The sequence below is a fragment of the Mesoplodon bidens genome, assembly GCF_964165515.1.
Source record: "Mesoplodon bidens genome assembly, chromosome: 15".
Taxonomy (NCBI): Eukaryota; Metazoa; Chordata; class Mammalia; order Artiodactyla; family Ziphiidae; genus Mesoplodon; species Mesoplodon bidens.
In genome coordinates, this window is record NC_138171.1 from 65,107,617 (window position 1) to 65,219,770 (window position 112,154).

General features: G+C 60.2%; 4 protein-coding genes across 27 annotated transcripts; 2 read left to right on the forward strand and 2 right to left on the reverse strand.

Moving 5' to 3' along the window:
* Positions 1-3,023: 3,023 nt before the first annotated feature.
* On the forward strand, positions 3,024-51,464 carry PKD1 (polycystin 1, transient receptor potential channel interacting). 4 transcript variants are annotated; one of them, XM_081257072.1, is made up of 46 exons: positions 3,026-3,475; positions 20,062-20,133; positions 20,254-20,325; positions 20,411-20,580; positions 20,926-21,597; positions 21,696-21,879; positions 23,045-23,265; positions 23,603-23,718; positions 24,129-24,255; positions 24,600-24,847; positions 25,555-26,310; positions 27,402-27,533; positions 27,729-27,904; positions 28,138-28,271; positions 28,904-32,523; positions 32,752-32,901; positions 34,379-34,522; positions 34,611-34,890; positions 34,963-35,176; positions 35,260-35,431; positions 35,746-35,898; positions 36,638-36,782; positions 36,993-37,613; positions 37,878-38,034; positions 38,210-38,462; positions 38,566-38,761; positions 40,312-40,482; positions 40,562-40,705; positions 40,801-41,011; positions 41,111-41,237; positions 42,311-42,558; positions 42,769-42,953; positions 43,037-43,130; positions 45,558-45,647; positions 46,043-46,155; positions 46,237-46,439; positions 46,515-46,709; positions 47,120-47,259; positions 47,682-47,794; positions 48,044-48,191; positions 48,317-48,442; positions 48,699-48,873; positions 48,953-49,243; positions 49,317-49,451; positions 49,526-49,831; positions 49,927-51,464. In XM_081257072.1, exons 1-46 carry the CDS (start codon positions 3,261-3,263, stop codon positions 50,398-50,400), a joined length of 13,089 nt encoding a protein of 4,362 aa, XP_081113198.1. In that variant the 5' UTR covers positions 3,026-3,260; the 3' UTR covers positions 50,401-51,464. The 4 variants fall into 4 exon arrangements, with proteins under 4 accessions (XP_081113201.1, XP_081113198.1, XP_081113200.1 ...); XM_081257074.1 differs by lacking the exon at positions 46,515-46,709 and having other exon boundaries at positions 42,311-42,427; positions 42,509-42,558; XM_081257073.1 differs by lacking the exon at positions 45,558-45,647 and having other exon boundaries at positions 3,027-3,475; positions 42,311-42,427; positions 42,509-42,558.
* A 10-nt stretch (positions 51,465-51,474) lies between these two features.
* Positions 51,475-89,558, reverse strand: TSC2 (TSC complex subunit 2; the record flags this gene model as incomplete). 18 transcript variants are annotated; one of them, XM_081257087.1, is made up of 42 exons in its annotated part: positions 51,475-51,850; positions 52,000-52,098; positions 52,188-52,279; positions 52,349-52,427; positions 53,550-53,689; positions 53,889-54,075; positions 54,990-55,076; positions 55,340-55,415; positions 55,680-56,179; positions 57,121-57,251; positions 58,516-58,584; positions 59,278-59,481; positions 61,045-61,260; positions 61,807-61,919; positions 62,058-62,210; positions 62,359-62,523; positions 63,951-64,079; positions 65,226-65,320; positions 65,583-65,685; positions 65,904-65,997; positions 66,857-67,046; positions 68,476-68,610; positions 69,098-69,220; positions 70,514-70,664; positions 70,860-70,966; positions 71,738-71,860; positions 75,452-75,568; positions 76,063-76,218; positions 77,367-77,448; positions 77,877-77,980; positions 78,893-79,030; positions 79,909-80,052; positions 80,875-81,001; positions 82,039-82,136; positions 82,466-82,579; positions 83,007-83,055; positions 83,696-83,813; positions 84,832-84,976; positions 85,775-85,885; positions 87,521-87,607; positions 88,659-88,825; positions 89,351-89,558. In XM_081257087.1, the coding sequence occupies 42 exons, from the start codon at positions 89,556-89,558 to the stop codon at positions 51,680-51,682; spliced, it is 5,697 nt and encodes a 1,898-aa protein (XP_081113213.1). In that variant the 3' UTR covers positions 51,475-51,679. The 18 variants fall into 18 exon arrangements, with proteins under 18 accessions (XP_081113213.1, XP_081113215.1, XP_081113214.1 ...); XM_081257089.1 differs by having other exon boundaries at positions 62,359-62,520; positions 82,063-82,136; positions 82,466-82,591; XM_081257088.1 differs by having other exon boundaries at positions 82,063-82,136; positions 82,466-82,591.
* Positions 89,541-95,553, forward strand: NTHL1 (nth like DNA glycosylase 1). Its single transcript, XM_081257094.1, has 6 exons — positions 89,541-89,671; positions 90,921-91,159; positions 91,703-91,873; positions 92,797-92,956; positions 95,149-95,254; positions 95,335-95,553. The coding sequence occupies exons 1-6, from the start codon at positions 89,557-89,559 to the stop codon at positions 95,456-95,458; spliced, it is 915 nt and encodes a 304-aa protein (XP_081113220.1). The 5' UTR covers positions 89,541-89,556; the 3' UTR covers positions 95,459-95,553.
* A 687-nt stretch (positions 95,554-96,240) lies between these two features.
* NHERF2 (NHERF family PDZ scaffold protein 2) lies at positions 96,241-107,632 on the reverse strand. Of its 4 annotated transcripts, XM_081257678.1 has the most exons (7): positions 107,243-107,632; positions 104,590-104,790; positions 98,703-98,882; positions 98,200-98,353; positions 98,079-98,122; positions 97,649-97,711; positions 97,117-97,416 (listed from the first exon to the last, which is right to left on the reverse strand). In XM_081257678.1, the coding sequence occupies exons 1-7, from the start codon at positions 107,453-107,455 to the stop codon at positions 97,258-97,260; spliced, it is 1,014 nt and encodes a 337-aa protein (XP_081113804.1). In that variant the 5' UTR covers positions 107,456-107,632; the 3' UTR covers positions 97,117-97,257. The 4 variants fall into 4 exon arrangements, with proteins under 4 accessions (XP_081113803.1, XP_081113804.1, XP_081113805.1 ...); XM_081257679.1 differs by lacking the exon at positions 97,649-97,711; XM_081257680.1 differs by lacking the exons at positions 104,590-104,790; positions 107,243-107,632 and adding an exon at positions 101,402-101,708.
* Positions 107,633-112,154: the final 4,522 nt, after the last annotated feature.

Here is a 112,154-nt window from a genome sequence, read left to right on the forward strand (position 1 = left end):
AACTAAGACCCGGCACAGCCAGATAGATACATAAATAAATATATTAAAAATATATATGTTTAAAAAAATAAAAAACTTTTGCCATTGCTCTGTGTCCCTCTCTTGTCCCTTGACTCTCTTTTCTTTCATGTCTAATCTTCTAGAAACAGTGAAACAAGCCATGTCTACACCCCCTCACTTGCTACCAACCTGCTGGCATATGTCTTCCTACCAGCCCCTCCACTCAACGTGCCCTCAGTAAAGGTCACTGGTGAACACCATGCCTTGAGTTTCGTGCAGCAACATGGCAGGGTGGAGGCACAGGTTGACCCTGAGGAGTGCTGTCCAGTAGGGGTATTGACAAACTGGGGGACAAATGCTTGGCTTGCAGTAGATAGCTCATAAATGTGTCCTCTGAATGGCTGTGTGATGTGAATGAGCATGAGATGGGGGCTGGGGAGGCTTCCTGGAGGAGGAGGCACCTCAGCTGAGTCTGCTGAAAAGCATTCCAAGCAAAGGGAAGAACATGGGGAAAGTCCAGGAGGTGTGAGGCTGTAGAGAGTTCTGGAAGCCCCAAGTGGAGGTATATGTGGGCCTGTGCAGTATGTGGGGGGATCAGGGAGGGAGTCTCAGCTGCACCTGCCCAGCCCTGCTCTGTTCCTGTAGCCCAAGCCCCTGTTGACTTCTCCCTATAGCTGTTCCCTCAACTTCCACACACTGTGCCTCAGTTTCCTTCTACTTCTCTGGCTGTCTCACTTAGACTCCCCTTAAGGTCTCCCTCCTCCCCAACTCTAGGTTGGGGTTCCCTGCCTCTGGATTCTTCCACCCGTCCCAGGTGCGCTCACCAACTCCCTTCCAGCTTCACACCCCACCTCCAGCTACACTCTGGGTACCTTCTCAAGTGGCCCAAGCACCATCTGTCCAGAACCCCCTCCTCACCTTTCCCTCCACATCTCTCCTTCCCTGGGACATCCTCCCATCCCCCATTTTCCCCCAGCAAACAGTTTCTCCACCCATTCTGGCTCCCAACCGCCAGGCAGGGCATCATCTGAGCCTCCTCCTTCTCACACTTCCCCCACAACCAGTCCTGAGACTGTTTCCCACTTGGGCCTCCTGCTCCTTCTCCCTCCCCTTGTCTCATCCCATCAACCCCACCTTGGCTTAGCCCCCATGCCAGTGTTTCCAAACTGGGTTCCCAAGCACTCCCTCTGTGATTCTGTGTAAAAAGGTTCATGAGTCCCAAAAGGTTTGCCGGTTTCACAATCCCTCCCTGTTAGGATGGAAGTTCCTCCTCATGTCTAACTTAAGTCCCTCCCCCAAACTGCTCCAAGATACTGATTTGGAGACAAAGGGGGTTGTGAGAACTGAGTCTTGAGAATGGACCACAGCTGCTGGAGCAGGACCATCCCCTTCCCCTACCCCAGGCCACAGGCTGGAGATCCTCTGTCTGTTCCTAGGTTGTTTGACCTGTGAGACATGGCAGGCTGTTCCCTGTTCATCCCTGGCCTGTGCCTGTGCTGGGGACCTGTTCTTCTTTCGGTCTTTCCTGGGAGCTGGCTCTGAGCTGATGTGATCTTCCCCCAGCCCTAAAACGTAGGTTTACTATTCTCATTACCCAGATGAGAAAGGGAGGCATCTGGGTGCTGCTTCATGCTCAGGTGAATAGCAGAGCTTCAGTGTGGTCCTGCTTGGACTCCCCCAGCAAGTGGCAGCAGGACATGGGTCCAGCACCTGTGGGTTTAGTTGAGGTTTCCAGCTAGCTTAAGCAGAGACAGAGCACAGAGAGGAAGCTGGGAAGTCTCAGGATGCGGCCTGACACCAAGTCTCCAGACAGTGGTACAGAGGCCTTGCTCACATGGGGGTCTGGGGATCCCCTCCCTGTGACCACTCTGTCCAGGTTCTGGAGGAGGGACTCAACTGACCAGCGTGGGTCAGGTGTCCACTCGTGGCCCAGTGGTCGAAAAATTTTATTATTTCTTCATTATTTTAAAAGTTGAGATATAATTCACATACCATAAAATTCACCCTTTTAGGAGCACAATTCAGTGATTTTAGTATATTTACAAGGCTGTGCAATCATTACCACTAATTCCAGAAGGTTCTCATCATCCCCAAAAGGAATCCCACACCCATTAGCAGTCACTACCCACTCCCCCTCCCTCCAGCCCCAGGAGCCACTAATCTACTTCTTGTCTTTATGGATTTGCCTGTTTGGGACATTTTTAAATAAAGGGAATTATATAATATGAGGTCCTTTTTGTCTAGCTTCTAGCATGTTTTCAGGGTTCATCCATGTTGTTCGGCTTGGATTCTTCCCACCACGTGCGTTAGTTTCGTAATTAAATCCTGCGCACACAGAGGAACAAAATCTCCCTTGGCAGAGTCACAGCACGGAGTACATCGTGGAAAGAGCGGGCAAACTGCGGCCGGAACGGGAGGACGTGGGCTTCCAGGCTCGCAGAGAGCAGCCTATGCCCAGCGGCCGGCGGGAGGCCGGGATGCTGAACTTCACCGCCCAGGTGAGGCCCAACTTGGGCGTCACCACCGTGACAGCGAGAGCTAGCCGCCACTCCTCGCCGGCGCCCTGGTAACTCCACGAGAGGAGGCGGTGCGCATTTATTGAGTGCCTACTGTGTGCCAGGCGTTCTGGAAACCGCGGTGGCGGAGAGGGACAGAGGCGCTGGGAGTGGATGAGCGCGCGTAACGGGCGCTCGGAGGTCCCGGCTGGTGTTTTCAGTGTTGTGACTGCTCTGGCGCTGAGTGAGGTCTGTGAGGCGCGCACGCGGCGGGGAGGGGGCAGAGCGCAGACCTAGGCCGCCGCTCCCTGGGGAGCAGAGCCCGAGGCCCGGCCCACTGCTTGTGCGAAAGGAGGAGCTCCAGGCGCCCTGCCCATCTGGTCCCGCCCCACTGGCCCCCACGCTACAGAGCGAAGGGCGGAGCCTTGGGGCGACCCGCCCTGGCGCTCGCCCCTCGCCGCGCCCAACAGGGCCGAGCAGGGGGCGGGGCCTAAGGGCGGCCCGCCCCGCGCCGCGCCGGGAGGAGGAGGAGCCGGCGACCGGCCCGCACTGCAGCGCCAGCGCGCGAGCGGACGGCCGTGGACCCAGAGCCGGGCCAGGGTGCCGAGCGGGCGTCGCGTAGGCAGACAGGCCGCGGCCGCCGCCAGATCCCCCTCCCGCGCCCAGCCATGCCGTGCACGGGCCCAGCCTGAGCCGAGGCCTCCGAGGCCGGGCAGGCTCGGGGCCTCGGGACCGGGCCGGGGCCATGCTTGCGCTGCCCTGACGATGCCGCCCGCCGCGCCCGCCCGCCTGGCGCTCGCCTTGGGCCTGGGCCTGTGGCTCGGGGCGCTGGCGGGGGTCCCCGGGCGCGGCTGCGGACCGTGCGCGCCCCCCTGCCTCTGCGGCCCGGCGCCCGGCGCCGCCTGCCGCGTCAACTGCTCCGGCCGAGGACTGCGGACGCTCGGGCCCGCGCTGCGCATCCCCGCGGACGCCACAGCGCTGTGAGTAACCCGCCGCCCGCGACGCGGGCCGGGCGGTTGCCATGGCGCCCGGCGGGCGCAAGGACTGGCGGCGGCCGAGGCCCGGCGGGGCGCGGGGCGCCTGCACCCTTCGGGGAGAGGCCGGCCGGGCAGGCCGCCGGCCTGGCGGGCCTCACAGGGCGTGGGCGCGTCCCCGGCCTCTAGAAGGGGAAACGGAGTGCGGGCCAGGCCTCTCCCAGGGCGAGGCTCCAGCGCAGTGAGGTCGGCCCGACTAAATAAGGAAAACCTGGGACCGGGGCCGGCTCTCAGCCCGCCTGGCCTCAGCCAGAGGGAAATAGGAAAATACCGGATTCTGTGCAGGCGGAGACATCGCACCACCCGGTGGTGCTCCGCCAACGCCAGCTGACTGGGGGCCTGTAGCATCGTGCGGAGGCGGGGCGGGAAGGTCTCTGAAAAACACTTAAACGCTAATTAGAGACTTAATAGGGTGCGGCTTGGCCTGGGCGCACACCCAGCACTTGGGAGCCCAGGAGTAGGAAGCTAGAAGGTGGAGAGCTCTATCTGGGATGACAGGGAAGGCTCTCCGGAGGGGGTGGACAAGAATTTGATGGATGTGTAAGAATTGGCTTGTTACTTGAGGGGCAGGAAGGTGGGTTTAGGGGAAGGGAGGAGGGAACCATATGTGCAAAGGCCTGGAGGCTGGACTTGGTCGAACGTGGGTGTAGGGGTACACTTCCAGTGTGGCAACTGTGGGGGGAAGGGGTAGTGTGAGGGAGTGGGAGCAGGCTGGGTGGTGGGCTGGCGTCATGAAGGGCCTCATTTGTGCACTTTAGCGTTCTGATGTTATCCTGGGAACAGTAGGGGTGTAGCATGGCCATGAAGGGGTTTAAAACGCTGAAAAGCCATTGTCAGGTTTGTATTTTGTCAGAAATAATAGCAGGCAGTCTTTATGGAGAGCTTGCCTCCAGCCCGGGCCTGTGCCAAGCTCTGGTTGTGAATTGTCACACATAACCCTCATCCTAACTCTCTGAGGTGAGGTACAGTGAAGATGACCATTTTACAGATGAGAAAACAGCCCAAAGGTGATGGTGATGTGATTTGTCCAAGCACAAGTAGCAAGTAACAGCCAGTACAGGGCAGAGGCAGGGTTTGACTGTGAGGAGCTGAGGGTTGGATTGAAAGGGATTCAGGGGACTGAGATTTTCAGATGGTTGTCCCCAGAGATGGGGACAGGCTCAGGGCCTGCTTATCCATATCCCTCCGGCCCCATTTGGGTACTTCCAGACACCTAAGCCAGGACTCCATCACTCCCTGGCTGCATGCTGGAATCCCTTGGTGGGGGTTTAACATCCCCAGGCTTATTAAACCTGGGATTTGGTTTTGTAATGTTCCCTGGGTGACTCCAGTGTGTGGCCACCTTTTATCAGGGGGACCCTCATGGTCAGTGTTCAGACGAGTTTGGATGTTGGCAGGTGGGGCAGGGGTGGGTGCCTCTCCTGGATGGGTTCTCCTTGGGGCTTTGCTGGGGGTTGGGGCTGGGGGCAACCAGGTTCTCCAGGGGCAGCGGCTGGGAGCCATGGGACCACGCTGTCATCTTGCTCCCTGCCAGCTTAAGTGTTTGCCATCACAGCTGTCTCTGTGGAGGTGGGCTTCTGGCCTGCAGCCAGTGCCCACACAATCGTTTTGGATCCACCCCAATCCTTGTTTCTCAACGCTGTGAGTAAGGTTACATACGTCTCTCGTGGGCTGAGAGCTGCTGGGGGGCCAGGCCCCAGCTCCTGCTGGTTATTCCCGCTTCCTCATCACCTGGCGGCATGCTGGCCTCCAGGAGCTGTCCAGGAAATAAACGGTACTGGTAGCTTGGCCAGGGGCCTGCAGCAGGGTGCAGGCTCCCAGGCATAGCAACGGAACCTGAGCCTGTTGCCTTGCATGTGTCCCCTTAGGCTCTGGTCTTGGGTTTTGGAGGTCCAGGGAGCTGGTGGCCTGGCCTGAGCCAGCAGGATTCCCAGGGTTGCTGACCCTGCAGCATGTGATGATGGGACTCTGGGAGGAGGGGGATGGGGAATAGAGGAGACTTCATGTTCTTGTTGACACTCTGAAGCTGCCTCTAGGAGATTTCCAGAGGACTGGGTGCAAAATGGTAAACTGGGCCCTTGGGCACAAATGTTAAGGCCCCCTCACCCCAGTCCCTCAGGCCACCATCTGTGCTCTGTGGGCTGCCCCAGCCATTCTGCCTGTCCACCCTGCAAACCCCCTCCTCAGGGAGCAGGAGATGGGTGAGCCTTCTCATCTCCAAGGGAGCAGGGCTGAGCTCAGAGATGCCAGGGAGCCTCCCGGGTGAGGGTGTGCGTGTCCAGGGGCCCCAGTACCCCTGCCTCCTGGGTGTCACCAGCAGCCTCCTCTAGCGGGCTCAGGCCTGGTGTCTCTGTCATCAGTGTCTCGCAGCCACCCCTCCATTTGAGACTCCTTGGCCAGCCTGAGGTGGGGCAGGACAGCTGTGTCCAGACTTGGGTGGGAGGACGGGCTGGCTGGTGGGGGATTTGGGGCCCCTGGGCCTCGGCATGCAGGATGGCCCAGGGTTCTGAGACCGTAGCCTTTCTTGGTTTAAGTGATGCTGCTGGGAGATGACAGCCTGAAAAAGATGACGTTACTCAGTAAAATGTTGTTGCTCTCCTATTTTTAAAGCTTTTATCCTGGAGAGTTTGAACATACATATTTGTGGGAGGAATGTGTGATGAACCTCATGGACCCACTGCCCTGTGGCCTGGCCTGCCCCTCCACACCTCCACCCTACCCCAACCCATTTTGGAAGCAAATTCCAGCCATCCTACTTTTGATCTGTAAGCATTTTGGAATGTATGGTGACACCTCGATCACACCTAAAACAGTGCATAATTCCCCGATCACTTTGCATGTCCAGTGTGTTCAAATTTGTGGTTCTCTCAGTGTTTTTTTTTTTTTTTTTTTGCGGTACGCGGGCCTCTCACCGCCGTGGCCTCTCCCACTGCGGAGCACAGGCTCTGGACGCGCAGGCCCAGCGGCCATGGCCCACGGGCCCAGCCGCTCCACGGCATGCGGGATCCCCCCGGCCCGGGGCACGAACCCGCGTCCCCCGCATCGGCAGGCGGGCTCCCAACCACTGCGCCACCAGGGAAGCCCTGTCTCAGTTTTTTTAGTAGATTGAATTAGGACCCAAATAAGGTCCACGCAGTGGCAGTGCGGTTAGTTGATGTCTTTTAAATCTCTGTGGATGTGTAGGCTTTCCTTCCATCTGTTTCCTCTTGTGCGATTTATTGAAGAAACCGGCTCCGACGGCACCCGGCTTTTGGATTGTGTCTCTGTGTGTCCCTCTGCCCTTGGTGTTCTTCCTGTACACTGATGGTCGGGTCCAGAGCTGTGTTGTATGGTGAGCCACATTTCAAGTGCTCGAGCCACAGAGCCAGCGGGCCACCATGTTGGACAGGAGGACGGCATAGAGAGTTCTAGATGTGACAGCGCTGCTCCAGGTGCTGTCAGTTATTTTCAGGTGGGGTTGCTTTTGGCCGACAGCTTTTCAGGTGACGTGAGCTGCTAATTTTGGCCAGGGGCCCAAAGTGGGCCTCGTACTGTCTTGTGAATGTTTGGGTCTAGGACTAGGCTCAGAGCAGGGACTCGATAGGCACTTGGTTCGCTGATTAAAATATTGGGGCCTTAGGGTCTTCCATTGGCTGGGGGCACCCAGGGCCTCGCCCTTCCTCGCCTGTGCCCCTAAATAATAGGGGAGTCTCTGGGAGACTCAGCCCCCGGGGCCTGCACAGGACATGGGTGTGAGGGAAGGTGGACATCGGGGAGTAGACCCCTGGGCTTGACGTGGGCCTGGCATGTGTGTGACATGTTAGATTGCAGGTGTCATGCACGTGGCTGCTTTGAGGGCTGGCAGGGCAGCGGAGGGGCCTGTCTCTGGGCCCTCACCAGAGGGAGGGCCTGGCTGCTGTGTGCCTGGCCCTGTGCCAGGGGTCTTCAAGGCCCACGTCTCTGAGGCTTTTATGACAGCAGAGCCAGTGTTAAACCAAAAGACAGATGATGGGGAGGAGGCCGTTTTGGAGGGACTCTCTGGAAGGATCCCCAGTGTAGGTGACATTGAAGCCAAGACTCAGTGCTCACGCAGGAGTCATGCAGGGGCTGGGAGAGAGCGTCCCAGATAGAGGGGACAGCCTGGTAGAGTCTCAGAGGTGCCAGGTGATGGAGGGGTGGGAGGTGGGGCCTCTATTGAGAGAGCAAGGGGGCAGCATTGAGGGATCCAGGAGAGAAGCGTCATGATTGACATCTTCTAGAAAGAACACTAGCTGGGGCGTGGAGACAGTGGGTTTCAGGAGGCCCTGGGTGTCCTGCGTACCCAGCTGGTCTCTCCCTCACATTCCCTGAGCTGCATATGATAGCTGGCACTTGGAAATGCAGACTAAGTGCACATGTAACATTAGTTTTGTGGTAAGACAGAGACTGCAGATTTGTCTGAACTGTGGACAAGGGGGCACACCCTGCCTTCTGTATGAGGTCCCCTGGCAGGTCAGGCAGGTGAATGGGGAGGCTTCAGCTTCATCTGTGACACCTGGGGACATGAAGGGATCAACAACCAGAGCATTCCCAGTGCCAGTAACCCTCAGGAGCCAGGCAGTAGCTGGGAGCAGTGAGGACAGCCACCATCCAGGAGGGTGAACACACCTGCAAAACGACTGCGGGGTGGGGAAAACATGTGCAAACCATCTGTCTGATGAAGGACTTGTAGCTAGAATACATAAAAACCTTTATGACTCAATGCTAAAAAAAATGGGCAAAGGGGCTTCCCTGTTGGCGCAGTGGTTAAGAATCTGCCTGCCAATGCAGGGGACATGGGTTCGAGCCCTGGTCTGGGAAGATCCCACATGCCGCGGAGCAACTAAGCCCGTGAGCCACAACTACTGAGCTTGCGCATCTGGAGCCCGTGCTCTGCAACGGGAGAGGCCGCGACAGTGAGAGGCCCATGCACCGCGATGAAGAGTGGCCCCCGCTTGCCGCAACTGGAGAAAGCCCTTGCACAGAAACGAAGACCCAACACAGCCAAAAATAAATATAAATAAATAAATTAAAAAAAATAAAAATAAAAAATGGGCAAAGGATCTGAACAGATCAATCTCCAAAGGAGATACACAAATGACCAATAAGCACATGAAAAGATGCTCAGTGTCTAGCTTTCAGGGAAATGCAAATCAAAATTACACACCCACTGGGATGGCTGTCACCAAAAGACAATAAGGAGTGTTGGTGAGAACGTGGAGAAATTGGAATCCTCGTGCACAGCTGGTGGGGATGTAGGATGGGGCGGCATTTTGGAGAAAAGTATGGCAGCTCCACAGAAGATTAAGCTAAGCGTAGAGTTAGCATAGGGCCCAGCCATTCTCCTCCCAGGTGTATGTACACCCAAGAGACACGAAACCTACGTCCACACAAAAACTTGTACACATGTGTCCGTAGCAGCATTATTCATAGTACCTGGAAGGTGGAAACAACTCAGGTGTCTATCAAGAGATGAATAGATACACAGAATGTGGTCTGTTCATGAAATATTATTCAGCCATGAAAAAGAATGAAGTACTGATACATGCTACAACGTGGATGAGCCTTGAAAACATGTTCAGTGAAAGAAGCCAGACACAAAAAGCCACATGTTGCATGATTGCACTGATAAGAAATGTCAAGAACAGGCCAATCCATGTAGGCACAAGCAGACTAGTGTCTACAGCTGGGATGGGGGATGGGGTGGGGGATGGAGGCCAACATTGTGGGGTTTCTGTTTGGGGGGATGAAAATGTTCTGGAATTAGATGGTGGTGGTGGTGGTTGCACAACCTTGAGAATATACTAAAAACCACTGAATTGTAAACTTTAGAAGGGTGAGCTTTATAGTATGTGAATTATAAAACAAATCTCTGAAGAAAATATCCCAGGGGTGCACCCCACTTCCACAGCCGCCTTGTCTTCTCCACAGTTGCCATGAGTGGGGACTCTCTGCTGAGCCCTTTTCTTGTGATGTGTTGGCCCAGTGCAGTTGGGTTAGAACCATACTTGGTTCCATTTTACAGACCGGGAAACTGAGGCTCCCAGAGGTTGAGTCACTTCCTAGGGTCACGTGGCTGGTAGGTTGTGGCAGAGAGGTGATTTCATCAGCATGCTCTGGGACATATCCCTGGCACTGCATTTGGGGGCCTGGGGTACAGCACCAGTGACCTGCTTCGTCAGCAGACAGAGGTGGCAGTGGGGGCATCCCTGAGTGGGGCTGGGGTATGTTTGAATGGGACCAGGTGGAATCTGGACTCAGGCCCCAGCTGCTTGCCTGGCCCTGCCCTCCCCAGCCCTTGCCACCAGCTCCCTCCTTGAAATTCCCTTGGCTGTCCCTGCTCTGGTCCTCCCCACTGACTTTCTGTTTGGTTCCAGGAGGGAGACAAGGAACACAGGAGTAGGGGACTTAGGCTCTGGGTCAGACCTGGTTCACATCCCAGCTCTTCCACTTCCTATATGACCTTGGCTGAGTCACTCGGCCTCTCTGAGTTTCAGTTGCCTCACCTGCAAAATGGGTACCATGAGTGGATGAACCTTATGTGGTTGTGGGGCTTCAGAGGTGAGGGTGTATGGTGCACCCACGGGACTCGGTTGATGGTGGCCACAATAATCATAACTGTTGCCAGAGTGGCCCCCCCGTCCCTTCTCTGTGTTCTCAGAGCCCATTACCTTATACCCAAGCACTGGCAGGAGTTGGGCCCCTAGGACCTGCCCTGCCGCAGAGCAGACAAAAAGCCTGAGGAGAGGTGCCCCTGAACTGTTTGCACATGTGCCCGTGACTGTGTTGCTCAGACCAAATGCTGCAGCAGATGGGAAACGCACAGATGAGCCTTGGGCAGGCAGGCTCCTACACACCCCTCAGCACCCAGTCCAGGAGGCCCCCTGTCCAGAAGCCTTCCTGCCTCCTCTGGTCTGGCCTCAGAGGTGCCTTCAATGCAAAGCCAGATGGCTGTTGGGATGTGTCACGCCTGGCATGTTTCTCTTGTGTTTTTATCTGTTTTATGCATTTGTGTGTTCGATGCCTTCATGTGTGGATATGTAACATGGTGAAGTTACGAGGCATAAACAGCACTGTGAGCTCTCGTGTACACCTTGTTCTGTGCCCTGAGCTGATGAGGCACCATTGGAATCTGCGCACACTCGAGCTGCTCAGTGCTCCCCGTGGCTGCCCCGCTCACCGCAGCCCTCGTGTTGCCCCTTGAGGAGCTGACCGGTGCGGGCGCTTTCGGGGCAGGTGTGCCCAGTGTGCGCAGACTCGGTCTCCCTTTCCCAGATCTCTGCAGGCCCGTCCTGTGGCTTCCACCTCGGAGGTTAGGTTCGGGCTCCTCTCCGGCTGCTCTGCCGTCTTGTGACAGCTGGCCGGGTGGCGGTGCCACTGCCTTCGCCCCCAACCCGGGGGGCCTGTGCCATGTGGGTGGGCGTGTGGGGACCCTGGCTCCCGAGGGGGACCCCGGCTGGGGTTTGGTTTCAAGTGAGGAAGCCATTTTGGATGAGACACACATTTTCCTTTCCGGAACACTCTGCGGCGGCCAGCGCCACAACGGGAACCCAGCCGGGCCCAGCCCACCGAGTGCTGGAATGAAAACACCCTGCTCTGGCTGTGCTGTCTGGGGTGGCGGCCGCCGCCTGAGATGGGTGCGCTGGGGCTCACCCTCTGTGCTGGCCGGCCAGGCCGCGTGCCTGCAGTCTCGCTGCTGGGCAGTCGCAGCTGGAAAATGCGGCTCATGTCCTTTCTTGCCGGAACACCTCGTTCTTTATGGCTTGGCAGTTGTCTCTGCCAAAGGGCCCAGTGGTACCCAGCCGCCCATGCCAGGGAGGGGGCTACATTTGGGGGCCACAGTGGGCAGGGCTCTTTCTCCCTCTGAGGTGCCCATGGGCCCAGGCCTCGCAAAGTGTGTCCCCAGTTCTAGCAGACCTGGAGTCCACTCTGGGATCCTATGGGGCTGCCCTGGAAAGGGCTCTGTCCTGAGGTGGGGCAGAAGCCAGCCTTGCCTTTTGGCTGAGGCAAGGAATGAGGGCCAGTGCTCTGGGCAAGGCTAAAAGCACCTGGGGCCTCCAGATCCTGCACCTCTAAACTGAGCCCTGTAGCCTAGTGGCCGTGCCCAGCAGCCGACTGGGTGACGGGATTGCTGGCCACGCTGGATGATGCTTCTGCCCCTGGAATTCTGGAGGCCATGTGCCGGCTCCCAAGCCAGGATGGGGAGAGCCCCGGCTACCTTTCTCCCTCACTGTTCGGACTCTCGGGAGCGACCACAGGGTGAGGAGGGCAGCCTCCTGGAGCCTCAGCATTTCCATCTGTAGAAGGGGTCGGTGCAGCCCCTGCCCTGGCTGGCTGTGACGAGCCAGAGTGCAGAGGGACATCCCAGCTGAAGGCAGCACCTGGGCGCCAGCATCCCTGGGTACTAGTCCTTTTCCTCCCCTTGCTCTGAAGAGTGGCCCCAAATCCCCAGCTGCAGGTGGAAGGGCAAGCTGGGCCCTCTCCTGGGAGGGTCCCCTCTTTCTCAGCCCCTCGCCACGCCCCCCCCCCCACCCCGGTCTTATTAATGCTCTGACGGTGGCTGCCTCTTTGTAGGCTGATCTGGGAAGGCCCCTCTTCGGGGCTCCCTTCCTTGTCCTGGCCTATAGTTCCAGGGGGTTCCTGGGCAGGGGATGTCACCACACCAGACGCCTGTGTCTCATCCTGGTGATGGTTCAGTCGTGGGATGGCCACGCCTGGTGAGGGATCCCATAACATGCTCAGGGAAACACAGGCCACCTCCTATTCCGACACCCTGGGACAAGGCGCCAGGGGGCTCTCACAGGCCTTTCCCTGTCTTTGAGGTCCAGACCCCCCTTCTGGGCCCTAGTTTGGCGCCAGATGGGGGTGGGTGGCTCGGGCTGGCCCCTCCATGCCCCTTGCGCCAAGAGCCTGCCCCCTGCCCACCCCTGCAGCTCACCCTCTCCGCATGTTTTTCTTCAGATCGGCTCTCTCTCCAAAACGAATTCATTAATTTAAACATCATCATTTCCGCCCCTGGAAGCCAGCCTCTCTCACCATAAATAGAAGGGAATGAAGACAGAGTGAGGTTACTAGACTCAAACTGACCCACCCCGTCCCGCTGCCAGAAGGAGCCGTTACCGCGGCGTCGAGTGGGGGCACTGGGAGCTGAGCGTGTGGGTGGGGTCTGGACCAGCCTGTGGGGTCCCAGGGCGCCGGGACCAGCCTGTGGCCTCTCATCCCTTCTGCCTCAACCTGGCTCCTGAGGGGATGTGTTCGGGGTCCCCCGTGGCTGGGCTGAGGGAAGCCTGTTTCCCTGGAGCCCTGGGGCCTCCATGGAGAGGACAGGGCAGCTGAGGCTGCATTTCTGGAAGCCCAGCGAGAGCGGGAAGCAGGAGCCCTGGGCCTCGGATGGGGAGTGGGGGGCCTTCTCCTGCCGCAGCTCTGTCCTGTCCTGCCAGAGGGAGGAGGCAGCTGCTGGCTCGGGCAGAGTGGTTACGTAACATCTGCAGGCGGCCTCTCCGGAGCCCATTCCCCCCCAAGCCCTGTTTCCAGCGTGGCGGCCAGCGCCGGGTGGGGTGCTGGGCTGGGGCCTGGTGCTCGCCTCCACTGCTGACCACATGCGTCTGGAATGTGCAGATGTTTCCTTGGGGGCTCCGGCTGGCCCCCAGACCCCGCCTGGCATCTGGACTGGGGAGCAGGCACCCCGGCCACTCCCCCGCCTTGACAGAGAAGGAGACTGAGGCTGCTTGGGGCTGCAGGGCAGGGTCCTGGCTGATCTGCGGTCTCCGTTTCCTCAGCTCTAGGAGGCACTGCACTTGGAGCCACCCAGGGCTCAAAAACGACCCTCTCCTTGGCCTCCACCTCACACACCTCTTCCCACTCGGCTTTATCTAACAGCCCCCTCCCCATCTCTCCCTGCTGGGCCCTGAGGCACCCTTCCCTGACCCTCTGCGAGAACTAGGATGTGAGCAGAGGCTGGATGCAGGGGCTGAGCCCTGTGTGGGGAGGTTGGGGGAGCCACCATTGTCCACAGGATGAGGGGCCCTCAGCACCTTCCGCTGGACACCTCCAGCTTGGTGGTGGAAGCAGGGGTTCTCCCCCACCCCCAGCTCCTGCTCGGAATAGGAAAGATCGAAGCCAGAAGGACATGCTCCCCCGGGAAGCTGGATGTCTGATTTGGAAGGCAGGGGGAGTTGGGGCAGACTGGGCTCTCCAGTGACAGCTGGGCACTGTGGGAAGAGGAGAAGGAAGGCCCAGGTGTGGGGGCAGAACAGGGGTCTTCACTCCTCCCCCAACACACTTACCTGTCTTGGGTCAGGAGAGGGAACAGGAGGGAACGGGCCAGGTATGAGAAAGCCCCCATCTCCATCCAGTGCTGTGGGCTAGCCTGGTCCCTGGTGCCCAGGGAGGTGACACGTGTCTTGTGCTGATGTGGGTGTGTGCCTATCCCCAGGTGGTGTGTGTGGTCCCCAGGTCACCTCTCCCCCTACCTGGCCTGACCCCTCCAGCCTTGGGGTCCCTGGAAGTTGCTGGCTTGGGCCTTGGAGGGGTCTGGGAGGGTCCACATGGCCAGAGGGTGGACCCTGCTTGGCCTAGGACCTCTTGGGTGCTGGCTCTCTTCCTAGTGGGGGCTGGCCGCTGTGGTGCTTAGCCAGCCTCTGCTGCTTCTGCCAGCTCTGCTGGGCTCCTCGTGCTCCTTTAGGTGGCTCCCTGGGCTTGCTGTGTTCCCCACCACCCCGCTTTGTAAGACAGAGGGAACCTGAGTGGGGGGCAGGGCATCAGTGACTATGATGATGTCAGGGGGGGTGCAGTGGAAACCCGAGGGGCTGGGGGTGGGGTGGGGCTGGCCCACAGCAGCCTTGGCATTCCCCCAGAACAGTGACCGCAAAAGCAGATGGAGGGACTTCCCTGGTGGCGCAGAGGTTAAGAATCTGCCTGCCAATGCAGGGGATTGGTCTGGGAAGCCCTGGTCCTGGAAGATCCCACGTGCTGCAGAGCAACTGGTCCGGGAAGATTCCACATGCTGCAGAGCAACTAAGCCCGTGTGCCACAAGTATTGAGCCTGCGCTCTAGAACCCGTGAGCCACAACTACTGAAGGCCGCGTGCCTAGAGCCCGTGCTCTGCAACAGGAGAAGCCACCGCAGTGAGATGCCCGTGTACCGCAACAAGGAGTAACCCCCACTCGCTGCAACTAGAGAAAGCCCATGTGCAGCAATGAAGACCCAATGCAGACAGAAATAAATAAATAAATAAAATAAATTTGTAAAAAAAAAAAAAAGAATCCACCTGCTAATGCAGGGGACACGGGTTTGAGCCCTGGTCCGGGAAGATCCCACATGCCGTGGAGCAACTAAGCCTGTGTGCCACAGCTACTGAGCCTGCACTCTAGAGCCCACGAGCCACAACTACTGAGCCCATCTGCCACAACTACTGAAGCCTGTGCACCTAGAGCCCGTGCTCTGCAATAAGAGAAGCCACCACGATGGGAAGCCCGCACGCTGCAACGCAGAGTAGCCCCGCTCACCGCAACTAGAGAAAGCCCACGTGCAGCAACGAAGACCCAACGCAGTCAAAGATAATTTTATTTTTTAAAAAAAGCAGATGGAGATGTGGAAAAGTGGCTATTCAGGGCCTTGAAGCCGGGTGAGGACTCCACCAGTGTCTGCCTCCGGAGGCCCTCCTCCAGTGTCCTCTCTGCACCCCCGCCACACTGTTAGCCGTGGCACACCCCTTACGGATGCTCCGAGGCAGCCCTGGCCTGTGGCAATGCACCTGGCTTTTGTCCTGGTTCTGCCTTCAGGCCGCAGGAGCTTTGCCGGGCAGGGTCTTTCTCTGCACCGTGGGCCCTGACCAGGCCCTGGTGAGTCCTGGGGAGAAGGGGCTCCCTGGGGCTGGGAGCATGGGGAGCACGTGGCCAGCACCCATGACGGGGTGAGGCTGTCTTCGTCAGTCGGGGGGAAGCCTCCCGGGGGCAGCTGGGCCAGGCCAAGCTGGATAGAAGACTTAGCTGGGCCCAGGATGGCCAAGAGCCATGGGCCAGTAAGGCCAGGGATGATGGTGTCCTGCCAGGGTGGGCGTTGGCTGGGACACTGAGGTAGACCCGGCTCCCTCCTCCTGCCCTGGTTTTTCTGGCACCTCAGATGGCGCCCAGCAGCTGCTGCTAATGATGGATTTTCCAGAAAATGGGATGTGGAAAAACATTGTAGGGATTTTCCTTCTTTCCTCTTCTGCTTGAGGCCGTGGCTGGGGAGCTGTCCCTGGTGCCCCTGGTGGGTGTCTCATGCCTGCACTCACCCTTGTGTCCCACTGTCCCCCAGTCCCCGTCTCTGGATCATCTGACTGCCTAGGGCTTTTGCTTCTGGGCCCCTGCAGCTCTACTTCTCAGGAGGCACAGATTCCACAGCTGTTCTCCCTTTAGCCTCAGAGGAGCCCCTGCTTGAGTCTAACTGAAGTTTCTCAGGGCACAGCCGTCCCCACTTGGTGCGTTGTACTTGACATTGGGTGGAGTCTGTCTGCCTTTCCCTGGTCTCCTGGCCTGCCTCACCCCACCCCGGGGATGGTGTGGATGCCCCAGCAGCCCACCTCTGGGCACACATGTGCGTGTGCAGTGGTAGAGGGCCTTGGCCTGTACTGGGAGACACCATGTGTGTGTGTCTCTTTTTTTTTTTTAAAGCGGATGAGACTGTCCCAAATTGTTTATTAGGTAGGAGTTTTACAAGCATTGCTTCCGTTAGCAGTAACAGCAGTGCTGGAGAGCGTTACGCCTTCTCCAGGCTGCATGGCGAGAGCCTCACCGTGCTTTGGTGATCTGCTGGGTGTCAGGATTCCTTCTTGTAGCCTTATTGAACGGATCAATGAGGATAAACTCAAAGAATTTGTATGTGGAATCTTCGCCAACCATTGAGAATCCAGGGCTCTGTGGCCGTGCGTTGGCATCGTGCTCACTCAGCAGCAGACTTTGAGCGAACTTCAGCGGTTTAACACTGTGATGCACAGGTGCCATGGGCTCCCTTAGGCCTGGGCAGTTGCAGCTGCCATGCCACACGCAAATCCCGTGTCTCCCATATCCTGCTGGGCCTGGTCTCCCAGTCTGTGCGCTGGATCGGCCGGCCGGGGTTGGGCGGGGCTGCTGTGGAGGGCACTGCGCACCCCGGAGGAAGGCCGGCTGCTCCCTCCCCCACTGCTCTTGGCTTGCTTGTGAGCACCCAGCTTGGCTTACCCAGTGGCACCGCCAGATGGAAGAGGGAAGCTAGGCTCCGTTGTGAGGGGCAGAGGTGACCCTGCCAGGGGGTCCCGTCACTATGTCCCCTGACCCCCAAGGGCCTCTCTGCTCCTGGAGTTCCTGGGACCCATGCTCTGGGCATGGGCTCCCTGTCATGCAGCCTTTGGGGGAAGGGACCTGCGTGCGCGTGCGCACACCCGCCAGTATCCAGATGGGAAACCCAGCTGCTCAGTGAGGTTGTCCGGGGCCCCTGGCTCGGGTGAGTCGGGCGGAGCTCTGGCCTTGAGCCCACTGTCAGTGGACAGTGCTGCTTCTTGGAGTGGAGGAGGCCTTGCCCTGACCTCCCTGGTTGGTGTGGCTGCTGGCCCCCCTTGCCCAGCCCCTCACCGTCTGCTCCCCTCTGAAGCCCCCGCTCTAGGTCCTGCTGGGCATCCTGTGTGTCCCCTCCTGCACCGACTTTCTCCTGCTTGAAGAGCAGAATGAAAGTGTGGGAAATGGAGGGGCCTGCCTGCTCTCAGGAGTGGAGTTATTACCGTGCACCCCTCCAGCGCTTTCTTTAGAGTTTGAACAGTCACGGGGAGCGGGGGGACTGCATCTTGCAGCTGCGTTTCTCCTGTGGCTAAGTGGGGATGTGAGCCACACCTGCTGACCAGCTCCTGTCACATCTCATGGGCGAGGGGAAAGACGGCTGTGCCTCGGGGCGTGCATGTGGGTGTTCTGGTGCCCAAAGCAGTCGGACTCTCAGGGCATGCGGCGTTACTGGGGGGCGCCCACACTGCCGTTTTGCACTTGTTGCCGGGATAGAGGCTTTGCCAAATCAGGTGTCCCCCCGGCCTGCACAGTCAGGCCACTGGTCAGAGCAGCGATGGGGCTGCAGGTCCTCTGGGCTGAAGCCTCCATCCCCATCTGATCCCAGCAGGAGCTGCAGCCCCAGCCCTGACCCTGTGGGACCCCCATCCAGTCTCAGAGGTCCCGCTGCTGGGAGGACCCTGCCCCTTGCAGCTGTGTCGCTCTTTTGACTGTGCCTGAGGTTCTACTCACAGCCCCTCTTGAGGAGGCCCCCGATTCAGGGGAGAACTTCGGTCTTGCCCACCTTTGCCCACCTGCTGCCTGTACCCCCTGCCTGAGGCCGTATGATTTGGAGGCTGCCTGTGGCCTGCTGCCTCCCCAGGCAGGCTGCAGCCAGCACCAGCTGAGCACGTCATGTCCACGTGCCGTCCACTCAGCGCCAAGCCTCCCGATGGCTGCCCCCTATGCAGAGGGAGAGACCAGGCTCCCAGGGGTTAGCTGAGTGCGTCCACAGTCCCCCTTTCCTCACTGCCTTGGTGGGGGCCAGAGGGGGACAGGAGCCCCTTTGGGCCTGGCTTCCCTCATGTCAGCTGCAGGCAGGTGGTGCCCCTCCAGAAGTCCCCCAGGTGGCCACCTGGCTGTGTTGGAAGCCAGGATCACGTGAGCAGCCCGACTGAGAACTGGCCCCCAGCCCTTGGCCCCCAGCCAGTATTTGGGTGTAGGTGGCCATGAGGCCCCATGTGGATAGCAGGTCCCCAGGAAGGAGCAGTGGTCAGGGCCTGGAGTGGGGGCCATTTCCTGAGCCTCATTCCAGAAGTGGTCCTGGACATTGTGAGCCAGGCAGAGGTATCATACCAGGCATCCCAGCACCACCCCTGGGCATGGTCTTGGGGTCTGGGCTGGCACTCAGGCCCCTGGCTTCCAGGAGGGCCTTGTCTTCACACCAGCCAGTTCTTATTAAGTTCTTGCTGTATGTGGGGCAGCTGGAGAGAGCAAAACCCATTCCAGAGGGTGGCTGATGGAGTTGGGCTTCAGGACACCCCTCAGGCTGCCATGGGAGCACGGATTAGAGGGACTGTGAAGGCTGGGTGGATGCCCAGGGATGGGGGTCTGGACCAGGCTGTGGCTCGGGTAGGGTGGGGGAGTCTGAATGTTTTAGGAGCTGGGTTGACAGGACCTGGAGACAGATAGGCCTGGAGGAGGCATTGACAGACCTTTGGCCTCTGTATGACTGGGTGGTCATCAGTGGGAAGGGCAGGCCTGGTGAGAGGCATTCTGGGGACATCAGAGGGCCAGAGTGACACCTGGAAGGGCAGAGGCTCCAAGGGTGGAAGGCCCAGGCCTCGTCAGTTTGGAGACTATGGCGGGAGGTATAGACCTGTGGGAGCACAGGGAGGCCTGGGGGGAGTGGTGACTGGAGGTGTCCACTGAGTCAGGCTGGTCCGGGGTCCCTGACCAGGAGGTGGACTGGCTGGGTGACTGGCCTCCACCTCTATGCCAGGCGGGGAGGTAGAATTGTTGGCTAGAGAGTGTAACCTCGGAAAGACTTGCGAGGGGCTGGGGTGATGTAGTCATTGGAGTGTAGTCACTGGTGTGTCACCACCACGTCACCTGCACTGGGGGTGATGGTAGACAAATAGTGCTGTTGTGCTGTTTTCATTGGTGTTTCTCCAGTTGTTATGAGACCAGCGTTTTTCTGTGTACCTGTGACATTTGTATATGTTTCGTTAATCTCGTCTATTCTCATCTTTGGCCTTTTTTTCCCCCTGGAATAGCTTGCTTTCTTTATGGTTTGTTAACAGCATATGTGGAAAGGGGATTATGGGCCTTTAATCCATCATCTAAATTGCTAGTGCTTTTCCCAGCTTGTTGTTTGTTTTCTGATTTTATGATATTTTGTGTGGAAGTTGCATGTTTTTGTGCAGTTGGATCTTTTGGCTTTTGATGTTTTATTTCTGCTCATAGTTTCATTGTTTGAGAACCCGTGACTCTTCTGCCGTGTCTTGCACCATGTTCGGTTCTCTAATATGGTTCTGTTGCCCTTGAGGGCCTGCAATTACGGAGATCCAGCTCTAACTCTGGTGCCCAGACCCCAGAGACTTAGCACGGGCTGTCAGTACTGCTCTGCTATGGGGTCGTCCACCAGAGCCCCCTTCCCGTTTGTGTGGTCTGTGCCACATTCCCCCACCCTCCAGCTGGTAGCAGCTGGGCCCCTGGCCCTGGAAACCCCTGGGCTGCCTTGTGTGTTCTGAACCCTGTGTGGAGGGGTGAAGCCTGCCCTCCATGGTGCAGTCCTGCTGGGCGAGGGGGCAGGGGGTGGGAGGGGAAGGGGCAGGGCATGGATGGAGTGCTGAGGGGCTAGCTCTCTCCTGCCTCGGGCTCTCCAGATGAGAGTTCATTCAGGTCTTCCACCTCTGGTCCTGGGAAGAGGGAGCTCAGAGGGTGGGAGGCTACAGCTGGAGAGCATCTGAGGTGGGCCCGGGTGGACTCTGTGCCCTGCCTTGGGCCCCAGCACTGACCTGCAGCTGCTTTACTCTCTAGAGACGTCTCCCACAACCTGCTCCGGGCGCTGGACGTTGGGCTCCTGGCGAACCTCTCGGCGCTGACGGAGCTGTGAGTGTCCCCTCCAGGGCCGCTGCGGGATTCCACGCAGTAGGCAGGTGGCGGCTGCCTGTCACTGTTGCAGTTAAGGGGGCTCACGTCAGACCTTGTTGAATCTTTCCTTTCTTCCAGGGACATAAGCAACAACAAGATTTCTACATTAGAAGAAGGAATATTTGCTAATTTATTTAATTTAAGTGAAATGTAAGTTTTGTTGGTTTTGGTGGCTGTCGGCAGCTGGGCCCGTGGCCCCCACACCTGCCCTCTGAGCCTGCTCCGCCCCCTGCAGAAACCTGAGCGGGAACCCGCTGGAGTGTGACTGTGGTCTGGCCTGGCTGCCGCGCTGGGCAGAGGAGCAGCAGGTCCGCGTGGTGCGGCCCGAGGCGGCCACGTGCGCTGGGCCCGGCCCTCTGGCCGGCCGGCCCCTCCTCAGCGGCCCCCTGTTGGACAGCGGCTGTGGTGAGTGCAGGTGGGCGGGACATGCTTGGTCCCTCCCTGCCGGGCAGCTTGGCCAAGCAGCCGGCGGGAACCCTGCGGTTTTCAGGGGTCTCCAGCCTAGGGTGGCAGATGGAGATCGGGGAACAGCTGCACGAGAGAAATAATTACAGGGCCTGAGACAGACTGACTGGGGGAGGGGTCAGGGAGGCCCTCTGGACCAGGGGACCATGTGGGCGGGAGGCGGGGAGACCAGCCTGGGGGTGGGGGTGAGCGCCACGCAGCCATTGGAGGGTCGGAGATGATGTGATCTGGGGTGTAGAATGGGGTGGGGTGCACCCTCGGGACCAGCCTGCCTGTCCCTTCCAGGTGAGGAGTACGTCGCCTGTGTCCCTGACGACAGCTCGGGCGCCGTGGCGCTGGTGGCTTTCTCAGCTGCCCACGAGGGCCCGCTGGCTCCTGAGGCCTGCAGCGCCTTCTGCTTCGCGGCTGGCCAGGGCCTTGCGGCCCTCTCAGAGCAGGGCAGGTGCCTGTGCGGGTTGGCCCGGCCTCCCAATGCCTCTTCGGCCTGCCTACCCTCTTGCTCCAGCCCCCCACTGACCCCCGCCCCCACCTGCCGGGGGCCCACCCTCCTCCAGAACATCTTCCCTGCCTCCCCAGGGGCTGCCCTGGTGGGGCCCCAAGGACCTCTGGCCTCTGGCCAGCCCGCAGCCTTCCACGTCACTGCCTCACTGCCAGTCAGCTCCACGCGCTGGGACTTCGGCGATGGCTCCCCTGAGGTGGACGTTGCTGGCCCGGATGCCGTTCACCACTATGTGCTGCCTGGGCGCTATCCCGTGACGGCCGTGCTGGCCCTGGGGGTCGGCTCTGCTCGGCTCTGGGCAGAGGTGCGGGTGGAGGCGGCTCCCGTAGCCCTGGAGCTCATGTGTCTGGCCTCTGTGCATAGCAACGAGACCCTGAAGCTTGGCGTCCGAAACCGTGGCGGCTCCGGCCTCGAGGCCACCTACAGCATCGTGGCCCTGGGCGAGGAGCCAGCTCGAGGTGGGGCCGCCCCGCCCCTGGGCCTGAGTCGGGGTGGGTGGGGCAGGCCTGGTTGGGCACACATCGATGCCCCGTCTCTCTGCCCTCTGACCCCCCAGTGGTGCATCCGCTCTGCCCCTCGGACACTGAGATCTTCCCTGGTAATGGCCGCTGCTACCGCCTGGTGGTGGAGAAGGCGGCCTGGCTGCAGGCACAGGAGCAGTGCCGGGCCTGGGCCGGGGCCGCCCTGGCCATGGTGGACAGTCCTGCCGTCCAGCACTTCCTGGTCTCCCGCGTCACCAGGTGCCTGCCCAAATGCCGCTGGTCCTCGGAGAGGCTAGGAGGTGGGGGGAGGTCCCCAGAGTGCTGGGGTGGGGATGAAGCATGAGCACATTGGGGTGTCTGGAGGTGCTGTCTCCGCCCAGCCAGCCTGGCTCTGGGGATGAGGAGCCATGTTGTGCCTGCGTGTGGCCGTTCCTATCAGCTCTCCTGGCACAGATGTGGACACGGGTGCCCACTGTGGGAGGTGCACCCCCGGCCCTGTATCCTGCCCCCACTGTCCCATGCTGGGCCCCTCCTGGCAGGGACAGGGGAGGTTCTGGTGTGACCACGTAGGCTGCGCTTCCTCCTGCTCCTCATGCTGCTCCCCTGCGAGTGGTCACTGCTGCCAAGCGCTGCCCATGCACAAGGAGCCTCTTGGACGCTCTGGCTGCCCAGGCCTGTGGGGGCATGTGCTCTGTAGTGGTCACCATAGGCGGCCCCGCCTGGTCTCTACTCAGCCCTTAGCACCTGCCATGGCTGGGGGGTGGGATGGGGTGGAGCCAGGCCCCCCTCCTCTCCCAGGGTCCCTGTGTGGGAAGGGGCTGATTGGACTGTGGGTCACCCTGGACTTCCCGAGGGGAAATCGAGGCCCAAAGCAGTCAAAGCCCTTGCCCAAGGTCACTTGGTTCCCAGGTGGTAATGCAGCCCCAGCACCCAGCTCTGACCACAGCACCTCAGCCACCCCTGCTGCCTGTCCCTCTGTCTGACCCTGTCCCAGTATTTGTCCCTGTCCTTGTATCTACAAGCCCTGCCTCCAGGAGGGTCTCTCTGCCCTGGCAGAGCTGTGGGGAGTAGCCTGTTTGGGGACTGATATGTGGGTGTCTTGGTCCCCAAATGCCACACCTGGAGCCTCACCTCCGGGCACACACAGGTCTACGTGGCCCTGGGCCAGAGTGAGATGGAGCCCCACGAGCGTCTCAGCTGGGCCCCTGGCCCCATGAGATGGGTGATTGGGTGGGCACTGGTGTGGGCCTTGCTTGCCAAGTCATGTCTGAGCCTCAGTTTCTCCATTTGGAAAGTGGGGACAGAGGCAGAGCCTGCCCGACAGGCTGCTCTGAGGAGGGTGCCCCCAGAGAGAGGGCAGAGGGAGGGGTGCTTATCTCCGGGGAGCCCCTGAGCACCTGCCCTTCCCTCTGTCTGCCTGCAGGAGCCTGGACGTGTGGATTGGCTTCTCGGCTGTGGAGGGGGTAGAGGTGGGCCCAGCGCCGCAGGGTGAGGCCTTCAGCCTGGAGAGCTGCCAGAACTGGCTGCCCGGGGAGCCGCACCCCGCCACAGCTGAGCGCTGCGTGCGGCTCGGGCCTGCTGGGCAGTGCAACACGGACCTGTGCTCGGCACCGCACAGTTACGTCTGTGAGCTGCGGCCCGGAGGTGCGCTGGGGCCCCTGGGATGCTGGGGAGCACCTGCTGCCCTGGCCCAGGACACCCCTCCTCCAAAGCATACAGGGTCCCCTGGCCACCCCGGGAACTTCTCCCATCCTGGCCAGGACAGCTGCCCCTGGCACCCCAGTTCATTCCTTAGCTGTTCAGTGTTTGTTAGGTGTCTGCTGAGTGTCTACTGTCCCGGACTGAGCCCACACTGGACAAAACAGGTGGAGGGAGCTAGGGGCTACTGCCAGGTGGCTCAGTCCCAGGTCTGGCCCCACCCTGGGCCCCCAACACACTCCTCGGCCTGGGAACAGCACCTCATTGCACACTTGCACCCCAGGCCCTGTGTGGGATGCAGAGAACTTCCTCGTGGGAGCACCCAGTGGGGACCTGCAGGGGCCCCTGAGCCCCCTGGTGCAGCAGGAGGCCCTTACAGCCCCCCGGGAGCCCGTTGAGGTAGGCTGGCCTTCCAGGCTTCTTGCCCTGGCTGTTGCAGTTCTCTTTAAAAAACAAGAAGCCTTTTTCTGGGCCTTATTAACATTCTGTGTCCAGTAGAGTCAGTGCAGAGGGGAGTAGCACCCAGGCCTGGCATCGGGAGAGCCCTGAACGCTCCTGAGCCTTTTCTCTCAGTGCTTGGAGATTTTTTAGAAATGAAGGTACAATTCCTGTTGCTCACAGATGGTTTTGACCTGATTTTTTTCTCCTGAGTGACATTGTCTCCCATTGTGTGAAATGAGGCCAGTGGGGGCCTCTTGAAGGCCCATCTGGTGGCTCCTCCCCTCTGACCTGGTGGGTGTTCGGGCATCGGGGTGGGGCCGGCTGAGGGCCGGGGTCGGTGGAGCTGAGTGGCCCCCCTGCCCTGGCAGGTGATGGTGTTTCCTGGCTTGAGCCCGAGCCGCGAAGCCTTCCTCACTGCTGCCGAGTTCGGGACCCCGGAGCTCGGCGGGCCTGCCCAGCTGCGGCTGCAGGTGTATCGGGCCATGGGAGGAACAGGTGGGACTCCATCCTGGCAGTGGGACTTGGGGGGCTCGAGCGGCCTCTCTGCACTGTGGTGTCTGCTGGTCCCTTGCCCACTGGACTGGTCTCCAGCCTCAAGGTGGACAGAGTGGGGTCCACAGAGATGCCAACTCATACTGGGGATCCCAAGGATGGGTTTGGTGGGGAACTTGCTGGGGCTGGGGACTCGCCGGGGTCAGTCAGCTGGCCTGGTGTGGGGAGGGTTAGAGGAGTGATGGTGGGGGCCGGGTACACTGCCTGGCGAGACCTCATGTCGTAGCAGGGCGTCCTTATGATCTGTTAGCAAATTGGGGTGTCTGACACCCCTCCTTTGCTTGCAGGGGCCCCAGGAAACAGCAGCAAGCCCCAGGGTAGGTCCCTGGAAAACAGGACTGAGCCCATCCCTACATGCACACCAGAAGGACACCCGTGCCCCAGATCCAACATCTGCCTGCCTCTGGACGCCCCCTGCCACCTTCGGGCCTGTGCCAACGGATCCACATCAGGGCTGGGGCTCCCTGGGGTCTCCTATGCATTGTGGAGAGAGTTCCTCTTCTCTGTGCCTGCGGGCCCCCCCGCCCAGTACTCGGTGTGTATCACTGGCCTAGGTGCCTTCTGCCTCCCCATCAAACACAAACAAAATGCAGATTATTCTGCACAGCCCTCCAGGTCCCCTAACTCACCTGCCTCCCGCCTCGGCAGTGCTTTCCTCCTCTGCCAACCGTGAGAAGCTCCCGCCCCAGGGCCTTTGCACTTGCCTTTTTTTGTGTGTGTGCGGTACGTGGGCCTCTCACTGTTGTGGCCTCTCCCGTTGCAAAGCACAGGCTCCGGACGCGCAGGCCCAGCGGCCATGGCTCACGGGCCCAGCCGCTCCGCGGCATGTGGGATCTTCCCAGACAGGGGCACGAACCCGTGTCCCCTGCATCGGCAGGCGGACTCTCAACCACTGCGCCACCAGGGAAGCCCCCTGCATTTGCCTTTTAAGGAGGACTCTTCCCTTCTCTGGGCAAGGCTGGCCAGTGTCCAGAAGTCCCTCCCCTGTCTGGGGCCCCACCCCTGCCTGCATACTCTGTGCCCTGTGTGTTCTTCCGTCTGTCCCCATCCTGAGTGCCTTGGAGGCCCCTGTGAAGCCTGGTGGTGTGTGAGTGAGTGAGGAGTGTTGAGACCCCTGTAGGGGGTGACTCTGGGTTACCCCAGGGGGGTTCTGCCGCCCGCTGGAGCCCCTGGCCCAGTGCTGCCTACAGGCCCCTGACCCACTGTGAGGACCTGACACAGGCCCACCCCCCTCTTCTGTAGGTAACCTTCCACGGCCAGGACAGCCCTCTGTTCCCTGGTGACCTCATCAGCTTGCAGCACGATGCTGGACCGGGCGCCCTCCTGCGCTGCCCCCCGGCACTCGGCATCCCTGGCTCCGAGGCCCCGTACTTTTCCACCAACGTCTCAGCCTGGCTGGCCCACCTACCTGCCCAGCTGGAGGCGGCCCCGGCTGGCCCTGCCTGCGCCCTGCGGCTGCTTGTTGCCACAGAGCGGCTCACCCCTCTGCTGGGCCTGAGCCCCAACCCGGGGCTGCGGCGGCCGGGGCGCTATGAGGTCAGGGCCACAGTGGGCAACAGCGTGTCCAGGCACAACCTGTCCTGCAGCTTCAACGTGCTCTCCCCGGTGGCAGGGCTTCGGGCCATCTACCCGGCCCCCTACGACGGCCGCCTCTACATGCCCACCAACGGCTCGGCCTTGGTGCTCCAGGTGGACTCCGGCACCAACGCCACGGCCACGGCACGCTGGCTTGGGGGCAATGTCAGTGCGCCCTTCGAGGCTGCCTGCCCTGCCACTGTGGCTGCCCTGGTGCCTGGCTGTGCCCATGAGGCCAATAGCACCCTGTTCTCGGTGATGGCGCTGCCCGGGCTCAGCGAGGGTGAGCACGATGTGGAGGTTGTGGTGGAGAACGGTGCTGGCCGGGCCAACCTCAGCCTGCGGGTAAAGGCTGAGGAGCCCATCCGAGGTCTCCGCGCCACGCCCAGCCCTGAGGCCCGAGTGCTGCAGGGCGTCCTGGTGGTGAGTGTGGACCCCGCCCCCCGCCCCGCCCTGAGACAAGGTTCCTATGCAGAGGGGACAGTGGGCTCAGTGTCAGTTTCTGGGCAGGTCCTGTTCAATGGCTCCTCAGATGGTTCGTTAATTCCCAAGTTACTGGGAAGTCACCTGTGAAACAGTTGCTCTGAAAACGCTTCTTTTTTTTTTTTTTTTTTTTTTTTTTTTTTTTTTCTTTTTGCGGTATGCGGGCCTCTCACTCTTGTGGCCTCTCCCGTTGCGGAGCACAGGCTCCGGATGCGCAGGCCCAGCGGCCATGGCTCACGGGCCCAGCCGCTCCGCGGCATATGGGATCCTCCCAGACCGGGGCACGAACCCGTATCCCCTGCATCGGCAGGCGGACTCTCAACCACTGCGCCACCAGGGAGGCCCATGAAAACGCTTCTTTTTGCTCTCACATTTCCTTCACGAATTGTCGAGCTCTTCACCCACCTCTGACCTCGCTGATCCTGGGTGTGTTTTCAGGGCCCTGCTGTGTTCCCACCTGGCTAAAGTGAGCGCTTTTTGAGGTTGGGGTCTGATGCCACCCGGCCACTGTCGGTGCCACTCCGGGAGGGGCTGTCCCTGTCCCTGTCTTGGGAGTACCCACCTCACATAAGGCAGCCACCAGTTCTGCAGCCTTAGCACAGGGGCTGTTGGGCAGTTGTGTCCCCTTCCCCTGGCTTCCCTGTTCACACCTGTTCTATCAGGTGACTCAGGTAAACATCCAGAACCATGAGGCCCATTGAGACTCACGTGCCTTCCCAAATGGCACTGTGCTGTCCAGCTACGGGGGCCTGAGCAGGAGCCCTGGGATGGGGGTGCACAGACTGAGGTGGGTTGGCTTCTTGTCACGGGTGTTGGGTTTACTTTACAGATGAAGAAACTGAGGTACAGAGAGGTCAGGATGTAACCAAGCCCAGGCTCAGCCCCGCACTGTGTGGCCTCCTTAGCCTAGAGGGAAGCCCCATAGGGAGCTATGTCCAGGCAGATAGACGTGGGTTGAGGGCACAGTTGGTCCCCCAGAGACCCTGGGCTGGGGCAGGGCCATGGCCAGCTGACGCTGTGCCCTTCCGCAGAGGTACAGCCCTGTGGTGGAGGCTGGCTCGGACGTGGTCTTCCGCTGGACCATTGATGACAAGCAGTCCCTGACCTTTCACAATGTGGTCTTCAACGTCATCTACCAGAGCGCTGCCGTCTTCAAGCTCTCGGTGGGTGGGGGGCGTGGGCACAGGGTGGAGAGTAGGGTGGGGGGCTGGGCTGGGCTGTCCGCTGTTCACCTGTGCCTTCTGTTCTGCTTTGCTCCCGAGGACCCCGTGGCAGCTGTGGGTGAGTGCGGGGAGGGGCTCTGTCCACGCTGCCCTGTGGCCGGCTGGTGGCCTTCTCACTGCCGCCTGTCCCCACAGCTGACGGCCTCCAACCACGTGAGCAATGTCACCGTGAACTACAACGTCACAGTCGAGCGGATGCACAGGATGCGGGGCCTGCGGGTGTCTGCGGTGCCGCCCGTGCTGCCCCCCAATGCCACACTGGCACTGGCGGCTGATGTGCTGGTGGACTCAGCCATGGAGGTGGCCTTTCTGTGAGTGTGCTGGGCCCCTGGGTGGGGCCCCAGCCTTCACCTCCTCATCTTTCAGGACGTGCTGGGTGCATAGGACGTTGGGAGCAGCTGGGGGGCTGCAGCAGGGCGGGTGGTACCCTGAAAGGAGGTGCAAGGAAAGGGGCTACAGCCGGGCCCTCCCCACCCTTCCCTCCTACCCCTCCCTCCTACCCCTCCCTCCTAGCCTGCTCACCGCCTGCTTGCTGCCCTGGCAGGTGGACCTTCGGGGATGGGGAGCAGGTGATCGGCCAGTTCAAGCCTCCATACAACGAGTCCTTCCAGGTCCCAGACCCCACAGTGGCCCAGGTGCTGGTGGAGCACAACATCACACACACCTACACTGTCCCAGGTAAGGGGCAGGCCCACTGCCCTGCCAGCCTCCAGCTTGGGCGAGCCCTGCCCCGGGGACAGCCCCTCCCTGGGGGACAGCCCCCCTTGGTCCTGCCTCCCGGGATCCAGCCTGGGCTGATGGCGCAGGGCCCTCACTGGGGTGAAGAAGGAATATCCAGTGTTGAGGGGTGGACTAGGCCTCTGAGACCCATGATTCAAGTCTGCTGGCCAGAAACCGGACCCTTCTATCACCTCCTGACTCCTCTCCTGAGCCTTTTTTTGGGGGAGAAGGGAAGGTTCCTTTTAGTCATTTTTGAAATTCCAGAAGCCCCACACACAGAAATGCAGAGTAAACAGTGGTTCCCCTATGATCTCAGCCCTGCACCTGTGCCTGCCCTGTCACCCCAAGGGCAGTCGTGCCTGGAGACGGTTGCTCTTCATCTTTCTGCCTCAGCCCTGCGACTCGCCCTGTGCTGAGAGCACCTGGGCCTGGGTCCAAGGGCGTTCTCTGTTCACGTTAGAACTGGGGCCCTGCTTTGCGCCTCACCCCCACCCCAGGCCCCTGCCCACAGCACAGGGTTAGGAGGGGTTCTGCTGAGTAGGTGGTGGCGGTGGCCCCGGCCCCTTACCCATTCTGGGCCTGTCTGCCAGGTGAATACAACCTGACCCTGCTCGTGTCCAGTACCTTCGAGAACCTGACGCAGCAGGTGCCTGTGAGCGTGCGTGCCACTCTGCCCACCGTGGCCGTGGCCACGGGCAGCCGGGTCCTGGTGGCTGGCTGGCCTGTCACCTTCTTCCCGCACCCGCTTCCCTCGCCCGGGGGTGTCCTGTACACGTGGGACTTCGGGGATGGCTCCCCAGCTGTAACACAGCCCCAGCCAGAGGTCAACCACACGTTTGCCTCGAGGGGCGCTTACCACATCCGACTGGAGGTCAACAACACGGTGAGCAGTACAGTGGCGAGCATCAGTGTCCGTGTCTTCGAGGAGCTCCGTGGCCTGACCGTGAGCCTGAGCCCAGCCGTGGAGCAGGGTGCACCCGTGGTGGTCAGCGCCACCCTGGATTCGGGCGACAACGTCACATGGACTTTCGACATGGGGGACGGCACAGTGCTCGTGGGCCCTGAGGCCACGGTAGAGCACGTCTACCTGCGGGCGCAGAACTGCACAGTGACCGTGGGTGCGTCCAGCCCCACTGGAAACCTGGCCCAGAGCCTGCCCGTACAGGTCTTCGTCCTGGAGGTGCTGTGGATCGACCCTACGGCCTGCATCCCCACCCAGCCCCACGCCCAGCTCACAGCCCACGTCACCGGGGACCCTACCAACTACATCTTCGACTGGACCTTCGGGGACGGCTCGTCCAACACGACCGTCCGGGGAGACCCGACAGTGATGCACAATTTCACACATAGCGGTACATTCCCCCTGGCGCTGGTCCTGTCGAGCCACGTGAACAAGGCGCATTACTTCAGCAGCATCTGCGTGGAGCCTGAGGTGGGCAACATCACCGTGCGGCCCGAGAGGCAGTTCGTGCGGGTCGGGGACGCAGCCCGGCTAGTTGCCTGTGCCTGGCCCCCATTCCTCTACCGCTACACCTGGGACTTCGGCACTGATGATGCCGCTGCCCGCGTCGGGGGCCCTGAGGCCACATTCACCTACTGGGACTCAGGTTCCTACCTGGTGACGGTCACCGTGTCCAACAACATCTCAGCCGCCAACGACTCGGCGCTCGTGGAGGTGCAGGAGCCTGTGGATCTCACAGGCATCAGGGTCAATGGCTCCCACGTGCTGGAGCTGCAGCAGCCCTACCTGTTCTCTGCTGTGGGACGTGGGCACCCCGCCACCTACCTGTGGGAGCTGGGGGATGGCGGGCAGCTCCAGGGCCCTGCGGTCACCCACGCCTATAGCAGCACAGGCTGCTTCCCCGTCAGGGTGTCCGGTTGGAACGAGGTGAGCCGTGGGGAGGCCCAGCTGAATGTCACCGTGCAGCAGCGTGTGCGGGGGCTTAGTGTCAACGCCAGCCGCACAGTGGTACCCCTGAACGGCAGCGTGAGCTTCAGCACCTCCCTGGAGGCGGGCAGTGATGTGCACTACTCCTGGGTCCTCTGTGACCGCTGCACACCCATCCCTGGGGGCCCCACCATCTCCTACACCTTCCGGTCTGTCGGCACCTTCAACATCATTGTCACGGCTGAGAATGAGGTGGGCGCAGCCCAGGACAGTATCTTCATCTATGTCCTGCAGCACATCGAGGGGCTGCAGGTGGTGGGCGGCGGCGGTAGCTGCTGCTTCCCCACCAACCGCACGCTGCAGCTGCAGGCCACAGTCAGGGATGGCACCAACATCTCCTATAGCTGGACCGCTCAGCGGGACAGTGGCCTGGCCCTGGCTGGCATCGGCAAAGCCTTCTCGCTCACCGTGCTCGAGGCTGGCACCTACCACGTCCAGCTGCGGGCCACCAACATGCTGGGCAGCGCCTTAGCCAACCGCACTGTGAACTTTGTGGAGCCTGTGGGGTGGCTGGCCGCCGCCGCCTCCCCAAACCCGGTGGCTGTCAATGCAAGTGTTACCCTCCGTGCTGAGCTGGCTGGTGGCAGTGGCGTCACTTACACCTGGTCCCTGGAGGAAGGGCTGGGCTGGGAGACCTCAGAGCCATCCACCACCCACACCTTTCCCAGCCCTGGCCTGCACCTGGTCACAGTCACGGCCAAGAACCAACTGGGCTCAGCCAACGCCAGCATTGAGGTGGCTGTGCAAGTGCCTGTCAGTGGCCTCAGCATCAGGACCGGTGAACTGGACTGCAGCTTTGTGGTGGCCAGTTCCACCGTGCCTTTCTGGGGGCAGCTGGCCTCGGGCACCAACGTGAGCTGGTGCTGGGCCGTGCCAGGTGGCAGCAGGCATGGCCAGCACATCGCCGTTGTCCTCCCAGACGCTGGCACCTTTTCCATTCATCTCAACGCCTCCAATGCGGTCAGCTGGGTCGTGGCCACACACAACCTCACGGTGGAGGAGCCCATCGTGGGCCTGGTGCTATGGGCCAGCAGGAAGGTGGTGGAGCCCGGGCAGCTGGTTCACTTTCAGATCCTGCTGGCCGCCGGCTCGGCCGTCAGCTTCCACCTACAGGTCAGCGGGGCTGGCCCCGAGGTGCTCCCTGGGCCCCACTTCTCCCGCAGCTTCCCCCGGCTCGGGGACTACACGGTGAGCATCCAGGCTGAGAACCATGTAAGCCGGGTGCAGGCGCAGGTGCGTGTCTCGGTGCTGGAGGCCGTGGGTGGGCTCCAGGTGCCCGACTGCTGTGAGCCGGCCATCGCCACGGGCACCGAGAGGAACTTCACGGCCCGGGTGCAGCGGGGTTCCCGTGTTGCCTACGCGTGGTACTTCTCGCTGCAAAAGGTCCAGGGGGACTCGCTGGTCATCCTGTCGGGTCGCGATGTCACCTATACCCCCGTGGCCGCGGGGCAGTTGGAGATACACGTGCGAGCCTTCAACGAGCTGGGCGGCGTGAACCACACGCTCGTGGTTGAGGTCCAGGACGTCATTCAGCACGTGGCGCTGCGCAGCAGCCGCTGCTTCACCAACCGCTCGGCCCACTTCGAGGCTGCCACGAGCCCCAGCCCCCGGCGTGTGGCCTACCACTGGGACTTTGGGGACGGGGCCCTGGCAGAGAACACGGAGGTTCCCTGGGCGGCTCACTCCTACCTGCAGCCTGGGGACTACCGTGTGGAGGTGAATGCCTCCAACCTGGTGAGCTTCTTTGTGGCGCAGACCACGGTCACCGTCCACGTGCTGGCCTGCAGGGAGCCCGAGGTGGATGTGGCCCTGCCCCCGCAGGTACTTATGCGGCGCTCCCAGCGCAACTACCTGGAGGCCCACGTCGACCTGCGCGACTGCGTCACGTACCAGACTGAGTACCGCTGGGAGGTGTACCGTGCCACCAGCTGCCAGCGGCCTGGGCGCATGGCCCGGGTGACCCTGCCCAGTGTGGATGTGAGCCGGCCCCAGCTGGTGGTGCCACGGATGGTGCTGCCTGTGGGCCACTACTGCTTTGTGTTCGTGGTGTCATTTGGGGACACACCGCTGGCACGGAGCATCCAGGCCAATGTGACAGTGGCCCCTGAGCGCCTGGTGCCCATTGTCGAGGGTGGCTCCTACCGTGTGTGGTCGGACTCTCAGGACCTGGTGCTGGATGGGAGCAAGTCCTATGACCCCAACCTGGAGGACGGTGACCAGACGCCACTCAGCTTCCACTGGGCCTGCGTGGCCTCGACGCAGGTCAGCCACATGGCGGGGCAGTCGTCCTCCTGATCCCCCTTAGGTCGTTTGTGTGAATGAGGCTGGCAGGCTCTTGGGTCCGCTTGATATGTCTGAGTGCCTGGTGGGCTCGATCCCAGCAGGGGGAGGGGTCTTCCCAGCCGTCCCCGGGCCAGGCTCTAATTGGAGGCAGGCCTAGGGTCTCACCCCCGTGCACCCCCCCAACCCCGGCCCTGTTACGGACTGCAGAGTGAGACTGGCGGGTGTGCGCTGAACTTCGGGCCCCGTGGGAGCAGCGTGGTCACCATCCCCCGGGAGCGTCTGCAAGCCAGTGTGGAGTACACCTTCAACCTGACCGTATGGAAGGCAGGCCGCAAGGAGGAGGTCACCAACCAGACGGTGGGTGCTGCCCTGGCCCAGGCCTGGGTGGAGCTACTGGCCCCCAGGGTTGGGGGGACTGCCAGAGAGGCTGAGTGCACAGGGTCCCTGCCCGTACATAGTACCGAGTACCCTTTTTTTTTTTTTTTTAATTATCTTTGGCTGCGTTGGGTCTTTGTTGCCACGCGTGAGCTTTCTCTAGTTGCGGTGAATGGGAGCTACTCTTCGTTGCGGTGCGCAGGTTTCTCATTGTGGTGGCTTCCCTTGTTGCAGAGCACAGGCTCTAGACATGTGGGCTTCAGTAGTTGTGGCACACGGGCTCAGTAGTTGTGGCTCACAGGCTCTAGATAGAGCACAGGCTCAGTAGTTGAGGCACATGGGCTTAGCTGCTCCGCGGCATGTGGGATCTTCCTGGGCCAGGGCCCGAACCCGTGTCCTCTGCATTGGCAGGCAGATTCTTAACCACTGCGCCACCAGCGAAGTCCCCCAGCACCCATTTTTAAGGTTTTTTTTGTTTTTTTGTTTTAGTGCTTCTAGAAGCTATTGGTTTTAAGTCATTATTACTCTTGATGCTAATTCTACTTAACAAGATGCTCCTCTGGCATTGCTTTATTCCAAAAAGGCCATAGCTGTGCACAAAGCTTAGAGGTACAGCACAGGCCCTAGTGGTTTGTGAGAAATTCACTGTCCCCGCAGCACTGAAGACCAACAGCGAGGAGACACATCCCTTCCCCAGAGCATGGTGTCCCCTCCCTGAATGGGGAGGGCCTGTTCTTCCCTGTGTGTGGAGCACGCTCTCTCTCCCAACCTAAGCCGCCAGGTGGTCAGGACCACGTATGCTTGGCCCCATGGCACCACTCCTGCTGCTGTAACAGGAGTGGGTGCATCAGGCCCTGCTGGTGCCCTGGATGGGGTGTCCGTCCCCCGTGCCAGGTTTCTGCCCGGAGTGACTGTCTGGGGCTGTCTGATGTGGGCCCCGCCCCCAGGGCAGAGAGCAGTGGGAGGCTCAGATGGGGCTGCGCTGAGCTATGTTTGTCCTCACGTGGACACTCGTCCATCCGTACCTTCGTGCCTCTGTTTATCCGTTTGTGGCCGAGCACCTGTCAAGTGCCTGCTGTGTGCCAGGCCCAAGATCGGCCCGGGGTGCTGCAGAAAATAAGCCCATCGTGGTCTGCGCTTCATTAAATTCCCTCCTCCTCCTATCCTCCTCCCCTGTCTCTCGCCAATCCTAGGAGTCACAAAACGACATAAATATCCTGGGTGAGGGCTGAGCTCATGGCCCCACAGAACCTGGGCTTTGGGCTGACTTAGGAGTTGGCTGGGTCTGAGAGGAGCAGGTGGGAGGATGGCAGGGGCAGGGGCCCTGCTCTTCCATGGGTTTCACTACCACCCACCACACGGGGCAGACTCAAGGGTCTGGGCCTCAGGAGCAGAGCCCCAGTCTGGAGGCTCCTGGCCAGGGTGGGCATGCCTCTCTCTAATCCTGCCCGGCTTCCAGGTGCTGATCCGGAGTGGCCGGGTACCCATCGTGTCCTTGGAGTGTGTGTCCTGCAAGGCGCAGGCGGTGTACGCAGTGAGCCGCAGCTCCTACGTGTACCTGGAGGGCCGCTGTGACAACTGCGGCGGGGGCTCCGAGCGCGGGGTGAGCAGGGGGCCCCGGGTGGGGACCAAAGGTGGGGGGCCTGGGGGAGACCCGCCCCTGAGCACCTGCGATCTGGGTGCCCCCTCAGCTCTGGGCCGCGCGCAGCTTTAGTAATGAGACACTGGTGCTGGACGAGACAACCACGTCCACGGGCAGTGCGGGCATGCGGCTGGTGGTGCGGCGCGGCGTGCTGCGGGACGGCGAGGGCTACACATTTACGCTCACGGTGCTGGGCCGCTCGGGCCAGGAGCAGGGCTGTGCCTCCATCCATCTCGCCCCGAACCGCCCTCCACTGGGGGGCTCCTGCCGCCTCTTCCCGCTCGAGGCCGTGCACGCCCTCACCACCAAGGTGCACTTCGAGTGTGTGGGTGAGTACGGCCATGGGGCCCTGGTGATGGGGGGCACGTGGGGACCCCGCTGATGCCCTGGGGGGCCCACAGGCTGGCAGGACGAGGAGGATGCGGGTGCTCCACTGGTGTATGCCCTGCTGCTGCGGCGCTGTCGCCAGGGCCACTGCGAGGAGTTCTGTGTCTACAAGGGCAGCCTCTCCACCTATGGGGCCGTGTTGCCGCCTGGCTTTGCGCCCCACTTTGTGGTGGGCCTGGCTGTGGTTGTGCAGGACCAGCTGGGTGCTGCCGTGGTCGCCCTCAACAGGTGAGCCTGTGCCCGTGAAACAGGGCCTGGCCGGGGGTGGGAGGGGGGCCCGCCACCTGTTCATCCACAGCCTCTGCCCACAGGTCTCTGGCCATCACCCTGCCAGAGCCCCCCAGAGAGTCCCCCGACGGCCTCCCAGATCTCATGCCCTGGCTGTACAGCCTCACAGAGAGCACGCTGCCTGGGCTGCTGCGCCAGGCCGACCCCCAGCACGTCATCGAGTACTCACTGGCCCTCATCGCTGTGCTCAATGAGGTCAGTGCGGCCAAGGAGCCCCTCCTGCACTGGCCTCTGTGCTGAGGGTGGCCCAGACCCCCTCTCCTGACCAGGGCCTCGGCACCACTCCTGCTCCCAGCAGCACCCACTTGCGGGGCCCTCCCCAGTGCCAGGCTGCCTCCTCCTCGTGCCCTTAGCCCCCACGTGGGGTCCTGGGGAATGCCCCTTTGGCCCTTGACACAGGGCTCGAGTCGCCACTGGTGTTAGCCAGCAGCCGAGATGCCTGCCCTTGGCTGGCCTGCGCTCTGGGCGGGACTGCCCATCTCCTGCTGATGGCTCCCCTGTGCCTGCAGTACGAGCAGGCCCTGGCCATGGCGGCAGAGTCAGACCCCAGGCGGCAGCTGCGCGCCCAGATACGCAAGAACATCACTGAGACCCTGGTCTCCCTGCGGGTCAACACCGTGGACGACATCCAGCAGGTTGCGGCCGCCCTGGCCCAGTGCACGGTAGGATGAGACACAGGCCCTGCGGCAGCCCTGGACCCCCAACCCTGACGACCCGAGAGCTCCTTTCCTAGCCAAGTCTGTGTGTCCACGTGCCTGTTCTCAGCTGTCCCAGTGTGAGCCACGGGTGCCCCCCAGGGTGACCCTGCAGGGGTCCAGGGCACAAGGCCCAGGTGTGGGGGTGGGCGAGGCTGTTCTGTGCTCTTACCTGTGAGCCTGTGGTTACACCTGACCCTGCCACCCTCGCCTAGGACTCAGCAACCGGGCAGGGCTGGGCTCTGTCTTGACGGCGGGGGGGACTGTGCTCAGGGTGGCAGGGGATTGCTGCCCAGGCCTTGTGGAGGAGAAGGGAGGGGAAGCTCTTCTGGGTGGGGGTCGCCCTGTCTGTGACATGGCTTACTTGGCTGTGTGCATGGCCGGAGTGGCCAGTGGGGCCACGTTACCTTGAACTCTGCCTGTGTGTGGGGAAGAGCCACTGAAGGGCTCCTGGCAGAGATGCCCATGGGTGTAGCCGTGTTTGGCATGGATTTTCCAGCTGCAACATGAAAGGTGGTTTGGAACGGCTCCACAGAGGTGGGGAGGCCGCTGTCACAGAGACTGCTCCAAGAACACAGCGAGCATGACGGAGCCAAGCTGGGCTGAGGGGCAGAAGTGGCAGGGGGAGCTGCTGCTGAGTGGCCCCCACCTGGCCTGGGTCAGCTGGGCTGGAGTGGGGCTGCACATGGTGATGGGCTCCCTGCAGGTGTCCAGCTGGGAATTCGTGTGCCGCTCGTGCCTGAAGAAGACACTGCACAAGCTAGAGGGCATGATGCGCATCCTGCAGGCTGAGACTGCTGCGGGCACCGGGACGCCCACTGCCATTGCCGACAGCATCCTCAACATCACAGGTGTGGGCGCCTGCTGCTCCCTGGACCTCTCCCCCACCCCTACCTCCCTTCTAATCTCTGCCCCCCACCAGACCTCTCCCCGCAACCTCTCCCCCAACCTCTCTGCCACCTCTCCCCCCACCAGACCTCTCCCCCAACCGGGCCTCTCCCCCCGACCTTTCCCCATGACCCCTCCCCCCCACTTCTCCCCCTAATCTCTCCTATCCGTAGGCGACCTCATCCACCTGGCCACCTTGGACGTGCAGGGCCCACAGCCCTCGGAGCTGGGGGCAGAGCCGCCGTCGCTACTGGTGGCATCCAGGGCCTACCAGCTCTCATCGGCCCTCATGGGCATCCTCATGCGCTCCCGTGTGCTCAACGAGGAGCCCCTGACCCTGGCGGGTGAAGAGATCGTGGCACAGGGCAAGCGCTCGGATCCACTGAGTCTGCTGTGCCAGGGCGACGCCTCGGGCCCTGGCTGCCATTTCTCCATCCCCGCAGCCTTCAGCGGGGCCCTGTCCAACCTCAGTGATGTGGTGCAACTCATCCTCCTTGTCGACTCCAACCCCTTCCCCTTTGGCTACATCAGCAACTACACTGTCTCCACCAAGGTGGCGTCCATGGCTTTCCAGACACAGGCCGGCACCCAGATCCCCATTGGGCAGCTGGCCTCAGAGCGCGCCATCACCGTGAAGGTGCCCAACAACTCAGACCAGGCTGCCCAGGGTCACCGCATCCCTGCTGGCTCCGCCATCGTCCAGCCCCAGGCCTCAGTCAGTGTCGTGGTCACCCCCGAGAACAGCAACCCCGAGGCTGGGCTTCACCTGCAGCTTACTTTCATGGTGCTGAACGGTGTGTGGCATGGTGGGGCCCTCGGTGGGCGGCCTCCTCTTCCCTCCTGTGGCCCAGCCTATGTGGGGCAGTGGGGTGGCCAGGTGAACAGGTATTTCTCGCGGGCACCCCCAACTCGTGGCCTTTGGTAAAGTCTCCTGCTTCATGGAGCCCTGGGGGCCTCACTGGAGGGCAGCGGGGCAGCTGGGGAGGGCTTCCGGGGTTGTCCCCTGGGGTGTGTGAGCTGCCCGGGCAGGGGTCTGAGCCTGCACATGCCACCTGCAGAGCACTACCTGCCGGAGGAGCCTGAGCCCTACCTGGCCGCCTACCTGCACGCTATGCCCTGGCCCAACGAGCACAACTGCTCCGCCAGCAGGAGGATCAGCCCGGAGGTCCTGGCAGGCGACGACCACAGGCCTTACACCTTCTTCATCGCCCCGGGGTGAGCACGTCCTGCCCTGGACCTGGGAGCAGTGGGACTTGTTGGCAGGGTGGGGCTGGTCTCTGAGGGCAGGTGGACATGATCGGATCCGTATGTGTCAGGGCCCGAGGGCTCCCCATGGGGTTTGGGGAGCGGGCCAGGCCAGGTCTGGCCATGATACCCCCAATTCTCCCAGGACCAGAGATCTGGGTGCGAGCTACTACCTGAACCTGACCAGCCACTTCCGATGGTCAGCACTGGAGGTGTCCGTGGGTCTGTACACGTCCCTCTGCCAGTACTTCAGCGAGAAGGAGATGGCATGGCGGACGGAGGGCCTCGTGCCCCTAGAGGAGACCTCGCCCAGCCAGGCTGTCTGCCTCACCCGCCACCTCACCGCCTTCGGTGCCAGTCTCTTTGTGCCTCCCAGCCATGTCCACTTCATCTTCCCCGTGAGTGGTGCTGCATCCTTGGACTGCTGGGGAGCCCCGGCTCCGCCCTGAGCAGGTGAGGGCTGGGCTGCACCCCTGGGGCCTGATGGCTCTGTCTCCCTAGGAGCCAGCCTCAAGTGTGAACTACATCGTCCTGCTGACGTGCACTGTGTGCCTGGTGACCTACGCGGTCACGGCTGTGATCCTGCGTAAGCTGGACCAGCTGGACGTCAGCCGGGTCCGCGTCATCCCGTTCTGCGGGAAGGGGGGTCGCTTCAAGTATGAGATCCTGGTCAAGACCGGCTGGGGCCGGGGCTCAGGTGAGGGGGGCCGCCTTCCTGATGGGGACTCTTGTAATAGAGGGGTGGCTTCCAGCAGGGGTTTGGGTCACCATGGCTATGCCAGGCAGCAGCTCGTTCATCTGCACAGCGACCTGTGGGCATGCAGTGGGCTCATAGTCCCTGTGGGCAGCTGCTGACGTGCGCAGCCGGGTGGAACAGCCTGACGATTGGTGTGGGAAATGATTATTAAATGGTAATAAGTCGTCCTGGTGAAAAGATTGTTTTCAAGACATCAAAATCTCTTGAATTTTGGTTAAAAATGTGGAAAGAAACGTGATGATGTGGAGTTAGTACAGTGTAACAAAGCGTTAGACGCTGAGAACTAAAGTGCCTTATTTCTTTGTGGGAAACTTACCAAGAGTAGTTTGAGCAGCGCTTGCCTTCTCATCTGTAATTGCCACCTGAGGGGGCATCTTTGTGCCTCGGCCAGCGGACACTTTGCTGCCGACCTCTTGTTGTGCTCTCCTCACTGTGAAGTACCTCTGAGAGTTCTTTCCACGTGAAGTTTTTGCCGGCATCCATTGCTATGTGACGTCTTCATCCTTTTTGTCGCAACCATTGCTCTCACTCATGTTGGTGAGTTTGCTGTCATCAACGGCCTCTCCAGAGCCCCTGGGGCAGCGACAGTGGCCCCGTGGTCGGCTGTTTCTTTAGTCGTGTGTTTGCCTTTGATGCAAAGTTCGCTTCCTTGGTACCATTTTTCATTTCTTTGCTGTGCTTTCATCTTTGTCACCGGGTTCTCTCTTTTATTTTTTTAATTTTTTTTGGCTGCGTTGGGTCTTCGTTGCTGCTTGTGCAGGCTTTCTCTAGTTGAAGTGAGCAGGGGTCTACTCTTCATTGCAGTGGGTGGGCTTCTTTCTCATTGTGGTGGCTTCTCTTGTGGAACATGGGCTCTAGGTGTGCAGGCTTCAGTAGTTGCAGCACGCGGGCTCAGTAGTTGTGGCACACGGGCTTAGCTGCTCCATGGCATGTGGGATCTTCCTGGCCCAGGGCTCAAACCCGTGTCCTCTGCATTGGCAGGTGGATTCTCAACTACTGCGCCACCAAGGAAGTCCCTCTCTTTTATTTTTAGTTTTTAAATTTTTTTCTGGTCCTCTGCGTTGATGACGCACTTTTATAAAACGTCGTGTAGGTTTATCACTGGGGACATGGGGCAACTCTGCTGTGCACTTGGTGGTCCGTGAGGGGACTGAGAGGTGTATGGTGACTGGTCACCAGCAGCCTCTGGGAGAGGTGACGTCACCCATCAGGACATGCATCCCTTGTGTAGCGGACTGAAGACTGGCAGCCACCTTCACGTTCCACGCTGTTACTCGCAGTTAAGGCACCAACACAACTGGCATTTGAATTGTGTCACTGGGGGCCATTCATTTAATGGTTTGAGGCGACTGAGATCCGTTTGTATCAGAGCCGCAGGGCGAGGGCTGCCTGTGCCTGTCAAAGGAAGGTTGTCAGGGCAGACTCGCCCGGGGTCAGTGTCTGGTGGGCGGCAAACCCAGAGTCCTGCCCCCTGTCCCTCCATCCTCCAGGGACCACAGCTCATGTGGGCATCATGCTGTACGGGGCGGACAGCCGCAGCGGCCACCGGCACCTGGATGGGGATGGAGCCTTCCACCGCAATAGCCTGGACATCTTCCAGATTGCCACCCCACACAGCCTGGGCAGTGTGTGGAAGATCCGCGTGTGGCATGACAACAAAGGTCTGGGGGCCCCGCTGCTGCCGCCCCCACCCCGCTGCTGCCCACCCAGCCCTGACCGCCCTGCCCCTCCCCTCTGCAGGGCTGAGCCCCGCCTGGTTCCTGCAGCACGTCATCGTCAGGGACCTGCAGAATGCCCGCAGCACCTTCTTCCTGGTCAACGACTGGCTGTCAGTGGAGACAGAGGCCAACGGGGGCCTGGTGGAGAAGGAGGTGCTGGCGGCAAGTAAGGCCCTGCCCCGGTGGCGGGCCATAGGGTGGGGGTGGGGGGCTGGGGCGCCTGGCCCTGGGATCTCCTGAAGCCCTCCTGTCCCCGCCCAGGTGATGTGGCCCTGCAGCGGTTCCAGCGCCTCCTGGTGGCCGAACTGCAGCGCGGCTTCTTTGACAAACATGTCTGGCTCTCCATGTGGGACCGGCCACCTCGGAGCCGCTTTACACGTGTCCAGCGAGCCACGTGCTGCGTCCTCCTCATCTGCCTCTTCCTGGGTGCCAACGCCGTGTGGTACGGTGCCGTGGGAGATGCTACCTACAGGTGGGTGCTGTGGGGGTCAGCACGCCCTCCCTCTGCCCAACCCCCAACCCCTCCTGCCCCACCCCCCAAGCCGGCCCCGTCTCTCCTCTCCTGCCACAGTGTGGGGCCCGCGTCCAGTCTGATCCCACTGAGCATCGACACCATCGCCGTCGGCCTGGTGTCCAGCCTGGTTGTCTACCCCATCTACCTGGCCATCCTGTTCCTCTTCCGGATGTCCCGGAGCAAGGTGGGTGGGGCTCCTGGAGCATGGGCATGGCTGCCCCTGCCGAGGGCTGTGCTGTTCAGTATGGCAGCCAGAGAGGAGTCAGGAGCCAGGGGAGAGATGCAGGGTGTCAGAATCAGGAGTGAACAGGGGTCACTGCTGACACCACGGAAGCAAACAGGACTGGCTAGGGAACTGGCTGATGCCCATGTCTCATAAGAAAGGGTCATACACCATGACAAGTGGCATTTCCCCCAGGAACCCAGAATGGACATCCTTAGCTGTATGTGGCTGGGTTTTTTTGAGGGGGGGCGGGGGGGGCGGTTTAATTTTTGGCCATGCCACAGGGCATGCAGGATCTTAGTTTCCTGAATAGGGATCAAACCCACGCCCTCTGCAGTGGAAGCACGGAGTCCTAACCAGTAGACTGCCAGGGAATTTCCCATATGTGGCTGTTTTTATACGTGTGTGTGTGTGTGTGTGTGTGTGTGTGTGTGTGTGTGTATTTTTTTCTTTTTGGCTGCCTTGGGTCTTCATTGCTGCGCACAGGCTTTCTCTAGTTGCAGCGAATGGGGGCTACTCTTCGTTTTGGTCCATGGGCTTCTCATTGCAGTGGCTTCTCTTGTTGCGGAGCATGGGCTCTAGGTGTGCAAGCTTCAGTAATTGTGGCACGCGGGCTCAGTAGTTGTGGCTCATGGGCTCTAGAGCGCAGGCTCAGTAGTTGTGGTGCACGGGCTTAGTTGCTCTGAGGCATGTGGGATCTTCCCGGACCAGGGATTGAACCCGTGTCCCCTGCATTGGCAGGCGGATTCTTAACCACTGTGCCACCAGGGAAGTCCCTGGCTGTTTATATTTAAGTTGATTAAAATTAGATAAAATGAAAACTTCAGCTTCTCCATTATACCAGCCACACTTCAGGTGTTCTGTATTGGCATGTGGCGAGTGGTTCCTGTGATGGACAGTGTAGGTGTAGAATGTGTGCATCTAGAACATTCTCCAGGACATCACTGCTCTAGACTCTGCCTGCCAGGAGCGAGCATGCCTCCCCACAGCAGGGGCCCAAGCTGCCTCCCACTGACCGCCTGCCTCTCCTGCAGGTGGCCGGGGGCCCGAGCCCCACACCAGCAGGGCCGCAGGCGCTGGACATGGACAGCTACCTGGACTCATCTGTGCTGGACAGCTCCATACTTGCCTTCCCGGGACTCGGTGCTGAGGTGCGGGCTCCCCAGGGCCTGCCCGGATGGGGTCGTGTTCTGGGCAGCCTGGAATCAGGTTTCCTCTGTGCTTCTCAACAGGCCTTTGCTGGACAAATGAAACACGACTTATTTGTGGAGGATTCTAAAAGGTGGGGGTCCCTAGAGGAAGCGTGAGCCGTTTCTCCTGTAGGTCAGCTGCGCCTCGCATGTGCCGCGTCACGTGTCCTCGTCCGTGTGTCGTGGGGCTGTCCCGGGAGTGTTTGCTCAGCAGCCCCGCATGTCCATGTGTGACGGGACTTGGGTTGGGTATGTGTGCAGACGCGTCTTCCGGGCTCCCCTTGCTGACCTGTCGCCTGCAGCCTGGTGTGCTGGCCATCCAGCGAAGGCACCCTCAGTTGGCCAGACTTGCTGAGTGACCCGTCCGTCATGGGCAGCACCCTGCAGCGGCTGGCCCGGGGCCGGATGGGCCGCACGCCGGGCCCAGAGGATGACAGTCTCTCCCTGGTCAGCCCCTCCTCACCTGCCAAATACTTCTCAGCTTCAGGTGGGTGAGCAGGGGTGGGGAGGGTGGTGTCCCCCAGCTCCCCCCAGGAAGGCTTCAGGGCTGACACATTTTGCTCCCTCCAGATGAAGACCTGATCCGGCAGATCCTGGCCGAAGGGGCTGGCAGCCTGGTCCCCACCCAGGACACTCAAGGAGAAACGGACCTGCTCGCGGGCCTGTGAGTGCCCAGCTCCTGCGGGTCGTGGGTAGCAGGGAGCCCAGCCAAGTAACCCTGCTCCCTGTCTGGGCCTGCCCTCATGCTGTCCAGCCAGTGTGGGGCTGGGGCGAAGTTGTTAGGCCTCAGAATCCCTCATCTGTTGAAAGACCTCGTGGGGTCACCAGGGCCCAGCCAGTGTTCCCTTTAGGGTGGCAGGAGGGAGGGATGTTTGAGTAACAAAACGTCACCAGTGTGAGGCTGGCAGGACCTGCCGTGACGCGGGGTCGTTGCAGGCTTTTAAATAGCTAATGTTTTTCCTTTCGACACTATTTCAATTTCATGGTTTTTCTTCTCTTTTCTTTTTTTTTGGCCGCACGGTGGGGCTTGTGGGATCTTAGTTCTCTGACCAGGGATTGAACCTGGGCCCTGGCAGTGAAAGTGCTGAGTCCTAACCACTGGACCGCCAGGGAATTCCCTTCAGTTTTATGTTTTTAAGAATGTCTCAACTTCTTGGCTGGTTTCCAATTTAGTAACAAAGATTCACATAGAATTACCTCATACCTCTTTTCTCATCTGTATCTATTTTAATATCCGTATTTCCATTCCTTTTAACTCTTCTAATTTTCAAGCATCCAACAATTACTGAGATACACAAACTTTCCCAGAACACAGAGAAAAAGGTAAAGCTTCTCAATTCGTTTAACGAAGACAGATAACCATGCCATGATGGAATTTTAATGAAGGAATTGCCAATCAATTTGGAAACCTATGCTATGAGGAAGCCCTGATAGTAATTAGCAGCTGACCACCCCACCATCTCCAGCCCAGAGCCCTCCCTGACACCCAGGTCCAGACATCCACCTGTCAGTAAGCAACTTCTCCACATGAGTGTCCAGGGCAGCACAGACTCGCACAGCAACATGAGATGTCTCAGGAAAGGGCAGGTGCACTCTTGGACTGACCAAGACAAAACTCTTGGATTCATTCTTGACTCTTCTCTTTTGAAGTACTTCCTCACACGAGCCTTTAACAGATGCTGTCTGCTACTTTCCAGATTCGGAATCTGACCTTCTCTTCACCTGCCCTTGTACCTTCCATCCAAACATCATCCTCTGCCTGGACCATTCCAAGGCTGACTCAGCAGAGTCCTGTTCCTCCCTTACAGCTCACCTTCCTTCTCCCTGCAGCAGACCCTGCCACTGCCCTCCTGGGGTGGAGAGGGGGGCACATTGGTATGGGCTGTTGGTGGGAGGCCTCAGCTCTTCCCCATCTGGACCTCAGCACTAGGCTGCTTGAGTGTCCTCACAACATGGCGACCAAAGTGAGTGGTCCAGGAGAACGAGGTGGAAGCCATAGTGTCCTTTGTGGCCCAGCCCCTTATTCACACACAGTCATTTCCACAGTATCCTCTTGGTTAGGAGGAAAGCATCACTGGGGCCATCCCGCAGGTGGCCTGCTGCACAGTCCTCATGATGCTCCCCCAACCACACCTGATCTGGCCCCACCCCCTCCCTGTCCCTCTCCTGCCACCTCCGTCACCCACTTCCTTTGGCTATGGCTTCCCTTGCTCTTCTGTCCTCATCTTTTATATTTGCTGCTCCCTCTGTCTGGAGGGTTCTTCCCAAGACAGGAGCCTCATGTTCTACTTCCTTCAGGTCTCCTCTCAGATACTTCCTGATCAGAGCCTTCCTTCCTGCCCCGTGTAAATAATGTAAAAGGCATGGGAACGTGGGTGCGTGCTCGTGCAGGGCAGAAACAGGCCTCTGTCTCCATGTCCTCCCCTGCTTCGCTTATGCTTTCTCTCTGCTTCCCCCACCAGCACGTGCACATGACACGCACACGGACTGTGCTCTTGTCTCTCAGTGCGTAGAGCAGGGCCTGGCATCTAGTTAGGGAACATGACGTCATGCTGGTTGTGACCGAAGGAATCAGTGAACCCAATCAGACATAGCCTTTGCTCTCCTGCAGCTTAGAGTCAAGTGTCAAACTCTATGTATTCTAGCTGAACCACTGATCCCAATACGACTTGTTTCTATCTGCATGTAAAATATAAACACACGTAGAGAAAAAGGACTAGAAATAACTATTAACACTACTGTTCCTTGCATGATGGAAATCTACTTTCTACAAATAATTTATGCTTCTTTTATAATCAGAAAAGTCCATTTCAAGAAAAAATTGTGTCCTGTGTATTCATGTCTGTTCTCTCTGGGCTGTCCCACCTCCAGAAGCCATAATGCCTTTTATTCCCTGGGAGATGCACAAAACCAGAAAGGTTCGCCACCACTCAGCAGCAGGCATGTCTGGAGGCCCATTCATTCTCTTCAGGGCACAGCTGTGCAGACCCGCCGCTAAGTGTGTGCGCTTTGTCCCCAGTTCGTGGCTGTCACCGTCTTGCTTCCCTCTTTTCTTTCTCCCTCTCTCTCCTCTCTGCTCCGGCTCCCGTAGCTGCCCTCTCTCTGTAGCAGCTCTGGAGCCCGGAAAGTCAGGTCGGGTGGCGCCGGGAGAGACAGGCAGCTCGGCATGTGAAAGACACACGTACGTTTCCTTGTCCAGAAGCCGGTCTTGGGTTTCGTGTACAGGGAGGCCTGGTTTGCTGGCATAGAGATCAGGCTGGGGGACAAGGCTGGAGGCTGGATGGTGACGCTGTGGGGGGCGATGGCTGCTGGAGCGGTGGCAGGACGGAGGGGCAACAGGTCACAGCGATGTGAGGTGAGGACCGGGTCCCGGAGGAGGTGACCTGGTCCCTCCCCAGAGTGACCAGTGCTGTTCTGGCCTCCAGCACCATCTCTACCTGGCTTGTGGCAGTGTCCTCTCTCTCCATGGAGCAGGAGAAGGGAATGCACAGGCCCAGAGAGGTGGGCTGGCCGCGCCTTGGGTGGCATGTGGGCCAACAGGTGAGTGCTGGCTGCTCCCCTCTGCCTGTGCCTCAGGTGCAGTGTCCCTGGTGAGAGGAATCAGACGCTGATGCTGCCAGGGGAGAGGGGGCTGCCCAGCCCGAGCCTGACGTGGGAGCAGCCCCAGCCGGCAGAGCTGTCCAGGACAGGTGCGCTCCCGAGTCCCCAGGTTGGCCCTCCCCACCCCTTCCTCTGCGCTGCTGGTGACCTGTCTGTGTCTGCCTCCCCAGGGCTGGTGGAGGGTCTGCGGAAGCGACTGCTGCCGGCCTGGTGTGCGCCCCTGGCCCACGGGCTCAGCCTGCTCCTGGTGGCTGTGGCCGTGGGGGTGTCAGGGTGGGTCGGCGCTGGCTTCCCCCCCAGCGTGTCTGTCATGTGGCTCCTCTCAAGCAGCTCCAGCTTCCTGGCTTCGTTCCTCTGCTGGGAGCCACTCAAGGTAAGTGGGATGCAGGGGGGCCAGGCTGCCAGCCTCTGGCACCCACGGGCCCCTCTGATGCCAGCCCTGGTCCAGGTCCTGCTGGAAGCTCTGTATTTCTCGCTGGTGGCCAAGCGGCTGCACCCTGATGAGGATGATACGCTGGTGGAAAGCCCGGCAGTGACGCCCGTGAGCGAGCGTGTACCCCGCGTGCGGCCGCCCCATGGCTTTGCGCTCTTCCTGGCAAAGGAGGAAGCCCGAAAGGTTAAGAGGCTGCACAGGATGCTGAGGGTGAGCTCAGGCCACGCAGCCAGCGCCTGCCCTGCCTCTCTGGCCTCCTGGCCAGGGCAGCATCTTCCAGGAGGTCCTGCCTTTCTCAAAAACCTCACCTGCACCCTCTTTCTGACCACCAAAGGCCCTTTAGCAGGTGGTATAGGGCTCTGCAGCCCCCGCCCCAACTCCCTCCCATCACCTCCTGGCCCATCCTGCCCAACTCAAATGCCTGCTCCTTCCTGGCCTCACTGGGCCCTGGTGCGGCTCCTTGGCCTTCACGGACCACGTCTGCCCCCAGGCCTGGCTCTTAGCACAAGGCCCCCTGGCTGTGGGCACTTTGCTGCCCAGCGTCCGGAAGCCCTGCTCTGTCACGGGTGGGGCGGGGGCAGGCTGGGTTCGGCTGACTCCGGGTCATCCCTGCCCCCCAGGGCCTTCTGGTATACATGTTCTTCCTGCTGGTGACGCTGCTGGCCAACTATGGGGACACCTCGTGCCACGACCATGCCTACCGCCTGCAGAGTGCCATCAAGCAGGAGCTGGACAGCCAGGCCTTCCTGGCCATCACCCGGTATGGACGCCCCGATATTCAGGCACAGGTCTGTCTTCTTGGCCAGGGTGGTGCTGATGCTGACCAGGGTCCACCTTGATCCCACCCTTGGTCCAACCCAGCCCCTAGGAGATATTGGGAAGTATACCTCAATACATTTTCGGTTGTCAGAACTGGAGTGGGTGTTGCTGACAATGGGTAGAGACCACAGATACTGCTCAACACCCTACGTGACCAGGACAGCCCCACAATAGTGTTATTGGCTCCTGAGTGTCGGGAAGCCCAGGCTGAGGAACCAGGTTGTGCCTCGTCCCCTGGGGTAGCACTGGCCGCCTACCCCTGGCTGGGCTGTGGCTGCAGTAGCAATGCTGTCTGGGCCTCTGACCTCTGGTGGGCACTGGAAGCTGAAGGATGGAGCATGTGACTCTGTCTGGTGTGGTCAGGTCTGATGAGTTCTGGCCGTGGATGTCCCACGTGCTGCTCCCCTACATCCACGGGAACCCGTCCAGACCAGAGCTGGGGCCCGCACGACTGCGGCAGGTGCGGCTACAGGAAGGTGAGCTGGGGAGGGGCACCCTGGCACTTACCCATCCTTTTTTTCAAAGAGAAGTCTTTGGCCAGGGTCTGGTTCCAACTCCCTTAGCTGGGTGACCTCAGTGTCTCGATGTGTAGGTGAGACAGTGACATCTGTCTTCTGGGTTGCTGGGAGGGTTCGGTGAGGTCCCATGGAGCTCAGCCTAGGAGGCTGGTGAACAGTCAGTGCTCGTGGTTTGGCCGGGCTCATTCCCCAGCCCTCTGCTTTCAGCGCTCTGCCCGGACCCGCCTGGCTCAAGGGCCCCTACGTGCTTAGCAGCCTCAGGTGGCTTCAGCACCAGCGACTACGGCATTGGCTGGGGGAGTGCTGCCCACAACGGCTCTGAGATGTGGGCCTACTCGGCGCCGGACCTGCTGGGGTGAGCACGGAGGGCAGGTCAGGGTGCCCAGGGGGCAGGGGGAGCTCCCCAGAGGAGCCCCTCGTTCCAGCCCACTCCCAGGTTCTGCATGGTGCCGGCTCTGACACTGTCCTCCTCCCTGGCAGCGTCTGGTACTGGGGCTCCTGCGCCGTGTATGACAGCGGGGGCTACGTGCAGGAGCTGGGGCCCAGCCTGGAAGAGAGCCGCGCGCAGCTGGGCTTCCTGCAGCTGCACAACTGGATCGACAACAGGTGGGCGCCCTGCCCTCAGCCCCCTCCCGACCCCCGCCCACTGTGCACATCGGTCACATCTGCGGGCCGGCTCACTCCCACGCCCAGCTTCCGCTGCTTCCGATCATCCCCTGAAGGAGCCCAGAGAGCCCGCCTGCAGCCCCGCGCCTCACCCTCCCCTCAACACCTGCCCCCAAGCCTCTTCTGCGAACCCATTGGCTTCTCCTGGCGCGTCCCCTTCCTTTCCACCCCGTCTGACTCTGGGCCCTCCGCGCAGGAGCCGTGCAGTGTTCGTGGAGCTCACGCACTACAGCCCGGCGGTGGGGCTGCACGCCGCCGTCACGCTGCGCCTGGAGTTCCCGGCGGCCGGACACGCCGTAGCGGCGCTCAGCGTCCGCCCGTTCGCGCTCCGGCTCCTTAGCGCCGGCCTCTCGCTGCCGCTGCTCACCTCGGTAGGCCCCGCCCCGGCCCCGCCCCGGGCCCGGATGGTCCCGCCCCGGTCCTGACCCCTCCCCGACCCCGACCCCACAGGTGAGCTTGCTGCTGTTCGCTGTGTACTTCTCTGCGGCTGAGATGCGCGCCTGGCGCAGGGAAGGGCGTGCACGCGCCACGCGGCCTGGGACCTGGGCGCGGTGGCTGCTGGTGGCGCTGACGGCGGCCGCAGCGCTGGTGCGCCTGGCCCAGCTGGGCGCCGCTGACCGCCAGTGGACCCGCTTCCTGCGTGGCCGCCCGCGCCGCTTTACCAGCTTCGAGCAGGTGGCACAGTTGAGCGCCGTGGCCCGCGGCCTGACCGCCTCGCTGCTCTTCCTGCTTTTGGTCAAGGTGAGTGTTGGGCCAGTGTGCCGGGGTGAGCCGGCGCTGGCGGGGTCGGTCGGCTGATGCCCTCTGTCCACAGGCTGCCCAGCAGCTGCGCTTTGTACGCCAGTGGTCGGTTTTCGGCAAGACGCTGTGCCGGGCCCTGCCAGAGCTCGTGGGGGCGGCCTTAGGCCTGGTGGTGCTCGCCGTGGCCTACGCGCAACTGGCTGTCCTGGTAGGTGCCAGTGGGGCCATCGGAGAGGGTGGCTTAGCCCAGGCCGCGCCTCACTCATGCCACCTTCCCCACAGTTGGTCTCCTCCTGCGTGGACTCACTTCGGAGTGCTGCCCGGGCCCTCCTGGTGCTGTGCCCCGGGGCTGGGGGTCCTGCCCTGTGCCCTGCGGAGTCCTGGCGCCTGTCCCCTGTGCTGTGCACGGGGCTCTGGGCCCTGCGGCTGTGGGGTGCCCTGAGGCTGGGGGCAGTCCTCCTGCGGTGGCGGTACCACGCTCTGCGTGGGGAGCTGTACCGCCCAGCTTGGGAGCCGCAGGACTACGAGATGGTGGAACTGTTCTTGCGCCGGCTGCGCCTCTGGATGGGCTTCAGCAAAGTCAAGGAGGTGGGTACGGCCCAGTGGGGGGGAGAGGGACGCACCCTGGGCCCAGCTGAGCCCAGGGCGCAGCCGGACTGACCGAGCCCCTGTGCCGCCCCCAGTTCCGCCACAAAGTCCGCTTTGAAGGGATGGAGCCCCTGCCCTCCCGCTCATCCAGGGGCTCCAAGTCTTCTCCGGATGTGCCCCCACCCAGCGGAGGCTCCGACGCCTCCCGCCCCTCCACCTCCTCCAGCCAGCTGGATGGGCTGAGCGTGGGCTTGGGCCGGCCAGGGCCCCGAGGGGAGCCCGAGCCTGAGCCCTCCCGTCTCCAAGCCGTGTTTGAGGCCCTACTCGCCCAGTTTGACCGACTCAACCAGGCCACGGAGGATGTCTACCAGCTGGAGCAGCGGCTTCAGAGCCTGCATGGCCGCAGGAGCAGCGGGCCCACAGCCTCACCTTCTCCTAGCCCCTCCCCAGGCCTGAGGCCAGTCCTGCCCAGCAGCCTTGTCCGGGTCAGTGGAGGCGTTGGCTTGGCTACAGGCCCCAGCAGGGCATCTCTGCGGGCCAAGAACAAGATCCACCCCAGCAGCATTTAGCCCCAGGGGATCTGGGCTCATGCCTCTTCTCTGGGGTGGGCCTGTGGCTTCACTCTGGCCCCTCAGAGCCAGAGCAGACACCACTCAGTATTATTACCTTCTGCCACCCTCAAGGTTTCGGGCCAGGCAGAACAGCTGCACGCAGGTCCCCCAGAGAGCAGGCAGCATTTGTCTGTGTCTCTCTGTGGGCTTCAGCACTTTAAAGAGGCCGCGTGGCCAGCTAGGACCCAGGGTCCCCTCCCCAGTTCCCTGTGGGAGGACACAACAGTATTGGACTGAGTGCCCGGCCTCTGAGATGCTAATTTATTTCCCGAGTCCTCAGGTACAGCGGGCTGTGCCCGGCCCCACCTCCTGGGCAGACATCTCCCCCTTGCTAAGGATCCAGGCTATGGGGGATGGAACCTGCACCTCCTGTCATCCTCCCCCCTAAATTATTACCTCCTCTGTCCCCCTGCTGAGTGCATTCACCTCCAGCTGCCGCTGTGTGTCTATTGTCTGTCAGTAATTTATGTGGGGTTAAAATGTATATATTTTTGTACGTCGCTTTATTTTTCAATAGGGCCAAGGGGCCTGGTGGCTGAAACAGCCTGTGCCCACTGTCACCCACCTTGAGGGGGGGCTGGGACTGCAGAGCTGGCCTCCCTCCCCAGACACCTGCTCACACGGCTGGGGAAGCAACAGCCACTTCTTGGCTCCAAGTCTGGCCTTGGGCAGGTGCTGGGCAGAGAGGGCGGTTGGAGGGGCACAACCACCCCAGGCCATTCTTGTCACCAACATGGCCTTATTCTCCTCCCCTGCCCAGGCCTGCTGGTGGGTCTGGGTGAGGGGCAGCATCAGTGCATGGCACGGGGCCCTAGGGTGGGTAGGGGGAAAGATCTCTCCCCGGGGGCTGGCTCCCGGGCCAGGGGAGGTGAGCATGACAGTGCACGTGTGAGGCTTTCCTGAGGGCAAAGCCCCAACAGCAGCCTGACAGGCCCCCTCCCCACTCCAGTGGGCATGGCCAAAGCTACAGCCTTGATCCCACTCCACCCAACAGACGAAGTCAAATAAATGAGTTGACTGACCGTTCCAGTGTCTGTGTCCACTCTGGTGTCTGTGTCCAAGCGCACAGGTGGGCCACACCAGCACTTTATTTGCACAAATAACCACCCAGTGTGCCTCACGGGGGCAGGGAGAGTCCGGCAGCACGGCTGCTCAGGTGACAGCTGGGGGAGCCCAGGCACGTGCTCAGCATCTCAGAGAAGTCCCAGCGGGACCAGGCACCAGCCCCCGTGCAGCCTTACACGAACTCAGTGAAGTCATCCACAGAGGAGACAAGGCGCTTCCGCTGGCCTGTCTCATAGGTGGGCGTGGGCTCAGCTGGGGCCTGCGCGGGGGCCTTGGCGTGGCCGGGAGGGTGAGTCTGCATCAGGGGCAGGCTGGCGTTTGAGTAGTGGGCTTCCTCACGGATCTGAGGGAGAGGGAGCTTCGGCAGCAAGTCCAGAAGGGGTGACGCACGCTCCCCAGGCTGGATACCAGCACCCCCAGTCAGCCGTCATGTCTCTGAGGGAGCGCCCCCCACCCCCAATGCCCAGCGTGCCCACGGCCCAACCTCCCTACCCGGTGGCGGAGCCGCTTGATGTGGCGGAGCCTGGCAATCCACTTGGAGGGATAGGTGTCAGTGGGGTTGGAGCGGCTGTGGTGCACCTGTGAGGCCATCTGGGGTGGGGAGGGCAGAACAGTGAGCCCGGCACAGGTGGCGCCTGTAGGCCTGTCCCACCCACCTCCCAGGGGCCACCTCTGCTCACATTTGCGTGCAGGGCCATCTGACGGGCCACGAAGGGCAGGTTTCGGTCGGACACGATCTTGGCCACGCTGGTGTCCACGAGGCCCTCCATGTCTGGGGGGAGACAGCACTCACGTGGGGCTCAGAGCCCCGGGCGCCTCCCCACCTGGCCCCGCACCTCACCTTTCCTGCACTGCAGCGACACCAGGTTGCACTCATAGTCCAGTGGGGTGATGATCACGTGGACAAAGTTGAACTGGCCCTGCCCGGACAAGAGCAGGGGTCACCCCAGCACCAAGGGCCACTTTCTGCCACCCCACACTTAGCCCAGGAGGGCAGCAGGCCCGTTGGTTAGACGCTCGCTAACTCAGCACATGTAGCCGCCACCTGCACACCCACACTTACTCCTCATCTGGCCTGGGGGCCACCACCCTGTCACCCCTCTACTGCCTCACCTACAGCCTGCATAAGCCAGACGGTCGTACAGCTCCCAATCCCTCCACACTGCCCAGGGTTTCTGTGCTGCCCAGCAGACACCTGCCTCACTGTTGGCTGAGAGCAGCATGTGGAGCTCTGCAAGTTCCTGGGCTGCCCAGGATGGCACACGGAGCACCCACACCTCGGGCCCCTCCGAGGTTTCCTCCCATCCATGTGTGTGTGCGTGTGTGTGTGCATGTGCCGTCGCCCTCCCCCCTGCAACAGCTCTACAATGCAGGAGGCCCACTTCGGCCTCCCCAGACACTCCTGCCTCTACCAGAGTCTCTGCCCCAAACCCCTGGGGGTCTGTGTTCAGTGACCTCCTCCAAGGCTGCTCAATGCCACTCAGAATAAATCCCAACGCCCCTGAGCACTGGCACCTCAAACCCTGGGCTGCGCCAGGCACCTGCCCACTCGGCCTTGCAGCTCGTCCACACGTGGCCACCCTGTGACAAGCCACCTGCATTGAGCCTGCCTCCTCCCCGCAGGACCTCGAGCCCCAGCGACCTCCTCTAGGAAAGGGGGTGATACCAGACCCAGCCCAACCGCTGAGCGACGACATGAGGGACGGACTGGGGGACAGGGCTCAGGGCTGTTACAAGTAAACGCTGCGTACCCGCCACCTGCCGTGCACCCGCCAAGCACAGTCGCACAAAACCCACAGCAGCGCATGGCTCCAAGAGGAAACCAACGGGTGTTGTCCTCATCAGAGGAGAGGACACGGCCCAAGTGGGGGGCCCGCCACCTCAGGGGGGTACAACAAGCAGGTCGTGTTGTCACCAACGCTGACCCAGCGGAGCCCGCTATCTCTGCTCAACACAGAGCAGGGGGCACTTCCCCAGAGAGATGCGGCTTCCAGCCTGGGGCCCAGATCCATGCCCACCTGCCCTTTGGACCCCTTGCTCACTTTGATGGTGCCGAGCTTGAAGTCCTCGCCGGAGTCGTTGTAGACAATGGACACGAAGTCGTTGCCCAGGTGGCGCTTCTTGTCACAGCGGTGCTTGTCCACGTCCTTGGTGGGCATCAGGGTGGCAATGTGGAAGACGGCTGCGGGGCGGAGTGGAGCTGAGCGGGGTGGCGCCAACACAGGCAGGATGCCAGTGAGGGCTCCTCAGGCTGAGGCTGGGGGCCAGGACAGGTGGCAGTGGGTGCAGCCCTCAGTGCCCCTGAGAGGAGCGCTAGGTTTCTCCGGAGGCTCCTGAGGGCCCGCAGGAGCCAGGAGGAGCGGGCTGGGGAGGGCACACACCTTGCATGATGTCGTCATGCCAGCAGTAGGTGAACTGGCCGTCCTCGCCGCACACGTCCAGGCCGCCCAGGTACACCTTGTCCGGCTGGCAGTCCTTGAGCTCGATGAGCTTGCCCAGCCCCGTAAGGAACTCCGTGTACCTGTAGGAGCCATGCTCATTGGACAGGATGGCGAGCTCACTGTTGCTCTGCAGGGAGACAAGCGGGGCACGGTGGCACCTGCTCCCAGGCCACCCCCCAGCCACATGCTGCCCCTCCCTGGCTCTCAGGACCCCAAGGGCTTATTGCTGCTGGGGACCCAGAGGAGGAGTGACTGGTGTGGCTGGGAAGACAGCCCCACTTCTGCCATCAACCCGACTCAGGGCGAGGAAGCTTCATTCCCATCATTGGCCAGGTGTGTCACCCCGCTCCCCCACTCTCTCGTAACTAGCCTGTCACTAAACTGGGCCAGCTCAGCTTCAGAACACACCCAAAGCCCTCGGCACCCCTCTGTCCCTGCTCCTCCAACCTGCCTCTCACTCCACCCACTGCCCCACCTCTGCCCGTTCTCAGCCTCAGCCAGAGGGTGCTTTTGAGACTCAGGTCGAGTCAACTTGAACCCTTCGCTTGGAACCACCTGAGGCCCTCCCGTCTCACTGGGTGCTGTGAGTCCCTGCCACAGCCCCACTGCTTCCCGCCCCCACCGCCCACGCCCCGCCCGGCACCCCTCCCCTCTGTGCCGGTCCAGGAGCGCACTATGCCGCCCCCACCTGCATGCGCGCTCGCCTCCCTCACTTCTTCCAGGTCTGCACTCCATGTCACCTCCCTCGGATCAGCGACATGAAAAGCGTGCCGTTCACACCTGTGCAGGCTCCCTGGACCCGCCACCTCCTCCTCCTCCTCGGTCCTCGCCACTCCGTGCACCACGTGCTCACACACTACCTGTCACTCTCACTCCTGGGTCCCTGGCACGAAGCTCAATGGGCACCCGACACTCCAGCGGCCCTGCAGTGACCAAGCTCTGCGGAGGACAAGGGCCCAGACCCCACCCCCACCCCCGGTGGGGTGGATGCTCGGCTCTGCCCAGCATGCAGGCTAGCCCCTGCCAGCCTGGCAGCCTCACCTGGCCTTCTCCCACGTACAGGACGGCGATCTTGTGTGTGTCATACGATGGGATCTGGTCAAGGAGCTGCACTGACCGCTCAAAAGACTGTAGCAACAGAGCCCTGCCTGAGCCCAGGGCAGAGGCTGTCCCCTACCACCAGCCCTGCCCAGCAAGCCCCAGCCCAATGCCTGTCCAGGAGAGGCCTCTCCTCACGCAGGCAGGTTACCGCAGGCTGCCGTGGGGACCTGAGGCCGTAGCCCTCCACGAGCCTGGGCATAGCCCCCACTGCCCAGCCCTGGGGCATCATCCCACTGTGCACCCCCAGCCAGGCTCCAGGGGAACCCTGAGGGGAGAGAGGGCCCGCCTACCTCATTGGGTAAAAGGATTGGCTTGTTGGACTCATCACCGAAGAAAGGTGAGTGGTAGAGCTGCAGGAACACAAAGCTGCAGGGGAAGAGAGATGATGGGGGCTGGGCTTGGAGCTACAAGCCCAGGGCCAGGGTCTCAGCCAATACGGTCACAGCCCAGGTGGAGAGCAGCAGGGCCCGAGCCTCATCACCCAAGGAGCTACCCTCTCCTGTGGCTTCAACCAGCCACGGGGCAGAGGATGTGCAGACCTGTACCCCAGCCTGCGCTGCCCTGGGCCCCTTAGGCACCACGTCCCCACAGGGAACATCCAGGCACTCCCACCAGGAGGGTGAGGCTCACCTAGGGTTGATACCCGGCACCTTCTCGGTATTGGAGGTCCCAGCTCTGCTCTTGAAGGCGTCCCTCTCCACCCTCTTGCCCCTGCGTGACGGGGCCGAATCAGAGATAGTGTAGCCTCGAGGCCGCAGCCCACCGGGGGAGCGGGGACAGCTTGAAGACAAGGGACCCTCAGGCTGGGTGGGACCCTGGCCCTGGCTCTCTTCGCCTGGGGCTGACCAGGCAGCACCTTCCCTGTCCAGGATCCCTGACTGTGACCGGGCCTTGGCCTCAGGGCTCAGCCGGCCGACATCAGCCTTGTCCCCAGGGTCCCCAAGGATGTCCTGCAGGGTCTGTAGTTCAGGCGATGAGCTTGACTTGCTTAGGGGCTGCGAGGGCTGGAAGGCGAGCTCCACAGAGGGCTGGGAGCCCTCAGAGGAGACGGCCCGCTCGATGGGGATCCCCCCAGCAGCCAACTCCTCGGCGTGGAATGACTTCTCCTCCTGGCTGGAGGTCGAAGATGACTGCAAAGAGCATATCCAAAGAAAATCTTCATCAAGAGGCACCACTGAGGGGACTTCCCTAGTGGCGCAGTGGCTAAGAATCCCCCTGCTAATGCAGGGGACACAGGTTCGAGCCCTCGTCTGGGAAGATCCCACATGCCGCAGAGCAACTAAGCCCGTGCGCCGTAACTACTGAGCCTGTGCTCTAGAGCCCGCGAGCCGCAGCTACTGAAGCCCACGCACCTAGAGCCTATGCTCCACAGCAAGAGAAGCCACCACATTGAGAAGCCCGCGCACCTCAACGAAGAGTAGCCCCCGCTCGCCGCAACTAGAGAAAAACCCATGCACAGCAACGAAGACCCAACACAGCCAAAAATAAATTAAAAAAAAAAGACAACAATGAAAACTCAATATACTAAAAAAAAAAAAAAAAAAAAGAGGCACCACTGGCCCCACCTGGAGGCAACAAGGCCCCACCCGTCCTCCAGCCCAGGGCCATGGAGCTGCCCAGCACCAAAATGATGGTCCCCCCATCCCCCGAAAGCACCTCCCTGTGCCCCACGCTCAGCAGAGGAGACAAGAGCCCCAAAGACTAAAGGATACCAACAATAAGAAGCTATATCCCTGGGTAGACCACTGGAAAACCCCACACTGCCTTACAGCAGGGACTTGGTAGAACATCTAGCTGTTTTTTTAGATAAGAAAAGGCAAGGGGATGGGGTGGGGGGGACAGTGGAAAAACTTTCTAGAGTTCAGATCAAATCAATGATGTGCCACAAAGCTTAAGGTGGAGGTCCTGCAGCTGCCCCCACCCCTGACTCAGCCCCCGCCTCCCACCCGACACCCGCCTCTCCCTCTCAGTAGCTGGGCTTGAGGTCTAGAGGCCCGTCTGGCCATGGAGGTCCAGATGGCAAGCACCGACAGGGACCCTCAGGCCGGCTCTGGTCCCCGGCTGCACTCACCCTGCTGAAAGCTTCAGCGTGCCGATAGCGCCCGTCTGTGCCTAGGGTTGCCTCAAAGTCTTCCAGTTCAGGGGGCTCCACTGGCAAACTAGCCTCGCTTGGATTTCCCTCCTCCAGAACTACCGCAGAGTCTGGAAAGACACACACGGTGCTGCTGGGTGCCGGCCCGGCCGCCAGGAGCTCACGTGGCCTCAGGGGTACCAGCTTTTCCCCCATGAGAGGGCACAGCGGCCCTCCAGCAGGGCCACCCCCTCCCATCGAGCCAGCTGGAGGAGGGCACTCTTGAGCACCCTGGGTGTGAGCCCTGACACAGGGTGTCTCCTACTTGGGCTCCCAGGGGTCAGGATGAGAGGACATCTGGCTCCCCTAGTCCCCACCCACCCACCCACCCACCACAGTGTCCACAGAAGCCATCTCTGCTCCTTCAGCAAGGCAGGTGGGCAAGGGCAGGCTGGACCCCCATGAGGAAGCCCCCCACCCCGCCTGAGACGGGGCCTCGGCTCAGGAGGAGGGCATGCCTACACCAGCCCTCAGGAACTGGGGAGAAGCCAGAGCTCCTCCCTGCTTGACCCCGGTTGAAAGACTGCAGCGGGAAAGTCCCTGTGTGGGAACACAGGCTCGGGAGCCATTCTGGAGAGTGGAGGCTCGCCTTCTGAGTCCGGGCCGACTCCGAGCTGGGCGCACTTAGGAGAGAGCATGACGCCCCCAAGTGGCATTTCCTGTGCCAGCGCCAGGATGAGGGGGGTGAGAAGAAGCAACGGAGTTAGCGCTGCCCGCACGCAGCCCCGCACACGCGCAGTCCATTAGCCGCCCATGAGAGCCCCTCTGCCACTGCACGCTCCTAGCTGGCTCCTGCCCATGCAGTAGGGCCTGAGCGGCTGGAGCCCCGAGCAGGCCACACCCTCCCTGCCTGGGCCTGGGAGCCACGGGCCAGAAGCTGGTCTGCAAGGCCCTCGGCCAGCCTACTATGAAAGGCAGACACGTCCCAATTTGTGGGTTCACAAAGCCAGTCAGAGCACCAGAGGCCGGGGCAGGGGCAGCTCGGCCGAGCCCCAGAGCCAGGCTCGAACCCCAAAAGCTATCCTCTGTCGGCCTCTGGGGTTCAGCTGCCCAAGGTCACCTCCTCAGGCCTGAAGAAGGGGCTGGGACAGCCCGTCTGGCTCAGGAACAGAGCTCAGCCATGAAAGCGCGAGACAGTGAGGGTTCCCGCTGGCAAAGCAAACACATTCGGCACCGACGTCCTCATGCGAGTCAGGGCCCTGCACCCAGAGGGCGACGAGAGGCTGAGGTGCCATCATGGAGGGGTGAGCGGATGAGGGACGAGGAGTCAGCATCTAGGGGGCAGAGCGGTGCTCTGCAGCAAACACCGCTTTCCTTAAAGAGACGCACGAATACCTGCCCAGGAAATGCTCCTATGCAGCTTTCCTTGGCAACTGGACTGGTACAGGGAGGAGAAAGAGGCCACTGCAAGGGAAACCGTGAGCGGCCAGTCAGCAGAAGGAGAGACTATGCACAGGTCGAGCAGAGAGGACAGGCACCACTAGTCCTGTATAGACCCAGAGCCTAGAGAGAGGGGGGGGGCGGCCAGCGATTGGCTGGAGGGGCGGGTGTGGCACACACGGGTCGCAGCTCTCCAAGCTGCTCGAGCGGACATCTGGCGGCAGTGCATCCCTCCTTCTCGTGAGTAGAGGTCCTTGGCCTCTAAGTGTCATCTGGCCACAGGGAAGGCCAGGGGTTGAAGGACAGCACGGGCCCAGCTGGGCAGGGCCATGAGAGCGCAGGCAGGCGCAGGCAGGCTCAGGTGTGCTCGGCGCATCCAAACCCAAACCCAAGCAGAAGTGCGGCAGCCTCCTGGAACCCTTGGCACTAGGCACCCCGAGGAGGGTGTGGAACCAAGGCCTTGCTTGGCCCTGCCCGTGTCCACCCCACGATTAGGGCCAGCTGAGCAGGGCCTCGAGCCCACCGATTCATGGTACCACGCCTCCAAAGAAGGTCGCCCCTGCAGGAGCAGTCCCCGCTCTCTGGAGATGGGCGCCCCCCACAGCCAGCCTTCTCCCAATGCCTGAGGCTGGCAGCACCAAGAAGGCTCAGGACCCCACCCCAGGCGCATCTGCCATCAGACAGGGCACACCAGGTGGGCGAGAGGCCAGCGCTCACCTGTGTTAGAGCGTGGGGGTGGGGGGGGCTTGGCTGAGCCGGCCGCTGGCACGGACAGCGACTTGTACAGGGCCGTGTCGCGACGTTCCTTGAAGCGCTCGGCGGCCATTAGGGCATTGGACAGCTCCTGCAGGGGCGTGTTGTTGATGTCCGAGGAGAAGGGACTGAGTGGGTTCTCCAGGCTCATCAGCCAGCTGGTGTTCCCTGCAGAGCGGCAGCCAGCACCCCACAGGGCTCAGGGCTCAGGCCCAGAGCAACAGAACAGCCATCCCCTCCCGGACCTCCCTGGGCAGCCCCAGCCACGCTGGCCTTTAGGGAACATGCCTCGTGCTCCACCAGGGAGTGACGGTGGAGGGACCAGGCAAGGCACGGCCCTGGCCTTGCCCCGACACTCCCACCCCCAGTTCCCCTGCCCCGGGCCCTGAGGTCAGAGCAGCCACCAGTGGTCACTTGCCTCAGTGACAAGCACGAGGGGCCCTTAGCTCACAGCACCTGCTGCCCCAGGGCAGTTCCCACACCCAGGACAGGCTCAGCCAGGCTCAGGGCCAGAGGGGGAGCAGCCAAGGCAACTCAGCGCAGAAGACTCCTTCCCAAAGGGGGGTTCTGGGTGGGGCCCAGAGAGGCTTCTGGGCTCTGTCCACTCTCCACTCCAGGCCCAGAGGACCACGCTTGGACTGGACCTTCCTCACTGAGCAGCCTCACATCCCAGCATCTCATCTGACCTCAGCCCACCTCCTCTCAGCCCACCTGGTTTCCTGCCTCCCCCACAGCCATTCCCTCACAGGAACTGGGAGGACTGGGCTAACACACACGAGGAGCCTCTCCCTGCCCCGACCCCCACGGCCCCACCGCCCAGCACGCAAGGCCTCCATGGGGCCAGCACCCAATTCCTCTCACCACTCGGTCATCACTGGCCCCACACTGCACCTGAGATACCTCCCAGGCTCTGGGCCTTGGCTGAAATGCCCCTGTCGTGGGCTGAGTTGTGTCCCCCCAAATTCACGTGTTGGAGCCCTAACCTCTGGGACCTTGGAAAACGACTGCGTTTGGAAACAGGCTCTTTAAAGCGGTAATTAAGGTAAAATAAAACCGCACGGATGGACCCTAATCCATTCTGACTAGTATCCTTAAAACAAGATTAAGACACAAAGGGACAACCGCGTGAGGATGCAGTGAGGAGACGGCCGTCTAAAAGCCAAGGAGAGAGGCCATAGGAGAAACAAACCTTGCTGACACCCTAACCTTGCACTTCCAGGCCCCAGGGCTGGGAAGAAATAAATTCTGTTGTTTAAGCTGCCCAGTCTGTGGTGCTTCGTTATGGCAGCCTGAGCAGACCAGGACATACCCTCTCCTCACTTAGCCATGGGACCTCCCCTCACTGTTCCTCTCTGGGGACTCGGCTCAAAAGTCACCTCCAGGGCTTCCCTGGTGGCGCAGTGGTTGAGAGTCCGCCTGCTGATGCAGGGAACACGGGTTCGTGCCCCGGTCTGGGAAGATCCCACGTGCCGCGGAGCAGCTGGGCCCGTGAGCCATGGCCACTGAGCCTGCTCGTCCGGAGCCTGTGCTCCCCAACGGGAGAGGCCACAACAGTGAGAGGCCCGCGTAACGGAAAAAAAAAAAAAAAAAAAAAAGTCACCTCCAAATTGCTCCCGTGGCCCAGTCTACCTGCCACTGGCTCCTGTGTGTCCAGAGCCTTTATGTAACTGTCCCACACTATGGGCTGACAGCGGCCCAGGCCAGCTGAGCACAGGTCCACCCCCGGGGTACCTGTGGGTCTCCGGACCAAGATCTCCGCCCAGCCCTGGGTCAGCAGGGGGACGTAAGCTGCCAGGTTTGTCTTCTCCTTCTGCGCCGGGAGCTGGGTACTGGCGGAGGCCTTCTCGGGCTTGCTGGCTGGAGCAGTCTGTGAGCCCGGGGAGGCGGGGCTGCCAGGAAAGTGGGAGGCTGGAGCATCCAAGGCACCAACTCGAAGGCCATGGCCCCCTGAGGAGAAGGAGAGCAGGAGGGCTGGTGACCACCGCCGCCCAGTGGAAAAGCCACTGGCAAGGCCTGGCTGCTCCACCTGGAGCCTGGGCTGGCCAAGCCCTGAGCTAGTGCCCAGAGGCAGCTGGACCATCCCCAGGCATGGCCCTCTTCCAGCGTCAGTGTCGGCCTTGGCGGACCCAGGGCAGCAGGAAGGGCCCCCATCACCTGTCCCATAGTCAGACCACGGCTCATTTCAGCTACAGCAGAGTAAAAAGCTCCAGGGGTGAGCTGGGCTGAGGGCCAGGGCTGCTGAGGGCTCATAAGAAACACTGACCACGAGAAGAGGCCCCCAGTGGCAAGGGGGCCTTGTGCCACAGCTGCACAGAAGGTCATGTCCCGCCAATGCCCCAACCCCGTGACAAGGGCTCACAGACAGCACTCTAGTTATTCAGAAACTGGAGCAGGCCTAAAGCCAGCCACCTTGATCCTCAGCTCCGAGGACCTTCCTGAGCACAGGGACTCGCAGAGGCACCCAGGAGGGAGGCAGGGTGGGCAGAGGCTCACCAGACATGGAGCGGACCCGGTCCCGGGCTCCACGGCACACCTGTTGCCCGGCCTGGGACTCCAGCTTGGCTGGTGCCTCCTTTGTCTGTCTCACGTGCACGCTGGGGTCAGAGCTGAGGACAGAAGGGTCCCCACAGAGAGTGACCAAGGTATTCCACGGGCTCCAGGCCAGCATGACACTGTCTCATGCAGGCCTGGGCTCAGGACAGCCACCATCAAGGCCAGGCAGGCAGGGGCAGAAAGGTGGTCACCTCAACTCTGGGCCGCCCTGCAGCTCTCCTGAGTCCAGGCCCAGCAGAGACCGGGTCCCAGTCCCCACGCTCGTCGTCACGGTGACAAGCTTGTTCCCAACCAGCCAGGTTTTGGTCCTGCCACCCGCCAGGAGGAACTCTCCCACGGGGGACCTGAAAGCACAGGAGTGTCGGTCAATGCCTCGCCCGCAGGAAGGAGCCCCATGTGCCATCCTGCTGCCCCTCTGACCAAGTGTAGTCACAGAAGAAAAGCTAGGCCCTGCCCTCCGGCCCTGCCCCAGTCCTGGAGCCCGACTTGCACCTCTTGGGGACCGCCGTGAAGTTGGAGAACACGTATCTGGCCATCATGTCCAGACACGTCTCTGTGAGCTCCAGGTGGAGATTTTTCAAGTTGTCGTCAGCCTGGGCCATTGAGTTCTCATCTGCAGACCCCAAGCTGGCGCTCGTGAGAGATGTCTGGATCCTGCTGGAGGGAGGAGCCACGGCGAGGTCAGGGTGCCAGGTGGGGGCCGGGCCATCTACCACCGGGGCCAAAGCTCAAGGCATGCAGGTGCTGAGAGGGCTGCACTCAGAAAGACCCGCCAGGGCGTGTGGCCAGTCGAGCCACAGCTTGGCAAACCGAGTGGACACATCATCCCGGGGCGGGGGCAGACAGGGGCTCATGGGAGAGACCCAGGCCCACTCATTGGAGCAGAGGCTTAGGAGACGGGGAGAGACAGGCTGTCCCCTCACCGAAGTGCAGAAGAGTCAGGTGATGGCTTTGTGGCAGAACAGTGTAGTCATGCAGAGACACGGAGACCACAGGACACACAGACAAAGATTGCATTCTGCCCACAGGGCCACCTCCCATGGAGGACAGGAAGGGTCTGGGCTTCATGTGAGGCTCTTCACCCACACACTTGGGCCACCCAGGCCCTGCCCCAGTGACCAGGAGGAGGGGCTTGTGCAGGTTTCACTCTGATACAAATTTCATACTCCCTTTGCCGAGTTTTGCTCATGATAAAGAATTTGTTGGAAAAGAGCTGAAAGGGGAGCCTCACTGACCACTCCCCAACCCCAGCTCCCACCAAGTCAAACCCCACTTGGTGGAAGCCAGCCGGAGGCTAGAGCCCCAGCCAGGCGTCAGCAAGGGGGTGGGTCTCCGAGCTGTGGGACGCTGAGGCTTGAAGGAGCTTCCAGGTGAGGAGACAGTGCAGCCTGGCCTGTCGGCATGAAGCAATAACCCCCCCAGAGCCCACACCTGCACCCGGACACAGCAGGGAGAAGTGATGAGACTGCACCCCTGGAGAGGCCAGGCCTCCCCTGCTCGGCCTCTTGCAGGCTGGCCCCCAGCCCACTGCCCTACACAAAAGCCCCCATTTCCTCTCAGCTACAACAGAAAACAGACTTTTTCTAGAATAAAAGCTCAAGAAGAAAATCCACTAAAGAGGATATGAAAGAAAAGCCGAACCCTGGAGTGTGTCCCCATCTGACCTGCATGGGCGCTGCTTTCATTTGCAAAGGCCCCTGACCTCCAGGGACAGGCCTGTGGGCGCTGCCACTGGATACCCTCTAGATCTCACGGTGGTCACCCTGCTTTAGGCTCCCAGGCCGGCCTCTGAGGATGCTGTGCAGCCAGCCCGCGCCCATACGAGCCTTGGTGACAGAATGCAACCTTTCCACCCCTCTCCACCAGGCTCCCGGGGCCCAAGGGCAGGGCTTGGCAGGACAGGCCCCTGCGGCCTGAGGGCTGCCACTTGGGCTCTCCTCCAGCTCTGGCCAGGGAGGGCGTGGGCAGGAGATGAGGTCATGCAAGCAGCCCCATGCACCGCCACCCGGGTGCTCCCGCCTGGCAGCGCCACGTCACGGGCCAAGCTCCAGGGTCTGAGCCCCCCACCCAACAAAGCCCACTACCTGCGGACCACATGTTCAGACACACTGATGCTGCGGCACCGGAAGGCATCGGCTGCAGAGCTCTCCTTGAATTCTTTCACGGGTGGAGAGTTATTCAAGCCTTGTTTGGGGGGTCTGGCTATCCTCAAACTACCAGGTGAGGAAGGAAGGCCCAAGCCCCAGAGAGCCCAGCTCCCAGGAGGGGAAAACAAGCCATTGGAGGGATGAGGAGGAAAGGTCACAGGCCACAGGGTCAGGATGGAGAGCCCACGGGTGAGATGAACAAAAAACCATGCCAGAGGCCAGTTAGCAGGGGGAAGAAACAGAAAACAAAAATGCATGAAAATACATCTTGTAAACATGACAGAAAAAGTAAGGTTTCACGCATGATACCAAAACAAAGAACATTAGTGCAAACTAAACGTGTGTGGACCGCACCGCACGGCAGATTCCAGGCTGTGCTGACCAGGCGTCCCGCCCACCCACTCAGGACCAGGTGCTGAGGCCCTGAAGGTCACAGCTCAAAAAGAGGTCAGTTCTTAGCTCAAGGCCCCGGCCCCCAGCCACAGGGCCTTGAGAGAACAGCTTCTGACTTAGGTCACACTGACGTGGTCATTCTGGAAAATGCCGTATTCCCACCTAGGGAGAGCCAAAAAAGCTTGGACAGGAAGGTGGGGGACAGGAAGGGGGGCAGCCGTTCAAATGAAATGCAAACGAAAACACAAGGCCTAGCACGGCTCTTCTCAGATTTGGCGAAAGCGGCTGTGATGAAGAAGAGCATGTCCCCCGTTAGCAATGGGCTGGGCGAGAGCTCGGGGGACAGGCCACCCTGGCCCGAGGCTGGGCATCTGTGGACCCTGGATCCTCCCATCCAGGCCAGGTGTTTGGCTTCTCAGGAGTCAGCTGCCCTGATGCACCCCTGGGCTTGTTCAGCGGAGTCAGTCCCAAAACCTGACGCCCTAGAACTAGCACCTCAACCTCCAACTCAGCAAATCTGTACTTGCCCGTCACCCAGGCAGGATTGGCCACGACCCAGCACGCAGGCTCCACAACACCGCAGGCCACAGCAACCGGCTTGCTGAGGAGCAGCGCTGGCCTCTCCAGCCATGTGTGAGGTGTTCGCAGGCTTCTCAGGCCCCGCCCTGCTTCACAACCCCAGGGCACCTTGGAGCCCAGCACGGTCTGCGCAGGGCACGCCCTAAGCCCCAGCCTGTACGCACCATGCCGGCCACAGGCCACAGCTTGCAGGTCTGCCCTGCCCCACTGACACCAGGCCCGCCCACGCAGGCCCCGCACCTCTTGGGCCTCTCATTGAGACTGGTGCTCCGTGCTCTAAAGCTGTCCTTTTCGGGGGTGTCATCAAAAGACAGGAGAACGTTGGAGCGCAGACCCTGGCAGAGTGGAGCAGACCTGAGCCACAGGCCAGACGGCACTGGCCCTCCAGGCACCCACAGGCTTCTTCCCTCCACACCTGCCAGCCCAGGTACACTGTGAGCCTGGGATGAGCTACAGGCCCAGGACAAGGGCGGCAGAATTGTGTCCCAGTGGCGCCCCACCTCTCTCTCCCCTGCCCGTCACCCTGATCCAGCCATGGTGAGCCAGCGGCAAAGCAGGTCCCGGCCCTAACAAGGGACGCGTCCTCCGCTGGCTTACCTTAGTGATATAAGGAACAAAATCTTTCCGGAAGGGCAGGCGGCACCTAATGAACCACATGGCTATGACGTGATGGGCCAGGCACACGATGTACTGATTGAACCTGTGACAAGAAAAGAAGAGAAGTGCTGGAGGTCCAGCGTGGCACCCGAGGGAAATGAGCCAGGAGCTAGGGGTGCAGATCAGAGGTGCTATGGCCACAGGGAGTGTGTGTGGCTTTCTACTCTGAGAGGCCTGGCCTTCAGCAAGCAGAGGCCTCCAGCTGGCCTGGGCCACAACCAGGAGGGGCAGGGTCTCACAGGGATACACAGCAGCACTTACTTGGAGGGGTTGGTATACGGCAGGGAGATGGCAAACACACTGGCGTACTGCTCTGCTGCAAAGTTCCTGTAGAGCTGAGGCAGCCTGGCCAGAGCTGCAACACCAGGAGACAGCCAGTGAGGGAGCCCAGATGGGCCTGGCAAAGACAGGCCCACCGACACAGCAGGGCAGGGGCTGCCAGAGTCCTGTGCTATGTGTCTAAAAATCCAGTGCAGCTACTCCGACCCAAGAAGGTGGCAAAGCAGTGAAGGTCACAACCCACCCAAACAGGACCCTCCCCTGCCCCTGGGCCTCAGCTCTCTACTCCAAGGGCTGGCAAACTATGGTCCCCAGGCTCAATCCAGCCAGTGGCCTCACTTTATGACCTGTGAGCTAAGAATGGTTTCTACCTTTTCAAAAAGTTGTAAGCAAAAAGAACAGGCAGCCAAGGCATATCACACGTGGCCCTTTACAGAAGCAAAGCCCTGCCCTGCTCCTGTTGTCCACACGCCTGAGGGCCTGCTGAGGGCCAGACATGCATGAGGTACTGGGAAGGAAGAGGCGAGTGGGGCACCCCGAGCTCCTGGACGTCACAACCTGAGGGGTGAGCAGAGCCCCTCCAAGTTGTAGTGTGTGCTGAGGGGGGAACAGAGAGAAGGCTCTAAGAGCCAGGCCGAGTAGGGACCGAGGTCGGGCAACAGGAGGCTTCTGTGCCATATAAACTGACACTGAGGGGAGGAAAGAAGCCAGCCACTCGAAGACCAAGAAGGAAAGCGTTCAAAGCACAGGGGCAGAAGGTATAAAGGCCCTGAGGCAGCAAAGCGTGGCCCACGGGGCACAGCATGCCTACAGGCAGCCAAGGTGAGGTCTGAGAAGGCAGCACGAGTTACTTCAGGCAAGGCGCAGCCCCGAACTCAAGGTCCACCTCACTCACACACACACAGATACACACGTGCGAAGCCACAGATGCTTACTCGACAGGAACTCGAGGAGTGGAATGGCCATGCTGGCCGTGGCTGAGATGTGCGTGAGCTTCACGACCAGGACAGGCAGTGCCTTGATGATGATGTCAGGCATCTCCACGCTGCAGATGGCCAGGGCCACCACGCACTGGCTGGCACAGCGGTAGATGAGGCCTTGCTCCAGGCAGTACACCATCTCCCGCTGTGGGACAACACGGATGCCTCAGACCAGGCCCACCACAGGCTGGCCCTCTGTGCCCCACCCCTGCCCGTAGAGAGCCATTCTGGTGAGCCAGGGCCTGGTCTCCCCTCTCCCACTCCAGAATTTCTATAGAGGAGAAGACCAAGACTCAGAAAGGCCAAGTGCCTTATCCCAGGTCTCAGGCGCCTAAGCGGCAGAGCCACCAGCAGCTGACCCCACCTGAGCCAAGGGGACAGCAAGGCTGCTCTGGTCAAGGTCTTCCTGACACCTCCCCCCACCCCTACACAGGCGGGGTCTCAGGTCCCCAGCCCACCCTGGAGCCAGGACACACGGGGCTCATCACCCCCTTGGTTCTGGAATCCCCAACTGATTGGCCTTTTGGCAAGGGGAAGGTCTGCCTAACACAGCAAGGCTGCCGGGCCCACACCAACCCTGGGCAGAGTCCTCCATGAAAATGGCCCAGCTCTGCCTAGCAGGAGACAAATGCCATCTCAGGCCACAGCCTCGGGCAAACCACCTGGTAGCTTAAGGCCCTGTGGATGATTCTGATTTCCTGCAGCCAGCCCCACCCCTCGGAAACACTTTGGGCCTTGAGGGTTCTCAGGGAACCTTCAGCCCAGTGTGGCCAGCTACCCCTTTGGAGCACAGCCAGTGAGAACCAGGCCACGCCACACAGGAGGAGCTGGAGCTCACACTCACCCCAGGAGTCGGGGTGGGAAGTGAGGTGGGGGATGGCAAATCGAGTGTGAGTTTCCAACAGTACTTTGATCAAGAGCATGGGCTCACCGCCCAAACATGACTGAGTCTGAGTTTAGGCCTCTCGCCTTGCTGTGGCCTTGAGTGGGCTACCTGAGCTCCCTAAGACTTCTGTTCCCTGATTGATGAGGGCAGAGTGACAAAAGTATCAGGAATTTAAAGAGAAAGTAAAGGTGATGGCTCATTGCAGGCCTCCCACCCAGCAGTGCAGAATTAAGAAAACAGGCATTACTGCGTGTGCTTTTTGCACCTGATGGCAGAGTTGGAGGTAGGCGGAGGGGGTGCCCTCTGCCCGGCTGCTATGCCTCTCAAAACAGGCTCGGCGCCGCCAAGTGGCTCAGCACTTATCCTAACGCTGTAGCAAGGACAAGCCAGGAAATGCTCCTTAGAAAGAAAATGGCACTGCATATGTGTGGAGGGGGGATATTCAAGCATTTCATTAAGCCCACTCCTCCCTGAGACAACTCAGGAGCACCAGTGAGTTCAAACGTCCACAGTTCCAGGCTGGGCCAGCTGGCAGGGGTGCACTGGCCACATAGGAAAGCAGAGCCAGCTGCCCTGGCCCTGGCCCAATAGCCACCCGTTAGGAGGAAAACGCTGGGCCCCTTTGGCTGAAGCAAGCATCCTGGGGACCAGGCTTTCAAAGCTCAACCATCTCTCTCCCATCTGGTACCTGTCTGGTTTTGTCCAAGTAGTTATGGTAAGAAATTAACGCTGTCAGCACGGGAACCACAGCGAGATGCAGGTCGGTTCTGGAGAACCCTTCTGGGGTGCTTCGGAGCCGCTCGAGGGTCTTGGGACCTGAAAGCTAACAGCCAAGGGCCAGATGTGAAGCCCTGCCCGGCAGCCGGGTCAAGCTGGGTGGCCAGGGGGCACGGGGTGGCCCCTGAGAATGTAGGCCCAGCGGGAGAAGGGGTCAAAGCCCGAGGACCTCCCTACTTCCTGTTCTAGCCAGCAGTCTGCCTTCTCAGAGAAGTGGGAGGCTGCCCACTGATCCGCCAGGGAGATAGACCCCGGGGAGGCAGAGGGGGGAAGGAGTTAAGATCCTGCTCAGTCCTGCAAACTCGAGCCCTTCACTGAGGCCCCCAATCCTCTGCCCGAGAGTTGGGATGGGAGGACAGGATCCCAGAGGCACCATCTGCACTCCAGCCGGGGTCCGAGCCTCTGAGGGAAACACGTTTGCCTCCCAGGCCTCAGTCTTTCAGAGCTGAGGAACTATGCTGTGGCCCCACCCACCACATAGGCCGCGGACCCGCTGTGCACGACACAGGAAAGGCCCGAAGCGGAAGGCGCACCATGGAGCAGAGGGCGGCAGATAGCTGGTCAACACTACACGGGGAGGTGAAGATGAGGACCTTGTAGCGCAGAGACTCGGGCAGCTTGCTGAGCACCAGCTTCAGCACCTTCCAGTCAGTCTCCTGCAGGAACAGGGAAGACGGGGTCTCAGGGTTGGAAGCTTGATCTGGACAGCAGCGAGGCCTCAGAGCTGCTCTCCTGTTCTCCACACAAGCCTGGGCCCTCAGTCCCTGCAGCTTGGGGAGCAGATGCTGCTCAGAGAAAAGTCAGCCCTGGACGGCGGCCGCTGCCTCCAAACGCCAGGCAGGGCAGGAGGCCCAGTGCAGCACAGCCCCTCTCCTCTCAGCAGGACCTGGAACTTCTGCACGCTGGCTCCATCTTCCCCACCTGCCCAACGGTGATCTGAGGACGGCCTACCAAGGGCACTGGACCCAAGGGGCTCTGATGATGCCCACCCAGAGCACAATGAAGATGGATCTGAAAAGAAGCTACTGTACTAGCTTAAAGAGAAGCAAGTATTCCTCAACAATCCATGAGCCCAGATACCTGCCACAGGACCAAAGTTGACCCAAAGCCACAGCATCGAGGACAGGGTTGTGGCCTGCACGGACCTTCCCTGGTGAGCCCTCCCAATCTCCACTGGGGCGACCACTGCCCATAAACTACACCAATGGCCAGGAGTCCTAAAAGCCTTTCCCCAGATCCCACCTGTGACATGGAGACCTTGAGACTCTCACAGGAAATCTCCGACAAACCCCTTTAATGCCAAACCCCGGTACCCCCAGGGAACCTGCTACCGCCTCTCCATCCAGCTCTGCTTCCCCACCCGTGGCCCCCGGGAGCGGCCCCCAGCCTATTCCGGGCTGCCCAGCCCCGCCTGCGGCACACTGCTGACCAACCCTCCTTCCTTGTTGCCCCACTGGGGAACAGGCCCGAGCTCCTCCACCTCCCGCCACAGGGAACTTACCTCCCCTAACTTCCAGGCTTTGCTTACTCCTGCCGCTGGAATCTTCCCCCTCTTTCAAGACTGCCCTCACCTGCCCCTCCCCATGCCCCCAACCAGATGTGACGGCACCCCCCGCTTCGGTCCTGCACAGCCTGTTGGTGCCTCCTCCCAAGGCACACCCCATCCTACAATCCAGTTATTTGTCAATACACCTCACTCTTGTACCAAAACCACCTCCCAGAGGAAAGAACATCTCCTCGGCTCCACACCCAGCTTCCGGTGATGCACCACACACAGCAGGCGCTCAACACACGGCTACGGAACCGCTGTGAGGCCTCGAGGCAGACAACCTAGAAACAAGCAGCGAACCTCCCAAGGTTGCCAATGTGGGAGAAGAACTGTGGCCCCCGGGCAGCACCAGTCATTGCTTGGTTTGACCTAATGCAGCCGGAGGGTCTGACCGTCTCACCTGCTTCAAACACTGCAGCAGGACACGGAAGAGCAGGGAGTAGGGCAGCGAGCCGAGCCGCACGGCGGGGCCTGCAGGTGCCGGGCCAGGGGGCCCAGTGGGAGGTGACAGGGGGCCACCAGCCTTCTTCTCAGAGCCCCTCTCCGGCTCCCTGTGGAAGCAAGTGGGAGAAGCACTGAGGCCGGAGCTCCCGCTCCACAAGGCTAAGGACGGATGCAGGCCCCAAGCCCCAACCCAGGGCTGTGTTCAGGATGCCTCTGGGACCTTCCCTCAGACACAGGACCACCCCAGGGCAGAGGGCAGCGAGCTCCCCACCCCCCACCCGCCCCAGGACCCAGAACCGTACATGTAGTCACAGACGCAGTAGGGGCTGAACCTCACAAGCCCGTCCTTGCTGGGCAGGCCCAGGCGGTGCAGCGAGTCGGCCCGCAGCTGCAGGAGGAAGTCGAAAGCCTGTGGAGAGGGGGAGGCATGGTCCAACAGAGAGAAAGCCACCACCCGGCCACACAGACCTGCGCAGCTCTCGGGAAAGGCTGGCGCGCTAACAGCAACCACGCCCTGACTTCATCGCAGATGGTGGTGCTGGCGGAGAGGCGCAGGCACTCACGGCCTCCTCTCTCAGAGCCCATGGAGGCTGTGACATTCCCACAAAAGCTGGGCAACACGGCAGCCTCTCACACCCAGGGCAACAGGGGGAGTGGACATACTGCACCTGCCCAGGCGTCATCGCACAGCCCCGGTATAGACAGCAGAGCTCTGCTCAGGACACTGTCGCTTCCCCCAGCTACTGGTGGGTCATTTAACTGAGCTCCCCAAACGACAGGGGGCTGCCCCATTGGGCGGACGCTCTGAAAGGGACCGGGGCTTCTATCCCAGCGCCCTCTGCTCATCCTGGTGCCAGCTCCCATGGTGGGAGCTCAAACCAGTATGCCCTGCCCTGCACCCCCGCTGCCAGTCACTAACAGACTCCGCGGCACCAGGGGTCTGGGGCTCCAGAGCAATTCCCTTTCTCTGCCCCCATCTCAGGCCGCCATGTGACTGAGAGGCATACAGACCACAGGCAAGGGAAAAAGCAGCAGGTTCTGGGGAGGACGCAGCCACAGCTGGTGCTAAGGAGGGAACAGTCTGCTGAAGACCCCTCCCGGGCCCCCCACCGCCTCTCCAGCCTGCAGCCACTGCGTTCACCAGGCCGGATGCAGCTGCTGGGTGCCCCAGGGAACATACCTGCAGCCGGATGCTGCTGGCAATGGGCAAGGTGTAGGTGTGCTTGTAGTGGAGCTGGATGTGGCTGACAAGCGTCTCATACACACGTGTGGCGTGGCTGGCAGGCAGGGCGTACAGCTTGGTCTGCAGAGAGAGCGTGCTGGTCACTGCAAGGGCAGGAGGCCAAACTCCAGCCAGGGAGTCAGCACCTTGATGCCCAGGGGGAGAGGCCAGGCAAGCACTTTGGAGGTAACTGGCCGCACCCACCATTCTTTAAAATGTACGAACACCTCAAGCCACCAACTCCGCTTCAGGGCTTCATCCCACGGGTACGCCCACATGCGCCCACCCTTGGTGAGGGCAAAAAACCAGAAACAGCCACGTATCTGTGTTATCAACAGGGAATCGGTTAATGAATCAGAGAAACCTGCCCAATGGCGCACAACACAGCAACGCATGACAGGATCCACGTGCACCAACAGAGCACCTTCTCAACGCCACGAGGCAAAGCGGGAGAAACCAGGGGCAGAGCAAGGCAGGAGGTGTGCTTTGTGAGGGGTTATAAAGGGGATAATTCCCCTAGCTGCTGGGGCTGTTATTAACCCCACAATAAGCCCGTCTCCCCCACCTCTGCAAGGTCAAGAGCGCCTCCCTGACAAGCGAGGCTACGGGAGGCCAGGTGTGAGAGTTCGCGGTGCTGCCAGCAACCTGGTTTTGAGGGCAGGAGTTACAGGGTGGTGCTGGGGCAGGAGGGACCCAAGGGACCCAGCTACAGCCAAGGGTCCCCTTTGTGGTACTCTGAGCCTTGGAGGAGAGCAGTGCTTCAAAAACGTATCACTGATGTTCTTTTATTTACTTATTTATTTTGAACTTTATTTTACTTATTTTTTTATTGATATTCTTTTTAAAGAAAAAAATAATTAACAGAGTGGTGTCTCTTTGGTTCAAAAACAATATAGGGACTTCCCTGGTGGTCCAGTGGTAAATGCAGGGCACGCAGGTTCAACCCCTGCTCGGGAAACTAAGATCCCACATGCTGCGGGGCAGCTAAGCCCATGTGCTACAACAAGTGAGCTCGTGCACCTCAACCAGAGAGCCTGTGTGCCACAAACTACAGAGCCCACGCACTCTGGAACCCACACGCCACAACTAGAGAGAAGCCCACGCGCCACAACTAGAGAGAAGCATGCGCGCCGCAACAAAGAGCTGACGCGGCCCCCAAAAATAAATTAATTGAAAAAAAACAACATAAAAGCATTATCCCTGCCTTCCACAAAGAACAAAAAACACACGCGAGGGAGAGGGGAGGGAGTTGGTCACCACGCTTGACAAAGCACAAGCATCTCAGGAAGGACACCCATGGACTCGGGCAGCCGCTGCTCTGCCTGCCCATTTTCGTGGGAAGAAAGGAGGGAACCGAACTTTTTGCTACGTTTATGCTGTTCGCGTGTTTTAACTGGACATATATATTACTTTTTAATTACAAAACAAGAAAAATGAAAACAGGCTGGCCCAGGACTTTGCTCAAGTAGGAAACAGCTCGATTCTGCGGCCCCGGGTCGCCAGGGCTCAATTTCCAAGTGAGGGCAATAGACCATCATCTCTTTTTCATTCTCTGTATAGGCTTCTGGGTTCATCCGGGCCACAGGGTTCCCCACAACCCCTCAAGTCAGGGCACAGGGAGCACGGGGCTGCTATGGACAAGACACCAAGGAGGTGCCGTCCACTTTCTTTTTTTTTTTTTTTTTGCGGTACGCAGGCCTCTCACTGTTGTGGCCTCTCCCATTGCGGAGTACAGGCTCTGGACGAGCAGGCTCAGCGGCCATGGCTCACAGGCCTAGCCGCTCCACGGCATGCGGGATCTTCCCAGACCGGGGCACGAATCCGTGTCCCCTGCATCGGCAGGCAGACTCTCAACCACTGCGCCACCAGGGAAGCCCTGCCGTCCACTTTTTATCAAACTTTAAACTTCCACACCAGATAATAAAAGTCCATCATGTATAAACATGACGGAAACTGTTTTACCATCAACATTTTACGCAGTATAGTTTATGAACCAATTGATTCAAATATTACATTTTACACAATACTGATACTGGCAGGTGACCTTAAGTATAGATAACACCACAATGCTTTGCAAGTCAGTGATCGAGGGTAGTAGCCAGTGGAAGAGCCTGATCGCGACCCTGCTGGGGACATAAAGGGACAAGTCCACAGCTCCAGCGAGCCTCAGGAGCCAGGCGGTGCCCGGGAGCATGTGAGGACAGCCACCACGCAGGAGAGCGAGCATGACGTGGCAAGGATGACTGGGAACAAAGAATGTGTGCAAATTGTCTAACTGATAAAGGAGTTGTATCCAGGGTATGGAAAGAACCCTTACAACTCGAGAAAGACAAATAATCCAGTTTAAAAATGGGCAAAGAGGGCTTCCCTGGTGGCGCAGTGGTTGAGAGTCCGCCTACCGATGCAGGGGACACAGGTTCGTGCCCCGGTCTGGGAAGATCCCACATGCTGCGGAGTGGCTGGGCCTGTGAGCCATGGCTGCTGAGCCTGCTCGTCCAGAGCCTGTGCTCCGCAACGGGAGAGGCCACAACAGTGAGAGGCCCGCGTACCGGAAAAAAAAAAAAAAAAAAAGGGCAAAGGATCTGAACAGACATTTCTCCAAAGAAGATACACAAACAACCCATCAGCACATGGAAAGATGCTCAACGTGATTAGGAAAATGCGAATCAAAACCACAATGAGATTTCATTTCATACCCATTAGGATGGTGATAATCAAAAAAAACAGAAAATAAGGAGTGTGAGTGAGGATGCAGAGAGAATGGAAGCCTCATCCATTGATGCTGGGAATGTAAAATGGAGCAGGCCCTGTGGAAAACAGCCTGGCTATTCCTCAAATGATTAAGCAGAGTTACCAGCTGACTCAGCAATTCCACTCCTAGGTGGATCCCCTAGAGAAATGAAACACGTGTCCACATAGAAACTGTGTGTGTTCACTGTAGCATGATTCACAACAGCCAAAAAGTGGAAGTGACCCAAGTGTCCATCAACTGATGAATAGATAAGCAAAATATGATCTATCCATACAATAAACTATTACTCATCCATATAAAGAAATGAAGTACCGACACACACGCTACAACATGGATGAACCTTGAAGACATTATGCTCAATGAAAGATGCCAGACACATGAGGTCACATATTGTGTGATTCCATGTCTATGAAATGCCCAAAATAAGCAAATTCACAGAGACAGAAAGTGAATTAGTGATTGCCAAGGGCTGGAGGTGCTGAGGGGAGAATAAGGAGTGACCGCTAATGGGTATGGAGCTGCTTTGGGGTAAATGTGTCTAATGATGGCTGCACAACTCCATGAATACAACAAAAACCACTGAATCATATACTCTAAACGGGTGAATTGTATGGCATGTAAGTTACATCTCAAAAAAGCTATTAAAAAAAGACCAAACAACCATGGGGCCAGAATGGACACCAGCCCTTCCCACCTCATTGGCTATGGGGAGACCTGAGGGGGTGGTTCTGGCACTGGCTCGGGAGTGTTTCCCACAGACTGGCTCTGGCTGGGCCTTGTCCACCCTTCCCTGACCTGGTCAGGGCTCTGACCTGGTCCCCCCACTGTAACAAGGAGTTGGGATCACACCCGGGAGTGCCCAGGTCTCCTCGGGGATGTGTCCCTAAAGAGCAGCACTCCAATGAGATGCAGAGGCCCACCTGAAGGATGACCAGGAGTCCCAGGACTGCAGTCTTCACATCCTCCAAGGAGGCCGAGTACACCACCACATCCCTTTCCTCCAGCTCAGGGGGTGGAGAGAGGGAGCGGGCAATCACCTACAGAGAGAAGATCTCTATTTAAATTCCCAACTCTGGGCTCCCTGAGGCAGCGACCATCAGATCTGATATTTTCTACCAAAAAATACTTTCTCCTTTATTTCTCAAGAGGAAAGATGCACTCCCCTCATCCAAGGCATAGTTCAGAAACTGCAATGCATTTTGAAATTAAAAGGATGCTGGCTGTGCAGAAGGACAATGTGCCCAAATCCCACCCACAGCCAGTCTCCCCCGAAGCCACAGAGCCATGTCCCAGGACCCCTGGGCAGCACGGCAGCAGGACAGTGCCAAGTAGCAGCAGGCCCGGCCAGACCTCCCAACACCGCCCCATCTCTGCTAGGAGGGAACCCCATCTCGGAGAGACCCAGGCAGTCTCCCTGCAGAGAACAGAGACAGCGGGTCCAAAGAACACTGCTGTCCGCTGGGCTCTGCCACAGAGAGGGGTCCCAATGGCAGCCCAGGCGCCCCAAGCCCCAGGCCCGAGCGGCTCTCACTTTCTCAATGATGTCCAGCAGGCTATTAAAGTGGTGGGTGTGGCAGCCTTCAGCCAGATCTACCAGCAACTGGGTGGCCAGCTTTCGGACTTGGTGGTCTTTATCCTCCGGGACGTGGGAGAGCTGTGAGATGACCACTGAGTTGATCAGCTCCTCCTGCACCAAGCACACGAGAAGCCAGGTGAGCCACTGGCCACGGCCAAAACTCACCTAACACGTCGTTAAAGACTTGGGACAACCGCGGCGGGGTGTGCAAGTGCCTGAGAGGCCCAGGCCCCTTCCAGGGCACTCTGTGCGTCCCCTTGGCTCAGGAGAATGATGGCGACTACACGTTGGCCCAGCCGGGGCATGGCCCACGGGCTCAGACTCATACGTGATGCAGCAGTGAATGTCCCCGCTCCCTCTCTGTCATTCAACATCACAATTAAGAAGGATCCCATGTGGAGAGCTCTCTGCGTGTGCGCCCTGGGGATAGAGGGACCTCGTCCCCGACATCACAGAGCCCACTATAACGGGGCAGCAGGATGAGCGCTTTCATGGAAGCAGGTACAAAGCGCTACAGGAGCAGAGAGCAGGATGAGAGCGACCCCAACACGAGGGACTCAAGAAACCAGAGGGCTTCCTAAAAGAGGCAGCACTGAGCTGGACTCTGAAAAAGTGAATTCCAAGGGACAGAGATGCAGGGAAAGGGCAGACTGAGAGGGTAGGAAGGGTGGGCAGGTCCTAGGGATACCAGGCATTCCAGCGAGGCCTCGGTGAGGAAGGTGCTGGGAAGCGAGGGGAGATGCAGAGCCTGAGCGCACCTCCCGGAGAAGAGAGCCCAGTGGGCAGGGGCTGCTGCCGTTTCTGAAAGAAGGACAGGCCCTGGCTGCAAACCTAGTGAAGGATGGACTGGAGGGGAAGAAATGCAGTAGAGAGGTTGGTAGGGGCTGGCACCACCCTGGCATCTGGTGATCAGCCCAGAGCCCGGAGGATGAGTGTGATTATAAAAATGAAAAGAAAATGTCCCCACGCAAGACTGTTTTCCTGAGGGCAGGGACTATGCCCTCCTGGTTGCTCAGCCACAGGCCTGGCAGAAGGCACCAAGGAAGGAAGGAAGGAAGGAAGGAAGGGAGGGAGGGAGGGAGGGAGGGATGAACGAGGAAACAAAGCCTGCCACAGAGAGGCGCTGGCAGACCCCAGGTCCCAGGCCGACCCCAGGAGGGTCACGCGCTGCCTCTCGGGTGAGCATCGCCCTGCATGGCTTGTGGAGGCCGCCCTCGCACCTGCTGCCCCAGGGCTCCCGCGCCAGCACGGATACACACCTCATAGAACTGCCTGTTGATGAGCAGCACGAAGGATAGGACGTCCAGCACCTTGATACGCACAGCGCTGCGCAATTCGTTCCTGGGGGCAGGGGCACACCTGCTGGGGCCAGGCGGGTGCACCAGCCACCGGCCTCACCCTCCGCCAGCCCGAGCAGCCCAACCTCCAATGGCTTCCCTGGGGACCCAGCCCCCAGACCCACCCGCCTCCATGTCAGGCAAGACTGACTCCGGATCCTCCCCGCATGGGGCCCAGCTCGGCAACATCCAGACCAAGAATGGGGTAAAGGGGCAGAGAACCTGGCCCTCAGAGATGGCCTCTTTCTAGATGACCACTCCACAGGAGGGAGTAAGCACAGAGGCCTCAGAGGACTCTGTCCTCTGGAAAACAAACCCTTTCCTGCTTAGTGTGAACTGTCACTTTCAAGAATTGGAGAGGAAAGTGCTAACTCTCAGTGTCCTGCCTGCAGTGCAGACACAGGGTCAGGCGGGCCTCCAGAGGCTGCCTACCTGAAAAATCTCTCCATCAGTAACTGCAGGTTGTGAATCCAGCCATCCTTTGCTGGATGGATTGACTGAGCCCTGTAGGTTATTAAGTTTAAGAGGGAGGACTCCTGTCAAAAGAAGAAAGACCTGGAGTGAATGAGCCGCTCTGCCCTTCCAGAGGTCTTTTGATAAGTACGGCCCCATGCTGCTGGCCCAAGAGACCAGCCACTCCGAGGCCCAGGTAGGGAGCCCACACAATAAAGGCCCTGCTGGCAGCAGTGAAGATTCATTTAAAACCCACGTAATGGACTTCCCTGGTGGCACAGTGGTTAAGAATCTGCCTGCCAATGCAGGGGACATGGGTTCGAGCCCTGGTCCAGGAAGATCCCACATGCCGTGGAGCAAGTAAACCCGTGTGCCACAACTACCGAGCCTGTGCTCTAGAGCCTGCACACAACTACTGAGCCCACTTGCTGCAACTACTGAAGCCCACATGCCTAGAGCCCATGCTCTGCAACAAGAAAAGCCACCGCAGTGAGAAGCCCATGCGCCACAACGAAGAGCAGCCCCTGCTTGCCGAAACTAGAGAAAGCCCACATGCAGCAATGAAGACCCAACGCAGCCAAAATAAAGAAATAAAAAATAAAACCCACATAAAAGCCTTGCATCAGGCTGAGCCCTTCTGGCACCAGGACTGCCTGCCTTTCGGGGAGCAGATATGCTAAGCATGATGCCAACTGGCCCCTCCCTCCGCACAGGTGGGAGGAAATGGATGCTTAGGCTGTGATGTGCTCTCACAGACCCACACGCATTCAGCCTCCTGACGGCCCGGCAGACTTCCCTGCTGGAGCACAAATCCCAGGGGAGCAGAAGCCTGCCAGGGTTTTTACTTCAAACTCACGGAAAACTTGCCTCCAGACCCACATAGCCAGACCTCCGGGAGCTGAGCAGACCCTCCCCTCCCCCAGCAGCCTGACCTAAACCACCCTCTTGCCTGAGCACCAAAGGCCCCACTGTGTTGGAGACAGAGGTGGTCTTACAGGCCTCTGGTCTGCACATCTCTCAACAAGCTCAAAGTATCTCTCCTGCGAGCCGTGGAACTCATTTTGATCACACAGCTCTTCCACCGTGGTCAGCAGGTCGTGGACGATGGCTCTGAGTTCTGGGCTGTCCAGGCTCTGCAACACAAAGGCACGGTTACACAGGAGGGATTTCAGCTCCCTTCAAGGACTCGGCATCAGAGTCCTCAGCTCAAATGAGCTGAATCCAGACACCCCCTCAGGTCCTCCCACTGGGCAGGGGGCATGAGTGCTATTCCTGCCCATTGGGGAATGGTGGGGCCCAAGGGGTCCTGGCTGTGCCCACACGGCAGGCCTCCACTACCAGTGTGTTCACGCCTCCCTCAGGCTCTCGCATCTTCTGGAGGCCCCCAGGGGTGTGGTCTCCCAGACCATTACTCCAAGATGAAGCACTGCCTGACCAGCTAGTCGTGACAATGGTCTGGCCCAGCAGCCACCCCTGAGGGACAAGAACCCAGGACCTGCTGAGTTCCGGTCCTTCCTCCCACGGGCCTGGCCGTCCACCTAGAGCCCGCCCCAGTGCCCCAGCCCTGAGCCCATGCTATATGTGGCCTCATCTCATCTGCAGCCCCTGCATCAGCACATCCTCCTTCCTGCCACAGTCAATGCCCTCCTCCAAAGTTCCACCACCTGCGGGCAGCATTCGAGACACTTTGGGAACTGTCTTCAGGGTCCACTTGCAGGCCATGGAGGCCACCTGGCGTGTTACTCTGTCGATCTTGATTGACTCTACCCCCCACCCACCTTGCTCACCTATTACATAGTCCTGCTCCAAGTGATAGAGGGGATTTGGGAAAAACAGCCGTCTTCAGTGGATGGCGAGTTGCCACCCAAGAACCATCAGAGAACACGGCCCAGCAAGCTCTGAGGGAGGGCCCTGGAGGGGCGGGGAGCTGCCCCCATGGGTCCACGCCCCCCAGGAAGGGGCCCTCTGGCCAACGGGTCGGCCGTCTCGGTTCTCCCTGTGCCCACCTCACCTGGAGCTGCTGAAGCAAGCGTTCAACAATGTTCAGCAGGATGTCCCACGTCACAGCCTGGAGCTCCCTCCGGTACTTCTTGATGAGTCTGGTTATGGAGAGGACGATCTCATAGGACACCACCTCGTTCGGACAGGTCATGGCCTAGAACACAGCCCAGGGGGCACGCAGCGTCAGCCCCTTCACGCTCACGCACAGGAAGCCCCAGCACGTTGCCATTGGAACCTAGCATGAGATGCCTCGCTCCCACACACGTCTCGCGGGCCACAAAAGTAGTATCTCAGGAACCCAGAAGTGTGTTTTCTATACTGGCTCCAAAGGGCCTGACATAGCCAGACCATTCACTTCAAATTCTGGGCCCCTGGCTTCCTGGCCTAGAGGAACCTGAAAGCTACCCTGATGCAAGCAACGCGCAGAGAGCACGCCCTCCACTGCCCAGGAGATGGGGTGTGGCCAGAAGGACCCCGTTAGGGGCAGCTGGGCCATGACACAGCTCATCTGCTTATCAGGTAAGATGAGGACGTTATGATTGCCCCAGCTCACCAGGGTGCCATGATGGCTACATGAAAACATGCAAAGTGCTCTGAACTCCGCCAGGCACAGTGGAAACACAAGCTATTATCTCTGGCCTCATTCTAGAGCAAGAGCAAGTTTGCCACTTGACCAAGGAAACTGTCAAAAGCAAGCATGTCACTATCCCCAGGAGGAATCTTGAGCAGTCCTGATGCTAATTTGTAGAAGATGAAATTCATAAATTATAGTATTTGCTTGAAGATAAAACCTTCAAAGGCCCTACATCGCAACCCTACTTGCAAAGCAAGTGACTGCTGCACACGTTCCCCCCGCACCTCCCCTACCTCCTGCCCTGCAGCAGACTCCACGTCTGACAGACCTGTCCCCACTGGGTGGGGCTGAGGTGAGCTTTCCCGCCCTCGCCAGCTCACTGCGGTACAGAAGCCAAGTTACCTCATAAAATGACGGCAACACAGATGTTGGGGAGTTCTTGAGAGAGTAGAGCCGGTGGGCTCCCCAGAGAGCCATGCCAACAAAGAACACAGCTCCTCTCAGCAGTGGGGCATCTTCCATGTAGGCTCTGAAAGCGTTCCCCGGGAAGACAGGATATAAGCAGGGCCCAGCCCAGCATCTACCCAGGCTCCTGGCAGCCTCCCCGGAGGTCCCTACACTTATGAGGCAGAAGCAAAGCTGGCGAAGTGGGCTGGGCAGGGGACTCGGGGGCCAGCAGCAACTGTGTGATTCATTCATGCATTCGCTCAACAGCCCTCAGCATCACGGTGCTGACAGCCTAGGAGACACAGGTGTGAACCAAAGGATCACGTAAATAAACACCAAGGTTCCAACTCAGATTACAGCTGAGAAGGAAAGCCACGGGATATGAGAGCAGACCTGCTCAGGGCGGCGATCAGGGAATCTAACCGCAACACTACAATGTCAAGGACACTCAGGGAAACTCAACCCAGGTGGAAGGACATTTCAGCAAGATGAAAGTTATGTGCAAAGGTCCTGGGTGGGTGGCAGAAGGGCAACATGGCGGGAACGAGAAGCTCACAGGCTGAGCAGGGCTGGACCATCCAGGCCTTGCCATTTGGTTTTTATCCTGAGAGCACTAGGAGCCATTGTGGCTTCAAGCAAAAAGTGACACAGTCAGATCTGTGCTGGAAAAATTATGTGTGGCTGCTGTGTGGAGGAATGGACTTCAGGAGGCCAAGAGTGAGTGCAGGAGAGCAGTGAGGAGGTGAGAGCTGAGGGGGGTGGCCCGGGAGTGGACAGACAACCATCTCAGGGGCAGAAGCACCACCACCTGAGACGGTCTGGCTGTGGGAGGTGAGGCAGGGCCTCGTGACAAGTGGGTGGTGAGGCAGCCCCACTGGAGGAGGTCCGCGTGTGGGAGGGAGGCCAAGAGCTCAGTTTTGCATGTTCTGACTTTACTGGCAGGAGGAGGGGAGGACAGGCGACCAGTAGCATAAGATGTGAGCCCTAGATCAGGGCTCGCTTCTGGAGCAGCCACCCCACCACAACAGGAAGCTCCGCGTCAGCCTGTGCCAAGGCATAGAGCCCACACAGGGAGCCTCCTTGAGGAGGCCCTGCAGCCGCCAAGCCGCCCTCACTCACACCGGCTGGGCCACCCGCACTCGCCTGTCCTCCATGATGCGGCACATATGGTAGATGGCGCTGTGGCCCAGGTGGGTGCCCAGGAGATTGCGCATCAGCTGGAAAGCAAGACGCACCGTCGTCAGACTGGCAAACATGAGTCCGGGGCCTCGCACGGCCACTGCCCTGAAGCCCTCCATGTCCAGCTGTTCTCCACCATCTCCTCCCGGACAGGGGCAGCTGAGTTCTCAAAATGCCACCAAAACCCTGACCTCAGCTCAGCCACTGGGAAAATGCCACTGGCTTCCCCTCAACAGGCCATTGTCTGGCTGCTCTGAGAATAAGATGGCCATTCACTGAGGACAAGATGGCCCTTGTCCTGTCCATAAGCCTGGCTTATCACTTCATCCAGGCAAGAACTCTGCAGAATGAGAGTTTAGACCCCTACCTTCCAGCAAGGCTCACAGAGCTCCTTGACATTGATGGTGCGGCAGAGGGTGACAATGAACAGGGGGAGGCTCTCAGCCGGCAGGCAGTTGTAGCAGACCACGGCGTCCAGCACCTGCAGAGAGACCTGGTGGGGCGGAGGAAGAGTCAGGCCAGCCCTGCCTCCTGCTCACAGGGAAGTGACACCCCCAGTTTCCTCCACTGACCATCCTTTGGTCAGCAATGACTGCCCCTCCCCTCTGTCAAAGCAGCCTTCCTGGGAACCACAGAGTGAGCAAGCATCTGGGAGGCACTTTTACATCCCAGTCACGGTGGGTTATGCCATCATGAATTATGACCCCACAACGGATGTCATCCAACACCCTTACTTACAGGAGAGAGTCCTGAGGCTCAGAGAGGTCAAGCAGCTTTCCCGAGGCCACACAGCCAGTGAGGGGCAGCACAGGGCTTGACCCCAGGGCTTGGGGTCTCACTTGCTACACCACCCGGCCTGCCCAGAAGGATGGTGAAAGGGACTGTCCCTGAACGGGGCAGCTACTGACCTCTATGTCCACGGAGGACACGGTCTGGACGCACAGCAGGCAGATCATGCTGTGGGAAGAAACACAAAGTCAGCTGAGAGGACACTTCCCAGAGGCTGGGTGGCTCCGTTTTACTTCCTGGTTCCTCTATAAAGTCAGTTAAAAAAGTGGCTCGGGCTTCCCTGGTGGCACAGTGGTTGAGAGTCCGCCTGCTGATGCAGGGGACACAGGTTCGTGCCCCGGTCTGGGAAGATCCCACATGCCACGGAGCGGCTGGGCCCGTGAGCCATGGCCGCTGGGCCTGCGCGTCCGGAGCCTGTGCTCCGCAACGGGAGAGGCCACAACAGTGAGAGGCCCGCGTACCGCAAACAAAACAAAACAAACAAACAAACAAAAAAAAGTGGCTCATCCTCCCTCAGGGCTCCCCTCACCCAACCACTGCTCAGCGCTGAGTGTACAGCACCAAGACCCAGCCTCTGCCCACAGGGTCTCACAGAGTTTTTGAACAAATGACAAAAGCAACAATAAACAGGGTATCAGGTAACATCACACATCTGCTACAAACGTTATGTGGAAGGTGGCTTTGGCCACTTCCAACATCTCCAGTTATTTGATGGTTTTAACAGCTTTATTCACCCTACAGAGCTGAACTGCAGAAACAAGACAGCAGCACTGTGATCAGTGCATGTTACTGATCACGTTTTTCTTACTGGACCATGGATGCGATGTATTCATCGAGGTAACAGCTGTTGAATTTGACCAAGTTCACAAGCACCAGAAGGAATTCTGAGGACAGGCCGATGTCCATCCATTGCAGGACAAACTCAGCTAGGGGAGAAAAAGAGGAGAGCAATGTCCTTCCTACTCACCTCCTCCCCAGGAAAATGAGTCCCCATCCCATTCACTGCTGGAAACAGCATCATTGGTCCCCACGGAATGAAAGGCAGGCCAGCATGGGACTGATGGAGGCTCAGCTGGAGCCTGAGCAGGTCAGCATGTCATGGACTCTGGAATTCACCAGCTCCCAGGATGCATGAAGGGGTCTGAGCTGAGGCAGGGGAAGCATTTGTGCATTTGATGCTCAGAGCCCTGACCCCGATGCTGGGGGTGCAAACACGGGCAAGGGTCTAGGAGGCCCCCATCCCCACAGAGAATCTCTGAGAGACACAAGCAATGCTTGGTTGCTAGACACATACACTTGGACAGAAAAGCTAACCACATCCTCACTGTCAGCACCTGTCCTGCAGGTAGACCAACAGCTGAGGCCCGTTTCCGACAGAACAGCAAGGCCCAAGTCAGATTTACTTCTTCCTCTGCCTTCCTCTTCTCCCCACAGCAGTGACATGAAATCTCAAGACTCATGGAAACCTCACACCATAAGGATGACAGGGAGGATGGCCACCAAAGGGAAGCGCTAGGAGGCTAGACCGGGCATGAAAAGGGCAAGGAGAAAGACGCAGCGAGGGGGCCCCAGCCCCCCAAAAACCTCAGGGCACTCTGGATAAGACCCAGCCTGAGGCCTGGGTCAGCAGCACACTCTCCCAACAGCAAAACGCAGACCACCTCCTGCCCGCCTAAAAGGCACATCTAGGCCCCACTCCCCAGGGATTCAGAGCCAGCCTGTCTGGAGTAAAGCCCAGACTCTGCATTTTTAACAAGCTCCTGGGGAGATTCGGGGGGCTGATCCTGGTTGCACACAGATAAGCAGACCAGTGTGTTGCAGCGCCCTCTGCAGGCCACCCCTGTGAACTGCAGCACTCCCTCTGGGCCCGACAGGTCTTCCTGCATCCCAGATTAAATTTGATCACCAAGGCCAGAGAAACCTCACACCCAACGTGGCACCCACCCAGCTCTTCCTCCAAGTAGGTGATGTGTCTCCCATTGTCCGTGAGGGCCTTGAAAACTTCCAGTCTCTCGTGGAGGTCTTCGTTAGAGGGGTAATCCTTGATGACCTTAAAGAAGAGGGCCCTGAGAACGCCCAAGCGGTCCCCCTGAAGACAAAACCATCGGGTCAGCAGTCCCGCCAGGATCCCCCTGGGTTTCCCAAGCAGCTGTGAGAAGTCCAAGAAGTGCCGTGGGCTCCAAGACTCCCAACCCTGGGGCCCTTTCTCCCTCCCCGAGGAAGCGGCTGTGAGGGACTAACTGGGTAGGGGATCAGGCGCACTGGTCATCATTTGACCAGTGTGTGTGTGGAGCACCTACTATGCGCCCAGGTCTGGGCACACGGCAGGAGCCAATGCACCCACCCTCGAGGGATGCTCACGGAATGATGATAGCCACCTAACCAAGCTGAGAGTGGGGACTCCTCTGAGCAGTGGGGTGTGAAGGCGTAGAGGAAACAGGCCAAGAGGAGAGGAAGCCTTCCAGGCAGGAATGGTGAGAGGTGGCCTGGGCGTTCCAGCATGGCAGGAGCCCACGGTGAGGGGCAGGAGGTCAGTGAGAGCAAGAAAACAACAGCTCACTCGTACGAGGAGCCATTCTCATCATTTTGGGTGAACTGCTTCATTTACTCCCCAAAACGTCCCAGAAAAAAGGGAATGACAAGCATCCCCACTTTAGAGGAGAGGAAGTGGAGGCTCAGGGGACTCCAGTGACTTGCCCAGGGTCACGCAGATACTAGAGGTGACACCAGCACGCCCACTCGGGCAGTCCAGCTGCAGAGCCTCTGGGAACCAGCGAACCTGTGCCTGGTGCTCTCGCCAAAGACGAGGGTCGAAGCGTGGCCCGCGGGAGCAGTCAGCCCGTGGCCCGCCCCAGCTCCCCCCAGGCACAGAGCGGCCACCTCTTACCTGCCCCTGCACGATGGCCTTCAGCAGAGCCAGCACCGCGTGCCGGGCCTCTGGCGGCCGCTCTGGCTGCAGCAAGTCCGAGACAGCCTTCCAGAGTGCTTCCACCGCGTGCTGCCCGGCAAAGAAGGGACAGGGATTGGTGTGCTGGCCCCTCAACTTGAGGAACAGTTCCATGGGCAAAGGACAGAGCAGAACAACGTGGTCTTTTGACTTAGAACTCACTCCTCTAAAGCCCTCATGTACCTGTCACAGCCCACAGCGACCAAGAGCCTGACAAGGGGAACAGCTCCAAGCTACTTCGAACCCTCACAGGTCCCTTTAACCCTCACCAGGCCATAGTCTGAGGGGAGGGAGGAAAGCAGGAAGGCCAGGGAGGCCGTCCTGGCTGTCCCCAGAGATCAGCAGGGGGTCTCTGAGAACTTGCTCAGGCTCCATGGGAAAAGCCACTGGAAGAGTCTCAGAACCAGAAGTACCACAGCGGTCCCCGGGCCTGCAGCCTGACCCAGAAATCCCATGCTCTGGATCTCCCCTGTGTAAACAAACCAGCTTCGGGCCACTCAGTACCCCACCCCAACCCTGACTCTGCTGCCTGGCTTGACTTGCTAAGAACTCTGTCCAGGCTACTGGAATCTGCCTCCTAAGTCCACTCAGCCCACGAGGGAGCTGCTGGGTGCTTTCCCCTCAGCTCCCAGAATCAGTCTCTCTTGTGTCAGCTTCCCTTTTTCACGTTAACCATCCCTGACTCCCTCCAGCCAGAGTTTCCAGACCACTCACCCTTTCCCGGGCTCACTCCTCTTAAGAGGGGAACTAAAATGTCTTTTCAATGTTGTCTGACCAACATTATTCGGTCATACACTGGAATACACTGGAAGTTTTACTTCCTTTGTCCCATTCACAATACTCCTATTGATGCAACCTAAGCCACAAGAGCACACAGACACTGAGCCCGTGGACTACTCCAGCCTCTTAGGCCTATCTGTCTATTCACTTGACGGCAGCTCTGACATGGCTCCCCTTTCCGTACTTATTGTACACAGACAACTTTAAGAACATAGATGCCTATCCTCACATTTATCCCTGGTCATGTGTAGCCTGCACGTTTCAGATGACCTGCAGAGGTCCCTCTCCCCCTGAGCAAATCTGAACCCGCCAGGTATGAGACCCATGTCTCCTCCTGTATCACTCACACAAAAGTGGGTTGAGGCGAGAGCAGAGCCCTTGAGGAACTCTAACGGCAGGCAGCTTCCCACTCTGTCCACAGGACATCAGGAGAGAGCCTGGAAGTATCTGCCCAAAATAAATACTCCTACGTCTGTGAGGCTGCTTAATACCACCCAAACATCTCTCCCAGAAAGACAGAGACTGGTGTGCCTGGGCTTGTTCTCTGTGAAACCACACGCTCTCCTGACATTCCCCTATTTTTCCTTCCTGCGAATCTGTAACGTGAGAGGACAAGTGAGCGTGCGTTTCTGTAAGCACCACAAAACCACTTCTGGATCTGCTAAAAGAGCCTAATCCCCTTGTTCCCCACCTCCACATGTGACTGGCCTCTCAGGGTTATGCTCAGGACATTTCCAGAAGCTTCCTCATCGCTAAGATGAAGACTAAATTTCCCTCAAATGGTACATATCAGTTCATTAGTGAAGTCAGCTGTCAACCCTGCTCCTAAAAAGAGCCAAATCAGGCTTTAATGCAGCTCACATGAATCCCTCCAGGCACCCAACCAAGACACCAAGACACACCTACCTCTTCAAATTTCTTCGTTTTGGCAACCTCACAGATGTGCCCTATCACCCGGATGCGATTGTTGAGACCACATTCAACACTCAGCTCCTGGAGAGATGAAAGGCCAGCGCTCAGACACCAGGTCTCCTTACCTGCCAATCACCGAGCACTCCAGGAACTGCTCTGCCTCTCCCATGCTGGAGACCCACAGCAGAACCTTCGGAAACCAAGAATCACCAGAGTTGACTAGTCCACCTTAGGGCAGTAAGAACAGACAATTTTTTTTTTCTTCCATAGCTGCACTTTTTTATTGAAATAAAATTCACATATGATAAAATTCACCACTGTAACGACTTTAAACTGTATAATCCAGTTTTTACCATATTCACAGTGCTTGCAACCAGGTCCACTAATTCCAGAACATTTTCATCACCTCAGAAAGAAGCTTCACTCCCCATTCCCTCCCCCCCACCAAGCCCTGGCAAAGGCCAATCTACTTTGTCTCTATGGATTTGCTTATTCTGGACATTTCATATATATGGAATCATACATTATGTGGGCTTTTGTGATTGGCTTCTTTCACTTAGTATAATGTTTTCAAGGTTCATCCATGCTGTTGCATGTTATCAGTGCTTCACTCCTCTTTTTGGCAAATACTACTCCATCGTATGAAGGCATCACATTTTGTTTAAACCTTCACCAGTTGATGAGCATTTTGGTTGTTTCTGAATGGGAAACGTTACAAGTGCAAACATTCAACATTATTTATGGGTAAAGCACTGAATAGGCACATCTGTGAGATTCCAACACAGACAAAAAAGTGAAGCCTTACTTCTCCCAGTAACTCACACGTTACCAGTTACCCCTGGCCATAACCCTAATCACCTGTGGAGACCATGGCCTTTAGGTCGTCTAGTAAAACAGGTTTTCTTGCATCAACATCTGAATACTAACTCAAGTGTGCTGGACCAAGTCCCCAAGATCCTGACTTCCTGAATTTCCAGAGAAAAGACACATGTCACCATGGTACTGGGGACAGCAGCAGCCACACAGACGGTCACCAGCAGCCCATCTCCCACAGAACCTGGTGACAGACCAAACTCAGCCTTCCCTGCACCTCCCACTAAGCTAGCAGAGAAGACCCAGGCAGCTCACTCACTCTCAGGATTTCCGCCGTGATGATAAACTCCGTCTGTTTGCCCTCTGCAGACCTGGGATTTGGCCTTGGAGTTCCCAGTCCCAGGAGAATCTTGAACTTCTCCTTCAAGCCTGAATCTTTGCTTGCTGGCTTGGCCATGCTGGGCAGGGACGCATCAGAGGACTCCTCTGTGCCGACAATCAGGCAGAGATCTCAGGGAAGGCTCCACCCACCTGCCCCGCCGCGGACCGCGGGCCGCCCGCGAACCCTAGGTCTCCGGTGGGCACGACCTTTTTTCCCTCCCACAGCCCCCGAGAAAACTCCACCACAGCCAGGAGCGGTCCCGGCCAGAAATAAACCCGGAAAATGCCAGGCCGTCCGCCCGCCTCAGTGCATGAAGTGAGGGAGGGGAACGGGGCCAGGGGGCGGCCGCCGCGGGATCCAGGAAACCCTGACGTTTGCCATCTCTCTTCTCTCCGTGTGGAGGACGACTGTCGGGGGACGCCGGGAGCAGGGACCCCCTCGCACCCGCCATGACTTAAAACCAAAGAATGCTTGGAGCTCCGGAATCAGGCTGCGGTGGGCGCGCCCGAGAGCCGGGCCTGACACTGCGGGGGTCCACCCCCACGGCCTCAGTGCCGAGCAGGCCTGGAGAGGCAGCTTCCCCCGCTGCACCGTCGGAGTCGGCGGTCAGGACGCCTCGAGCCACTCACCACTCCTAGCGCCCGCAGCGCGCGCGGCAGCCCCGGCGCCGAGAACCGAGAACACCCCCGGCCACAAGCGGCCGCCGGAAGCGCGACCTGCACTTCCGGCAGCGGAAGGGCGCCGAGGGCCGCCCTCTGGAGGAAAGGCTGGGCGAGTGATAGTCACGTGGCGGGGTCCGGGGGCCGCCGGGACGTGTAGTCCGCAGGAATCCGGCATGAATTCGGTGGGCGTGAGGATGGTGACCCGCAGCCGGAGCCAGGGACCCGGGACCGGTCAGCAGGGAAGTAGGGAGAAGCCCGCGCCGCTCCGGAGAGAAGAGGCGGCTGCAGGTAGCGTCGCGCCCGCGCGGGGGCACAGGAAGAGAGGCGGGGTGGGGGCCTGCAAGAGACTGGGGGCTGGGGCCCTGAGTTCCAGCCCTAGGCTCTTTCCCAGGAGACGGGGCTGGGTTCAGGCGTTCCCACCTCCCCCACCTTCGTCCTGTTCAAGAAAGTTCTCCCGGTCCCACTAGCATGCCCTAGGGTACTCCACTTGTGCCAGGCTGATTGCGAGGCAAACCGGCCCTGTCCTCATAGTTGCTTCCAGCTCAGAGGCCCGGTGCCAAGGACTCTCCCAGCCAGAAGTTTTCTCCCCCTGCTAGAGGGTGCCTCTGAGAGAAAATGGGAAACGGCGTGGCTTTCCTTACGTTTACGTCGTTATTAGGGACCTAATTTGAGATTCAGCGGTGGATGAGAACGACAGGGCCCCTGCCACTTGTCCTGCCTGGACGTCTGCAGTATTATCCAGAGGAGGATTCCCACAGACAACCAAAGACCCCAGGGGTAGTCCAGAGAAGATGACACACTGGGCAGAAGCATGGCTGGGGGGGACAGGCACGCGATAATGCCAGCCAGGTAGGCAGGAGCTCTGATGCCAGGACAGAGTTTGGAGTTTTAAACAGGAAGTGACACAACTCAATTCAGATTTTTTTTAGCAGATATTCATTTTTAATTAATTAATTAATTAATTAATTGTTTTTGGCTCTGTTGGGTCTTCGTTTCTGTGCGAGGGCTTTCTCCAGTTGCGGCAAGAGGGGGCCACTCTTCATTGCGGTGCGCGGGCCTCTCACTATCGTGGCCTCTCTCGTTGAGGAGCACAGGCTCCAGACGCGCAGGCTCAGTAGTTGTGGCTCACGGGCCCAGTTGCTCCGTGGCATGTGGGATCTTCCCAGACCAGGGCTCGAACCCGTGTCCCCTGCATCGGCAGGCAGAATCTCAACCATTGTGCCACCAGGGAAGCCCCTCAATTCAGATTTTAGAAAGTTCTCTCTGACAGTGTCAAAACTAGATTGGGGGCACCATGGTGGAGGCTGTTACTTAGAGTCGTCATGTGCTAAAGTGGATTTGGTCAGAGGACCAACGGCATGAGGAAGGCTGACCTGGCCCGGAGCACATGCTGCAGAGGCCAGAGCACCTGCAGTTGTAGTAGGTGATGGGTGGTTGTTGAATAAATGATGTAGGATGAGATAGCAGGTAGGGCAGCGCCCACACCTTTTCCTTACCTGTAGCCTTCACTGAAGGGACCAAGTGGTACTTTTTGCAGAGGATAGGAAAGGCTACAGCCCTGTGAAGCGTCAGCGGAAGGCTCAAAGACTGAATGTGGCCTACGAAGCCTCAGAAGGTGAGAAAGGAGAGAGAGCCGAGCATCTCCAGTCACCAGCCTGGGAGCCTCAGGACTGGCAGCAGCAGCTGGAGAACATCCGGACCATGAGGAGTGGAAAGGACGCGCCCGTGGACCAGCTGGGGGTTGAGCACTGCTATGACCTCAGCGCACCCCCGAAGGTAGGCGGGCACCCATCTGCCGATGACCCCCTTCTGAACAAGACACTTGCTTCCTCTCAGGCCTTTAGCAGGGGACAGCTGGCACATCGTGGGTGTTCAGTAACGTTTGCTGAGAGAGAGAGGGAGTTCCTTACACTTCACTGGCCCAGAGCCTAGTCCTAAGACTAACCTGATTCCAATCCCAGCTCTGCTACCCGGTGACGGGCCTCAGTTTGCTTGTCTGTAAAGTGGGCAGCAGCAGCATCCTTTGCAAAGCAATAACGATAACAAGAGCAACCAAGGGCTGTTGAGCACTGACGTCGTGCCAGGTGCAATTCTGAATGCAGTAATAATTCTTTAAGCCTCACAGTGATCTTGCAAAGCAGGTGCTGCTATTTTCCACATAAGTGGAAAATACACCACACACACACCCTTGGCCCGGGCGGATAGGAGGCAGATACCCCATACACTGCCTGGGGTGACACGTGCAGATGAGTAAAGGGCTTGGCTGGGCTGAGCACCCAGGACCCGCCCCCACCCTGGTGCCTGTCACTGTGCAAGCAGGTGCGGAGGTACCAGGTGCTGCTGTCACTGATGCTCTCCAGCCAGACCAAGGACCAGGTGACAGCAGGCGCCATGCAGCGGCTGCGGGCCCGGGGCCTGACGGTGGACAGCATCCTGCAGACGGATGACAGCACGCTGGGCACGCTTATCTATCCTGTGGGCTTCTGGAGGGTGAGCCCAGCCCGTGGCAAGTGGGGCTGGGGGTGCCACTGGACTGCGAAAGATGTCAGACTGAGTGGGCTGTGGGGTGTGGGAGGCCGGGGTGGGCATCCCTGGCCATGGGTGCCTGGCTATGAGTTCCCACTGGAGCACCACCCTGCCCCTGCCGTTCTGACCAGCCCACAGGGGGCCTGGCCATGGGGCCTCAAGTCCAGGCGCTGGAGCTCCTTGGCCTTTCCTGTTTGCAGCCCACCCCTTCCTTCCTCCACCTCCCTTCCCAGACGCCTGGCCCTTCTCTTCCTCACTAAGGCTGCCCACCCATCTATCCCTTTGTTTACTCCAAGCCTCCCTGGAGTGCACAACCCCTCCCCTCTGGAGCCCCAACAGGCCACAGAGTACAGGGTGGTGGGTGGGCGGGTCTGTTGAAGGCAGCCTGGTGGGTGGGGCTACTTCCCCTTGGCACTGGCGTGGGCTGCAGTTCATCAAATGGGTTTTAAATAGCCCTGTCCACTCAGGCACAGGATGGGAACCGCCCGGCTGGCCTGGCGGCTGGTGGGGGAGCCCCAGGCTCCAGCCTTCCTTCCTGAAGGCCCAGGTGCTGTTGAGCCCAGCTTCTGGCTTAGCTGGTCCTGCTTATCCTGCCTGGTCTCTGGTAGGGAATGATGGGGCAGGGAGACTCAAGCCGGACCCCATGCACTTGTCATTGGCCCCAGGCAAGTGGGAGGCAAGGTCTAGGCCTGCATTGGGCCTTCCTTGGGCTCTCCTGCCCTTGGCTTGTTCCCACCTACTGGGGGGACAGAGGCAAGCAGGTGCCTCTGAGTGTGTCCTGGACAGCTGGCGGGTAGCTCTGGGCACCTGTGGGTTTCCTCTGGGCCTCGTCTTCCCAGGTCGGGCTATACTCCTGACCTCCAGCGCTGACGCCCCCAATCTTTCAGAACAAGGTGAAGTACATCAAGCAGACCACTGCTATCCTGCAGCAGCGCTATGATGGGGACATCCCAGCCTCCTTGGCAGAGCTGGTGGCACTGCCAGGCGTCGGGCCCAAGATGGCGCACTTGGCCATGGCAGTGGCCTGGGGCAGTGTGTCAGGCATTGGTGAGTAGCATGCGCCCACGAGGCAGGAGTGGCCGGCTCCAGGCTTGCTGGCTGCCATTGAGGTTCCCCCCATCCTTGTGACCAGTGACCCCCAGCTCAGGTCTCCTCATTCACAACTCAGCCCGAAGGGTCAGAACGGTGTTCCCAGCCCAGAGCTAGGCCCACCCCACCCAGAGATGGAGGAGGAGGAGGAGTTCCTGTTTGCTGAGGAGCTCCTATAGCATGCTGGCCTCTGGGAGAGGCCCTAGATGGACTCGGGTCTGTGCTGCATGAGGGAGAGAGACACTGGGGTAGAAACACTGATGGGGGCATGCAGGGCACCTTTGGGGTTGGCCTGGTCTGGGGCATTTGGGAGGACTTCCTGAGGAGGTGATAATTCAGCCAAGAGCTGAAGGGTGAGGTAGGCTGGCCAGGCCAAGAGGAGGAAATGCATTGCAGGCAGAAGGAACAGCATCTGCAAAGCCATGAGCTGGGAAAGAAGGCCAGAGCACAAGGTTCTGGAATGAGTGTGGGCAGAGGGGGCAGGTGCAGTGCAGACATGGGGACCCGGGGGGAGGAGGAAGCGGCTGGGGGGGAGCCCTTCCTGGGATCCTTATCCTGGGTCCTTGTGTTGCATTCCGGCATTGGAGGAGCTCCAAGTGGAGACAGACCACTGGGTCGGGGTGGGACTGCTTCCTCAGATCTTTGCCCAGCGAGTGAGGGCTTCTGAGGCTGCACAGCGCAGGCCCAGCCAGCCCGGAAACCAGGGCTTGACCCATGACCTGCTTGTGTGCTCCCACCGTGGTGCTTCTCAGGGACTCATGCAGAGGAGCCAGGAGAGGTGGTGGGGATCCCCCCAGGGCTTCCGAGGCTTGTGAAGCCTGCCCCCTGGGGTAGGGACCCCTTCCCTGCAGTGCCCGCCAGAGGAGTAGGGCTCTGGCTACCTGATGAGGTTGGAGCCCAGAAGCCCTGAAAAGCGGGAGCCAGGCCAGGCGGGGCCAGGGCAGAGCCTCCCTCACTGGGCTCCTGCGGCTGCCAGCCTCTCAGCAGATACTTGAGCTTATCTGGGCGGCTGTCCTCGGCTGCCCGTGTCTAGGAGTGGTCTGGCAGGTCTGTGGGGGAAGGGCCCCCGCCTGCAGCTGGTTGCAGCAGTCGGGAGTGTGGGAATGCTGCCCTATCTGGTTGTCTGTGGGCCAGGCCACCTGCAGGGAGATCCTAGGGAGGGTGGGCCCCACTTCCCAGGGGGTTTCCTGAGAGAAGAAGCCCCCTCGAGTAGAGAGCCAGAGCCATGGGATACAGCAGCTGATCCCAGCTCTGCCCTCCCAGCTGGGTGGCCCTGGGCAAGGCACTTGGCTTCTCTGAGCTGGGCCACAAAGCAGGGGAAGTAGTTGCTCCCATTAGAGGCACAGGTGTGCAGAGCCCTCCTGGACCGGCCCACAAGTATGGTGTGGCCCTGGGCTGGGCTTCTGGGTAACTTAAGGGCACGGTCACCTACATGTTACAGAGAAAGAAACTGAGGCTTGGTGGTGACCCAAGGGTGTGGCTTCTCCATCTGCGTACTCTCCCTGTGCCCCTGTTATCGCTGTTTGGGGCGGGCCTGAGCCTTTTTCCAGGCAGCCAGCAGCAGGGGAAGTGGGCCAGTGCAGGAACTTGCTTTCTCTTCGGCAGACACCATAGGAGGAGGAGGCAGGGGCTGCATCTGGCTAGGGGAGGGGGCCTCAGTGAGCAGGTGCCCAGGCCAAGCCCCAGGGTGGCCGGCCACGGGGAGCCAGGGCTGCGGCCGGGTGCACAACAGCTGCAGCTGGCCTCGCCGCGCTCCCCGCTCCGTCCCTGATGGTGCAGTGGCAGGTGCTGGCTCTGCAGGCAGTGACTTCATGCCATCCCACTAGGTCAAGCTGCTGCCACCCAGCCTGGCACCCATGGCCGGTGCCTGGGCCAGGAGGCACTGCTGCCTGCACCCCAGGAAAAAGGCCCAAGTCCTCTGGATCTGGCTCCAGCCCCTGCCTAGCAGCAGGGATGGCCCATGTGACTCTCTCTCAGGCCTGCGCAGTTCTGGGTCCTCCTCAGAAGCTGGTGGGGGTTGGGGAGGTGTATAGGGGGACTCAGGCTTCAGACTCAGCCCCCCACCAGCCCGCACTGGGAGCCATGGCAGGGATGGGGCAGTCTGGCCCCGTGAGCCTGCCCCGTGTTCACCCTGCCCCGTCTCCAAGCAGCAGTGGACACACACGTGCACAGAATCGTAAACCGACTCAGATGGACCAGGAAGGCAACCAAGTCCCCGGAGGAGACCCGCAGGGCACTGGAGGAGTGGCTGCCCAGGTGTGCAGGGTTGGGGTGGGGCAGGGCGGGCTCCCCTCCCTCCCACCCTCCCTCCACACTGATGGCTCCCACCCCCACAGGGAGCTGTGGAGCGAGATCAATGGACTGCTGGTGGGCTTTGGCCAGCAGACTTGCCTGCCCCTCCATCCGCGCTGCCAGGCCTGCCTCAACCGGGCCCTGTGCCCAGCTGCACATGGACTCTGAGGGCCTGGGGCCTCTGCCCGGCACCACTCTGGCCTCTTTGTGCCTTTGCTGGGGAGCCATAGCCTGTTTATAATAAAGTTTGGGGGCTGTTTGTAGTTAGGGTCTGGCTGATTTCTACCCCGGGGGCTGGAAGGCGGCATGCTGGAAAGCACATGCATGAGCTGTTTGCACCCGTGCTCACGTGTCTGGAACAGGGCTGCCTGGGAGGCCAGGATGGGGACGTGACCATCTGGGCTGAGTGCTGGGGGGCAGGGGTGGCGGGGGGGTCGTGGGAGCCAGTTGCAGCCAGCTGTCTGGAAGCCTGCTGGGGACGCTGGAAGCCCAGGCTGCCTCCCGCAGCAGCTGGCTGGGGACCTGGAAACACACGCCCCTTCCTGAACTTGTGCACCGAGAGCCCCAGCCTCTGCCACGAGGGCCCCACCCCCAGTGTTTACAGAGCCACCTGGTCTCAGAGGGACACCAGCAGGCCCAGGGAGGGCACCACAGGGCACAGGGCCTGACCTGCGTGTACCTGCTGGGGGACCAGGGGCCCAGAAGGCTTCACAGGGAGGTGCTGGTGAGAGGGCAGGGTTCCGAAGCACAGGGGTTCCAAGTGCGCTGGAGAGAGAAGCAAGAAGGAGCAGGAGCTGAGAGGGGCCAGCGGATGGATTTGGGGAGGGGAGGCTTAGGAATGGCACTGTTTCCAGCAGCTGAGACTTGGGGAGCTGCAGGCTGCCACCTCCCTGCCCAGACCATGACTCCTCCAACCCCCAAAATGAAGGCTCAGGAAGGACAGAGACAGCCAAGGTCCAAGGAAGGCCTGTTTATTCTGAAGGCGCGCATGTGCTATGGCTTATGGGGCAGACAGCGATGTGGGTCGGTCAGGTTCTGGGCAGGGGGAAGGCAGAGTCGGTGGGGTTTCCTCGGGGGGAGGCTCCCAGCAGGGGCCAAGCCCGGAGCCTGGGGTCCTTCCTGGGGGCAGGCTCTCGCACAGTCTCACCCCGAAGGCCTGGGGACTGCCACGCAGGTACAAGGGGCCTGTCCAGAGTCTGCCCTCCTCAGGGGCACAGGGCCTCCATCCTCAGGCCCCTCAAAGAGCCCAGGCCCTGTACCCCCGACACCCCACCCCAGGGAGGGCAGAGACGGGGCAGAGGGGCAGCTCTCACAGCCACATCTGGCATCCCCAGCACCCCCCAAAGCCTCAATGAACACGGCCTGCGAGCTCCCCAACTCTGTCCCTGGACGTCCCTGGCACTCCTGCTTGGGATGGCTGCTGCTGAGGGGGTGGGGAGAAAATGGTTTGCAGAGAAAGGTTTGTTTTATTGCAATTATTTAGAGAGCACGTCCTGAGGGGGGTGGGGGCAGGGCTCTGGTATTAAGTGGAAACATGTGTGGAGCTAGAGCTCTTTCTGGAAAAAAAAGCAAAAACACAAATTCCTTTAAGTCAGCAGGCCCAGTCAGAGCAGCAAGGGCCGGGCCCCACGGGTCACCACTGCCTCTCCCCCTCTCCCCCTCTCCCCTCTCCCCCGTCTCCCTCTCTCTTCCTCTCCCCACATCCCCTCACTGTCTCTCTGGGTATCTCACATCTCAAGGGCTCTCTCTCCCCATCTTGCTGCCACACTCCCCTAGCACCCAGCGGGTGGGGGGCAGGACGGGGTCTCACTGGGGCACAGGTTGGTTCTTGGGTGGTGGTGGGACCACCACGCCTTGGGGGGTAAGGATGCCCCCTCCAGTCCACTGAGGGGAGCTCTGGGCGGGCCCGAGGGGCAAGGCCCAAGGTCCGTGCAGGAGAAGCCCGGCAGGAAACAGGCAGGGAGGGCTCAGAAGTTGCTGAAGATCTCTCGCTTCCGGTTCCAGTCCATCTGCGGCGCCCGCTTGTTGACCCTGGTGGCTCTCACCTTCTCCTTGGCCTCGGCTGCAGTGGGGCTCAGGTGGAGGCCGCTCTCCTGAAAAGGGTCGCGCTTCCAGGTGCTGCCATCCTAGGGGCAGACACGGTGGGTGGGTGGCCAGAGTGAGCCCTGGACCCTGGCCCCCAGACAGGTGGCTTTTCCCAGGGAGTTCACACCAGAGGCCACCTGGCGGCAGGCCCAGGAGGGCTTCCTGGAGGCGGTGGCCTCACAGCTCAGGCTGACAGCTCCACAGATGCCCGCCCCCAAGGCCTCAGGCCCCCCAGTGTGTGAACAGCAGTAGAGGTAGATAGGCACCCGCTACCTCAGTGTCCTTGTCTAAGCCAGGCAGGTCACTTCGGGACGAGCACACGGAACCACCATTGAGCTGGGAAACCAAGGGTAAGGCTTGGCTTTAGGAGCCCCACCCAGGAGCCGCTGTGCACACACAGGCTTACACGCACACATGCAGACACGCGTGCACACGCCAGAGCTGCATTTATTCCTCCATTTGGCAGTGGCCACTGAGCCTCTACTACACCCTGGAGGTGCCCGAGTGCCCTATGGCGCTGGGGTGTGGCTGACCCAAGACGGATCCAAGGGGCATCAAAGCTGGGAGTGATAGGGCCAGGCTAGGTCTCACAACCATGCTACACAAGGACAGAAATCTCGGGAGGGGCTCTGCCAGGTCTGGGGACCCCCAGAGGTGCCCCTGTGGTCTCCCAGGCTCACCCTGTCCACTCCCACCCTCTCACCTGGGCCGAGCTGGTCCCGTTGGTGACTGGTGATGGCAATGGACCTGTGGGGACAGTGTGTCACTGGCCACTCAGCCCCCAATGCTTTACCCCAGCACTGGGCCCCAGGGCAGCCGCCCACCTTCCACATGCTCCTCGGTGGGTGTGACCCGCAGCCGCTTGAAGTGCTCATCTGTTTCGGGGTCCACCACAAGCAGCCGGGCCTCGTCCTCCCGTGCCTTGATGCTGGCAACCACCTCCGCGTGGCGCAGCCCCTCCACATTCTGCCCGTTCACCTGCCGCCGCCAGCACGGGGTCAGTGCTGCCTGAGGGCAGGTCCCCACCAGCCCCCCAAGCCACTTGGCCAGGTGTGGCATCAAATATTCATCAACGCTGTCACCAGCCACGGCAGCAAGAGGAGCAGCAGCTCAGGTTCCCAGCATCTCCCTCCTCCCAGTGAGGACCCGGGGCCCAGAGAGAGAGAGAGAGAGAGAGAGAGAGAGAGAGAGAGAGAGAGAGAGAGACACACACACACACACACACACACGTAGACAAACATACGGGCAGGCACGGACACACACAAAGGGGACACGGGCCAGTCACAAACAGAAAGGACACAGGCGCAGACATACACAGGGCAGGTACCTCTATGAGTCGGTCCTGGGCACGGAGGCCAGAGTGGGCAGCAGGTGAGCCCGGGTCCACGGAGCGGATATACTGTCCGGGCCGGGACTTGTCACTGTGCAGGTTAAACCCGTAGCCCTGGGGGCCTTTTTGCAGGTGGCAGAGCCTCGGGCGCAGCTCCCTCAGGGGCCCGTTGACATCCTGCAGGCACAGGGATGCAGGGTGAGGCTCCAGCTCTGACCTCCCACCCTAGAGGCGCTGACCCCACCCCTGAGGCCTCTGGTCCTGTCCCCAGTGTGCAAAGGCAGGAGTGGAGGTGGTGGGAGGGAGCCCCAGCCCCACACTCGGCATCATGCCCCCACCTGACAGCATCCCCAAGTCTCAGAGACCAACACGGGGTGGGGGGGGTTGGGGGGGTGATGCTTAGGCTGCCTGTTATCATCCAGCTTCCGGATCCTGAACAAAGCCTTAGTCTCCAAACCCACAAAGGACCTGTGATGCGGTCAGGGGCCTTACAGGGGTGTTGGGAGAATCAACGGGCTCAAGGCTAGGGCTGAGCACAGACCAGGGGCCTAGGAGAGATAAGTGCGATGAGCTGCCACTCGTCACAGTGTCCAGGAAGGCTGTGGGCCCCGCCTGTCCTCTACCCAGCCCCCATCCGGAGTGTGGGGCTGGCAGGGTAGGGCTCTAGGACCGGCTGTTTTGTTTATGCTCCCAAAGGTCTCCCTAGGGCTGATGGCAGTGCGGCTGTGTTTGCTTTCACATTCCAGAGCAAGCTGGAGCCGCCCCCACCCCCACAGGGCCCAGAGACTTGGGACGCACGGGCTGGAGCCTGGGCAGGAGCCCCAGTGAGGGAGCAGAGTGAGGGGCCGAGGATGCCTCCCACCTTCCCTGCCCTCCACAGAAGGCTCACGTTGCCCTGAGGGTCCCCCCACCAACACCCCAGGGCTCTGCGTCCGTTTTACCTCTGGCATCCTGCAGTAGGTTCTGGGCTGGGGGTGCGGGAGGGCCGTGCAGGCAGAAGCCAGACCCCAGGGCCCCCACCCAGCCGGGGCCTGAGGTAGTGACCACAGCGCTGAGTGGCCAGCGGCCACTGGTGCTCAGTTGAACATGGCGGTGGCCGGAGGGAGCGGGCGGCCAGCAGCTCAGGTTTCCTGGGCGCTTGGGGCTCAAGTGCGCGTGCAGATGAGACTATGCAGGGTGGGGGTGCTCACCAGGGCCTTTTCCTGTCCCTCTACCTCCCTGTATGTGGCCAGTGACCCTGGGCCAGGCTGGGGGTTGTATTGAGGGAGGGCCAGCCTCCAGGCCTTCGAGCTCACCCCCAAACCCCAAATCTGACTGTGGCTGCCCAGCTGTGGGACCAAGCATGTCTCTCCTCACAGGGTGGTGCCTTACCTCAGTCTCTAGGCCCTCCCACCCCCAGGGAACACCTTCTTCCGGTCCAGCCTGTGCCCCTTCTCCATGACCCCTTCCCTGACCCCCAAAGCCTGCCCCCTTGGAACCCCCCCTGCAGGCCACCATCTGCCCCATAACCCCAGGAATTCCAGGGACTGGGCTGCTGCTCCTCAGTCTCCCAGGGGCTCGGCCAGGCATCCTGGGCTGAACTTGGGGCTGTGAGACCCCCGGGTGCTCCAGGAGCTCACTTACAGACTCAGCCCCTCTCCAGACACACCTGGAAGTACAGGTGTGCAGCTCTGAGGCGCCTCTCAGGTTCAGGCTGTCAGAGCACAGGTCCCAAGGCTGGCCAGGGCCATGCGTGGCCGTGGAAGTGTGACATGAGCACACCTGGTGGTGGAAGTGGGCCCAGGTGGCAGCGTGGCATCACATGGTCAGAGACCAGCCATCCAAACGTATCCTCGCAAACAGGCTTCATGGACCCGTGCGGTGACCCATCGTGTGAAAGGACAGCCCTCGGCACCGGGCCCTCGGCACCGGGCCCTGTGGCCTCTTCCCACGCCCTCCACAATGGTTCCAGGGAGTGGTCTCTCAAGGCCCCCAAACGGGAAGCAGGACTGGCGGGGGGGACAGCTGGGGCCATGAAGCCAGGCTGAATGCAGTCACTTCTGGTTCGAGACCGTACTGGCCATCTCCCTGCCTCAACCCAGCACGGCTGCCTCTCATCACACAGCCAAGAGGTTTCTCCTAACATCTGGCCGAAGTCCCTCTCCTTACGATCAGGGTCCAAGGAGCGCCAAACTTGGCACTAGACCCCTCAGGTTGAGGGGCTGCAAAGGGGGACGGTGGGGAGACAAGGCTGGCAGCGTGGTGACCCAGGGGGAAGGCCCGCGGGGAGGCCCAGCACCATAGTAGGTCAGGAGGGGGTGCAGGCTGGGCCCGGCGCATTGCTCACATTCCTCGCTCCTGCCCTGGCTCAGAGCACTTCCTGTTGCCTCCCAGCTAGGCCCTCAGGCTTCCACAGGCTTCCAAGCCCCAATTCCCTACCAGGCAGCCACAGAGCTGGACAAGCCCTAGTCTCCCGGCCATGCCTGTAACCAGACAAAGAAGCTGGCATGGGGGTACCCCTGGAGCCAGGCTGTACCACCCCCCAGATGGTGACTCACCAGCCCTAGCAGAAAAAGGCCCCCATTGTTGCTCAGGGTCCAGCCTGCTCACACCAGGGTCACCAGGGTCCCCAGCGTCCCCTCTCCCAATCCTGGGGGACAGAGACTAAGCTGGCTGCCGGTGTCCTCACCGCCCACCCTGCCCCCACCCCACCTGACCTGCACAAGCCTCCGGGATGGGCTCCGTGGAAGGGCTCCTGGGGCCGGGGAGGGTGGTGTGGCACTCCCAGAGCGGGCCATAGGAGGCGGGACAGAAGCGGCAAGCGGCGAGCGTCCAGCTGGAGTGGCCTGAGCTCTCCAGCCAGCCCAGGCTGCCACCCCATTTATCCACCTCCCACTGTGGCCCAGGCTCCCCAGGGACGGGTGGGGACATAGGGCTGAGTCATTTTGAGGAGCAGGGTGGTGGCTGAGCCCCCCTCCCCTTCTCAGGCTCCAGCCCTGTGTCCCCCACCGGCCAGGTTTCCGTCCCAAGAAAGGAAGGAAGGAAACTGCTGGGAGGCCCTGCCCTGCTCCCAGGACCCAGGGCTGGGGAGACAAGGAGGCAAAGGAGGGGACCCTGACCTCAGAACATAAGGCAGTCCGCTGCAGCTCACGGGGGGATGGGGAGCAGGAACCAGGGAGCCCCAAAAGCCCTCTTGTAGGCACCACGTCCTGTACCAGGCGATCACCCTCTGCAGGACTCTGTTACCTCACTCACTCTCAGCCCCCAAAGGCCTCCAGAACTGGAGGCGGAGGCATGGGCTGGCTGTGAGGGGGAGGAGGGCCCGGGGTCTATCACACCCCTGCAGCCGTGGCACCGCTGGCTGCCCCGTCGCTGTTCGGGGCGGTCCCCCATCATCACTGTCACGATCAGCTGCACTGCAGCTGCGGCCACCCCAGCCCAGTCTGAACGGGGCTGAGTCACCACTGACAGCCCTGACAGCCCCCGGAAGGGAGGGGCCAGCCACATCAGTGTCCTCCCCTGCCCACCCCCTCCTCCCTGCCCAGGACAGGAGGACACTGAGGCTGAGAGAGCCAGAAGGGCCCTTGGGGCCTGGACTCCCACCTCAGCCCTTCCCCCCACAGGGCATGGAGGGTGGGCCCCTTCATCCCCCACCGTGAAGCAAACAACACACATCTGTCCCCAGTTCTCCTGACCCACTGCTGTTGAGGCCCTATCCGGGCATAGCCCTGTATATAAGCATCGTCCACCCAGGCTCCCTCACAGCCTGTGGTGGGCGGAAGCTAAGCCTGGTTTGTGGAGGTCAGCGGAGGTCCAGCTCTTCCTTCCCATGCTCTGAGCTCAGCCAATTAAATACCGGGTCTCTGGCTGGGAGGGAAAAGAGAGACCATGCCCTCAGGGACTCCCCTGACCTTATGGGGTCCCTGTCCCCCTGCCAGTCCCAACCACAGAGGGACCTGCCAGATGGGCCCCACTCTTTTCCTCTAAAATTACACCAGTGGCAGGCTTCCCTGGTGGCACAGTGGTTAAGAATCCGCCTGCCAATGCAGGGGACACAGGTTCGAGCCCTGGTCTGGGAAGATCCCACATGCCGCGGAGCAACTAAGCCCGTGAGTCACAACTACTGAGCCTGCGCTCTAAAGCCAGAGAGCCACAACTACTGAGCCCGTGCGCCACAACTACTGAGCCTGCACTCTAGAGCCCGCGAGCCACAACTACTGAAGCCCGCGCACCTAGAGCCAGTGCTCCGCAACAAGAGAAGCCACCCCAATGAGAAGCCCGCACACTGAAACAAAGAGCAGCCCCCACTCGCCGCAACTAGAGAAAGCCCACGCGCAGCAATGAAGATCCAACACAGCCAAAAATAAAATAAGTTGAATAAAAATAAATTTTAAAAAAATACACCAGCGGAAGACCCCTCCTAGGGCTTCCTGCAGCCCCCAGAGCCTGAAATAGTGGAGGGGGAAGGTCCCACCCAAGGACAAGGTGCCTCCCCACCCTCCAGATAAGGCCTGAGGGCAGAGTTTTCCACAGGAAGGTGAACTCAGCCATTTGTGTCTAAATCAATGAACAAACGCCTAGCGGGGGAGGGGCGCTTCCTCCTGGGGGTGAGATGCCCTGGGAAGGAGGGAGGCTCCAGCTCTCAGTTTGGGGGGGTGGTCAGCCAGCGCACCATCCCAGGGCTCCCCTGAAATCACAAATCTGATCCTAACACCCCCTACTCTGGCCTTCAGTGGCCCTGGGGCAAAGTCCAGACTCCAGGACTTGGCACTGTGGCCCTAACCACCACCCCCCAGCCTGCCCTAGAGCCACAAAGAACAAAAAAGGGGGGCAGGGGTTCATGCTAATGCCTGTACCCAGGCTGCCTCCCCACCGGGAATGCCATCCCCTCCAGGAGAAACACGAGGCCCCACAGGATCCAGGTCACAGGCATGGCCAGCTCGCCTGGGAGACATCCAAGAAAGGGACAGGGCAGGTGTCAGGGTCCCCTGCACACCCAGAAATGTCAGATCTCACACTTCCACCAGCCCCAGGCCAGTGGTTCTCAAAGTGGGCTCTGGGGAGCCCCTCGGCTTGAATCTTCCTTTAAGGGATTTTTCTCTTTAAAAAAAAAAAAACAGAAGAAAAAGGTAGTAGGGGCACAAAAGACAGAAGGTAGTAAGGGCACGGGGCTTCCAGGAGGGCAGGACAAGCAGGCTCTTCCTCCTGGCATCCAGGTGCTGCCCCAATAGGGCCACTGCCCAGCCCCTGCTACCTAGAAAGAGACAGAACTAGACTCCCCACCACCACCACCTCCCCCTTCCCCAGCTCTTCCCCAGTTAGCTCCTCCTGTCTGGAGGGGGGAGCAGGGAGAAGAGGGAGGTGCCCCAACCCCTGCAAACCCCGGAGCTGAGGACCCAGCTTAGAGAGTCTCCTCAGCTGCCACCATGGAGGAGGGTCAGCCCCTCTGAGGCCTTCAGAGCACAAGCAGGCTCCTCAGACAGACGGACAGACAGACACCCAACACAGGCACAGAGCTGAGCACGCTCAGTCCCGGGACATCCCAGCAGCCCCTCCCCAGGTTCCTCAGTCCCTAGGCCAGGGAGGGGGTAGCTTGTCAGAGTGACCCCTCCTAGGACAAGTGGCTCTGAGGAGCGTCCTGGGGAAGGAGGGCCAGAGACGGGGGCAGTGGACCAGGGCCAGGTTGCCCTGACACTACCTGGTTTAGAGCACAGGCTGAGGGCAGAAAGAGTGGCTCCAAGAAGCCAAGAGGGTTTTCACCAGGGGCAGAGAAGGGGCCCAGAGGGGCAGCAGAGACGGAGACAGATACTTCTGGAGGTGACCAGAGGCAGAGACTGCTGTCAGGAGGACAAGAAGGTGGTTCTGGGAGAGCCCAGGGTGGTCCCTGTGGGCGAGCCCACCATACCTTCTGGGCAACCTCAGAGCTGAGGCTGCCCCCTCGTGCCCAGTCCGGCTTTGGCTCCCAGGGGTCGTGGGCAGGCGGCAGCCCTCGCTGGGCCATCTCCTCGGTGCAGGTCAGTTGCCGCCGGCGGAGCTGTTCGTCCGTCTCCCTGTCCACCACCAGCAGCCGAGTCTGCCCCTCCACGGCCTTGATCCTCTGTACCACCTGGGACAGGTGGGTGGTGGGAGGTCACGGCCAGCACTCCAGGCAGCACATGGGCAGCGGCACCACCCCGGGCTGGCCCAGGGCTGTGGGCAGGCTGCGAGCCTACCAGGGGCAGGGGTGGGCGGCTGGATCGAGAGGCCCGCTGGCTCCGCCTCCCACCCCCACTCCAGCAGCTCCCTCCCTCTTCTCCTGGGGCTCCGGACACGAGGGCCCAGGCTGCAAGGGCTGCGGGGGCCTCGCAGGGCCTCGCCTCGGCCCAAGAAGTGACAAAGACGGTGCTCGGCCGAGCTTCGGGTTTTCAGTATGCGTGTGTGCATGTGTGCGGCCTGCACCCCGCAGCCTTCTGTTTCAGGGTGTCTCTAGGTCTGGGTTTGAAGGAGAGAACTGTCTCCCTGGGTCACAGTCTCAGTGTGTTTGTGCCTTTTTCTGTCTTTTCCAGTGGTGGAACATGGTGGTCTAAACCCCTACCGCTAGGCCTTCCATTCTCTTCCAGATCATGACAATGGACCTACTCCTACTGGACCTGCGGAGAGAACACCTGGGTTCCTGTGGCAAGGCATCTCCTCAGGTACCTACCCACAACCCGGAAAGCAGGATTCAGACACAGCAGGGAGAGGTGGGGAGGGGCAGGTCCACCTGTGGGACAGGTGTGGTTACACAGGTGTCTGTGAAGTATCTAGAGCATGTGCATGGTGACGGAGCGTACATGCTAGTGTGTGCCCGCAGGAGGGGCAGTGCCCACTGGGCATTGGGGAAGGAAGGGCAACACCCCACACCTACCCCAAGGCCTGGGAAAGGACAGACAGGGCCCCCACCAGCTGCTCAGTAGATGTTGTCAAAAGATAGGAGGGTCTGAACCAGGCCCATCTTTGCCCCAGCCCTCCTCTGTACCTGTCTTTCCCCATGAGCCACAGAGTCACAGGAGGACCCCAGGACCCTCATGCTTCCTGACTGTGGGGCCCAGACGAGTCACCCAGTATCCCCAAGCATCAGTTTCCTCATCTGTAAAATGGGAGCCGTAACTGTACCTTCTCCCTCCCAAGACAGTGGGAAGGTCTCAAGTGGTCCTGTGTGAAGTTCTTAGAGACCAGCGCCCCAGGAGGCCTGGGATAAGCATTGCTCTTGGGGCAAGGGTGGCAGCAACTGTTAAACAGAGGCCAGGCGCCAGCTCTACTAGGCCCTCCCTATGGCCTGTCAATCCAAGCTCTCTGGCCTTGACCCCCATCCTCCAGCAAACAGCCTATCCAGCTGACACTCTGGGTAAAAGACAGAAGGACGGCAGACAGATGGACAGACAAAATCTCCAAGGGTAGAAGTGAGAGTTCAGCTCCCAGCCCAGCCAATTTACTAATCTCTAGGCCCAGGCCTGGCCACACAGACAGGTGCTGGGTGGACACAGAGGAGCCTGAGTAGAAGGGGTGGAGGAAGACTGGACCCAAGCCAGGTGAGTCCCTGGTCAGTGGGAGATGGACACTCCCAAGGGGTCAGAACCTGCAGAGAACCTCCCTCTGGCCTTTATCTTCAGCTGCGAGGGGCAGGGGGCTGTGACCAGTGACCCCTGCCAGGCCACCCAGCAGCCTCTTTGGAGAAGAATGTGCTGCCACAGCGGTGACTCCCACCAGGACCCAGACACCATCAGCCAGGACACACACTAGTACACTGGCTGCAGACACACTGACGACTACACATAGCCAGGTGGGCAGACACACAGGCCGGGACACATATATACACAGCCACACACAGGAGGGTACCCCCCCACACACACACACACATCCCCCAGTTCACACACGTCCAGGCATGCAGATCTGTACGCACACACACACATCTAGGGGTGCAGACCTGTATACTCATGTGCATACAGTCCAGCACACACACTCATTCAACTGATGCAGGCACACACAGGTGTGCCCTCCCTGTGACATCCCCCGCAGGTACACAAACGAGGGACCCCAAGAGGGACCTGTACATTCACAGACATACCCAGTTGTGTACACACGCACATGTGTACACGCTGATAGAAAAGCACCCCGATCCCCAGGCACAGGGAGACCCCCAGGGGCCAACTCCTCCACACATTGCGCTGAGGCCGGAACAAGACTTAAGAGCGAGGGCTGAGACAGGGAGGAACCGCAATGCGGGCCCCTCCCTGCCAGGATTCCACCCCCCACCGCCGCGCTCCGTGCAGGACCGACCCGGGCTGGAGGAGGCTAGGAAGGAGTCCGGTTGCCTCTGCCTCAGCGGCCACGTCCCCCACCTCTCCACGGGAGCCCACCGCAGGCCCTTGTGCGATCCCCTCCTGGCCCGGAGAAGGGAGCTGAGGCCCGGGCGCAGGCAGCCCCGAGCTCGGTGGTTATTGGCGCCCTCCGCGCGCGCGGGGCAGGGACGCGCTCCGGGGATGGGGGCGATGGGGGGTGGCGGAGCGGTGGGCCGGGGATGGAGCGCAGGCACCCACCTGGTGGTGCGTCTCACCCTCCACATTGACGCCGTTGACCTCGACCAGCCGGTCTCCAGCGCGCAGCGCGGCCGCCTCCGCCGGGGAACCGGGCTCCACGCGCCGAATGAACTGCCCGCGGCGGCCCTTCTCGCCGTGCAGGTGGAAGCCGTAGCCGTGCTCGCCGCGCACCAGGCGGCACAGACGCGGCCGCAGAGGCTCCGGTGTGGCCATGGTGCCGGCTGCCCACCGGCCGGCCAAGGGCTGGCCACGGCGCTCACGCCCGCCGCCAGCAGGCAGGGGCGCGGGGGCCGGCTCGCCGGGGGTGGGCGCGGAAGCGGCGGCGGCGCTGGGGACCCGGTGGTGGCCTCGGCGGCTCCCGCTCGGCTCCCGTCGCCTCCGGCTCCAGCTCGGGATCTGGCTGCGGCACCGCCCCCGCGCCCGCCCCTTCCCCGCCCCCTCCGCCCTCCGCCCCCGCCCCGGGTCCAAGCCACCCTGGTCATTTCCCTTGCCTCCGCGCTCCGCCAGCCCAGGGAGGCCCTGGGGGAGGCGTCAGGGGACCCCCGAATCACCAGGACCCCTCTTTCTCGCCCCCATTCTGGGCAGCCTTCTTGGCGCCAGCACCTTTGCCTCCTATGCCAGTAACATTTATTGAGCACCTACTGTATGAGCAGCAGGGGTATCAAGGCAGGCCCCTGAGGCGGGAAGGGGGTGGAGGAAGGATCCTTAGACTGAGGAACCCCTATACAGGGGCCCGAGGGTAAGAACAAGGGCCACGGCTCTGCCCACCCTCCTCGGGAACCCCCCTCCCCCTCCTCTCTCTCCCCTCCCATGCCCCGTTCCTGTATCAGAATCCCTCCTGCAACCCAGAGCTTCCCTGACCCAGCACAGAGTCCCAGGATGGTCCAGGAGGCAAAAAGAGGGGTTTGAAAATGACAAGGCAACAGCCCCTTCCTATATCCTGAAGGTCAGTGACTGAGTGACTTCCTGGCCCAGCCCAGGAGTGATTGTGCCTATCTGTGCTACCTTTGACCATTAAGCATTCCCTACCACCATCCCCTCCCTTTGCCAGGGCCCCTCACTCCTGTCTCTGCCCATCCCAGGCCTGGTGGGTGACTGCAAAGGTTGAGGGAATGACATGCACTTGTCTGGCTGGAAGGAAGGGGTCTTTGCTACCCTCCTCCTCACCTAGAATGAAATGTGCTGACGGCTTGGGCCTCTGAGCACTAGCCAGTCAGCATTCACAGGAGCTGCTCCCTTGAGCAGGCCCCCTTCTGCACCCCAGCTCTTCCTCCCCTCCCCTCCCTCCACCTCCACCAGCATGAATGCCCCCTTCTCCTAACCGATGGACAGTCATTTATTCTTTGTGTACCTCTCTGAGTACATTTTACCTGGGACAAACCTAGGGGTCTCAGGCCATTTTACAGATCAGGAAACAGGTCTGGAGAGGGAAGAGACCCATGCAAGGTTCCCCAGTTCCCCTTGGGCCCAGGACGGTGAGATCCCAAGTCCACCCTCTTCAGCTTTCTCAGTCACACATACAGGAAGACAGCTGAGCTGCAGGCTCACCCTCAACCTGCCCCTCCCCAGCCCTGCTCAGCACCCTGCACATACCTGGCCCCCAGGGGTCAGGCACAGCCAGCCCAGACAGTTCCCCATGAGGGGAAAAGCAGGCTGTGCTCAGGCCCAGTCCTTGCTGCTCCTTCTTCCCTTGCCACTACCCGCAGCCTGGGCTCCTAGCCCCAGCCCAAGCACAGGGCCTGCCTCTAGGCAGCCTCCTGGGCCACAGCCCCTTGGGTGTCCACACCCCAGCTGCTGCCCCTAAAAGCCACTTAGGCTGAAGTGGCAAGGCTGCTCCCCCATCCCCACCTCTGAGTTACTGGATGATGCTGCCATAGGCTCCTGCCTGGCTAGCCACCTCCATCTGTCTGTCTGTCTGTCTGTCTGTCTCTCCAGAGGCTACCTGTCTGACCTGTGACTGGCCTCCCTGAACCCAATCTGGTACTGCTATCCCCGGAGGCAGTGAGGGTGGGTATGGACAGTGGGGTCCACCATATGCCACCCCAGGTGGGGTTTAGGGGTCACCCTATAGCAACCAGGACCACCCAGGACCTGCCATGCTATAGCTCTGAGGCCATACCACAGATGAGGGAGGTGGCTGGAGGGGAGACCCCCAGACCAAGGGGAAGGGAAAGTAGGGACCCCTGATCCCTTGGGTCAGGAGGCTTGGAGACCTCTTCCCCTTCTGTAGAACAGACACTCCCAGATCAGCCTTCTGCAGCCCAGGACTCAGCCTGTGAGTGAAGATGGATGGGAACAGAACACCACTGGAGGGTGGGGTAACCAAGGGATGTGGTCACAGCCAGGGGCCAGGAACACTGCGCCCCAGAATAACAAAGGAGGCCCCAAAGCAAAAGAGAAGCCAAGGAGGTACCAAGAAAGGTTAGCAGCGTAACAAAGCCAACATCAGAGTAACAAAGGGGACAGGTAGCAAAGGAAGTGGGTAAAAGCGACAGAATAAAGGCAGCAGGGAACCACTCCGAAGGGAGAGCAGGAGTGAGTGAGAGGGAACAGGGTGAGTACGGAGCACCTGGGGTGACAGAGGTGAAGAAAGGTGACCCAGCAGCTCTCTGGCCAAACTCTCCCAGGCCTCTTCCTTCAGCCCCACTGTGCGGAGGTGCGAGAGGAGAGAGGCCAGGCAGCAAAGGGAAGGGAGAAGCCTGGGCAGTGGCCCGGAAGTGTGCACTGAAAGGTGTTTGGGCTGGAAGCTGTTTGGGTCGCTGGGGATGGGCTGGGGGAGGTGAGCACGAGGCCAGCAGCAGGCGGGAAGGCGGGCAGGTTGCAGGTGAGCAGAGGTCTGTGTGACCCCCACCCCCTCACGCTCCTGTGCTCACCCCACTCCTGCCATCCTGGTCCGCTGCGATGTGACAGAGGGAAAGGAAGTATGTCAGATCTTCCAGTCCTTCTCTCCCCTAGGTCCACTTGGGGTAGGACTGTCCTGTGCTCCTGTTTCGGGGGAGGGGGTTTCCTCTGACCTTTGAACCTACCTCCCTGCGGAGATGGGGCAGAGCCTGGGCCTGGGCAGAGACTCTTTTGGTGTGACCGTGGGCAGAGGCCTTGTCACTGTCAGAGGGAGGGCCGGAGCCCCCTCCCTAATAAGCATTAAGGGCCTCGCGTGATGACCAGGCGTCGCTTACGACCCTTTCCTTCAGACTTCGCCAGGCCTCTCTTCAGAGCCCCACATTGGAGCAGGCGGGACCAGCACAACGGGAAGAGAGATGAGAACAAGAGACCCAGAGATGAGAGGGAGAGAGAATTGGAGAGGCTTCGAGGATGGAAGAGTGCGGAAGCGCATAAGGCCCGCGGTCGAGGACTCCCAGGTGGACTGCCCCGCCCACCCTGGGATGGCCCCGCCTACCTCCTCCCATCGCCAGAGGAGCAGAGTGAGACTGTAGCCCGGGAGAGCAGCCGCGCAGCGCCCCCTGCCGGCGATGAGTGGGATTACATCGTCCGGGGAGCTGCCCAAGGTTCCACCTCTCTCTCTGACTGGTCCAGCCCTGTCGAGTGGGGGATTGGAGTGACACCTGCGCCCTAGGGCTGCTTGCACTGCAGGAGCATAGGGGCACCATGGGGGTGGTAGCAGAGAAGCTGGGCCTCTGCTGAGCTCCTAACAGGCTCTGCTTTCTCGTCTTGAATCTGGCACCAACCTCTCTGGACTGGGGTATCTTCAGGCAACATGAAATCTAGCCCCCCACCGAGTGTTCCAGCACTTGTGACCAAACATTTGCAGGCCACTTGGTGCCAGGCCCTGGCGAGCACTGGGGAAACATCACTGAGACCCAGGGAAACAGATTTGTATACCTTGGCAAGGGGAAGCCCAGGGCTGGGGCAGCCTCCAGGAGGGGCATTTAACCTGGCCTGGGGCCCTGGAGTCCTCAGGCAGGGTGAACCACAGGGCTGTTCTGGAATCTGCCTAGAGTTCCTGCAGGCTGTGTGGGGAAGGGGAGAGAGGAATGAGACTGTGGAACAGGGCCCAGCCTCAGAGCATGGATTTCATTGCATGGGTGGTGGGAGCCCTTGAGGTGTTGTACACTGGGGGTGACAAGGTCAGGACACCCATGTTTTGAAAGGCCAAGTTCAGTGAGGAGCAGGGGCAAGAGCACTGGCGGAGTTGGGGGAGAGGAGCTTGACCACAGTGGTCTGTGACTTCCCCCAGCGCAGATCCTAGAAGAAAAAAATACTGAATGGAATCAGAGTAAATAAATTCTGGAGTCCGTAAGAATTGGAAGGGTGGAGTAAAACAGAGTACCCATATTAGCAGACCATGTGGAAGAAAGGTGCACCCAGGAGATGAGAGGAAATTGCCAGTGGGAAGAGGCCTCCAGAGGGTGCTTCCAGAGACCAAGGGGGTTAGTGTGGGAGCTGGCTCCATGTGGGCACCCCAAAGCCAAGAGCTAGACAGACATGAGGCCACCCCTCCCCTGTCCTTGCTGATTGCCCCAAGGGCAGCCTTGCCACATGGCCAAAGGAGGACTCCAAGGGCAGACAGCATCAGGGCACAGTGACCAGGCACTTCGAGGTCCAGGACAGTTGTGGGAGTCTGAGACCACATTGAAGAGGGCTGAAGGGGGAGCAGAAGGGTGGAGTGAGGGGGGCACTGGAAGGGGACCCAGGTGGAGGGAGGTCCCTGCTATTCAAGATGGCAGAGCACATTTATATGGGGGGACTGGAGACAATAACTGGAAATGCAGAAGGGGATAAGAGGTGGAGGGGTCCCTGAGGAGGCAAGGGGGTCTCAGGTGGAGGGACCCTTCCTCCCTAGGGAGAGATCATGGCCATGGCGATAAAGAAGGGGGCCAGGGGTTTCCCACTTTGTCTCTGGAAGCCCCTGGCTGAGGGGAGGGAGGGGTTCCAAGGAGATCCGGGTTTGAAA

Coding starts and splice junctions, on each gene's coding strand:
- NTHL1 (XM_081257094.1), top strand. CDS start 89,557: ATGAATTCGGTGGGCGTGAGGATGGTGACCCGCAGCCGGAGCCAGGGA. Junction 89,672..90,920: donor GAGAGAAGAGGCGGCTGCAG/GTAGCGTCGCGC, acceptor TACTTTTTGCAG/AGGATAGGAAAGGCTACAGC. Junction 95,255..95,334: donor CTGGAGGAGTGGCTGCCCAG/GTGTGCAGGGTT, acceptor CCACCCCCACAG/GGAGCTGTGGAGCGAGATCA.
- PKD1 (XM_081257072.1), top strand. CDS start 3,261: ATGCCGCCCGCCGCGCCCGCCCGCCTGGCGCTCGCCTTGGGCCTGGGC. Junction 3,476..20,061: donor CCCGCGGACGCCACAGCGCT/GTGAGTAACCCG, acceptor TTTACTCTCTAG/AGACGTCTCCCACAACCTGC. Junction 38,035..38,209: donor ACCTTCTTCATCGCCCCGGG/GTGAGCACGTCC, acceptor CAATTCTCCCAG/GACCAGAGATCTGGGTGCGA.
- NHERF2 (XM_081257677.1), bottom strand. CDS start 107,455: ATGGCCACACCGGAGCCTCTGCGGCCGCGTCTGTGCCGCCTGGTGCGC. Junction 104,791..107,242: donor AGGGTGAGACGCACCACCAG/GTGGGTGCCTGC, acceptor CACCTGTCCCAG/GTGGTACAGAGGATCAAGGC. Junction 98,883..104,589: donor GCTCTGAGGTTGCCCAGAAG/GTATGGTGGGCT, acceptor CTGTGCCTGCAG/GATGTCAACGGGCCCCTGAG.